The sequence below is a fragment of the Nelusetta ayraudi genome, unplaced genomic scaffold (assembly GCF_046127955.1).
Source record: "Nelusetta ayraudi isolate G7.1 ecotype Tasmania unplaced genomic scaffold, CSIRO-AGI_Nayr_v1 ptg000076l, whole genome shotgun sequence".
In the NCBI taxonomy this organism is placed as follows: domain Eukaryota; kingdom Metazoa; phylum Chordata; class Actinopteri; order Tetraodontiformes; family Monacanthidae; genus Nelusetta; species Nelusetta ayraudi.
Genome location: NW_027466126.1, coordinates 167,253 through 304,464, shown reverse-complemented (window position 1 = coordinate 304,464; position 137,212 = coordinate 167,253). Strand labels below are relative to the sequence as shown.

At 46.3% G+C, this 137,212-nt stretch overlaps 11 protein-coding genes across 16 annotated transcripts; 6 read left to right on the top strand and 5 right to left on the bottom strand.

Annotated features, from left to right (window-relative positions):
• Positions 1 to 4,055: 4,055 nt before the first annotated feature.
• On the top strand, positions 4,056 to 11,478 carry amacr (alpha-methylacyl-CoA racemase). 3 transcript variants are annotated; one of them, XM_076043670.1, is made up of 7 exons: positions 4,056 to 4,183; positions 4,309 to 4,489; positions 5,026 to 5,282; positions 5,553 to 5,696; positions 6,737 to 6,897; positions 9,137 to 9,323; positions 10,167 to 11,478. In XM_076043670.1, exons 3-7 carry the CDS (start codon positions 5,036 to 5,038, stop codon positions 10,574 to 10,576), a joined length of 1,149 nt encoding a protein of 382 aa, XP_075899785.1. In that variant the 5' UTR covers positions 4,056 to 4,183; positions 4,309 to 4,489; positions 5,026 to 5,035; the 3' UTR covers positions 10,577 to 11,478. The 3 variants fall into 3 exon arrangements, with proteins under 3 accessions (XP_075899785.1, XP_075899787.1, XP_075899786.1); XM_076043672.1 differs by having other exon boundaries at positions 4,069 to 4,183; positions 4,431 to 4,489; XM_076043671.1 differs by lacking the exon at positions 4,056 to 4,183 and having other exon boundaries at positions 4,258 to 4,489.
• A 7,491-nt stretch (positions 11,479 to 18,969) lies between these two features.
• slc45a2 (solute carrier family 45 member 2) lies at positions 18,970 to 31,011 on the top strand. The gene is made up of 7 exons (XM_076043724.1): positions 18,970 to 19,736; positions 20,898 to 21,074; positions 24,747 to 25,114; positions 26,972 to 27,115; positions 28,195 to 28,318; positions 29,192 to 29,397; positions 30,728 to 31,011. Exons 1-7 carry the CDS (start codon positions 19,271 to 19,273, stop codon positions 30,947 to 30,949), a joined length of 1,707 nt encoding a protein of 568 aa, XP_075899839.1. The 5' UTR covers positions 18,970 to 19,270; the 3' UTR covers positions 30,950 to 31,011.
• Positions 31,012 to 34,834: 3,823 nt separating this feature from the next.
• Positions 34,835 to 37,017, bottom strand: rxfp3 (relaxin family peptide receptor 3). The gene has a single exon (XM_076043668.1). The coding sequence runs from the start codon at positions 36,485 to 36,487 to the stop codon at positions 35,243 to 35,245; it is 1,245 nt and encodes a 414-aa protein (XP_075899783.1). The 5' UTR covers positions 36,488 to 37,017; the 3' UTR covers positions 34,835 to 35,242.
• Positions 37,018 to 43,373: 6,356 nt separating this feature from the next.
• Positions 43,374 to 48,066, bottom strand: btc (betacellulin, epidermal growth factor family member). 2 transcript variants are annotated; one of them, XM_076043709.1, is made up of 5 exons: positions 47,506 to 48,039; positions 46,830 to 46,934; positions 44,413 to 44,521; positions 43,993 to 44,142; positions 43,374 to 43,532 (listed from the first exon to the last, which is right to left on the bottom strand). In XM_076043709.1, exons 1-5 carry the CDS (start codon positions 47,543 to 47,545, stop codon positions 43,382 to 43,384), a joined length of 555 nt encoding a protein of 184 aa, XP_075899824.1. In that variant the 5' UTR covers positions 47,546 to 48,039; the 3' UTR covers positions 43,374 to 43,381. The 2 variants fall into 2 exon arrangements, with proteins under 2 accessions (XP_075899824.1, XP_075899826.1); XM_076043711.1 differs by lacking the exon at positions 43,993 to 44,142 and having other exon boundaries at positions 47,506 to 48,066.
• Positions 48,067 to 49,363: 1,297 nt separating this feature from the next.
• gng10 (guanine nucleotide binding protein (G protein), gamma 10) lies at positions 49,364 to 50,218 on the bottom strand. Its single transcript, XM_076043721.1, has 2 exons — positions 49,983 to 50,218; positions 49,364 to 49,732 (listed from the first exon to the last, which is right to left on the bottom strand). Exons 1-2 carry the CDS (start codon positions 50,061 to 50,063, stop codon positions 49,607 to 49,609), a joined length of 207 nt encoding a protein of 68 aa, XP_075899836.1. The 5' UTR covers positions 50,064 to 50,218; the 3' UTR covers positions 49,364 to 49,606.
• A 1,943-nt stretch (positions 50,219 to 52,161) lies between these two features.
• nxnl2 (nucleoredoxin like 2) lies at positions 52,162 to 54,141 on the top strand. The gene is made up of 2 exons (XM_076043699.1): positions 52,162 to 52,741; positions 53,487 to 54,141. Exons 1-2 carry the CDS (start codon positions 52,440 to 52,442, stop codon positions 53,653 to 53,655), a joined length of 471 nt encoding a protein of 156 aa, XP_075899814.1. The 5' UTR covers positions 52,162 to 52,439; the 3' UTR covers positions 53,656 to 54,141.
• Positions 54,142 to 55,999: 1,858 nt separating this feature from the next.
• Positions 56,000 to 88,198, top strand: csgalnact1a (chondroitin sulfate N-acetylgalactosaminyltransferase 1a). Its single transcript, XM_076043641.1, has 8 exons — positions 56,000 to 56,225; positions 68,971 to 69,771; positions 73,220 to 73,436; positions 75,464 to 75,565; positions 83,562 to 83,740; positions 84,340 to 84,434; positions 84,699 to 84,780; positions 86,402 to 88,198. Exons 1-8 carry the CDS (start codon positions 56,015 to 56,017, stop codon positions 86,680 to 86,682), a joined length of 1,968 nt encoding a protein of 655 aa, XP_075899756.1. The 5' UTR covers positions 56,000 to 56,014; the 3' UTR covers positions 86,683 to 88,198.
• A 1,219-nt stretch (positions 88,199 to 89,417) lies between these two features.
• Positions 89,418 to 101,779, top strand: plpp1a (phospholipid phosphatase 1a). Of its 2 annotated transcripts, none has more exons than XM_076043646.1 (6): positions 89,418 to 89,788; positions 94,142 to 94,293; positions 95,489 to 95,766; positions 97,957 to 98,014; positions 99,651 to 99,827; positions 100,833 to 101,779. In XM_076043646.1, exons 1-6 carry the CDS (start codon positions 89,668 to 89,670, stop codon positions 100,953 to 100,955), a joined length of 909 nt encoding a protein of 302 aa, XP_075899761.1. In that variant the 5' UTR covers positions 89,418 to 89,667; the 3' UTR covers positions 100,956 to 101,779. The 2 variants fall into 2 exon arrangements, with proteins under 2 accessions (XP_075899761.1, XP_075899760.1); XM_076043645.1 differs by lacking the exon at positions 94,142 to 94,293 and adding an exon at positions 92,151 to 92,305 and having other exon boundaries at positions 89,427 to 89,788.
• A 1,582-nt stretch (positions 101,780 to 103,361) lies between these two features.
• Positions 103,362 to 119,868, bottom strand: mtrex (Mtr4 exosome RNA helicase). The gene is made up of 27 exons (XM_076043640.1): positions 119,719 to 119,868; positions 119,292 to 119,417; positions 119,036 to 119,102; positions 118,863 to 118,925; positions 118,660 to 118,772; positions 118,075 to 118,249; positions 117,897 to 117,987; positions 117,617 to 117,741; positions 117,394 to 117,492; positions 117,172 to 117,289; positions 116,959 to 117,090; positions 114,184 to 114,263; positions 113,100 to 113,210; positions 112,256 to 112,357; positions 111,012 to 111,137; positions 110,397 to 110,547; positions 110,023 to 110,195; positions 109,364 to 109,432; positions 109,169 to 109,294; positions 108,946 to 109,056; positions 108,680 to 108,868; positions 107,102 to 107,265; positions 105,881 to 105,986; positions 105,119 to 105,175; positions 104,866 to 105,028; positions 104,230 to 104,334; positions 103,362 to 103,872 (listed from the first exon to the last, which is right to left on the bottom strand). The coding sequence occupies exons 1-27, from the start codon at positions 119,817 to 119,819 to the stop codon at positions 103,820 to 103,822; spliced, it is 3,096 nt and encodes a 1,031-aa protein (XP_075899755.1). The 5' UTR covers positions 119,820 to 119,868; the 3' UTR covers positions 103,362 to 103,819.
• Positions 119,869 to 119,904: 36 nt separating this feature from the next.
• On the top strand, positions 119,905 to 127,863 carry dhx29 (DEAH (Asp-Glu-Ala-His) box polypeptide 29). Its single transcript, XM_076043637.1, has 28 exons — positions 119,905 to 120,227; positions 120,419 to 120,492; positions 120,576 to 120,689; positions 120,777 to 120,906; positions 120,983 to 121,122; positions 121,249 to 121,395; positions 121,506 to 121,632; positions 121,712 to 121,870; positions 121,954 to 122,122; positions 122,249 to 122,369; positions 122,458 to 122,856; positions 123,186 to 123,452; positions 123,556 to 123,699; positions 123,812 to 123,988; positions 124,065 to 124,205; positions 124,293 to 124,437; positions 124,523 to 124,643; positions 124,769 to 124,853; positions 125,062 to 125,150; positions 125,230 to 125,358; positions 125,468 to 125,543; positions 125,625 to 125,849; positions 125,933 to 126,069; positions 126,264 to 126,348; positions 126,436 to 126,726; positions 126,800 to 126,931; positions 127,320 to 127,416; positions 127,543 to 127,863. Exons 1-28 carry the CDS (start codon positions 120,059 to 120,061, stop codon positions 127,596 to 127,598), a joined length of 4,146 nt encoding a protein of 1,381 aa, XP_075899752.1. The 5' UTR covers positions 119,905 to 120,058; the 3' UTR covers positions 127,599 to 127,863.
• A 112-nt stretch (positions 127,864 to 127,975) lies between these two features.
• pstpip2 (proline-serine-threonine phosphatase interacting protein 2) lies at positions 127,976 to 135,243 on the bottom strand. Of its 2 annotated transcripts, XM_076043643.1 has the most exons (14): positions 135,106 to 135,242; positions 134,045 to 134,145; positions 133,115 to 133,189; positions 131,440 to 131,474; positions 131,001 to 131,107; positions 130,854 to 130,916; positions 130,255 to 130,353; positions 129,913 to 129,958; positions 129,692 to 129,771; positions 129,491 to 129,589; positions 129,303 to 129,399; positions 128,652 to 128,739; positions 128,504 to 128,541; positions 127,976 to 128,376 (listed from the first exon to the last, which is right to left on the bottom strand). In XM_076043643.1, the coding sequence occupies exons 1-14, from the start codon at positions 135,136 to 135,138 to the stop codon at positions 128,321 to 128,323; spliced, it is 1,017 nt and encodes a 338-aa protein (XP_075899758.1). In that variant the 5' UTR covers positions 135,139 to 135,242; the 3' UTR covers positions 127,976 to 128,320. The 2 variants fall into 2 exon arrangements, with proteins under 2 accessions (XP_075899758.1, XP_075899759.1); XM_076043644.1 differs by lacking the exon at positions 129,303 to 129,399 and having other exon boundaries at positions 135,106 to 135,243.
• Between the last annotated feature and the right edge of the window lie 1,969 nt (positions 135,244 to 137,212).

Here is a 137,212-nt window from a genome sequence, read left to right as displayed (position 1 = left end):
GAACCCGGGGCTGTGGGGACACAACCGAACCGTGGCGAGGCGATGCTATGGGGACGCGCCCTAGTGGTAAGGCAGAAACCGCCATCACATTACCTTATCAGTCATCTATCATATTTTTGCACGCACTTCTCAAGTGTCCTTTACAAGGTGCTGGCCAAGATACTGCTGCAGCAGTGGCCAAGAAACCTGCATGAAGCAGACTGATACATTTGCGATATCATTTCTATTTCACACTCACATTTAGGTTGCACAGGCATGGCAAAAAAAAAAAAAAAAAAAAAAAACTTTCAACAACATTTCCGCTGAATTCTGCTAAGTCTTGCGTGCTTGGCTGAGATCCCTAATCACTTCCTTTACACGGAAATATCACGGCCTTGGCCAGGGAAAAGTCATAACAAGTGACATCCTACATCCTACCTTTTTAACGTTTTTTACCTTCTACACCAAACAATGGCGACAGTTGGGGCTTAACAATGACACTGGCGTCTTAAGCATAGAAAAAAAAAGATAAGCAACAAAATCTAAATGTTCAATTATGACGTATTTAAATTCCAGGAAGCTGATGATTTATTACACCACGTCCTGTGTACTCCACTCCAACTTGGACCACCACGACCGTGGAACGCTCTTGTTTGTTTGTGTGGGCCCAATTGTTTTTGTACAATAACACGAACACGCCTATGGTGGAATGGTTATCTGGTGATGTAATAGCTACTACGAATAGCAAGAGGATAATTGATAAAAAAAAAAAAAAAGAGGTGCATTTGCTTGATTGAGCTACAGTCCAACACCTTAAAAACAAACAACAGCTCTCTTTCCTGTAGTAGTGGTCCAACTGACCAAGGTAGTGTTTTCACCAGGTTGGACAGATTTATTAGGGAAGTCTTTTTTTGGGGGGGGATCCTTCCTTCCCCGCCGAGGACGTCGTTTCTGAAAGAATGATGAAACGCATGAACATGTAACCAAGCGTCAGACCCTGTAATAGCCACTGTGCCCCGGCGTAAAAATAAAAACAAGAAAGGAATTTGCCAGCCTCATGGCAAAATAGTATCCCGGTCATTCAGTTTTATTTCATTGCAGATGGAAGAAAACAAAGACAAGCAATTCTCAAGTGCATGTGCGGCTGCAGCAACCAACCGTGTGGAGGGTTGACAGAGGTTTGAATGCTGGACTACAGTATTTTGAAAGAATGCTGACATATGTTCTGAAAGGATTTTTTTTTCTGTTGCCTGCAGCGATGGAAAGGAAAGCCAGGAAATAAGGACAAATCCTCTACTGCGTTCCCGAACGCTGTAATTATTATTTGTCAAAGAGAGATTAACATCAGCAGAGTCAATGTTAGATACTAATGCTGCGTAAAGAAGTGGCTGAAAAGCTACTTAACAACACAAACACAACAGTTCACTTGTTCGACCAGTTTCGATTTAATGCCTCGTAGCAGGTGCTGGTGAGGACAACCCCCCATCCTTACACATAAGGTTTATTGCAGCCCTCATTTTTAATTCTACCCTCCAAAAGTGACTTTTATAACAGACAGGGTACTTGTCTGCACAGTTTTATTGTGGTGTGTTCCATTGCTATCACCGATGAGTCCAACATAATGGCCTGCTAAGTTTAAAATTATGACCTCATAAAATTTCAACGCCCATCTACTGAAGCCTGTACTTAAAGAACAGTCCATTCTGTTGAGGAAGAAGCTTGACGCTGGAGCGGGGCAAGGTTACCATAGTTCGCCGGGGTCTACGTGATTCTTCTTTTGGGGCCGGCACGAAACTTCCTTGCAGTCTGGCCCCTAATGAGGTTTTCACGCCAGTTGGGGAAAGGACCAGGCAGAGTACACATCCTGACTTTGTCTCAATCAAATTGACATACACGCGCACATTGCAAATGGCTCTATTGTTGAACATACTGTAGACTGTACATGTGTTTATTTTTACCCCCGTCGTTCATTATTATGGGGATGCTCTCTGATGTAGCCGCACAGCCGGTTTATGGCCACACATGTAAAAACCATTACATTGGTAGCTCTAAGTGATGAGATCATACAAAGTTGGACACGTTTTGCAGAATTAATTCATCTGTATGAAATGTAATGCAAATGTGAAACAGCCAACTAGAGCGCATTTGATTCAACATTTTTACATGGAAAAAATGGTGAGCCCGAAAGTCAGGATATGCTGATGTCAAATTCTTAAACTGATGATGGAAAACAGAATTTACACTAAACTCTGTAAGCTCCGTTTTACCAGTGCATGAAAGGCTTATAATGTAAATAAAATTAGGGGTACTGAGAAACTAGAGGATACATTAATGTGCTGATTTGCCTGCATCAAATTAAACTCTAGAGAGTAAAAGGAAGAAATACATGATATTAGTGTTAACACAAGGCTCAAGTAGGAACTGGATAAAAGGAACGTTCATACGTGCACGCTTACCAGCTGAGCACGAGTCTTACTTGCATTACTACAGCTCACTTTGAGACTCGTGCTGATCATCTCTAAATCAATACTGTACTTAAAAAAAGAAAGAAATTTTTAGACTCTTTCTTAAAAAACAAAACAAAAAAACAACAACACGAAAGGGCAGTTTGTTTTAATGTCTTTACATCAAACAGTTGTAAAGATGCGATCAAACACATCTAGATTTGAGAAAAAGGAGCAGCAAAGTTCAACTGCAGCGTTAAACATCCATCCAGTGGGACATCACAAACACTTATTCGTGTTTCGTGTTTTCCAGATCACTTTCTACCGGAAGACAAAGTTATCAAACAAAGTCATCACAACAACAGAGATAAATTAGACAATCATCTCTCCCAAAAGGGACCTTGTTGCAGAACCTCAATTTAAAAGGCATGTGCTGATGGATGATGTGTGCATTCCTGAGGCTCGAAAAACAGAAAGCTCTACCAATTAACTTTTAGTATTTTGTTTATGTCCATACTGAATAAACTTTAAATCTAACATTGTTTATACACAGAGGTGCTGATTTATAAAATGCAGTTCTATGAACATCCCCTTGGAGACTGTCTTTGTCTACTTTTAAATAACTTTTTTTTGGCACCATCATGTTTTACACTCAAAATGTCACATCACAGCTCTGATTAAAAAATAGATTAATAAAACACAACCTATGGAAAGACAGGGCTTCGAAGCTCCTTAAACTCATCAGTGCAAACTTTTTTGAGGCTTGAAGTACAATTTCAAAGAGGTGCGTGTTCAAACGTTATTAGTTAGATATATCGAGCTCAGTTATAAATCATGAGGCGGGGGAAAGAGGAAAGCAAAGCCAGTAGGGAGACTGAAAGAGATCAGAAGGGACGCCCATTAAATTTCCAGACATTCGTGATTCTCAGAATTAATGTCATGTGCACTAGTGTTTGAGATCCATCCATTTAAGTTTAATGGAGAAACGTCTATTTTAAGGTCTCGTGTTGACAGTTGAGATGGAGTTCAGGGCAAACGCACACTTCACGACTTGACTTGACTTGACTTACTCATCTAGTGCCATCTGCTGGTCAGAGTTTGTGAAACCATAAGGTACATCAGAAAAAACGAACAAACAAAGTCCAAAACTACTAATTTATTCCTTTATTCATGTTTTGTGTGTGTGTGTGTGTGTGTGTGTGTGTGTGTGTGTGTGTGTGTGTGTGTGTGTGTGTGTTATTTTTTAACCACAGTTGTTTCATCGTGCGGTACAGTACAGTCGCGTAGAATGACTTAGAAACGCAATTGACCCATGAATCCAAGTAGCACTTGCTTGCATAATTTACCCAGCGGAGCCCGAAGTTCACCCGGCTGGGCGGAGTCGAAATTGCACTAATGTTAGAAAGGGGCAGAGTAACACGTCGTCTCGAAATCGGCATGTGCAGGTGAATAAAACAAATGTCGACGTCGCCTGCGTTACTAAAAACCGAGCTCGAGCGACCCTCTGAGTGAAGCATCACCAAACGCTTTTGACTTGAACTTACGGTAGGTTTCTTCTTAATGCATTTGTTAATTTACTTTTAGTCAACTAAGTTTATTTTATGGATGAAGTACACACGAGTTTACGTTTGTGGGGATCTACTTCCGGTGCAATGCGTCGGACTACATCTCCCATCACCTTACTCACAGCTAGCTAGCTTGTTATTGCACTAGCTGTCAGTGATCCTCGCGATCAATGTGAGCCGCTGTTGATATCACAGGTAGGCAATGTCAAGACTGACTGGTACAAAGTGTTCCATTATGTTGGACAATCATCGCTGCTGTTAGGTTTTGTCTTTTCTTTTTTCTTTTTCTTTTTTTTAAATTCTATTTGGTGTGCAAACAGACGTCGGCACTGACAGTACTTTTGAAGTACTTTGGACTTCGGCACTGGAGTCAAAAGTACACCGTTGGTCAAATGCTTGAGGAGGGGGTTGAATGAAGACGTCGAACCATTAATTTGTGCAGGACTCGTCCATTGTTGCGGCTCGGGACTGTAATAGCTTCTTGTGCTGGGAAAATACAGGGTAAGCGTGTTGAATGAATGTTGCCATGGCGACACCCCCGCGCGCGGACACACACACACACACACACACACACACACACACACACACACACACACACACACACACACACACACACACACACACACACTTAACTATTTCATAATACTCTCCTAATGATACTTTTATGCTTTTGTTTTGCTGCTACTCTATACCACAGAAAGTTAGAATAGAACGAAGAGGTTGGTACTGTTCCAGCCACATGGTTTTATAGAGGGAGGAACCCATCTGACTTGTGTCGTTGAGTGACAGTGAGATCATCAATAGTTACTTCTATCCATCTATTTCCAACTCCCGCTTGTTGCTGAGCTCAGGGTTGCGGGGAAAATAAACAGCCACAACAGAAAAATGTAAACGCAGACAAGTGAAATACTGAAAATGCTGCCCATTGGGAGCAGTAGGCAAGAGGTTAAGTGGTGACTGATAAGACATAGATGTCTGTTGTACGCTTCATTGTCGCTGTTTAATCCTGTGAGTGTGTGAATCTTCTCCTTCTCCAGGCGTGTCACTATGGCGTTGGCTGGGCTGAGAGTGATCGAGCTCGCGGGGCTGGCACCGGCGCCGTTCTGCGGCATGATCCTGGCTGACTTTGGAGCAAAGGTGATCCGCGTGGACCGCACCAAGGTGCCCATGGCTTTGGACACACAAGGCAGAGGGAAAAAGTCTGTTGCCATCAACCTGAAGACGCCCGAGGGTGTAGCCGTGCTGAGGAAGCTCTGCGTCCAGTCAGATGTGGTCCTTGAACCCTATCGGCAAGGTCAGGCCAGCAGCCTGGAAGAAAAAAAAAAAAATCTGAATTTGTATGCAAAGTCCTTTAACAGAATGCTTTTGGTACAGTCACCTAAGCTAAGGTGCTTGCTTGTGTTATTTTTAGACATGTTTCTTCATCTTCTCTCCTTAAAAGTTTTAAGGAATAGTTGATGAGATCATTTCTTCTAGAATTTTTTTAAATTTTTTTCTTTAACATCTTTTGATGAATATACACTCATAGATGATCTCGCAGATTGACTTTGTCGTGACTGGCCAGGTGTGATGGAGAAGTTGGGGCTCGGCCCTCAGGAGCTGATGAAGGAAAACCCCCGTCTGATCTATGCTCGGCTGACTGGTTATGGACAGAAGGGATCTTACGCCAGCCTGGCCGGTCACGACATCAACTACCTCGCCATGTCAGGTAATCACCCGCAACACTCACAAAAATGATAGTGTTTTTTTTTTTTGTTTGCTTTTTTGTTTGTTCGGTTGCTGCTGGTCTGAATTTGTGTAGGTGTTGAAATGTTGAAAAGGCACAAATGGAGAAAACACTTTAATGCATTTTATGGCTAAAAGCTTATTTATCATATTTTTTCCATTCTGAGAAGGGCAACAAGAATACTTAATGAAGAAATAATAAATGAAGACCTCAAGATTATACAACTCAAATCTTAAATATCATTCTTTAAAAGCCCAAACCTCATTTTTGTGTGTGTGTGTGTGTGTGTGTGTGTGTGTGTGTGTGTGTGTGTGTGTGTGTGTGTGTGTGTGTGTGTGTGTGTGTGTCAGTTATATTTTTTGAAAGGTTCTGGAATATGTTCTGATACAGTTACCAAAAGCCTAAATGCCAAGATGAGATGAGATGTTGGTCTAAGACGACAGTCAGAAATGCGGAGAAGTGTTTTGAATCCGAAGAGAGTCACTCTGCCTCAGGACTGTATTATATATCCATGGCTTAATATTTATCTGGCGTCGACTGTGTGCAGCTGCAGTGGGCAGCAACTCGAGTGTATTTCCAGCCAGAGTCATTCGCCCTCAAGGGCAACACTACTGGCTTTGCATATGTGTTGGGTTCAGGACAGTTGAGAGACCAATCAAGCCTGTGGTCCCACTTTCACTCTACTTTAGGCGAGCACGGTCCAACCGTGGCTCACCAATTAAACAATTTCCCCTGAGTTCTGTTAAAAAAACATTCTGGTAATGTGAGTTGTTTTTCAACTGACTCTCTGAAGGAAAAACTGTTTTCCCTGGTTGTCCCTCAATCTGTGCCTCCCTTCTTTTGCAAAGGCGGCAAGGACGCAGAGCCGCCAAAGTGAAAACAAGTCTTGTGAAAAAAAAAAAGTTTCAACAGCCTTCTGTTTTTCGCTGTGTTTGAGCTGTTGGCCCGAAAACTTTCCTGAGCAGATCATTATTTCCCCCTCCCACTAATAACAAGAGCTCTTGTGGTGTTTTGCGCCTCAGGCCTTTTGTCGCGACTGGGCCGCAGCGGCGAGACGCCCTGCGCTCCCCTGAACCTGTTGGCGGACTTCGCAGGCGGCGGCCTCACCTGCGCCCTGGGGATCGTCCTGGCGCTGCTGGAGAGGACGAAGTCGGGCAAAGGACAAGTCATCGACGCCAGCATGGTGAGTCTCAGCGGGCGACCTGCTCGTTGCATCGCTGGTTGTTTACTCGTCGCGGCTTCCCGCCTCTGGTCGTGCGGCATCTCAAAGAAAGCAAAAGAAAAGTCTTAGAGGGCGAGTTGACTGTTGATTTTCAATTTTATTTCAACATCATGTACAGTTAGGGCAGCCCGGAGTGAAGCTCATCAAAGCGGGTTCTCCTCAGCCTTCTAATCACAGCGGGTTGCAGAACGGAGCGGGTCTAATGAAGCCCTCCTGGAGGCCGAGTCGTCACGGGCTAAAGACGTGGCACCGGCGAAAGACTTCACAAGACATCTCCACTTTGAACGCAAAGCTGAACATTTTGCACCCGGCACACGGCAGAAGCGAGACGTGAAGCACTCAATGAAGACGCGAGGTGAAACGCAGTGATCAGGAGGGAAGCGACACGTGTGCCTGTGTTAAAGCACCTGAAACATTTTACACCTTTTGAAGTGTAACGCCCCACAGTGAAAAACTCTCTCTGTTAGGGGCCGTTTACATGGAGACGGATTTTTCTGAAACCGCAAAAAAAAAAAAAAAAAAAAAGGTGTTTACATGAAGCCGTATTCAAAATAAATCCCACTGACACGGATACGCTGAAAACGACTGAAAACGATGTGGGACCTATGCCAGGCCTGGTGTGGCACCGCAAGTTTACTTCCTGAAGGCGGAAGAAGAAGAAGAAGAAGAACACCTGAAGCACGCCGTGTTGAAAGAAGCAGCAGCTCGCTAACAAAATTAACGACACTGAGAACAGAAAGAAAGATCGCTCGGGAAAAGATGGCGCGGATAAACGACAGAGTTGAACTTCTGCTTCGAGTTACTTTAGAACACACAGCCTTCAAGGCTCCATGTTAAGGTTGACTGGGCATCGTGCTGTAAAAGTTTGCCAACGTTTTTGTCGGTTTCCTACCTTAATATCCCAGTCCGCTGACCTGAACGGTTCAGAGCTGTGACATCAGCGTTTCCAAAAAAAGATTGGTTTCGCCGTTTACACAAATTTACACGAATCAAACTCATCCACCCTGAGGAGCGTTTTCCAAAAAGTTCCGTTTTGGTCCGTGCGGTTTCAGCGGAAAACGCCGGCCTCGCGGTCCGCATAAATATTTGTGCGTTTTTCAGAGAAACCCCGTCTTCGTTTAAAGGAATAGCTAGCCTCTGTTGTGATGCTGCGGGGCCCCCTGCTGTGTCGTGGCAGAAATCCCACCGTTGGGTCCCATCAGTCACATTATCCTGAACCCCTCACAAAGCCATTTTGTGGCAGCTGCCGCCAGCGCGTGTCAAGACCTTGGGCTCGTTCTCGGCACTAGGCCGTCACCCGCACAGCAGGGGGCGCAGCGCCACGACACGTGAGGCTGAAAGATTTGAGGACGTGTTTACATTTTAATTCACTCTCGGGAGTCAGATAGGGAATGCAAACGACTCCCGAGCGACGGCAGTCTCCCACGGACTTATACGGCTTTATTGCTGCGTCTCACCTCACTTCAGGCGGGCAGAAGAGGAGTCCAGGATATGAACTGTGCACGGCGGCCGTGCACGGATGCAATCAGCGAACAACTGGTTCACGAAAGAAAAAAGAAAAAAAACAGGTTGTTTGCTTTTCAAAGCTGTAAATGTGTTATCGCTGGTCGTGACTCTTTTAAAGGGTGCACACAATGTCTCGCCGCTAATCGGTGTGTGTGTGTGTGTGCGCGCGCGCATGCTATTCCACAGTGTGCTAACCTTGGCTCCTGCGGGTTTTAAAGCAGAGACGGCGATTCAGACAGATTCTTCCCAGTTTTTTTTTTTTTAAGAAGCGATGTTATGTCGAGATGTCGGGCGAGAGTTTTGAACGTTGGCACAGAAAACTGTGTCCAATCCCCTCGGTGTTGACTGAGCGGTTAATATTTCAGCAGGCGTCGCGTCTCCGGCGCCAATAACTTGAACACACGAGGAACTTCAAAGCGGAGGCTGCTGGGGGTGGTTTGTTAGGGCAAATACTCTCCGGACGTGGCGTCTTCCTGCAAGTAATTTCAGTTTATTATTCCACCCGCACCGCGTTTGACCCTGTGTTTTGTGTGTTTTATCTCGCGCTCATTGCATTTGCTGGATTAGTGCCCACATGCTCAAGCTTTGAAAAGGCCTCAGCCTTGGAAGAAGATGTATTCAAGCACATAATGCATCGTACTACCGATTCAGAGGGAACGAACTGATCACTTTGGCCTCCGTCCGGAACCCTCAGGTGGAAGGAGCGGCGTACCTGGGCTCGTTTGCGTGGAAGTCTCGACGCATCGGCATGTGGGAGCGTCCGCGAGGGGAAAACATGCTGGACAGCGGCGCGCCCTTCTACGACACCTACCAGACTTCGGATGGGAAGTACATGGCCGTCGGCGCCATAGAGCCGCAGTTCTACCGGCAGCTGCTGAAGGGTGTGTACCAGGGTGCTTTTCTACTTCTTCGGTCCACTCCATTACGTTACAGCTCCGCACCTCGAACGGCGCCCCTTGGTCTGGCGCATCAGGCCTTGCGTCGCGTTAGAGGGACGTCACGGACAGTTGAAACCAGTCAGTGTGTTTGGAGCTGTTCAGACTGAGACGCATCTGTCCAAGTGCGATTTGAAACTACTTCCCAAAGGTGGTTTCAATCCGTTTTGCAAAAATCGGTTTTGTGACCGTTCACACTACAAAAGAGCCATCCGGTTTCAATCTGGATTGGCTAAAAATCGAATTTTGGCTGGCAGTCTGAACGCAGCTTAGGGGGACTGGCCGCACAAAAGACACAAAATAACTTCAAACTCTTTGATGATGATAGAGGAACGTCAACCAGGTTATCGCATGGGAACGTTACCTTAATCAGAACCTTGTAGAACAAAGGCAAATGAAAAAAAGAGGTTTTTACAATAATAAAAGGAAGTGAAAATAAATACTGCCAAAATGAATTCGATTTTATTCACATATCCTCAAACCAGGGTTCGGAACTAAGCCTTGACGATGATTTTCAGCAGTATTAAAACCAGCAGGTTCCTCCAAAGCTGTGTTCATAGGACCCCTGTGGCCACATTAGCAATGTAGCTCCTGTTGTGCTGATTGATTCCCTCCTATGAACCATAAAACGGCTAGTATGGATTATTAAAGGCTTAGTCCCTCTAATGGCTCCACCAGTTATTAAAAGTTCCTGCTGTGTGAAATGAGTGATGCAGGTTTTGCTGATATAAACTCACTCAGTCCTGCACCCCCCCACTGTCTGGCTTGCTTCGCTCCCCCGCCGTCCAGGTCTGGAGCTGGACGGAGAAGAGTTGCCCTCGCAGATGAGCTTCAGCGACTGGCCGCAGCTCAAGCGGACCTTCTCGGACCGCTTCGCCTCCAGAACCCAGGCCGAGTGGTCGGCGGTGTTCGACGGCACGGACGCCTGCGTGACGCCCGTGCTGTCCTTCGACCAAGTGAGCTCGCACCCGCACAACCAGGAGAGGGCCTCTTTCATCAGGGACGCCAGCGGGGAGGAGAGCCCCGCCCCCGCGCCGCTCCTCTCACGGACCCCCGCCGAGCCGTGCCTGGCGCCCGACCCGGCAATCGGGGAGCACACGGCCGAGGTCCTGCGGGAGTTTGGCTTCACGGCGGCGGACGTGGCGAAGATGCACGCGGCCGGCATCGTGGAGTGCAACGGCGTCAAGGCCAAACTGTAGAGGAGCTCGAGGGTCAGCGGTTGGTGCAGCCAGAGCGACGTCCTGCATTGTAGCCAGGTGTGTGACTTATGAATCGTGTCGCCATGCACACAGAAAGTGAGGGAAAGGAGAAGTTTTGATTATTATTTTTTTATTTTTAAACTTTGGCCATTCAAACACATGCAACAAGTGCCAATGTTGCAAAAAATGGGGGAAAAACCTTCTTGGGCAAATGAAAAAAAAAAAAAAAAAAATCCCCAGAGCCTTATTAACTCTGCACTGCAGTGTGATGTTCGGCACCGCCGACCTCGGGATGAGACTTTCATTTGATTTGTGTGAGAATGCGTCTCTGTGAAGAATCAAAGTGCCTGCGCGCAGCGTGAAAGAGGCTTGATTGGACGAATCGCCGTTCCGACCCGAACGCTCCGACAACTCGGCGGACGCTCCACAGATTTGTCAGTTTGGCGGATCAAACGGCTGCGTGCGCTTTTCTTCACAGTCGGGGGGGCGGGTTCCGTGTGACGGAACCAGACCGGTGTGCAGACACGCATACGTAACGCGGAACTTCCCACCGCATTGCATTACAGTGTAAATCATGCGCGTTCATGCTAATTCCTGCCAAAGTAAATCACGGCTCAGATTCCGATTGCCTGTTTAATGGCTGTTTGTTATGTAAATGTCGAGAACTGCTTAACATGGATGCAAATATTGTCTCATGTCAATCGAGTACGACTGACGCGTGGTGTAGAGCTGCTGCTGAAAATGATATTTGAACTGTAACATGATAATCTGTAGTCTTTTGCCGGTGCAATTATTTGTTGGAATAATGAGACGAAACGCTGGAAACTGTAAAGCAGTTGGATGTTGCATATCTCAGAATCCTTGAAGCAAGAAATTAAAAAGTTACAAAACCATAAATAAAACTGCTTCCAGCTCTCTTTTTCTATTTATCCTTGGAGCAATAATATTCTCCGTGATAGTGCATCACTTATTCTAACCTGAACATCCCTGAGGTGAAGGTTACTAAACTAAACCTGCGGTAATGAAATCAAAGAGTACCTCTGGAGAAAATCGGATTCATTTTTTCCCGAGTTCGTAAACACTCGAGGATCATTTGGAACTCGAACTTTCGAGTCATTTAAGCTGAGGCGCACTGGCTGTAGCTTTATGTGGATGTGCTGAATATACTTAAAAATACTTAGAGGCTATAGCAAAGCCTGAGTTCTATCAGGAAGTCAAAACTGAACTTTTCTTTGTAAAGGAAACTGCAAACAAAGGGCTAAACATGCTCTTCTCTGCACGTACATGTACATTGCTGCGCTACTGGAGTCACATTTTTGAGAATATAGTAGGCAGAACATACCGAACATTTAAATGTATGTAAATCTATTCCAATTTTCTATAATAAGTACCGCAGAGGGGAGGCACATGCCACCAGTTAAGGCCAAATGCTGGGAGCAACCCGCTGTTTGTGCCTTAAATAATAGGATACACTGCGGATTATGGGGTTTATCCCTTTGTACACATTGTCATGAGCCAATTTGTTCCAATCTGAGTCTGGCGCCAGCAGCACCCCAGTAGAACGGAAGACTGGGAATGTGCAAAACTGAGAGTGTGGTGTATTATTATTTGTTATTCATTTAAAAAGCCCCCGACCGGATTGTGTTCCCCTTCATCAAAACACTTGGCTGCACCGTCAGTGTCTTCCTGCGGTGCACGTGGCCTGCGTGTGCCGTACTGGCGACAGGCAAAGAGTTTAAAGTTGGGCAAACCTGTAACTTCCTCCTTTGCCGTCAACTATCATAACAATGAAAAGTGTACGATGAAATGATTGAGGCTCTTTATTCTGTCATGTTTATAATAATGTATTTTTTCTGTTAGCTTGATTTGCCATCTGAAGTGTCTCACACTGTGTTACTCGTGCACAGGGAACTTCCATAGCTGGCTTTAACCTTTGATACCGGCGTAGAGGCTAATGCAATAACGGCGCTACCACTAAAGCACTTGTTCGCCCGGTCCGTCTGTCCGTCCGTCCGTCTGTCTGTTCAGGAATGTACAACTGCACGCGGAGCCGTGCGGCACGACCTGGAGGCGCACATGTATGCGAGGAATGTCTGCAGTGTGACTCGGAACCATCTGACTCTCAGGCTGCCGGGCCAGACTCGGGGCAGCCGGCCGGGAGAACATGAGAACGTAAAGGTGGAGGCTTCCATCGTAGCTGCTTAATGTACAGGCAGGATTTGGATGATTTGGTTATTCCCCATTTAGATCTTTCGCCAGGAAGTGTTTTAATTTAGCGGCTATGAGATGAGAAAAAAAAAAAAAAAGATTTTTAATAAATTCATGATCCAAAATGTTGGATCACTTTGACAGCGTTTAATCAGAATCCTGGTCCTCAGAAAGGAGGGAAGTTCATCTCATTGTCTGGAAATATAACCTCACCTGTGCAAACATGTGAGTCGGTCAGTGATGCCACTCGATGAATTGCGCCTTTTGTTTTTTGTTTTTTTCCTTTTCTATTTGCCTGCGACATAAGAGGTATTTCTGTTTTTGCTCTGATTTGCTCTCATCAAGCGGAGGTCCCGCCTCCCTTGCCACACTGCCTGCACTCGGCCTTCCTCCTCCCCCTGCGCAGCATCCCTCGTCAGGGATCACATGCATCATCACTTGATTAGCACGAAGCGCCGCTCCAGTCGACCACGAAAGCGCCCTCCTCGTGACTGCCCCCGCTTGGCCGTGATTGCCCAAACTGGGACAAGCGGACCTGGGGGTCGGGGGGGTTGGTGGGGCAGCACGGCAACAATGGCTTGATTAGAGCCAAGAAGAGCCGAGATGGTGACAGTGACACAGAGGCTGCAAACCTCAGGTTTCCATTGAAATATATTTTTCCTTTTCCTTCCTCTAGTCTCCTACAGTGGCTGGTGTAGTCTGGAACTATCTATCTATCTATCTATCTATCTATCTATCCTTAAATTGAGCTTTTACTATTCTTTGCTTTACAAATTTACTACTTTTGTAGTTCGATTGTTGTATTTATTGATTTTTGTGTGTAATTGTGTATGATTATGCCTTTTTCAACGCTGCAGAATGAAACCGTCGTGGGGTTTAAATGATTAAATTCAGCAGTCAGCAGTCAGCTGTCAGTCAGCAGACAGTCAGCAGCCCTCATCAGAGGCGCCATAGGTTTGCCGTCAGCTAATGAACGCAGGCTTGGTAACACCTTGGATGGCAGGGTGACCATAACACTGCCTGTCTGTGAAAGGATTTGGAAAAAAAAGAAAATACAGCCGTTGTTCAAGAAACTCTAAATGACGGAACAAAGAGGTCAGTTTGAAAAGTGACAAGACCCTTTCCAGGGGGGTACAGCTTGTGAAATTTCTCAAAAATGACTCCCGCCGGTGTTGTGTGTGTTCCCCGACAGAAGTGCCTGAAAATGTCAGCGCTGCGTGAACCCTCCCCACATCAGATTTGGCATTTAGACCAAATCTACTAAGAAAGGGGAGGATTTGAAAGGAAAGCCAACAGGCGGGAGGAAAACAGCGCAGCGTTCTCGAGACCACTGCACCGTAATCACTCCCTCTTCCCTCTTCCCCCTTCCAACTGTCGCTGATATGCAGCACAAATAGTTATGGAATTAAAAAATGTTTGTGTGGCAAAGCTGGACAGACTCTTTCCTCCACACGCTCTCACCTTTAAATGGTAAAAAAACATCTCTACCCATTCAACACGTGAATGCGGAATTCAGAGGAAGGCTTGGAATGTCTATTATATAGTGAGTACAACAAAGACCAAGCAAAAAAAATGATTCCAGTCCAGGTCTGAGTTTTTTCCGGCCTCTGAACAGTGATGGACAAACAACAAATGCAATTAGAACCTGTTCTACTATCCACTTTCAGAACAACCTCATCTCGTTACCGATCACCATCCAGCATTAATGCACAGTTGTTTACATGGGCTGTGGAATTTTGGCTGAGTCACACAGATAAATGTACCAGCATCTCTCTTTTTTTTTTGTTGACGTGGGCTGATTTAAAAAGGTTTTCCTTTCAAGCGGTGAATAAAGTTTTTCTTCTGAAAGGCAAATTGTTCATAAAGGTGTTTGATTCAATCTCATGTTTTCCTTTTTTCACCTTGGTATTGAATTCTTCCGCAGCAGAGTTGTCTACAAACGTGAGCGGGCTTATTAAGATGTTTATTCGTACAGCACTTTTCTTGACAGCTTTTGCAGAGTGCTTCACATGAGAAATGAAAAACAGAAAAAAAAAAAAAAGTAGGGACTGATTCCATTGTGAGGGAGTTGATTCTGAACATTTAAAAGCACGAGAAAAAAGGTTGGGGTGAAGAAAACATCAATGGCGAAGACGGAAGCCCCGGTGGGTTTTGAACTTCATCCGAAGGTGCGGAGGAAGTCATTTTAATTGGCTGCAAAGACGGGCGCTGACATGTTCCAGTCGTGTGGTCTTCAAAAAAAATAAAATAAATAACAACACTGGAGTTATATTAAACCCGGCGAAGGCAGTGTTAAAAGTAACACAGATTTCCCTCCGGAGCGATGCAGTGTTTTAATGACCACACACTTTTCCAGGGTTTCAGCACCAACGGTGAAGCCATTCCAAATGGGTACTTTTTTTTCTATCTTGCTTTGCTTCTTTCTTTTTGAAGAAAAGAATCAGCACGAAGCACCTGTAGGACTGCCATGGATATATACGCCGTCCAAGCCTCAGCTCACGTGTGAGATGCTTTCTTGTTTTTCCAAATCGCTTTCAAGACACAAAAAAACGAAGAAACAAACAAAAAAAAAAAACACGCCGCGACCCTCTTCAACGCTGGGGGAACTGGCGCACGTGCTGAGCTCGGTCGAGCTGCTAGGCGGGAGCGGCAAACCGAGGTAGATGGGGGGGGAGAAAAAAAACCCATCAGTAAAATGTAAACGTTCTATAGAGTTCTTTCTCATCGTTACCCCATGAATTCATTCACCTTTGCAGAGCATCGCGCTCTGCAAAGTCCAATCTCATTGCGGCAGGTGCACATTCAGGATTTGTTCCGGACAGTTGCAGTTTTATTTCGAGATGATTTTCTTTTTTTTCTTTCACACAGTGAACCAGTAGCCAGACACGTCACACTGCTTCAATAAAACCGTCCTCGTTCTGTGAATTCAAGCAGGAGAAAGCCACTTATCTGCTGTCATGTGTTCACTAGAACGATGCGAAACAGCTGTGGCAGCAGGTGGAGGAAATTATCTTCTTGTCCTTGTTATGACAACTCGTGTTTCACGGTCCCCTCACCAGAAAAGCTTTGTTTTGGGCTGTTTCAGTAAAGCGTGTCTTAAAAGGCTTTCGCTGTAAACCTGCTTTTCAGCCTGCATTGTAAACTTGTCTTCCAAACACCAGCTATCAGCTTGTGGATTTCAAACTAAATCACTCTTTTATCAGTGCATTTCTGACAACATCCTGTGACTTCAGCTTGTCAATGGGTTCCTCATTGATAGGTCTTAGCAGAAAAACAAGTGTTTAACAGGACACCATAAAAGGGTAAAATGGATTCCTAGAAAACTGTGCAACGTTTCTTGATAACTGACAGCACAAAGTTGATCTACTGGGGTCCAGAATGAGGTGTAAGGGTCCGAAATTGCATATTTTACGGGCGCCTTGTGGAACTGAGCTGGTATTCTGCGTGGATCTGTTGTGAAGGGCACAGTGACTGACTGGACGGATGACATTTGGTGCCAATATCTTCTGCCCGTTTAAGCGTAATAAGTCCGCTGATCCTGATGCTGCAGTGGCCGTTCACGGCTTTGCTGAATTAGCTTGCTGTAGGTGGCCGCGTGAGGTGCTGACGAAGCCAAGTTGCTTTTAAATGCCTTGAATTTCACACAGTTTCACACCGCTTTCTGTTTTTCGTTTTTCCTAGATACCTACATTTTTGAAAGAGAAAGAATAATATCCTCACATGCCTCAATGATGTGTGGCCCTTCAAGATATATGGGAGGACAATTGAGAGAGCGCATGGACCTTTTCTAGAGCCTGGAGGTTCAGAGATGAGCTCAAGCAGCTGACCGGCCTATCAGCCGCCTCCACACGAGTGGTGCGAGAGGCATCACAGGGAGAGTACTGTATGATTTTTCAGTTGGAAGAAGTTGAAGAAAAATATCACTGTTAGAGGTCCAGTGTGAAAAATTCACTTTTATTGTACTGCAAGTCTACACTTTGATTAATGACATTATGGGCAGTATGTCAAGCTTTAACCAATACAAAACTCATAAATCAAGCCAAATATTACACACACTGGACCTTTAAGTTGCTTCCCAGGCTCTGCCGCTGCTTCTTCAAATGGCTCATAATCCCCAGCGCTGCTGTTTGTAAGGGAGAAAAGGCAGTTTTTACACAGCTCCGCTCTGAGTTCTAGGCCACGGATGCTTAAAGTTGGTCAGCAAAAAAGAAGTCAAGGACTTGGATTCTCACAGTGATACTAACAGAGAGCCAGACTATTTCAAGAAAATGCTGGCAAAGAGAATTTGGAATTACATTTGGCCTTGACAGTTAGTGCTAATGAGTTTGCTTTAGAAATCATGCAAGTGCCTGCTGTACCGGCAGAGACATTTTTCCCCCCGTCATTTGAAGGACACAGTGATGACACACTTGACTTGCAATAAATTGCTAACTTATTGTGGGCACGCATGTAATGCACGCCGGGCACACGGGTGTCCTGAGTGGTGGCCTTTTCCCCCGCTGACAGGAAGCATATGCTTAGCAAGGGCTAATGAGGATGTGGCCTCTTTAATGAGATGAGACTCATTTAAAAGTCCGTCGGTTGGGGTGATTGATGCCGGGAAAGGTCGGCCTGGTCACGGAGGCAGAGGAGCCCGGCTTGGACCGGATCCTCGGAGGTGACTTCACACCTCCGAGCAGGGAGTCTGTTCAGGGTCGCAGCTTTGTGACTCTGAAGGCTTAAAGACAAGCCTGTTTATTTCAGGTGACATTTCAGCAGGTCATGTTTATTATTCTCATTTAATTTCTTCACGGACCTCTTTATTCACTTATTTTCACATTCAGTCATCCCATTATTGGCTCATAATGTACTGTTCTTTGAAGAGGCACATGACGACGTTGTGATACGGGCAACTTCATAGTTTTGTGACGTCAGAAAGAGACAAGTGGAGCCCAAAGCCCACTTGTTGAGTCCAAGATGGTGGCCCATTAATTTCACTGAAGTTGCTCACCCAGCGCATATACCAATAAAGTTCTTGGCTTCCGCATTAATGGGCCCATAGAGCATGCACAGTAGTGTCACTTGCCATCATGCCTCTGTCACTCATGATCTTTTGTCTCATGATGATTTCTCATGATCGTTTGACCAATCGAATGATTCTGGAGATCGTCATTTACAGACACGTCAGGATGCAGCCAATCAGAACACAGCATGTACGACGCTGTGATGTCACGCTGGGAATAAACTCTTTTCTGGTGATTTTCTAGCCCTTTTTTTAAACAGCTAAAAGACCGTATTGCGGTCTATGGGAAAAATGTTTTTTGGGCCCGTGGGATTTTCTTGCTGCAATACCTTGTGTGGCCACTGGGAAAAATCGGCGCGCCGCCATATTGCCAGTCCGGTATCCAGTTCTTATGATACATCCATGACGATCCAAACATATTGAAGAGCCAACAAGGTATCAGTTTTATTTTATTTTTTTGCAGATGGCAGTAAACAGAGGGCAAAGCAAGTATGTTCTTTTCTGCGGCTGTTCGGAGCTTTTGCCCCACTGAAAGTCAAAAGTAAAGCTCAACAAGGGCAATATAAGTGGGGCTGGTGGGAGCGTATGCAAATACAGTAAAAACACATGAGAGAATATGCAGTAAGAAGAAAATGGTTTCACGAGAGATGTGTCTGCAAATCAGCAACGTCGATGGAGCAAATGTACGACGCATGGAAATAAATTCATGGATTTCATCACTTGGCAAATGGAACGTGTCAGTCCTGCAGGATGTTTCCTGCCCGTTGACAGTCCAGGCGCTGCTTCAAATCAAAGAGCAAATTAAACAAGAGAGATATTTCATGATAGGGAAATACTTCTAAATGAATGTAAGCTCAGAATTATTCAATGTGCTCGACAGTCCCGCTTGTCTCAAATTGATCGCTTTTCCGATGCGTTTCTCAGGATGTTCTGCTGAATGAATCCTCCTCCCGGCGCCAGCAGGCCTCCTCCTTTCGTGGGCCGACACAAAGCGGCTACACACTCCCTTCAGTGCTCACGCACAATCACTTGCATGTGATCGCCGGACGCACCTCTGTCAAGTTGGCCTGGGGTCTAGGCAGAGACAGTGTTTGTGTGTGTGTGTGTCTGTGTGTGTTCATTAAAGTGTTTCGAAGAAAAAGAAGGGGGAGTCAGGCCGTCCCTGAGTACTCCCACTTCCTGCCCTCCTCCCCTCCGGGCTCCTCCTCAGCTCCCTCGCAGTGCCCTGCTCAGACCGGGACGCGGAACCTTTGCGCGTCAAGCCGAGCGTGTGTGAGAGTCTCGCGCCCATCGCTCAGCTATGCAGCGACAGAGATGAGGATTAGCTGGGGCTGAGTGGGCTCCGGGGGGCCATCCGTTCCAGGACTGGACTGGGAGAGAGAGACCCTCCACTCTCTGACTCATCGCTCTTCTTCTCCACCGCTACCCCTTCCCCTTCTCTTTGCTGCTGTCCCTTTCCTCCTGCCCTCTCCCACCGGTCCACCATGACCCTTCTATCGGAGGACCAGTCCGCCCGGCCCCAACCCTGCAGGGTGCCGGCACCGGGCAAGCACACTGCTCTGCACAAGAGCTCCACAGACTGCACGGCCTCCAAAGAGGACTACATGGACAGTGTGGACAGTGCCGTGTTCGGCGCTGTGGAGCCGCCCCGGCGCTCGCGAGGCCGCCTCATCCTCCACGGCCTGGTCATGTTCGGCAGGGAGTTCTGCTACGCCGTGGAGGCGGCCTTCGTCACGCCGGTGCTGCTGAGCGTGGGCCTGCCGCGCAGCCTCTACAGCCTGGTGTGGCTGATCAGCCCCATCCTGGGCTTCCTGCTACAGCCCATCATCGGCTCGGCCAGCGACTACTGCCGCTCGTCGTGGGGCCGCCGAAGGCCCTACATCCTGGTGCTGGGCATCCTCATGATGGTGGGCATCACTTTATTCCTCAACGGCGACGCCGTCATTTCAGGTAAGAGAAGGTGAGGAGAGAGTAAACTTAATGATGTGAGACAGCGAGTCTTTGTAGTAAATATTCTGGAGATGTGACCTTTGGAAGAAGCAAGGGGAAATTCTGACAGCTGCCTGGGGATGGGGAAAAAGTGAGGCTTTAAGGTCGTGTTTGTATCTCTATTTGAACCTGAGCAGGTTTCTTTCGAGCGGGGAGCTCATCCCTGCCTGTCACTGGCGCACACAGTCAGATGGTTTTCTACCCGGAGGGCAACAGGGCTGTCAATCAAGCCCGGAGGGGTTTCTTTTCCCCAGAGGGTAACAAAACGTGCAAAATGCATTGGCCCTGAAGCGAAGCCCTCTCCGCAAACCAGACCGAAGTCCAAGGTTTTGACATTTCAGCTTTCTTTGTTATGGTGTCGATGTTGTTGAGGTCTCCCGCCGAGTCTGCAACCTTTCAGAGGAAGTTTTCCGCCGAAGAATGTTTTCTTTTACGAGCCGACTGACTGAAATTCCGCCGGTGTTCTATCGGGCGAGGTCAGGTTAGTTTTATAACCCTGCATACGCGCTCACAAAAGTTTCTCTCGAAATAATAGTTGTGCAAAAGAACCTTGCTAATTTCTTCTCGGTGCTACATTTCCCTGTACTAACGCTGAAGAACTGAACACTGAAAAGTTTCATAATGAAATTGAGAGCTGTCATGGTCGCAGATTGTGCCTATTGTAGTATTCCTTACATGTGCAGCTAAGCTGATTATAATTTTCACGTGGAGCCGAATGCCACTGAAAGAGGGACATGACATCAGGCCAACCTCGGACTAATGGCCCCCCAATCCAAGTAACAGAGCGTCCTGCTCGTGTTGTGCACTGTGAGGTTGTTTCTTTTATCTTGTTCTTCTTCTTCTTTGACACATCTTCAAGTTTTCTGACTTCAATTGGTCTTTGTAGCGCCCTCCCACACGTCGATCCCAGAAGAATCGCTCCCATTGTGTTCCAGTGGCAGGTGCTTCACTCATAATTGTTTCCGGGTCCCTTCACTCACTCGGAATAGACCATTAAAGGCTGCAATAAAATCACAATCCACCAGATGCATTTAGCTTTCATTTTTTGTTGTTCTTCTGGCAACCTTTTGCCCCCGGCGGTGTGCAATTTGAGATTTCCCCTCATTGCTTCTCTTTTTGCAGCGCTGGTGAGGGATCGATCGCTTCGGAGCATATGGGCCATCGTGGTGGTGATGTTCGGCGTGGTGCTCTTCGACTTCGCCGCAGACTTCATCGACGGGCCCATCAAGGCCTACCTCTTCGACGTGTGCTCGCATCAGGACAAAGAGAGGGGCCTGCACTATCACGCGCTGCTCACAGGTGCGTTGCAGCCAAAATGAAACGCCCTAAAGTAGCATCGCTCTTTGTTTACTATTGAGCGCCGACATGTTTGGACTCTTGAGTTTTAGTAAGCCGCAGGATCTTCATAAATGAGGTATGGACATTGATTTTTCAGCACGAAGCAGTTCTGGTTCCTGGGGTGATTGCACGGTTGTATGGTCGGTTGCAAGCGCGTGAACCATGTGTGTCTGTTGTTCACGGCCACAACATGCGTGCAAGGGCTGTGAATCAGAAGCAGAAATCACAGTTTTGAGGAGGGACAAGCGGAGAAAATTAAATTAGAGACTAAATTAAGGAGCAGATGGTCCGTGGGCTTGCATGGAGCGACTAGTCAGTTACCTAAATGGGCAACAACATCAGTATTTTGTCAATCGTGCAGTTCCTACTAATATATTATCCCAGGTGGCAACACCCAGATGTTTTGTGACCATGTTTTGTGACCATGTCTGCTCGTGCACAGCTGTTGTTGTAACCATTACACGTTTCCTAGCACCTGAAACCCATCCAGCAGACCAGTTCTGTGCATGTCATTAGCATATATTGGACTGTGTTAGTGTCTCAGAGGAGACAGAGCAATGCAGCAGTCCTGGACAGTCACAGCACTGCCACTTGAATTACCATTTTGCAATTTCTGTGTCGTTTCATGCGTTGTAGTTCACCCTTCTCTCTCTCTCTCTTTTTTTTTGTAGTTTATCCACTTAAAGCTGCAAAATACAACTAAACTCTACCTTTTGTGCTATAAGTGGCTCACAGAATTACACCGATGAATGAATGTGCAACACATCTGACTGTGGGATTTTCAACTGGTGGAAACACAAATCGCTTGTTTCAGGCCCGAGCCCGAATTTGTGCAAATCACAAGCAGGGGGAGTATTTCATAGTTACACGAGTCTTTTCACGCTCTTCTGTTTGCAGTTTACCACATGAATATACTGCATGGTTCAATTAATTCTCCATTCAGCAAGAATTTCCTTTTTTCTTATTAATACCTTATAATATGTAATTCTAAATTAGAAAAAAAAAATTAAAAGTAAAAAGGATAACAAGGTACAAATACGAAACCCAAATTGGTTGGGATGGTTCCATCGTGAAGAGTGTCAGAAAAGTGCGCACTAAAATTTACAAATCAAATTGTAAATCGATAGACTGATATTGGTAGTCTATGTCTTGGTTTTAATTGAATTTATTCATTCAGAGAAGAGACGAGCAAGTGCAGCTTGGGTCCTTGAGTACAGTTAATTAAACAGGTGCCTGGCGGTGAGTCACTGATTGGATCTCTAACAAACAGGTGTACATTGTGTTGTTGATTACTGATGCCAGAAAAAAAAAAAAGAGCCTGTGTTCACATTCAACTCATACACAAAGGTTTTTAACTTTTCTGCAGACTCGAGTTGCCCTTGGTCCTGCTTTATTTTCGCCATGATTCCTTTTTTTTTCGTCATTATTATTCCACTTCAGTGTTGCAGCATCGGTCTACATGCATTCTATTCTTGCCACGTTTTGATGCTTTAATGCATTCGGGCAGATTACCCAGTCAGCCTGAATTGCGCTGCCAGCTTGGACATGTCAGCGATGCCATTATTATGTCTGATGAAAGTGGGAGAGACCTTATAGGGACCTATGCGCCACGCTGCCATCACACAAAGGGAACGCTCTCTCAGATGGTAAACCATAAACACTGGCCTTTTCACAGTCACCTTGGAGAGCACGTGAAATCTGACGTTAAGGGCAGATTTGATTTGATTTGATTATTTCGAACATGTAAGAAAGGAAAGAGAATTGAAAAGGATACAAAACCAAATACATAATAAATACATTAATAATAATAATAATAATAATAATAATAATAATAATTATTATTATTATAATAAAAAAATGTATAAATAAAACATAAGAATAAGTAAGCAAACACCAGTGAAAATACAAGTTCATGTTGATGTTCGAAAGGGGGTAGGAAGAAGTAAGGACTTATATATTCCTACCCCTATGAACTAAATTAATGTTATTTAACAGAAAATACAAAACAGAAAACAACAGATTGATGTGAAGTGCTTGCAAATTGGTCTACAAAGTGCTGTGCACAATCAAACAAATATATTTCTCAGTGCTGCTGCAGGTTCGGGTGTGTGTGTGTGTGTGTGTGTGTGTGCGTGTGTGCGTGTGCGTGTGTGCGTGCGTGCACGCGCGCGTGCGTAGCTATCAGCAGGCACCGGGTGGTGTGAGCATGCGAGTCAGGCAGTAATCCAGCCCTGAGCTGGTCATGTGCTGCAGTCATGGGTCTTAGCTGAGAGACAGATGCTAAGCACATGACTCCTTATATGCCGCCGCCGCCGCTGGAATGCACTGGATGGAGACGTGAGCTGTTGTTATTTCCTTTTCCCACTTTTTTCCTCCTCCGTGTGTCTTCGATTGGCGCTGCAGGCACCGCAGGAGGGATTTTGATTTCCCATTTTTTTTCCCCCCAGAAGTGATTCCAGTATAACCTTATCTTGCACCGCTGTTTGAAATATCGATCGTCCTCTCTAACTGTGTCAACGTCATGCTAGGATGCTATGATTGAAGGCGGTGTGTGACACCCTCGGCAAGCTGAAGCATTTGGTGCCGCACGTTCTTTGCAGCGACAAAGTAGATTATAGATCCATCTTTGACTCCTGCGGTTCCTTTCTGAACTTGAAGCCACATCAGGATCATGTTCACCGCCGAAGGGTTAATTGACTTCACAACTGCATAAAGGCAATCACTCAATGGCATACTGCAAATTCCAATGTATTCCAGTTAACATGGATAGAAAATCTCAATCCCAGCTGTCGTAAGGTGAAGTTGCAACAAAGATATAATCTCTGATCTCCGCTAAGTTATTATTATTATTATTATTATTATTATTATTTTATTTAACCTTTATTTAACCAAGTCGGCCCCACTGAGATACAAGACCTCTTTTTCAGGGGAAGCCTGGCCAAGATAGCAGCAGAGTTTGAGTTAAAAGTTACATTAAGACAGACGACAAAACATGGACATAGGTTCTGCCTTTCTGTAGCTGAGAGTGTGCCTCTCAGCAACAAAGAGCATTTTCAAAATGTTTCAAACAATCTCTGGCGTACGTGACAACACCCGCATCCGCAAAGCAGACTCAATTAGTGTCGCATTACCCTGGCGCGGCTGTCAGTCTTTCCGTGCACCTCTACGCCTAATCACCAGCTAATTTCATCCACGCTCAACACTTTTTCATCGAGGGAGAGGAACGCAGTCGCACCTTGGTGTGATCCATGTCTCCGCTCGGCGGCCGGGTTTTCGCTAAGTGGAACTTAAGTGTGCTCTGAAGGTGGGTGGAGGTGGGGGGTGGGGGGTCGGATGGAGGGTGGGGGGTGAGAAGGTGGTGGTGGGAGAGGTGCGTCATCACACTCACTCATCTACTAGCCTGGTCTTGTTCCGCCCTTCCTGCGGTGTTCCAAGCCATGTCATTATTTCCTACGCATGGCTAATTATAGCTTTAAGTTTCCTTGTGTAATATGACGGAAAGTTAATGGGATGTAACGTTCATTTTTTTCTTGCAATGATTTTCTTCTCGCACTGAAAAGAAAAAGATGATTGTGGCCAAGCGTTGTTGCCTTGTTACGACTGCCGGTGTGTGTATGTGTGTGTGTGTGGCAGGTCTGGGCGGCGCCTGTGGCTACCTGGTCGGCGCCATGGACTGGGGCCACTCTCTCATCGGCCAGGCGCTGGGCTCCGAGTACCAGGTCATCTACTTCTTCTCGGCGCTGACCTGGGGCATCTTCCTCACCGTGCACCTCTTCAGCATTCCCGAGCAGCCCCTGTGCAAGGAGCGCTCGGCCTCGGTGGCGTCGCCGCCCAACGCGCTCCGCCTCCTCAGCGCCCACAGCAACGGCTACGGGGCGCTGGCCAAAGAGCCCGGCACCCCCGCCGTCCCCGCGCCCGTCGCGGACCTCAGGCCGAGGTCTTTCTCCGCCCTGGGGGAGGCCAACTCTGTGACCTCCAGTGCCAAACAGCCAAACAAGGAGGTAGGAACTGCACTAATTGGGCTCTAGGAGGGTCCAATTAAGAAAACGCACCGTTGAAAAGGGAACACAATGTCTTTCTTTTGATGGCTCACCCCAGAGCTGTGCGTCATTTTTTTGTTCTGTTTCAAGCACCGATGAGTGCCATGAAGAGAGCACATGTAGATTGCAATTTGTCTTTAATTATGTTTGCTGTTCTTTTTCTTCCCTTTTTATAATATATATATATTTAATATATTTCTGCTGGATAAATAGCAAAATATTGACCAAATCCTCAGTGAATTTGTCGACTGGTGCGATAGCGTAGTAGCAGTACCACAGTAACGTAAGCAATTAGGCACTTTTCTCGTTCAAAAGGAGAGAAGATAAAATAGAAAAATATGAGATCAAGTGGGACATGAAACGACTTGGATTAGCGCCTGCATCGTTTCAATTCGTGGCGTCGCAGATCTCAATCTGGCATTGCAATTCGCTGCTAGAATGCTGAAGCGAATGCGGAGACTGGGGAGGGGGGGTAGTACGAGATATAGGAACAGGTAACCCTACCCAATATGCCTGCAGCCTTCAACAGCAACAGTGAACGTCAGGAAACTGACGGTAAACTGTTTCATCGTCGTCGAGTGTGATTGGCAGCGTTAAAGTCTGCTTGGATCGAGGCTGCTTGTATTCAATGCCCTGAAGTGGTGCTGACAGGCGCTTCAGAGAGATGATGCTGGCATCCTTTGAAATGCTCTTTTGTTTGTTTGTTTTTTTTTGTTTTTTTCCATTTGATCTTTGTGGTGCTGTCGTGACAGCTGCGTGTTTGACCTCAGTGAAGCTTCGCTGGAGACAAACCCAGAAACCTCTCCACAGCCAAATTGGCTTTATTTTCCTCCGCACTGCTTCTGAGTGAACAAACTGGCACTGAACGCGACCTTTGAATTGTAATGTGTTCCAACACAGGGAGAAACTATGCGAGCCAGTTCTTGCCGTCCAATTGAAATGTCTGTCGGCGCAGAAAGGAATGATTACAATAGTTGCAAAATGAATGAATTGTGGTCTCGCTGTGAGTTTAAGACACACGATCGAAATTGTTTTAAAATTGTTTCGAAAAATCGAAAGATAAACCGTTTGTTGCTGTTCTTTTACAATGTAAGAAAGACTCAACACATAATATAAAAAGCACGTCTGTAAATAAATATCCAGATGATGTGCAGTATAGTATATGTACGAGATGAATTAATTAGAACAGAATTCATTAGACGAGAATAAAGCGGTTTTAGTCTATGGATCCTCCAGCAACCTGACGTCAGTGAGAGCCGCCCTAAACTTCTCTCCGTATGAGCTGATGACAAACCCGCAGAGGAATTCATTTAGCTATCCTGACGGAGGCATTAAGCGCGAATACACTAGCATCGAAATTTAATTTCCTGCAGGATGCAGAGAGGTGCTTAACGAGCGGCGCCTCGGCTATTTCCGACTCCATTTGAAGTCCTGATCAAAAGACGATGCAAAGGCGACGACGGTTTGTGTTTCCGGGTTTAAGCGTTAACTTGATGTAAAAAAAAATAAAAAAATAAAAAACGCGGGCAAATATTGTCGCACAAGGCCACGCAAAGCTTAAATTTAAATCCAGCGTCATTTTATGCTATTAGATGAACCATTTCAAGGTGAACTGTTCAGTATTGCCTTTTTTCCCCCTGTCTGTTGGACACTTAAATCCCTACAGGCGGTGCTCTGCGGCCTTTTATTTTTTCATTTTCCTCTTCTTCGAAGCTTTTGATGTGTTGTCGAGCGTGAAGCCTGCTGTTCAGTTTATTCGTTTTTGTTGCCTCTTGGCTGTGAGCGCTGATGTGTCACGCCGCTGCCGCGTGTCCGCAGACCCAGAAGAGGATGACCCTGAGGTCCCTCATGAGGGCCTTCATCAACATGCCCAGCCATTACCGCTACCTGTGCGTCAGTCACCTGCTGGGATGGACGGCCTTCCTCTGCAACATGCTCTTCTTCACCGACTTCATGGGACAGGTATTCAAAATCAGTGCAAACCAATGATAAAAGGGAATAAAAAGCCATTTCTGCAAAACCATAGAAAAAAATTCCAAACCAGAGATGCTTTTTGTCTTCTCTGACATTTTGAAGAGCTTCAACTTTCTTTTTGTTTTCTTGTCAGTTTGTTGTTTTCCATTCATCTTTTTTCTGTTACCTGATTCAAGGTCATGGGTGCCTGTTTTTTTTTTTTTTTTAAGTTTTCTTTTCAGTGAAGTAGTTTACTTGAATATAACTTATATATAAAGATAAATATATACATATATTTTATACATATGTACACATATTTATGATATATGTAACATATATATTAAGCAACTAATACTATATAGAAATTCCCTTAACGCTTGAGTCATTTTTCCAGCAAGAATTTCAGTCAAAGATTTTGTCTGTTGCAGCTTCTGAACTTTTATCTCTTTTGTGAAGCCCTTTTCTAACAGTTACTATGATTCTCAGGACATAATAGGTTTTTCAAGAATTTCTTATTGTAGTGGAGGGCAAGCCCTTTAATACCACGGAGGGACAAGAGCCTGCGAAAGTCCTTTGACAATGATTTCAAACCAGTCTGTAAGGTTTTCTTAAATGTCACATGGTTCGTTTTTTTTTGTTGTTTTTTTTTAATCCATCCCGAAACTGCAGTGGAGCAGAATTTTACAGAAAACGTCATCTTTAACCCTCTGACACCGGGTGTTGACACCAACTTGGTGGACGTATCAGTGGGATTTGTGACATCACAAAATGCTGATTACCAGAACTGAGACTTTTTTTTTTTTTTCCATTTCTGGGATGCGGAGACCGAGCGATATCATTTTAAAAACTAATTGGCAAAGTGAATTTTGTATAACATCGCGCCTGAACGTGCCTCCAGGGCTCGAGAGTTTAATGGGCTGCATGAAGGTCACCGTGTCGGTAATGCGGAGATGTTATTGAGATTTGCATGGAAGCCTGTCCAACCGGAGCCGTTGGTTAATCACCTGCGCAGCCTCCCACCTGGACACGACGCCTCACCCTCCGACAACCACATCTAGAGTTGTTTTTCCCTCCCTTCTCTCCTGCAGATTGTTTACAAGGGGAACCCTTACGCGGAGCACAACTCCACGGCCTACATGACCTATGAGAGAGGGGTGGAAGTGGGCTGCTGGGGCCTGTGCATCAACGCCGTGTCCTCGGCTCTCTACTCATGTGAGTTTGTTGTGAAGGTGTCGGGCGGAATGCGAGTACGCGTCTTCATCTTTGTGCCCAAACAAAGCAGCCCAGATGCAGCCCGTGCCCGGCGCACTCGTCATTAGCCGCTTTGTGACTGGCAGGCGGCCAATTACAGCCTCGGGTTGTGTGGCATAACCAGTCATTAGACGACCGCCTATCACATGGTTGCGTTTGAATTTTTCGTAGGTTGCTGCAGCCTGGAAAAATAGCCATTACCAGGAAGGAAATATCAGATTTCTTGATAGTTATACACATTCACTCTTCAAAGGAAGCCTGTTCAAGCTGTTGTGATCATTCTGCGAGTCAGTATGAAACGTCACCTACCTGTGCGTCACTACAGTGCAGTATGAAATTTGGAAGCGCTAAAAGCACACAAACACCTGACTAAACCACACAGATGTGTTCTGGACATGTGATTGGAGTTCTTCCAAAGGCATCAATTTGAACGAAACCTCTCATTTAATGTACTCAAGCAACAGATCTGTTCTAAATGTGGCTGAATGCGGCTAAATGCGGCTAGGCAGCGCCTTGCATGCCAGCAGCCACCCATTGGTGTATGAATGTGTGCGTGAATGGGTGAATGAGAGGCCTTTGTAAGGCGCTTTGGGGTACCGTGAAGGTGCTGGAAAAGCGCTTTATAAGTGCAGTCCATTTACCATTTACCATTTACATATAATCTGCAGCGCAAAGTATCTCCCTGTTCCATCTCCTTTTCTTTTCTGCTTGTGGAAATAAAGTATCCAGCGTGATGGAAGGCTCGACCGGATTCAGCCTGTTCTGCGTTTTTGTCACGTATGGCTTCTGTCTGACAGCCGACCGATGTCGCTTGTCTCCCCCTGTCTCCCCCAGACGTGCAGCGTTTCCTCCTGCCCTACATCGGCCTGAAGGCTCTCTACTTCATGGGCTACTTTGTCTTCGGCATGGGCACCAGCCTCATCGGACTCTTCCCCAACATCATCGCCACGCTCGTCCTGTGCAGCGTGTTTGGCGTCATGTCCAGCACGCTCTACACCATCCCGTTCAACCTGATCGCCGAGTACCAGCGTGAGGAAGAGGTACGCTGAGTGTCAAAGGGAAAAAAGAGGGGGGGGAAAAATCAATCAATTTGAAAGAAAATTAAGCATTAAAAATCAAGCTGGCATAAAAAAAAATAAAAAAAAACGGTTTAGCAATGAATTAGGAGCAGAGTCACACCGGATTATAATTTTAATATAACATGACTGTGGTGTGTTTAATAGACATCATTAGTCAGGAGAATAACCTGCTGATGGCTTGAATAATGAGACTGCTTCGCCGAGTTCAGCCGACCAAACATTCTGAAGAAGATGGAGAAACAGGAGACGCTCGTTGAGAATGACGCACGTGGGACAGTTTGAATGGCGCGTGCATGCAGGGACGTACGAAGAAGAAGAAGAAGAAGAAGAAGAAGAAGAAGAAGAAGAAGAAGAAGAAGGGGAAGAAGAGTAATCAACCGTTTGAGCTACTCGGTTTCACTAAAGTAAAAGCCTCCTTCCCTGAGGCTGTTTGCTTGAACTTAAAGCAGCATCTGACATCGTCTGGGTCGAAGTCCCCCCCCCCCCCCTCCAACAACCTCTTCGAGCTGTAAAACACGTCATTCATCCGTGTGTGCACAGGCCGAGCGGGACTTATAGCAGGTGGGAAATGACCTTCCCTGTGTACAACTAACTGGTGGACAGAGGACTCTAATTAAATCTGTGTTATCACGCCGGGATCATCCGCTATCAGCGTGTTCCCCAGGAGACCCTGACATCATAAACCCATCACTTTTTCTTTTATTTTTATGAAGAACTGTCTGCCTGCGCGACATAAAAGGGGCCGACTGTGTAAAGCAGTAAACACCCTTTGAATGAAAACGAGGAAAAGAAATGACTTTTTAGATAGACAGACACAGTTCTGGAAATCCCTTTGTGATGTCATACAGGGTGAGTGGAAGGGTCCCCCCCTCTTCTTTGTTTTGTGAGGTTCCGACAAAGCATCCGTTTGTTCCCTTGTTCTTTCCTCTTTGCGAACGAAGCTCCGCTCTGAAGGGCGCGACCCAAATTCAGTCGGTCGTCGGCTGAAAAAACTGCCGTTGAACCTTCTCGCAGGGGCTGAACATCACATGGGCGAGAGCTCAGACCTCGTAAAAGAAAAAAGGAATATGCACTCGCGCCTGCGCGCGCACACACACACACACGCACACACACAGGTGGTTAGACAGTGTTATCCAGAGTGCGTCTGCATCTGTTTGCCAAATGTTGATTGTTTCCTGTCAGGAACATCTCCGGTAATGGTTCCCATCCTCCTCCTCCTCCTCCTCTTCCTCCTCTTCTTCCTCCACCTCTCTTCTCTCGCTCTCTCTCTCTTTCTCGATTTGTCACCCAGGAGCAACTGAAGCAGCGAGGCAGCGGCGCGAGCCAGCGGGGCAGTGGGGTGGACTGCGCCGCGCTCACCTGCATGGTCCAGCTGGCTCAGATCATCGTGGGGGCGGGGCTGGGCGCCCTGGTCAACATGGCGGGCAGCGTGATCGTGGTGGTGCTCTCGGCCTCCACCGCCGCGCTGCTTGGCTGCGTCTTCATCGCCGTCTTCATCAGATACGTGGATTGATTCTGCCATTTGTGGAAACTATTTTGATGCTGTTTTAATAAATAAAGATTGTTTATTGTGTGGCTCGTGTAGGTTTTTTTTTTTACGTTTTTTTTTTTAAGTTTTGTCATTTATTTGCCAATTTTGGAAGAGTTTATTTACAACACCGGATGTTTTTCCCCCACTAGTGCTTACAAAGATGACACAAATCAAAATGCTAATTTTGTGTTTGGACTGAAAACAAAAACAATACGCCTGCTTGATGTTTGCAGTTTGATCCCGATAGGTTACAAAACAGGCCTTAAAGGCCCCACAGTGCATTAAAAAAAAAACTTTACCCAGTGGTCATAACGTAACTATGGTGGCAGGAAGAGTTCGGACATTCTGGACTCTCATTTTTGAAATGGGATCTCTTCCTTTCCTTTGACTTTCCTTTGACAAAGATTGAAAGTGAGAGTGCTGTTAGACTTGGCGCGCCTGTTTTGACTGAAACAGACTGTGTCCGTCAATCAGTCTGTGACTCATCGAGATCAGTGCAGTTTGGCTGAGAGGGTAAGTGGGCAGAGGCTGTTTCAGGGTGGTCATCTGCTTTCAAACAAACAAACGTTGTATTGGGCACAGAGCCACATTGGGTTGATTCCACCGTCATTTAAAAAGGTCAAGTCCTTTCAAGTCATCTGTCTCAAGTCCAAGTCAAGTCGAGTCTTTTATCAGTGTTAGTCAAGCAAGTCTCAAGTCCTCAAGTTTGTGACTGAGTCAAGTCATGGGACTCGAGTCTCCCAACTCAAGTTTCAACCTGAACGACCTTTGCACCGTTTCAGATAAAGATACCAGTCCTCCTATGAAAAAAAAAAATCAATATCAGCCTCAGCCTGCCAGTTTCCCCCCCCCCACCCCATTTTGCTTTTTGCACCAGATCCATTAAAATGTCCTCTTTCTTTTCCACACTTCCCACGTCTTTTAAAAAAAAAAAAAAAACAAGGCTCTAAGTAAACTTCTCAGTGGGCATTGAAAAACAACCTCTAATGGATTCAAGTGGCTGCCTCGGCACACCGTGAAAAAGCAGCACAAAACGACAGGCCGAGACTGACAAAGAACTGACAAAGAACTGTGCGCCCCCCCCGACCCCTCGCCCCCTTATTTTCTGGTGAAAACGGCTTACCGATAGCTGACGCAGCGAGGCACAGTCGAACGTCTGTGTCATTTGAATGTAAGCAATGGGGAGCAGCGGGTGGTGCCCAATCACTCAGGAGACAGGATGCCAGACTGGGCAACAGAGCGGAACGAGGCACCGGCGTGGAACTCGGAAGTGAAGTTACACATAGAGCGACCCCTGCAACACGGAGCCCACTGGCTGCTCCCTCTGCCTCGAGAGAGTCGTGCCTGCAGTGCACGAGGTGTTGCGAATACATGTCCATGAGTTCAGAAATCTCAGAAATGTGTTTGATAGAAATCAAATGCATACAAATTTAAAAGTGCTGAGTGCCGTGAATAACACACTCGTCCTTCGTCGCCGCCGGGAGTCGTTTGTTTTTCTGTCTACTTCCTTTGAGTTGGGACACAAGCAAGGAGAAAATAAATGCTCTTAAAAGCCAAACTGGCGGATGTTTCAGAGACGGGCGACAATGCAGCAGCGGAGATTAAGAGTGCTTTCAAAGCAAAGAACATCGCTGACGATGTTTCCCCCAGGATGGCTGTGCGAGACTTTGGCAAGAGTCGAGTGGCGCGCCGCGGCATCAAAAGCTGAAAGCTAAATGCGCAGGTGTGAAAGCGTGAAAAAAAAAAAAAAAAAAAATCAGACTTTGTGACAGACAGAATAGTCAGCCCACTTGGATTCAGTTTCTCTTCAGCCAGATGGATACATGAGATAAATAAAGGATCATTAGCGCTCCATCTGGTGCGCCAGGTTGGCGTTACCTCACGGGCACAAGCACGGCACCTTCATGTTTTTATTTAGCCTCTTTTTGTTTTGTTTTATTGAAATAATTGAATTGATTGAACTGATTCTAATTGAAATCTAGAGTGAAGCCTCTCCAATGGCTGTGCTTTCACACGGGCCACTTTGTTGCGACTGAGGCGTCGCTTTTTGCTTCAGGCCACTCTCTCTGTCCACTTCCGTGCCCTGCCTATCAAGCAATGGCTTCCCAGCACGCATTGCACCTACCTCTGTGCTGGGAACCACTTACTGCCCAAAATGATGCGCCTGAGCGGCCCTGCGCAGTCCGACATGAAGGGAAACAAGGCACCCTTTAAAAGAAACGACAGAACGGAAGAAGGAACTTCTGAACTATGAAATTGAGCTGATTGTACACTCGTCTGCCCTGCTGGTTGTCCCGAGCCGCCGTGTGAAAGCAACCTGCTGGTTCCCATAATGAGCTTATTTGAATGTGGGCGGCGGCAGCTCAGTGTGACCGCAGCGTAGCCGCTCATGCCTCGTCCCTCATTAAATGTCTGCTTGCTTTGCATGCAAGCAGATCAGAAGCTATGTGACTTTCATTTATTTACTTATTCATTTTAGATTTGACTTTGTTTCACTTGTTTACTTGCAAAGCCCACACTTCTGAGTGTTGAGTGTGCAGTTTTGTACACTTTCTGGACGTTTTGATGTGAATACAGATGAAAAAGATAGCTGTTATCCAGCAAATTTGAAATTGTTTGCTTGACATTCAAAGCGTTGGCACAGTGAAACTTGATTTGCTTTTCGTGAAAGAGACGTTTTCTCTCGTCGCCGCGCCAGTTATAATGTCTTGCTATTTATTAGACCTAATGGTGTGTAAATAGACACATTTACATTTCGGGTACACACACACACACACACACACACACACACACACACACACACACAAACACCCAGGAGGATTGCAGGCAGCATGAGAACTCCAATGGATTTGTTTAATGAAGGAAGGCGATGAAATCTGCTGTTGTGCTGAATCCACTGCAGCAAAACCCCTGTAAACTGTCTGCGTTATCAAAGCATGCGTGGGACCAGAGATCACGGACTTACTCTCTGCCTAACAGGTGAACCTCGTCCTTATAGAGCCTTTGTGTTTGTTCCAGGTGACTGACTCGGTGATTGATGCTGAATTGTACGATTGAGAGACTTTTTCTTAGCACTTTATAGGCCTGGATGAGACATATACGTAGTAATATTGAGGCTGTCATAGTTTTAATAACTAGCCTTTTATTTCACTTTAGATTGTCTTAATTGCTTATTTTTACGAACTGAACCCACTCACCGAGACAAGCTGTTCAGTTCCGTTCAGTTCAGTCCATCGAGAAGCCCTGAGCCACCTCGACCAGCCCGCTACTCCACAGCTTCAAAGTGCTCTTTGAAGCACTTTGACCTTGTTGCTCTTTGACCAACTAGGTCACATGTTAATTCCACGAGGACCATGTTCTGCCTTCTCTGGATGATAAATATGATCTTTTTATTAGCGTAAAACCGTCACTGACTGACCAATCTCAGGATAAGATCTGTTTGGATAAAATGAAAGGCTCTCCGTGTCAGATTTACTGTGTCAGATGCAGTGACGAGACAAAACCTCCACCAAACAAGTGGACCTGTTTTGTATGTAAAATTTAATTTTCAGTTTTGCGACTTAACACAACAGCAAGAGAACATTGTATTTTCTTTTCCATTTACCGCTGACAGGTGGCTGTAAATCCACACTTGGGGCCTTTAATCCCATGTAAATGGCTGCGCCTTGGACCTGAAAGGTTTACAACAGGGGTCATTTTCAACAGGGAACAGAAAACCATCAACAAAGGTTTAACAATATTTTTTTTGTTGTCAAAATACTATTTTGAGGCAGCACAATTTTGGTGACAGCATGAAAAGCAAACAATATTCACAATTCACAGGCGGATGGAGATTTTTTATTATTATTATTATTATTATTATTATTATTATTATTATTATTATTATTATTATTATTTTGCCTCTGGGCACCATCTGCAGTGCACTGTCCAATTTGTCAAACCTTTTCATGTTCTATTCCTCTGAGAAAGTGACCTTGGTTTGCGGCTGAAATTGCAATACAGTAGAAATAACAAAGTCATCTGTATACATTAGAAGACCATCATCACAGGTGCGCTTGAAACACATTCCATAATCAATGCAGCAACCACAATAGCAAAATCAAATGAGCTTGCCCCAAAGTCCTGCTGCTTGATCTGGACACAGACAATTTTTGGCACATACATGTTTCAAAGTCACACATTGGTTTTTTTGAGGCTGAATTCACAGGTATAAATTAAAACAGTGGATAAACTTTTTTTTTTTTTTTGTTAAAAAACTGGGGCGTTCCCTCAGAACTAAGTGCTGTTTTGGGGCAGATCCTGTCTGTCGTGGTACATGACAGCCCCCGGCGGGTAAAACAGCACAGCGGGCTCCTCGGGCACGTGGGCCGCGCCTGCAGCATCCCTGGGCTTGTTGGCCTCCTCCTTGGTGGTGGCGGTCATGGGCCGTATGGTCGGGGAGGTCATGGACCAGAAGAGTTTCCTCAGCGCCTTCCTGAACTCCCTCCTCATCAGGCAGTACAGGATGGGGTTGAGGCAGCTGTTGGAGTGCGCCAGGCACACGGACACGGGGAACACGTACACCTGCATGGTGTAGTACTCGTAGCTGAAGTGCACCACGTTGAGCTTCACCAGGATGCCCCAGGTAGTGAGCGCCTGGTTGGGCAGCCAGCACAGGAAGAAGGAGAGCACCACGATGGTGACGGACTTGGTGACCTTGGCACGCCGCTTGGAGCAGGAGGTGCTGATGTGCTTGGGCGTGATGAAGCGCAGCAGCAGCAGGTAGCACGCGGAGATGATGCCCAGGGGCACCACGAAGCCCAGCAGAACCTTCTGCGAGTGGTAGAGGCCCAGCCAGAACTGAGCCGTGCCGTTGGCCTCCGGGAACTTGACCAGGCACAGGTCCTCGTCGCTGGAGACGGCCACGGTGGTGGAGAAGACGGCGGGTGGCAGCGCGGCGGTGACGGCGGTGCACCAGATGAAGACGGTGACGCAGCGTGCGGAGCAGCAGCAGTGCGCCGGCCGCCGCCTGCCCTGGAGCGCCGAGGCGAGCGACCAGTAGCGCGCCACGCTCATGGCGGTGAGGAAGAAGACGCTGGCGTACATGTTCATCGCCGTCACGTAGGAGACGATCTTGCACATGGCTTTGCCGAAGAGCCAGGTGAAGTCCAGCGCGTTCTCCACCGCCCAGAAGGGCAGCGTCAGCACGAACTGGAAGTCGGTCACCGCCAGGCTGGTGACGAACAGGTTGATGGAGGACTTTTTCCACACCTGCTTGGACTTCATCAGGTAGAGCACCAGCAGGTTGCCCACCAGACCCAGCGCGCAAACCAGCGAGTAGATAACCGAGATGACGATGCGCACCACGGCGGCGCCGTCCCCGGAGAAGTAGGTCCGGTTGGAGCCTGGCAGCAGCGGCTGGTGCTGGTCCTCCTGGTGCCGCTGCTGCCCGCCGCTGCTGCTGTTGGAGACGTAGCTGAAGTTGAAGGGCAAGAACCCCGCCGAGCCCTCGTAGCCGCTGTCCATAAATTCTCCCGACATTTTATTTTATTTTATTTTTTAAATAACTTTTATTCCCCGGGGGAGGTTAACCGTGAACGCATCGCACCTGGAGGAGAGAGGAGTTGGTCGCTTTCAGGGTTTTGCGCCTCCGTGACGCACCGCAGGCGCGCATCGCAAAAGCTTTAATGTTGTTTTCCGTCTCCTCTTGTTCATGAAAAAAAATAAAGGAACGAAATAAAGTAGAAGAATTCGGATACCGTCGCGCCACTCAGCTGAGGAACGAAGCTCCTCGCGAGGTTTGCTCCGCGCTTTTCTCTGTGCGTCTCACTCAGCTCGCTCTCCTAAGGAAAAAAAAAATGGCTTGACGCAGCGAGATAGACCAGCAGGGTGCTGTCCACGTTCCCTTTGAAAATAAATAAATGAATGAATGAATAGGTGATGGAGTGTTTAAATTGAATAGGATAAAAGGAGTGATTTGAAAAAAATCTCTGGAAGTTTAATCTCTTATAGACCTTTCTCTCTCTCTCTCTCTCTCTCTCTCTCAATCTCTCTCTCTCTCTCTCTCTCTCTCTCTCTCTCTCCCCCCTCCCTCTCTCTCTCTCTCTCTCTCTCTCTCTCTCTCTCACACACACACACACACAAAGCTGGATTTGGTATGGCATTTCAAGCCAGTCTCTCTATCATAAAAAATGTAGCGCTCAGATATCAGATTTATTGACTGTAATCCACATTTCACCCATCAGGGAGTCTGAATATATATTTTTTTATGCACATGCTGATGCTGTAAAGCAGCTCTGTGGTATTTTGAGTCTCGGCACGTATTGTAAAAGCCATACATTTATGATAGTAGATGTCTCCTGGAAATATGTGAGAAAAGGAACCAAAAAAAGACATGTTGCATGATAACACTGTGGGCCCTGGAGCAGATGAGGGACGTGAGCTAATAAACAACAGTGCAGAGCAGAGGCCGGCTGGAGTTAACTGCTGGTTAAGCTGCACAGCTCTTATGGGTCAACCGGCCGGATGTTGAGAGGCTGAGCTGACAAAAGGTGTGCTGATGCACTAATGATGACCTGCTGGCGGGATTAACTGCAGGGTCGTAGCAGGTGTGGCTCGTTAAGGGCAACCAGCGAAACCTGCAGACAATACAGAGCGCAGCGCGAGAGACCAGGAGCGAGACGTTGACATGCACATGAGATACTCTGATCATCTAATGTGAATGTAAACACATTGACTGACAGAAACACAGTAGCAGAAGAACCTGTATGATTAACCGAGGACGGCTCCTCCACCTGGGCACACGGCAGCAATAGTAAAGATTTGGAATCGGTGTTGATATGGAACCTTGCAGCATGCAGGAAGTTGTACTTCAAAATGCTCAGCCACACGAGGGACGCACGGCTTAAGGATGCTGGGCACGCATGTTGCACCCAGCAGGAATGATGCTGGACACCCAAGATGAATCGCGTCCAGTTGATGGGTGATTGCTTCAGATGAAAAATGGTCACTCCACACCGCCCCCGCACCCTTCCCTTCCCTTTTTTTTTTTTTTTTTTTCAGATTTGAAAGTAGTGAAAACAACAACAGAAGTCTAGTGTTTTACAGATGGAATGAGGCACTTGTTTTTGTATCAAAAAGCGGGAAGAAGGTTGCGAAATGAAAGATGTCTCAGTAAATTACAGAGGGACTTTGTCATTTTAACAGAAAATGAGCTGTCATGGAAACATCACTGGGTATTTAGGGGTAATATAAAAGCAGGCCTTGTGAGCAAATGAATTCTGAATTCTTTTAAAACTTCTAATTAGAGTCCCAGTTTATAAGATGCCATTGTGCTGTGAGTGAAAGAAGGCAACACTGATGAACCAGCGAACGGTTTCCCCTCCATTTTCACCTCATATTAGGTATTTGTGACGTCCATATGTTTTTTCTACATTATGCTTTTATTGGTCTTCATGTTATTAAAATGTGCGAAAACTTGATTGCATCTAGAAGCATTAGCAACATTAGCCTTTGTTCATAAATGTGTGAAATACTGTGTGCAGTTTATGCTTTTTCTTTTTTTTTCAAATGCCCCGATGTACAAAGCCTGAAAATAATGGCGATTGTGACTCCATCTGGATTATTACACTTCAGAGGGACTCGCTAATGGACTCGCATACAAATGGATTGTGCCGAGGAGGTTTGCTGACAGATAAAGCAATTTTCCATCAACAGCCACGCGTATCTATGTGTCAGATCTTCACCACAGGGGGGCGTCAAGGCAACGTGAATTCTATAGAAGCCTTGGCCATCAGCTTCAGGACGTCTAATAAGTTTCAGACTCTTGGCAATAAATACTTCAAGATTTGCTTGTTTTGTTTAATCCTCAGGGCAACACAGATTTAGCTGGTTTCTCAATGCTTTAAAGTCAGGGGCCATGTGAGGTAACAGCAGATGGGATTAAAAACTCATACTCAAACACTTAGAGCTGCAGGGGCCGCACGGACCTTCAGCTTCCTGTCAGCAGATCGACAAGAGGCTTCATGGGGTTTCAACCGACGATGCTTTCCTTCGTCTCTGGGCGATCAGGAACGAGTGCTGCTCCAGTTTGTTTTGATCTTTAGCATCAATCCAAGTGTCCCTCAAAGGGAGCACTGACTTTTAGCTTCAGGTCATGTCTGAAAAGTTCAGTGGCCCAAGTTGAAGTTCTCATAAGCGCCTGAGCTAACATGACAACATAGACTGGGGCCTGGTTTATCAGCATTTTGACCTTTGGCCTCTGCTCACCTGATTTATGAAGTGGGATTGAGAAGGTTTAAAACCTGCAATCCTCTGCATACTTGGGGTGTAACCATTAATCATATTGGATGTAATTGTGTAGTAATAATCATGGCATTAGCATGCGGTGCCAAAGACCCTCAGTTAATTGGAATATTATTACTCCCTACTCCCACAGGTTCAGACAAATTGCTTTTCAAGGTCTTAACATGCTAATGAAAGTTTGCAAGCTTTGGATGTGGGGAAATAGTGTAAGCCCGGTTGTCTGAAAAGTAGAAGGCCTTCTTCAGTGAGAGATGTGACACAAGAGGACACCTTTTTTTCTTTTTCTTTGTATGAGTGTCTCGCGAAACCCTGCCAGCAGGAATAATTCATTACTGAGGCTCATTAGTGTCACATGTGAATTTCAGAATTATTAGAACAAAGGAGGGACTGATGGTGCAAGGGGTTCAACTGATCTGGCAAACAAACAGGGGAAGGGAACTAAAGCTACAGTTAGTGCATCCCATCTGAGTGATTTTCCTTTGACGTTTAAAATATCACCTTACTGTCAAACATGATCTAAGAGCTGACTGGGGAAATTAAGGGAAATTCCTCGGATAAATTCCAAAGCTGCTCTCGGAAGAAAATGTGGTGACTGATGCCAGTGTTTGTCTGCCAACTGTTGTGGGAATTTCACAAAGATGCGTTTGACAACACTTGGCAAACTGAATATTTAGTGAGCACTCATGAAACTGCTGCAGATTTTTTTGTTTTTCTTTGTTTTCTTCGAGAGGGTGCCATCAAGTTACAGCTGATGTGGGGAGGAGTGGAGGAGGGCATTGAGTGTTTTGGGGAGCCACCCCATTGGAGGCAAAAAAAAATATTGAAGTAAATGTTGTAATTTACATTAAAACACTGAAAAAAAATGGATGAAATGCATCCATTTTATGACTTACTTACTACTAATATATTCCCTCAAGTCCGGCAGGTCGCCCCCGGGCCATAGTTAGTTTTCCCACCCCTGATTTAGTAGGTTAAAAAGAAAAAAAACACTTTCCCGTACCTGAGTGAACAACATGAGTGCAGCGGAAATGTGGAGCGCCGAGGGACAAGAGGTCGGAGTGATTTGATAAGCACTGCACAAGCTTTTTAGAAGGAAGTACCAGAACGGAACTATCAAAGCAAAAGATACATTTTGTATTTCCTGTATTCAGTAAAATGCATTTTTGGAAAATACAAAACAACAACAACAACAAGAACAAAATGTAGCCACAAATGAGCAAGAGTGGCTGTTTGTCTTTGGGAGAGAGGACTGAAGGGCATGCAGAGAAAAAAAGGAGTGGGTGACAGTGAAAGTAGACCGCAGTCATGTCTTTGGACCGGTTCTGATCTGTTCTAACTAAAAGCAATTGGATCTGTGGCATTTCAAGACAGAAGACAGATCCATGATGTTGGAAATATCCCGTCCGACTGAATTTAATTTTTCCTCTTTTTTTATTTATTTATTTTAAAAGCTGGTTGAAAAATAACCAAACCAATCAGCATCGTTTGAAGATAAGGAGGTGCTAGCTAGACACAACGAGCTTTAGCTGCCCTTCTTTAGAAAGGACCGAAACTAAACCTTCATCCAATCACCATTCATCCACTCCGGTTGTGACAGTCTGCTTGAGTTCAGCTTCTGGATTGAAGTGAGATAAATTATAATGGTCATTCTGCTGACCCCTAGTGGTTCTTATGCGAACTGAAAAAAACAAAAGAAAACAAGTCAGTCACAGCACTGATGCCGCGCCGTGTGTTTTCCATAGTCTTATAAAGCAGCCAGAGCTCAGCTGTCGGAGGCAGCAGGCAGCCTGCACGCATACCACAGAACAGACGGAGCTCGCGCCGCAGTTCTCCGAGTGTTCAGGCCATCTGCTGGGTGTCACCTGGAACCTGTAGCTGCTGCAGCTACAATGGAGCTTTGTTTGGAAAAATAGAAGCAGCATTACAACCTGCGAGTTCCCTCCAAATCAAACTTCCGAGACACATTTGTCTCACTGCCAGTCTGTTGTTGCCGTCAGCTCCGCATCCCAGTGCCACAGGCACGCCCCTGGTAGAGGGAAATCGCAGCTGTCGCTCCTTTTGAAGACAGCCAGGGAACATGTGGAATTGGGTCAAAGATCACATTGTTGATTGCATGTTGGCAGCAGGGGAAAGGAAATTAACTTGCTGGTTTAAAGGCAAAGAGGAAGACGGGACGGGAACGAGCGAGGTGCGTCTCTTTTGATGTCTGAGGGATGAACTTTGGCACATTTTTCAGATAGGATCTGATTCTGCGAGCGTGTGACAAGCAAGATTAAATTTTGTGATCCCTGATGAAACCCTACAAAATCTCACCAAGCTCCACCTCTGTAAAAATCAAAGTTTTTCTTTCTTTTTTTCTTTCTTTTTTTTTTTTTAAGGCTGTACCCAGTTTAGAGATGAAAGTGAGGGATTAGCATCAGGAGGAGATAAAGACAAAGCAAAACATTTTTATGCAGTTTTTTTTCTTATTTATGAATCCTTCAAAATAAAAAGTCTTTGGTGACTTGGTATTAGTATTGCGAAGGGGTAAAATGTTTGATCATTTCAAAATAAAGTAAGAACAAAGTTTCCCAAAAAAGCTGTCAATCACTGTACATCTGAAAGTTGCCTTTTATTTATAAAATCTACTGTTTGAACTACAAAAAAGTGTGTTTAACTCAAATTGGAAAGATGATTTCTATCTTTTCCAGTCCTGTGACACAGGTCCAATCAGTAACTCTTCATTATAAACAGTTTGTTTGTTTTTTTCCACAGGGAGTGTCGCAGTGTACCGCAGCGGGATGTCGAGGGAAAGTCCCCCCTCCCCCTTCCCATGTCATTTTCACACCTCTGACTCGAGTATGGCGAACACGCCCCCATAAAACTATAACCTGAGCACATCGACCCAGCAGAGGCCGACCATCGATCTTCACTCGCTCCGAAAGCGTCCCGCGTGTGTTTGCCGCGGTTACGACGCCATAAACGTCGCATGATTGCGCGTTCAAGTTTCAGTTGAAACCGGTTATCGGCCCACAGAGGTTTCAATGGTTGTGAGATGCTTATCTGTGAGTGGCTGCATATCAGTGAGCGCTCGCCGCTTCCGCACCGGGATCAAAAACCATCCGATGGATACAGGCCCAGTTTGGGAAACTCTTTTTATGAAACATCTGGGATGTGCCAACGCAGTTTGGCTCGTTTTCCAGAGGGAAAAAAAAATCAAAGGTGAAAAAGTGAATTCTGATTGCATAAATGACCAGCAAATGCACATTAAATATTTATTGATGGTGTACAAATATACTCAACCCAATCTGTCTAAACTCAGATATAAATTAGAAAGCCTGTGTTGAGTGTGCAGAGGCTCAGATGAGCCTCCACACACTGGACCGCCTGTTCTGCCTTTGCAGCTCAGCTACTAATATAAACATGGGGGGGCGGGGGGGGGGAGAGATCTGCAGCACAAGTTCTCCTTGTCCTCCTGCAAACTGTCAGCCAGCAACTCTGCAAGCTTTCCTCGCATCACTAACGCTGGAGGGTGACAATGTCCCGCAGAGGAAGGAAATAATTGTGGCAGGTGGCAAGTTTTTTTTGTGTGTGTGTGTTTGTGTTTGTGTCTTTTCTTTTCGTTTGCTTTGCCAGGTTTATTGTGAAGCATCAATATTGTGCAAAGCGTGAAAAGACGTTTATCGGCGCAAGGCGCCGCCATTGAAGGCGCTTCTTCTCACTCATTCGTTTCTTCCCCCTCAGCTACAGTTTATTCGCCTGAACTATTTTTATTGACTTTCCAACATAGCAACTATCTCCGTGTTGTTTTCGCAGGCAGGAGAGCTCGGTTGACGAGGCCATTAGCAGACTGTGGCTCCCCGCCAACGCGCCTCCAGTCGAACGTGCCACCAACTCAACGCAAATCCGTTCTTCATGCTTGCCGGACTTCTTCTGCCCATCTCCTGGACTCCCGCTGGACTCCAAAGAGCCCTGGCCCAGAGATCTTCCGGGCCCGGCCCGAGCTGTCCCGCAGAGGCGGACCACCTAATGACCGCCTCCGTCAGCATGAGGCCAAATGCTGCAGCTGTCACGTGAATCATAGAGTTTGCCTGCCGCCTTCACGACCTTCAGAATGGTGAGCTCCCCCCCCCCCCGGTCCCCCCCCTTTGATCAGACAGCGTTGGTGTGTGTCGTTTCTGTCGACTCTCCCGTCGGCGACGTCTGCGCCGCTCCGGTGTCCATCATGCTGAGCTTCTCCGTCACATTGCTCGGGGCTTCCCGCCGCCGCCGCCGCCGCCACCAGCAGAATCTGCATTTAAAACTGACCAACATTTCAAGGTGTTATGAGGACTAAACTAAAGTTTCCATGACACACACGTATCCATTTTTTCAACCTGGATCCCAGCAGAGAAGACTCGCACAATAATATAGTTTTAAATCTAAAAGTGCATATCGAGCCTTCTGTCTACATCTGATGCTCTGTTAAACCTTCCACATGTTTTGGAGGAGGGCAGGACCACTATTGGCCAGTGGGTGTTGTCACTAACCTGGGAGAGGCGTGACAGAGGTATCAGTGTCCCTTGTGACATCACAAAGGGTCGACATATTGCTGGAAATAAATGCATAGAACTGCACCGGCGCTAAAAGGTACGAGGTAGGAGGTCAAAGGTTTTGCTGACAGTACGACGGTGCTACTGTGGCAGATGCGTCATGCACTCGTCTTGCACTGCCGGATGTGACCACGTGCACCTGACTTAAAATAAGTAATGCAAAGGACTTACTGTGAAGAAAGGCAGATCAGCACGATCGCCACAATGAGGACCACCAGCACCACTATTAAGCCAGTGAGGATCGCACGTCGCATCCCGGGAGTCAAGGGCAAGGGAAGTACAACAAATTCACACCTGTGCCCTTCAAAACCGTCGTCGCACCTAAAAAAAAAGAAGAGAAAAAAGAAAGAATTGCACCTGTTGACTTAAGCTCAACTCAATTCACTCAAATTCTTCTCAGGACCCAATGTTCCTCTTATTGATATGGCAGATGATGGGACCATGACTCAATCCCGTATAAGTTCTAGTTTCCTGTGTTCTAAGAGTCAGGGTCAGGAGTTCAGGCTAGCAGGTTAGCAGGTCTCAGAGCTAAAATGCACGAGGAGAATTTGATGCCCCCCGGAACAAAGATCTGCAGTGGATGCCTCTGACCTGCAGGCAGCTGTCCAGTGTTCCTTGAGGTAGCGACACACCCCGTGCACGCAGAAGCCCGTCAGATTCTTTGGACACTCAGAGAAGTGGCCTTCCCATGGATCCGTGTCTGAGCAGGGAAGTAGCAGGACAAGCGGTTAGCAACCTAGTAGCATCAAGGCACCATCCCAATTAAACCAACAATCCAACAAAAGTTTCTTTCTCCTACCTTAAGAAAATGTTTCGAAAATTCTAGCTGACTTTTTTTTTACTCCTAAATATACTATTTGATGTCTTTCTAAAACTGGTGACTTGTCCAGGGTGTCACCCTGCCTTCGCCCTAAGACAGCTGGGATAGGCTCCAGCAGACCCCCGTGACCCTGAATAGGAATAAGCGGGTATCGAAGATGAATGAATGAACGAATGTCTCTCTAAAGCAAAATGGAGCCCTTTTTCGTTTTCAACAGTCAGTTTATATTGTTGTAGTTACGCAACCATCAGCAACTTAGAATGTCCATTGCAGTCAGACAATAATAGAGTCATAAAAATTCCATCCCTACTCAGACCGGCTGGATATCAGCTTTACGCACATGTTCATTTACAAAGGAAAGAGTGTCTCCTGCTCAGGACACATGAGGCGTCTTCAGAAGTTCATATTCACATTAGTTCTGTTGCGATCCCTGTTACTTATTGAGCCATTAGGCCCTTGAGTGGCCTGGAGCTTTTTTTTTATTATTATGTTTTCGAAAATAAACCGTTTAAAAGCATTTCAGCATGAAGAATTTTGATTAAATTGAAGTTTGTGTAACAAAAGGGGACCACAGATTTTAGTTTCCGTTGACGATTTAATGTTGTTTTGCAACGTTTCGTGACAGCAGTCAATTATTATTTTTTTTGTCTGTTTGTTTGTTTGTTTTAAAGTCCAGTCTGCAGTTTAAATTAATATTTAGGAAGGCCAGCAGGCAGAATTGAACTAAAAACATGTTTTGCCCTTTTTCTCGCCTTCTATTCAGCATAAAAACTTACTTTATGCAGACAAATTCAATTCTCTACTTGGAGACTTATAATCAAAACATTTTTTTTTTTTTAAAGTGTTGCCCGACTACTCTTGCGTGTCAAAATTTGTCACTTGACTTCTTTGACGTACGTTCTCACCTTCTGGCATTGGCCAAACTTATAAATAGACGTGTAACCCGAGCAAGCGAGGAGGAGACCCGATGAATCAGCCTCTGGAAATGCACGGTCGTCATCGGGCCCTCATTAGCCACGCGTCTCAATCATCGACCTCAATCGATCACAATTTCTCGCCAAAATAAGAGCCAGCGAGAGTGGGGTGCACCAACCACCCCACACCCAAATCCCTTATTATTTTCATCCCTGCTTAAAAACGCACCCCGGAACCGCTGCCTGTTGTGACGGTGAACTTCCGACCTCGGCGTTGTGGAAAGCGCCGCAGGCTGCGACTATCTTTACTGCTTATTTCCATCCGACCGTGTGTGAAAGGGAACTTGTAAAAGAATACTGCTGTTCAGGCGACATCAATGAGGCTGCCGCCATATTTATCAGAAACACGAGACCCATCTTGCTGCCTTGCCCTCATTGTTGGGAGGAAAAACATCTCGCTGCCGAATACAAAGGAAATAATAGTTTTCCGGACGAGGATATTAAGCTTTATTCTGGCTTTTTAGCTTCAGCTTCAGCGAAGGAACAGCTTCTTCCCATCTGCTGTCGTCTGTACATATACTTTTAAACATTTATATATTTAGTAAAGTTAGCTGTTCTTTTTTTTATATTGTTGCTGTTTATCAAGCGCTGACTACACCAAAGCAAATTCCTTTTAAGTGTGAAACTAACTTGGTAATAAACGTGATTCTGATTCTGCTTGTGTCCAGTATTTAAACTCACCCCAGAGCTTTATTCATTTATTTCTTTAATGATTAATTCATCATGTGCCGCAAAAAAATAAATAAATAAAGTGGGTCAGCTGTTATTACTGACAGACGGGAGCAGGCACATGGGCGGAACCTTTTCACCACAGGCCGTCACACTGCACAGGCTTCAAAGTGAAGATGGGCTTCATTTTGCACAGCAGTGGTTAAAGAACATAGAAAAAAACAAAACAGAATCCCGTAATTAAGACGTCACGGAGCCCCGCCCGTTTGATCTGCACAAACGGAGTCACATGGGTCTTTGTGTTAGTATGAGTTGCTCGAGATGGACTCCCTAATGGTGTCGCATGCATATTCTCTTTGACCTCAGACATGAGTTGCAACTTGCATGCAAGAAAACGAAAGGAAGCAGACTCCTATCTCTCTCTTTCTCTCACTGTGTGCTCAGGTTGCTCCCAATGTTTGCCTACACATTTGCAATCTGCCTCATTAGATCATCATTTACAACACTGCTGACAGGGGAAACCACCTGCCCAACACCTACTGTACCTGTGCAGTTGTCCCCGTTGTGGTGGGGGGGGCAGACGGACGCGGTCGCATTGGCTGGCGAGTCGGTCACCTGGTCGGCCATGGGGTATTTGCACAGGGCCAGAGCTGCAGGCGGGAGCGGAAACGAGGAGACAGTCACACACACACACACACACACACACACACACACACACAACTGGCGTCGCAGCGCTACGCGGGCACGCGAGTGAGTACAGACAAAGCGCGCGTTGGGTGGCAGGTGAATTGTCGCTGAGTCACGGCATCAGTCAGAGCACCGTCGAGGGCAGGAGAGCTCCAAATCCGTGGTTCACACCCAAACAAACACTTTTACTGTATGGGGAGCAAACGGCAGTTGGAGCAGCTCTGCAACTCCCATTTCCACCTCACTGTTGACCTTTGAAGGCCCAAATCTGACTGTGAAATCTGAAGTTTGCTTCAATCTGATTTGCTGCGATTGGATTCACTTAAGATTCATGCTCTTGACATTGATCGGCCTGGAAATTGGAATGCCCGGCTCTAGTTTGGTTTAGTGACGTTAACGGCACACGAATGCCTGGAAAGTGCTTTTTACCCCCTCGGGAACACACCTGCAACTAATAAAGCCTAAGAATGACGCGTCATCACAGGCTGTCCACTCTTACACTCACACTAACGGGACAACAACAACAAATCTTACCTGTTGCTATTCCCACATAGAGTCTGTAGACCTTGGCCATTTCCTCACTTGATCAACGCGCTCGTCCGATTGAGTGTCATCGACGGGTAACAGTAGCCACCCAGGCTGGGCAAATCCCACCTCAGAGCTCCGTGGCCTTAGGGAAAGGTGTGGAAGACCCTCTGCAGGGTCCCGGGCCAGTCGCCGCGTCGTAGTCCCTCATTGGCGGCACTCAGGTTCATAATAGTCACCTGCAGGGGAGAGCGCAACTGCAATTCTCAGCACACGCAGGCACGCACAGCTGAGTGTGTCCGAGAGTGAAAGAGGCACGAGGGGGTTGGCAGTGAAACTCTACTCCGCTGGCTCGAGCCCCGCCCACACCTTTTAAAGGAGCGCGTAAGTTCATCCCGGCTGCCCCGGTCGTCTCCACGTCAGTGAACAAGCGGCAGCTTTATATCAACGGTGCGCCCTTTAAGAGTTTAGACAACAGTGAATTACTGTTTAATGCCAAAGCACTTCCCACTCTATTTATACCTGAGCGAGCTCTGCATACCAGACACATACGGTAATTACATCGGGGCAACACCTGCATTTATTGTTCTTTATCTTTCTTTGTCGTCCATGAAGAGGGAGAGAGGGTTGAATGCGAAAGTTCACACGCCCTCGGTTGGTACTTGATACAGTAATTGGGTGTTTCAGTTTTTTTTTTTTTTTTTTTTAGGGGTGTGAGGCTGTATCGTTTTTGTTTTTGTTTTTTTCAGATGAAAGATTACTTTTATAGTTGGTTATTAGCGAGGAAAATGAACTGCAATAACATTAGATAATAAGTATTCCAAAACCAACTAGTGGAAGAACTGGTTTAACAGGCACAGACCAAATTTCAAAGAGCAATCAAATCAATAAACATCGTTTCACGTGTGAGCAACTGTTCCACCTGCAACATTTTACACACTTTTCAGGGCTGAACTTTTGTTTTTTTTCTCCTTCAAATGAAGACAAAGACATTTCTGTCAGTACCCGCAAGTGAGGAAAGACAAACAAGCCTTGTGAAGGACCAGACTGACCAGAACTATGCAGGCCGTGGAAGTTCCACGACAGGCTTCCACTGCGTTTGGAGTTTTGTGCAATAAATGTCCACAAGGGGGAGACATCTGACGCTTTGTCACGCTTGTGTACTGGGACAAGGTTTTTGAGGAAAGGAGACATCAAAGTACTGGAGAAGTGAGACACGTCCCTGACCACTGAACACAGAGGAAAGGGAAGTGAAAGAGACAAAATCAGCCCAGACTTATTTAGTCTATTTCTGAGCTGACAAGGCGTCTTCAAATGCAGATGACAAAAACATTTAGCAGTTATATAGTAAATTTGCACACTTTTTAATCAGAGTAAATGGAAAGTGACAAAGTGCTGATGAAAAAGGTGTCGATGTTGGTCTATGGACTATTGCTGTAAAGTGAGGCATGTTGTCATTATCGCCACCAATTACATGACGTTATAAAGTTCATTCTCCCTGTTGCGAGTCAACAAATTCTTATAGTCATTTTGAAATATGTCATATCAAGACTTGTTCTTGCTTTCCAGAGTTGTGATTCCTTTTTACTTTTCACTCTGGCAGAGCCTGGAGTGTGTGAACAAAGGCTGTGTATACTCAAGGGTTCAACAGCAGAGTTAAGTGTGACTCTGTGCAGTTTTTCAACAGGAAGGCCCTGTTTCCTTTCTCTCACAGTGCCCCCCAACTTGGATTGAACATCAGGAAGCTGCGACACAGTCAGATTCCAAGGCATAATTTAGAGCCCGGCCATAAACATCCGTTTGTGTAAACCCTTGATAATAATGCACGACGAGACTTGGCTTTTGCTAAATAAAGAGACAAAATGGGTCCATAAAAAGCCATTTAATGTGTTGAGCAAAGTACATTTTCCAAGCTGTACAGTAATTTAGACAGACATAACATATGAATTGTTACAGCGCCAAGAAACAAACGGAATTCTTCTGAGAACGCTTTGCCTGCCGATGCCTCCGCTCTCCTTTTCATTTTCTGCAAGAGTTGCAATAGTTTTCAGCACTATTTAAAATTTGGCGGCGGTTCTGTTTGTTTCGATGGCAGCGTGGCTTCTGACCCTCACACCACAGCACAGGAGCGAGGTTCTCTGAAGGGGTTGCTTCCTGTGGGCACCCCGACGAGCAAAGCGTCTTTGCCTGCGTTCTGCAGACAGTACTGCTGAAGCTCCGCAGCTGCCTGAGACACCTATAGGAGACAGAAAGTTGCATAAGACACACCTAAAACTATGTGAAATACTAACTCTGTAAAACACTAACCTTTTAATATACAAAATGTTAAGCTATGCCTCCTGTGGAGACTGCCGACCAAAGCATTGTCTGTATAAACAGCTCAACAGCTGGTCTGGTAGCAGCACGCAGCAAAACGTTTCAATCTAAAAGAGCTTAATAAAGCAATAAATAGAGAACCCAGCCCGAAGCATTCTGTTTGTCTTTACCTTGATTCTCTCCACACTGGCCTCAAGCTTCAGTTGTTCCACCATTCTCTGCATGTTGGATAAACTAGAATTCGAGGTCATGTCAGGAAAGAGGATAGACGGAAAATGTCCTGGTCAGTTAAAACGGAGGTTTGCAGTCCACTGAGTTGTTCAAATCCGTAGACGACTCAACTGGTGGGCAGAAATAAGTCTGTGACCGGAGGAGAGCAGGCGGATCATTCCAAATCACTCGAGTCTCCTCCTCAAAGGGAGGGAAATAAGGAGGCAGAGAGGCGCGTTGACCTCTTGTCTTTCGCCACAGATGTTGGTAAACTTCAGCATTTTGAGGCTAAAAATAGATATCTGTTAAATTGTTCAGAATTATACACAATAAAACATGATTATATATTTTTTTAAATGTGCATTTTAATGAACAAGCAGATGCATATATACTGGGAAATGTCAAACGGGGGTGGAACGACGAAGCAACTCCATTCGAGAAAGGATGTGAGTCAGGAGGAGCATTAATGGGAGGAGTAGCAAAGTGAGACAATGAATCAACACCGTGAATCCCATCAACATCCTGTTTTGATTTCCTGCAAAAAACGTTTCATTTTTCTGCTGTTTGCTCCCTATTTTATCTCACTGGCACACACGTGTTGTGCAAGAGCGCTCCCTCTTCCTTTTTTTTTTTTTTTTGGTCCCATTACTGAATCAGGAAAATGGCTCTTAATCCTTCTTACCAACAGCCACCTCAAACCTACAAATATTTTGGTCGCGCTGCTGGAATGCAACTGGAGATTATGCAGGATTTAGGCTTGTTGGGCACTCACAAACACGTTGCAAAGTGTTGCAGTTGTCATAAAATTAATGTATGTGCCCGCAACAACACCAGCGGGGTTGATGTGATACTTGATGGCATATATGTGCTTTCCTGTGCCCTGGAGATATCACCGCCTCTCAGACGCTTTGGCATGATTGGTGTGTCCTAATTTGTGTATTAAATGCTTGTCTCTCTGTGTGAGTGTGTGTGGGTATAATGGCTTTTCCTGCCATGCAACCCACATGTTCCACAAAATCAGATATTGCAGCCCGACCGGGTGTTTTGACAGCGCTGATGTAAGGTGCCTGCAGTGTATCGACAGCCTCTGATTTTGTTGCCCTTGGCCATTTTGGTAATGCCCGGTTGTGGAGATCTATTAAACTGAGTGGAAAGTTTTGTGAGAGGGATTGTGTGAGGGATTGCGACTGAAGTCTGACTGGCACTCAGACGGACCGCCGTTCACCTTCAACAGCAGAGCGGAGCTTAAAGGAGTTAAGGCAGTTTAAAGGTCTAAATTCTCAGCCATTGTTTTTTTTTTTCATTATATATATATATCCCAGCAGATTAGACAGTCCCCTCACCCTTTCCCAAAGAAAAAATGTCAAGAACATATTCTATTTAGCCCTGTGTTTACAACCAGCCACAAAAAAAACTGTTCTGATCCCTCATAACACTGACGCTGTGTTGTACCTTCAACCAGGCGAAGCAGTGCTAAAAACCTGGCTGATTTCCATAAGGAGCTTTGTGATTTTGCCACAAAGCTCCTCAAAAAAAAAAAAAACAAAACAAGCAGGGGAAACGAGTTGAGGACCCGCGTTGGCGAGTAATCTATTCCTAAGTGATCCACTACTGTAATTAAACTTTTTTAGTAACAGAGTTTCCAGACCTTTGTCAATGTTGTTGCATTGAAATCAAGTTGAAATCCGTCCATCCATTTTCAATACCCACTTCTTCCTAAGCTGAGGTCTGCTGGAGCTTCTCCCAGCTGTCATATGGCGAAGGCAGGGTGACACCCTGGACAAGTCGCCAGTTCGTCACAACTATTTGCACTCACATACACACCTACTAATTTAAAGTTTCCAATTGACCTCACATGCATAGTTTGGACTGTGGGAGTGATGAATAACCTTTTAAAAAAAAAAAAACTTTTATCTAAAAAAAAAAATCTACATTTTCATAATATATCAATCGTAATACTTTTCTCCTCTTGCCATACCTGTTCCGTGTAAGAAAAACGTTTTGACGTCGATCAAAAGCAAATAGTCGCTCATTTCATTTATCATTGCATTTAGCAACCACATCGGCGTCCGTAGTTAGGGGGAAATGACGTTATGAGGAAGTAGGCGGAGTGATCCTCGAACCACCGAGTCTGACAGCACCGGCGGTCTCGCACCGAGGAGCGGCTCACCCCGTCGCCCGCAGTAGCGGAACCTCGCATGGCTGATGAATTACACCTCGGTGTTCTTGCGTCCTCATTGGTCGTCAGCTGATTAACCGTATTGGCTGTGAGCGTAAGCAGCTTTAGCCGGACGGGAGGTAAACATTAGGGTCGGACTCGGGGCGAGCAGCGGGGACCGACACGGGGTAGAAATGTGAGCTCAGCACGGCAGCCTCCCTCCGCGGTGTCGTCTCATTTAATAGTGACTTGAGCGAATATGGTCGAGGTGTTCACGGGGCGGACCCTGCTCAACAAGGACGGCGACTTCGTCGACCCCGAGGAGGCGCTGAAGAACAAAGTGGTGGGGATCTACTTCTCGGCCGGCTGGTGTCCGCCGTGCCGGGACTTCACGCCCATCCTGTGCGACTTCTACACGGAGCTGGTGGAGGAGAGCGAACCGGCGGCTCAGTTTGAGATTGTGTTCGTCTCCTCTGACAAGACGTCCGACGACATGGTGGAATACTACCACGACATGCACGGAGACTGGCTGGCTCTTCCCTGGACGGATGAGTACAAACAGTGAGTGTCACTACAGTCAGAGGTGTTGTTTTGCTGAAGGATTCGACTCTTTTTTTCTTCTTCTCCTCCTCCTTTTTCTTCTTCTTCTTCTTTTATTTATTTTAGGCACATAATGTCCGTGTTTGTTTGTTTTTTAAATAAAGTGTGGTTGTAAAACTCAAAAATTCTTCTTCTTCTTCTTCTTCTTCTTCTTCTTCTTCTTCTTCTTCTTTGCCCTTGAGGATTACGCAGGGCTCTCTAAACAGACTTGTGCCCTTGGTTAGTTACATAAAACAACCTCTCAGGGATTAGCTCTTCTCGTGCAACGCAAACAAACAGCCACCCAGCTAGTGTTGTTGTTGTTTTGGTCTGATCTTTCTGCTGGTTTAAAGTGGAGTTTATAAGAAAAAGCAAAACGTCATCATAAGCTCTGGGCGAAATGAAGTGGGCTGTTTTAGCAATGTGACTGTCCTGCTGAGGGAATGCTTTGAAAATCACACGTAAAAGAAGCCGATCCATGTTTCTTTAACTGTTTCAATTTAGCCTCTCTTTCACTAGTTTTGTTTTTACACCAAGAGACAAATGTCTGCAAATGTAGAAATCAACCCTGACAATGCCTGTTAGCATTTAGGTATTAGGTTTCTCTGATTAGTAGAGACACTAATTGAATACTTGCCATGTGCAAACACAACAAATAAATAGTAATGTTCAATGTCTGGAATATACCTTTGAATAATTCAATTCTTTTCTCTCTCCTGTGTCTCAGGGAGTTAAAGCAGCGCTACCAGATCACAGCGGTGCCCAAACTGGTGATTGTGAAGGAGAACGGCGATGTGATCACAGATAAAGGCAGAAAACAGATCCGAGACCGGGGCCTGGCCTGCTTCAGATCCTGGCTGGATGCTGCAGAGATCTTTCAGAACTTTAAGGGTTAGAGAGAAAACCAAAACAAGACATCAAGGAGAAATTTCAGACAAATTGGATAGCTAACAAGTCATGCTTTCAAGAAGATTTCCAAGCGGAGACCAATTATTTACCATTTTCAAGAGAAGTCCATATCTCTTTAGCTGCTAAATCTTTGCAGATCTATGCATTTATTTGAAACCTCAGGTGTGTTCACTATGGTTTGCATGTTTAAAAGGAAGAGTTCTTTCTTTGGGGGTTTAGTTAAAGTAAACTATGACAGCCTCTGTAGCTTCAATTTTCATTCAAAAAAATGTTCACTCACACTGTTGACATATTAGCGCTGTTTAACATTTTCCGCATGAACTGGCTATTTTCTTTTTACTAAGTTTGTTTCACGTCTGAGAAGTTTGCGTGTACTATAGTTCCTCCTTTAGCTGCTTTTGTACTTTTGTACTATGATTTTATAAGCTGTTAAAACAGTTTTCATTCTAATATATAAAAGCGGTATTTTTTCACATGTTGCCCTCGTCATATTTTGCCATTTTATATTTCGACTGTACCATGAAGGAGCCTCTTCATGTGTTTGGTGAGTTATGCACATTGCCGTTCCCTGTGGCCTTGTTAAGAGACAGAAAACTCTCAAGAGGTCCGATCCTACTAGTTGGCATATTCCCATCCTTGATTCTAATTGCCCCCCCCCCCCCCCCCCCCCCCCCCCCCGGTGCCTGCTGACACCGCTGTAACCGCTTCATGGACAGCAAGTTCAGCAGGCATGACGACATTATGATGAAGCCATGAAGGTGACTTGTTTCAGGTTTGCCTGCTTTGCAATATTAAATGCTGCATAGCAGACATTCAGCCACGTCCTGCTAACCTGCAGTCAGTCCAAAATGGGGCTGTACAGCAGGCTATGGTGGTTTCTCCACCGGTTGGTTCAGGTATAGGCAGACCTCGTTTGATCCATCAGACAAAAGATCCATTGATGTAGTATTGTGCGTTACAATCGAATGATAAAAGTCAAAGGTCAGGTGTGCAATATTCCCAGGGATCAATTGAGAGGAAATAGAGAAGATATCACAAACAATAATTAACTGGTATGCTGTAATTCACTGATGACACGCACATATGTGTAGGGTGAGATGGATCACTGGACCTTTAACAGTACTCATTTTTTTCCCATCACACAACATATTTACCGATGACAGATGTTGACAGAGAACTAGTAACGGGATTTCAATAGATCGCGGAAATGTTTCTCAACAAACACAAACCCACCACTGGCTTGAGTGTTTTGGGGGACTGAACGTCTTACTTCTTTTGCGCGCTGCTGGGGGTGCCGTTTCGTATTTGACCACTTGGTGTCGCCATCTTCTATCTATACTTAAAAAAAAAAAAAAAAAAAAAAAGTTGTATTGGTAAGGCGCCTTTCTGGGTCTGATTAATAGTGTTTTATTTGAAAGCCTAATATTTCAATTATTTTAAGTCTGATAAATCGTGTTAAGTAAGTTGTTAAGTAAGTTTTTCTCACGCGTCATGTCATGCAAACATCCTCTATTTAACTCGCATGCTAGGGTAAATTGGTAAAACTGCTATTGCCGGTGAAACACAAATTACTCCACAGCCACAAGTGACGTCCGAACCCCCATATTCACAACGGACTCGACCGCTTTTCCCTCCCTTTTCTCCCTGTTACCCGAGTGACTTGATGCGGCAGACTGCGGGCCAAGAAAAACTGTTGCCACTTTACATCCAGATGGATCTTTAGGTCGCCTTCCACCTTTATTGGAGTCACTCGGACTTTTGTAGAAATGAAAGGCAGCAGTGTTTCCCCGACGCCGTAACGGTGCCTTGAATTTAACTAACAAGGCTGTCTTTATTAGAGCAGAGAGGGAAGGAGCTGAGAGGACCGCTGGACCATGCCCGAGAGCGCCGCCGTCAAGTCTCCCACTGCTTGCAAAGGCAAACTTCTAGTTGGAGCTTTCAAAATAAGACGCATATTGTCCTCCACCATTTAAAGAAAAACTAATCTCGTTCCGAGCGTATCTCCAATGAGCCAGTCTATGCCATGGTGAAGACCCTATTGCATTTTTAATGTATTATTATTATTATTATTATTATTGTTATTATTATTATTGGTAGTAAAAAAAAAAAAAAAAAAAAAAAAAAAAAAAAGATAAAATGAAGAGAGAAACCACTTGTTCGCCTATGTGGCATACAAACACATAAGGCAAAGAAGAAGCGGATTCTGGTGTGACATTCAAGTTTGTAGTATTTTTTTTCAATTACAGGAAAAAACAAATATTGACCGTCCTTCTTTCCTCTTGTATGTTTGATTTACACTCACGGTCGCATTCAATTAAATTAAAACATATTTCTTGCCATTTATTGATGAGCGTTTATTTTGAAGGCAGCGCGAGTCCTTTTCCGGTTGTTTCTTGCTGCCAGCTGCTCACCGGCGCTACTTACGATCACAGCCGCGCCTGCTGTCCGGGAGACTGGGCTGCAGCCCGGCAGAGCAACGCTGGACGGGACCGCAGCCCCGGGACTCAGCGAGACCTTCGCTCGGGATGGAGCGAAACTTCGTCTGCAGGAACCAGAGGTGAGTTGACGGCTTAATCACCGTAGATTTTTTTTTTTTTCTTCGCTCCCCGCTACAAAATAAATTACAGTGATAAATTCTTTATAGTGCGTCTGTTTTGATAAGTGTCACGCTGTTGGGATGGTGAGTTCACTTCCTGTGCTGCTGCTTTTCAAGAATCATGATATTAGTTTTCGATCAATAAAGTTTGTCCTCTATGTAGGAGTTTTATTTGGCTGAAGAAGAGGATTGTTCCCTCCTGTTTACGTAATAGGAATATTTGACCCTTTATTTTCAAATTTTGCAATATACCCCTCTGTTTTTTTTGTTGTTGTTTTTTTGTTGTTTTTTTTGTTTTTAATTTTTAAATACATAGTTTAGGTCATCCCACAGCTTAAGATAGCCCGCATAATAAATAACCAAACATCACATGGATGAATTTTACAAACACGCCCACATCGATTGCTGTTGGGTAGGCGCAGATAATAGCATTACATGCTGGCAGCGAAAGTGTAAGGTTTCATTTTTATGCTGTTCGCTCCCTTTTTAATCTCACTGGCACACACGTGCTGTGCAAGAGCGTTCCCTCTTCCTTTTTTTTGGGAGGGGGGGGGGTGCTATTATTAAATCAGGAAAATGGCTCTTAATCCTTCTTACCAACAGCCACCTCGAACCTACAAATATTTTGGTCGCAAGCTGCCCGACTTGTTTTCCTCACGCTGCTGGAATGCAACTGGAGATTATGCAGGATTTAGGCTGGTTGGGCACTCACAAAGACGTTGCAAAGTGTTGCAGTTGTCATAAAATTAATGTATGTGCCCCCAAAACCGCAACAACACCAGCGGGGTTGATGTGATACTTGATGGCATATATGGGCTTTCCTGTGCCCTGGAGATATCACCGCCTCTCAGACGCTTTGGCATGATTGGTGTGTCCTAATTTGTGTATTAAATGCTTGTCTCTCTGTGTGAGTGTGTGTGGGTATAATGGCTTTTCCTGCCATGCAACCCACATGTTCCACAAAATCAGATATTGCAGCCCGACCGGGTGTTTTGACAGCGCTGATGTAAGGTGCCTGCAGTGTATCGACAGCCTCTGATTTTGTTGCCCTTGGCCATTTTGGTAATGCCCGGTTGTGGAGATCTATTAAACTGAGTGGAAAGTTTTGTGAGAGGGATTGTGTGAGGGATTGCGACTGAAGTCTGACTGGCACTCAGACGGACCGCCGTTCACCTTCAACAGCAGAGCGGAGCTTAAAGGAGTTAAGGCAGTTTAAAGGTACAAATTGTGTGGCTTCCACCCAGTGACATCACAAAGGGCTGTTTTTTTTCCATAAGGAGCTTTGTGATTTTGCCACAAAGCTCCTCAAAAAAAACAAAAAAAACAACAACAAGCAGGGGAAACGAGACCAGTGTTGGTGAGTAATTTATTACTAAGTGATCGACGACTGTAATTCGGGACTGAGCCCCGGCGATTAGACCAGCTCTGAAGTCAGAGCAGGTCATCGCAAGGCGAAGACCCGTTTGTTTTTTGTATGTTTATTATTATTATATTATTATTGTTATATTATTTTTATTTTTCTCGGCACCTGCGCTTCAAACCTCAATTTCACCCCCTTAACATGCCTGGATCGTCGCACAGTCTTGCACGCAGGTCAGAACCCTTGAAAAATGTATTTTTTTGAAAGAATTGTACACTCTTGCTCAATAGTGCCCCCTACATAGACCAAAATACTAGAATGGCCATAACGCCCTCGTAGACACATGGGACAAAGACCCACGTGTTCCTTGAATTCATACCTACTTTTCATAAACGCTTACCTATAACCCCAAACAAACCGGAAGTGAGATATTTTCACTTGTTTGAAAAAATCTCAAAACAAAACAATCAGGAACTGTTGGTGCGACGACTTGAAATCGGAGTATTATGTAGACCACACCTTCATGACCTACAATCATCGAAAACTTTGTGATAAAGGCTTCAGTTTTCATTTTACGGCCCTTCAAAGGAAAGGTCTTTTTCACAAAAAATTTTGAACCCCATTTTCACCCCTTTCCCATATTCCAAAACTCACCAAATTTTGCATGCAGGTCGGACCTGCCCCACATTTGTATTTCTTGAAAAAGAAATTCACATCCACTCAATAGCGCCCCCTAGCAAAATGGGGACTGTCTACCCCACTTTCACCCCCTTAGCATGCTTTGATTCGCACCAAATTGTGATCACTTGTCCAGGCTGCGAAAACCTTCCTGTGGTGACAAAATCAGGGCAAGAGCTCCACCAGAGCACCACCTACAGGCCGAGATGTGTAAAAAACTAAAATGGCCTTAGCGCCCCCTAGGAATGTCACTTCGACATGCAACACAAATCCACGTGTTGGTCTCATCAAGCTCTATGTGTGTGAGATATTTCAATTTGTTTGAAATGCCCCCAAGTCGGACTATCCGTTCATTCACTGGCCACGCCTACACCGTTATTCACACCTGGATAAAACACAGTTAGATTCCTGAAGACCTTGGCTAAACAATGATGCCACTATATTTCCTGTAGATGCAGAAATGGCCGAGTTGGAAGCATTTGTTTCCAAGGTTGCAAAAGCGGAGCTCATTCACACAACACCCACGTGTTTGTCTCATCAAGGCCTAAAATTTACATTTGACAGCCTCATCCAAAAAAAAAAAAAACTGGAGGTGAAAAATCTGCAAAAACAATGTCGCAGATTGATGATGCAGCCACTTGCGATAGTTGGAAGACAAATTTTAAGTGAACGCTGTGCACCGTGGGACCTCAAAGTCCTCCTGATAAACATAAAGAGCTCTTTGAGCCGCTGGAGACCAGCTGTCTCTGCGCCGGGGCCTTGAGAAATGTTTCAGCCAGGTGGGGATGGCTGTGCAGCGTTTTTACCCTCCCGGAGTCTTGCACAAGGTGGGCCGCTGAGCCGCAGAGCGGACTCAGAGGTAACGCAAGACGGCCTGGCCGTTGCGCAAGAGCCAAGAATCCCAAAGGTGACGGTGCGCGACTGGGAGCGCGCGTCGCCCGAGACAGACGGGTGGAAACATCTTTGCGCCGTTGCTGTGATTGTTTTCCCCACTGCGATTTGCAATCGTCCGGTTGTGAAGATTGGCAACTGTGATGCGTTTGGCAAGAGGAAGTTTCCACATTTGAAGGCAGCAAGTTTTATTTCCTCCGGAACGTCATTTTATGCTTCACTCTCGCCTCATTTGGCTGCCGGGGCTGTTTTTTCTTTTTGTTTTTTTTCCCACCATGTGCTGTAATTGATTTCTCAGGCTGGCACAGGCCGCACATTTTAGACTCTGCTGTTCGTTGATACCGTTGAGGAGCCGACAACTAAAAGCTCACAGATGCTTCATCCGCAGGAGCCATTCTCTGTTTTCTTGTCGCATGAGTCGGGAGGATCTGTGTGTTCAAAGCTGCACTCAGGACGAGAAAAGCTACGTTCTCAAGCCACAACCTGATGATCGTTGTTGTTTTATCTCAAGACCGGAAAAGAAAGTGGGCTGGAAGACGTTGTAAAGGAAACCTCGTCTCGTCTCGGTCTCTTAATGCGTCAAAAATAATCTGCGTGACTCCAACCGCAGTCAGTCGGACAGACTGCAGTTACATAAATTATTTACCAGATCGAATGTGATACGGCTCGACTCACGAGTGCCTTGCTTTTCACTGACCCCGTGCGACTGGCAGAAATTTAGGACGCTCCGTTTCTTGTCACGTCTTTTTTTTAAAAGAAAAATAACGGCAACAAGAAGCTGTTGTCTTGAACGGCTTCAATAGACTAAAAAAAGGATTTCAGGAGTTTATTCTGAGCCCCTTGATGTATTTGTTCTGAGTATTAAGGAGACAGCTTTAGTGTTAGAAGATGTATCTGTCTGCAGCCATCCGTCTTGCAGCGGGTGGCCCGCTGACCTCTTTTCCCTGAGGGCCCCATTAAAGTTTCATCCGACTCAATCCAACCTAACTTCTAGAAAATTGGGGCACATTGAGAGCCAATGGAGGGAAAAGAGGAGGAGGAGGAGGAGGCGGGGCGGCTGGTGGAGGCGAACACGGTCCACGCGTAGCAAAGTGCTGTTTTTTTTTTTAAAGGGCCTTCCAGATGTCATGTCGACAGGAAGGTTCCGGGGGAACCGGCCCCTAATGAAGGGGATGTAGGATCACCTGAGGGGCCGAGAGAGACATCAAAGAAGAACCTTTCTCTGCGCTGCGCTCCTCCGTTTCCTCCCACACGCTCAGCTTCTCCTCGTTTTCTCCTCGCGCCTGTAACGGCGCCCTCGAGTAATCAGCCGGGCCAGAGTTGACGCTCTCAGAGTTCCTTTAAATTTCTCATCTATCTTAATTAATCCGTCCTCGCCGCCCCTCGCCCCTCGCCACTTGCCGCCTCACGCGTCATTCGGAGGACATTCCTGGTTTTTACAGTGGGACTGCCAGAGGGCAGGTTCAGGCAGCGCCGTCTGACAGGTCGTCGTCCTAGAAGAAGAGTCCCGACATTCACTGAGGCCCATTAAACAGTCTGACATCTTTGACCTGTACCAAATACACGAGCCCTGGAGAGGCTGCAGGGCAGACAGTCGGCGGGCGCAGCTACAGACGCGGCCGCTCGGGGCTCCGTCGGCTTGTTTGTAATGATGGGAGAGGGAAGAGCCGGAGAAAAGAGACGCGCGCAGGGACGCCTTCCGAAAAAATAAACACACCCGAGTGCTCGCTCACCGACCGGAAGACGAGCTGGAAAGACGGAAGGATGCCGCTTTCGCTCGCTTGCTCATTAATCACCGCAAAAGTTTGCTTGGCCAAACCGCTCCGTTTGAAAAATGAAAGGGAAGTGCTGTGCCAATTTGCCTCCAGTGAATATTGTGCCTCGGTCATGACGTAGTTGTGCTGGAGGATGCAAGTTAGTCATTGGGAACGTAATAACGTCAAAGTCTCCCAGTATGATCATGCCTCGCTAACGAGGACCTGATATTTATGGCAATATTTGCAGTTGAAAGAAAAAGAAAAATATAGCGCGGACGTATTTGCCGAGCGATACTTTAACCTAACGTGCAGTTGAAATTCAACAGTGTCTACGAAACCTTTTGGATGAAAGGGCAAAACGACTTCAAGATCGGAAGTCCAGTTGGCCCAACTGAACCCTTCTACATTGAGATGACCTGGATGACTGAGAACTTTCACAGACGCACTGTTGTAGCATGTCTAATTTGGCCTGCGATGATGTCATTGGGGAGTCGATCGGGGCGTTCCCACGTACCATATCTTATCTCATTTTAAACAAAAGAGTGGCCTCTGCTGCACACCCCATCCGCTGAACTGAAGTGACCCGGGTGTTTTGTCGGCTCCCGGTTGATGCATCGTGGCAAATCTAGTGCAGGAGGCGAGGAAAGTCAAAACAAACCGGGGACGCCTGTGGCTGCATTCGTTCATTGCAGACGGCCTGCTGAACCAATCAGGAGCCCCCCCCCCCCCCCTTCATTATCCCCATAGTTGCCTTGTCCCGACATGCAGGGTGACGTTTTTAAAGGCTTCCGTCAGCCTTGTGTTGACACTGCGTGTTGACTCTGTAGCCGAGCTTTAACACCTCACTGCACGACCCTAAAGGTTCAATTAAGGTTGACGTGCGCCCCCACCTGAGCGCCGATCCCTCCCCAGCAGGCCCGGTCTCCAGTTTCACTCAGCTTCGCTCCGGGCTATGGCTAACCACTGTCATCCCGGCCCGGCTTTCTGCGGAGTGTGTCGACAACAGAGTGACCTTCCACGACGAAAATTCTTGATAATATATTGTCACATTCTGAAATAATAGTCTTTTTTTAAGGAAATAATCAAACAATCATCTTCTCGCAATGATTTGATTCGGTTAGTGTTCAAAACCTTTCAAAATATGACTTGTGTTTGGTGTTAACGCACGTGTTTTCTGTCAGACGGTCCGCCGGGAGGTCTCAGCGCACGCATGACTCCCTCGGCGTGACCCCGCTTGAGCTCCAGTGCATTAAACACCGCTGGGAGAGGAGCGAAGAGAAAATCGCCTCTTTAAAATCCCAAATGCAGGGGCGAGAGAGGAGGTCAGGAGGTTCCCTTCTCAAATGCCGGAGACATTTAAAGGTTGACCGGCCGCACAGAGGGCCCGGATTACCTGTCGCTTGCGTGCGATTTCTGCTGCATTAGTGTGACAAGCGAAGAGCGGACTGAGGAGTAATTCTTCCTCTCTGCCCCTCTTTCCGACGGCGCCGCAGACAAAGAGCCTTCAGCGGTGGCCTCGGAAAAAACGTCGGGAGAAAAGGATGTGATTCAGGCAGGAGGAGGAGGAGGCGGCGTGACATGTGTTCCAACAGTTTCTGGCATCCGTCTCGGAGCCTCTCAATTCGAACCAAAGGAAGGAGGCAGCGATAGTCATCACTTAGCATCCCGCCCGTCCTCCGTCTGAGGCACGAGGAGCCCTCACGCATTAGTCTTTTTATTTTTATTTTTTTTTTTTGGGGGGGGGGGGGGGGGGGGGGCGCTGCTCTTTTGATCTGTGGCTAACTGCCTCAAAGTGTCACATCACACCTTATCAACACATCTTGTCCTGTCCTGCAGCTACTTTGTCCTCCACAAACACACACACACACACACACACACACACACACACACACACACACACACGCACACACACACACACACACACGCACACACACACACACACACACATGCGCTCACTCACACAAAAATCAATACGCCGTTGTTAGTTCCCCTGGAGCCAGCTCAGGGCCAAGAGCCGTGGTTCCTATCTGTCTTTGGAGCTTTCACACAGAACATCCATTCATCCATTACCTGTCACCCCTCATCCCACTCAGGGTCACGGCGGGGAGTTGTCGGGGCTGGGGGCGGGCCCGGCGTGCCTTGAGCAAACTATACGTTCATCGCAAGCGACGCCGACGTCGGCCTTGTCCGCGCCGACTGGGCCATTTTTCTTGACACTTTTGCGAGAAGCTCCTTCGTGTTGGAGGCTTCTCCCTTTGTCGTCGCCTGACCTTCCCGGGAGGGGCTGTCAAATGCCGTCAGTCTGCAACCTGGCGACTGCAGTTGGTTTCACCTCAGCAAGAAGGTGGCTGGTTGGATTCTTAGTGGAGTTTATGAACATTCTCCCTGCGTCTGAGCAGCTTCGCCTCTTGTATCTTGGCTTCCTGTTACATGCACACTAAGTAATCCACTACTTTAATCAAACTTTTTTTTTTTTTTTTTTTTTAGTAACAGAGTAATGTAACGGGATTACTCTGGCAAAAATGGCCGTTTACGTCATTAGTACTTTGTCAAGTAACGGTTCCATTACTTTTCCGAAACATTTTGCAAGCTAAAAATATGTTATAATCTACAAAATGTCTGAAATTATTAGATTAAACAACCGAAAACAATGGTGTCGCAGATTGATGATGCAGCCGCGCATGCAGCGTCATTGACATGCCACGACGCACCAAAGCAAGCATGGCGGCGGGAAAAGAAAAAACAGCGCTGCGTTCGTAGCTGCAAAATACAAACATTATTTTGAGTTCATCTCGTCTGAATCAAAGAATATTGTGGTTGGTTGTACGTTACGTGCAGGAAACAAGACGTTCTCAACTGTTACTTTTATCTTTTTTAAACTAAAGTAATTAGTAATTGATTACTTATGAAACAAAGTAGTTGACAAAGTAGCTACTTTTTTTCAAGGAGTAATCAGTACTTGGATTACTTTTATGGAGTAATCCCAACAACTCCATTCGACCTATTTTATCTAGTCTATCTATTCTGCATGTATTCCGAGTGGCCCCGTGGTGAACTGGCAACTCGTCCAGGGTGGAGCCCCACGTCCCCCCCCTGAGACAGCTGGGTTGGATCCCAGTCGCCCTGAGTGCTGGGTGAGTGGTGCTAGAAGATGAATAGACTGGATGGAAACACCCATGAGCGCTTGAACGGGGCCTGAAAGACTTGCGCACTGAGTCATCGAGACGGTGGGAAGGAACCACAAAAAAGCAAAGGAGGCACAAAGTGAACCCACTGGGTCCTGGACCCCTTCTGAACTTCCCCCGCTTTGCCGTAGGAGCAAAGCTAAATAATGGCTGGCCACTGCTGCCAAGGATGGGCAGTGCGAGACGGCGAACGCCCGAGAGCAAACAGCAGACGGCGGCGGCTCCGCCCCCTCTATGATGCCAGTTTTTTTTTTTTTAGACAAACACAAACAGCCTCTCCGAGCTGCTAAGAGGGCAACCTTAATTTTTTTTCTGGGCTGCAAATGGAACACGTCCACGCACACAGACCCACACACACACACACAGCGCCAATTAAGGCATTTGCACACACACTAATGCCCTGTGGGGAGGAAGCAGCAGCAGCAGCAGCAGCAGCAGCAGCAGGCGAACAGGAAGTGATTTTGGTGGCTTGCAGCAGATGCTCCACCAGGTTCTGCTTTGGAAACATCTCAGCCCAGCAAACACAGTAAATCACTCTTCCTCCCCACCGTGTTGTTTTTCCTCTTCCTCCATGACAGCCTGTTTATTTAATTTTTCATCTGCTTGTCTTTGACCCAACCCCTCCCTCCCCAACACACGCACACACACACACACACACACACACACACACACACTCATTCCCGCGCCCCTGTGTCTATTTTCAGAAGAGGGGGAGCGTTGAGTGTGTGATGAGAGAGAAAGAAAAGGAGAACTCCCATTTATCAGTTATGTCATAGCAGGAAGAGGAAGAGTCCTCTTTTGCAGGCGTTTCACCACCGGTAAACTAGCCGCAAGGCCCCCCCGGCTGCAGGTTGAGATAGTCAGTCCGTTATGAGGAGAGAATTTCAGCACACGGCGCTCCAGGAGATCTGTGGTGTGCCGGAGCCGGGCAGAAACAGGCAGCGGGAAGTTGCTGTCGGCTTCTCGTCCTGTCAGACGGGTAATTACAGTGGCAGGAGACCAAATAAAAGGTTAAATTTCAATCAAGTGGGGTCGGGGGCCACATATTAAAATGTTGTCCTTAATTTTCAGTTTGAATTTAATGGAAGTCTTGGATACGGTTCGGCCCTCAGGTTGAAACGATGCTAGACGATTCATAAAAGACCCTTCAGCCAACATTAAATCCAACAGTAACTGCGGCACCAGAGCGAAGTCGAAGAGCTTATTAACCCAATTGTAATTAATTGTTGGCTAAACATGATACAGAAACTGTCCCAGCAAACCTTTCAGCTAAATATAATATAACCTGCAGCAGTGAACGGAGGGGAGCTTCGTCATTGCCAGATTTGTAATGACTCATCGTTTGGAAAACAGCACGTCTCGCCAACATTTCGGGCAGCACAAAGGAGAAAACGACCTGCCGGTGGCGCTGCCTCACGGATCAATGAACAAGTGAAACAGATCGTGCAGGAGTGTCTGCGCAAAATATCACAGCGACCCGTCCCCCCCAGAGATTATATAAGGTATCTGCATCCTGCTCCTAGCGGGACCACTCGCGCATGAATAAAAGAAATATCTACTGTGGCGCCGACAAAAGCACTCCTGCGTGCCGCCGCACGCTGTAATTTGTTTTATGGATTTTCTCATAAATTCCTCTCGCATTGGCATCGCCGCAGCTGTTTGTCATTCACTCCAGTGAGCGCTCACTCGTTACTGCAACATCAAAGTGTCATCGCCTCGGCATCCGGGCCATGAACTCGGCCTTTTTGTCGCAATTACAAAAGCCTGGCGGCGAGCGCGTGACATAATTCCCAAATCTGTTTGATTCGCTTTGCGTGTTTGTCAATATCGGGGAAGACCCATCAATCATATATGCGAGGACATGGGAATGATATTCCGCCAGACGAAAGTTTGTTATTGCACCAAGAACACTCTCGGTGTGGTTTCTTTTTTGCACTCCTGCAGCCGTGCAAAATTGCAAAATCGCCTTGGCTACAGCCTCTCAAAGTCACTTACAGTGTATTAAGTGCATTTCTGTTGTTTCATCTGGTTACTAAAGGAACACTGGCTGAGAACTCTCGAGATTTTGGGGATCAGCTGTTAAAAGGCCTGCTTTTAATTGCTTTAGGTGGCTAAAGCGGCGTAATTTAAACCCAACAGTGAGTGATCAAGACCTTGCTTGCCTGGAACCAGTCGCCTCACGTGTTGTTGTTTTTTTTTTTGCCTGTAGGTGGGCATTATGGAGCACCTAGTTTTTTCGTTGTTGCATCAACAAAAAAAAAAATGATTACCAATCCTGACGTGCGTGCCGAATTTCGTTCGAGCCACATCGTTCGTCAGGCTTAGGCCCAACAAACCTCCAGCTTGCAGCACTCACATCCTGCTTCTTTTTTATTTTTTACAACCAGAGGACGCAGATTTTTCTTTTTCTTTTCTTTTTCTTTTTTTTTTTTTTTTAAAGAAATTCAACCTTTTTAGACTAAGGGCTAAGTGTGCCCTTAGCCTAGAGGCTACTGTAAGTGTACACAGTTTCAGGTTAGTACTCTCTTCGCTGTACCGGTTTATCAATTACACATCTGTAAAGTTTTATTGCTGCATCTTGCACGCAAAAATTGTTTCGCAAAAAAAAAAACAAAAAAAAAAAACATTGCTCACTTTGAAATGTGACTCTCCAGTCCTGACACGCCGGTTGTAGCTGCTGTCCCTGGACAGAAAAAAAAACAAACAAAGTTGGCACCGCACCATCGCTACACAAAGCAGGAAATTGCAGACGCCTGTTTCGACATTCCAGGACCAATAAAATCAAACTGTGATTATTTAGCTGCCAGCTTTCCTGTGTGGCAGACATGCCTCTCTCCCCAGGAGAGCCAGATAACCAGCCGCTGAATCAACTCTTTCATTCCCAGTGAGACTCGGCGGTTGAGCCGGGAACTCTCTGCTCATAAATCTCCGTCACTGCTGCTGCCTCCTCTGACTGACCAACCTTTCAAACTGTATCTCAACAACAGGGTTTGTGGCCACTGGCTTTTTTTTTTTTTTTTTTTTTAATGGTGTGTTTCTGTACAACGCTGTAGGTGTCCAAATGACACTTTGTGCTTTTGTTCAGGTATAGTTGAGCTGGACAATTTTCTCGCCCGGTGTCTTCGCCACAACTTTCTAAGAACGAAAAAAAGAAAAGAAGAACAGAACATGAAATTATAGCTTGCGGGGAGTTTGCGAAACTTTCTATGGCTTAGAACGAGGAACATTTTCAAGTAGTCGTCCATATCGTTAGCCTAATAGCATAGTTGCCTAAGTCATATTTGAACGTTTTCGGAAAACAAGAAAAACAGGCAATTATGTTATGTAACGCTAGAATGAGAAAGAAAAAAAAGAATCTAGAAACCTTTTTTAAACAACAACAACAACAACAACAACAACAACAACCCTAAAACTAGAATTGTGCTTGGAGAAGCACACTTTTGTTTGCACTGAAGTCAGCCTGGCTGTCATTAAAAAGGCAAAGCTCTTCATCTGACTTCAAGGCAACTTAACCACAAGGCAAATTAACCTTTGCACCGTCGGATTTATACCCGCTTTCATTTGCGCAAATCATTTGCGGCGACTTTTACTGGCATTAGCCCATGCAGGCGGCCATTAAAAGTGGGATCGTCGGAGCTGACTGGGAGAAGTGATGCAATTATTGCAGCGCTCCCAGTTTGTGAGAGTAATGAGAGATGCAGGCGAAAGCCACCAGTGAAATTTAATAAACTTCCACCAGGCCATTAATGTCGTGACATTTTTTGCCGGGGATTTATGAACTAATGTAATGACACCACGAGGCTTTTCCTGGTAGTTGCAGCGGTGTTGCTGCACCACCACCACCACCACCAGCACCTCCTCCCAGCCCCACCCGCAGAGTCCTCTCCTCAAACATTCTCTGAGTCACAGCGGAGGTCCTGCTGGAAAGGTGCCCCGTCCCTCCTGATTCAGCCGTCTGTTCGAGCACAGTCCAGTATTCACTGCTGCCATATACTAATCCTTTCATTAGGCTCGGTTTCAGGCGGCGCTGTCAAAGAGCTGCCTGTGTGGAGAGAGTCGCAAGAGTGAGAGTGAGAATGTGTGCATCAATGCGACGCGGACGCAGATACATTCCGAGATAGGAGGCGCGTCGCAAAAACTCTGCGAGTGGCAAAAAATTCGAAATGAGTGTTGAAATTTCCCCCCCAAATGTCGCCGACCTCGGGGAGAGCGGCTCTGCGGCGCCACTGTGTCCGCATTTTTCGCCGATGGCATCAACTCATCGATTTAGATGCCTAAAAATGAAAGAATAACTGTCAGAGAAAGGAAGCTTTGCACAAGTACCTCACGCGTTGCCGACCGACCGTATCCAAATTTTACACCTTCATGTGACAGATTTTCAACCATCACGCGCGCCCGCACGCACGCACGCACTGACATGGTGAAGCGCTGACTTTGTGACGGCCGCCATCGATCCTTCACGCAGGGCGTCTTGAAATATTGTATCTCGGAGAGCGGCGGTGAGGCAACGCTTCTAAACAAATGCACATATATTTGCTAGCGACCTTCTTTCTGTATCTGCTCAATGCACACACAGACGCACACAGACGCACACCGGCGCACTTGGACTTGTGTTCTTGCACATCAGTGACAACATTGTTTTCCACGGGCTGCAGTCCCGCTGGATTGCTTGCTTTGGCGGAGCCGCTGGAAGCCTCCACCATCCTAAAACCAACATGTAAAAGTGGCCTGGCATGTTTTTGGGGGATTTTCAGATGACTAAGTCAATGTGACGGAGCTGGTGGTGTAACTGACTTGCTGAATGACCAAACGGCCTGCTTTCTTCCTCTTGCTAGGTAGCGCAGCCATGTTGCGCCGCGGACACCTGGCCTCGGCGTCCCGCGTCGGAGCCGTCCTGGTGCTCCTCTGCTGCTCCCTGTCGCTCCTCTACGTGATGACCTGCAGCCCGCCGCATTCCGACCACCTGTCCCGGACCGGGTCCGTCCACCCCAGCCGGGGGGGCACAGGGCCGGGGATCGGGGGAGCAGGGGTCGGCGGGATGGGGGCCGGCCGGGTCGCGCAGAGCGGAGGGCTGCCCGGCGTCCACACGTACCAGCTGCTGCTGCAGGAGCGCGAGGAGCAGCACCAGCTCCACATCGCGTCCCTGAAGAGGCAGATCGCCCAGCTGAAGGAGGCGCTGCAGGAGCGCAGCCAGCAGCTGAAAGGAGTGCAGGAGAGCCTGAAAGGAGCGGGAGTGGCAGTCGGAGGAGGAGGAGGAGGAGGCCTCGCCGAGGGGCCCAAAACCGGAGCCGGCTCACCCGGCGGAGGCCTGGGCGAGGTCCACGGGGCCAAGAGCCAGCAGTCGGACCTCCAGGAGTTCCTGCGCAGCCAGCTGTCCAGGGCGGAGGTCAGCACCGGCACCAGGCTGTCCAGCGAGCTGGCCGTGGTGCCCTTTGAGAGCTTCACCCTGCAGCGGGTCTACCAGCTGGAGACGGGGTTGTCTCGGAACCCGGAGGAGAAGCCCGTGAGGAAGGACAAGAGGGACGAGCTGGCCCAGGTGCTGGAGACGGCGCTGCACAGCCTCAACGGAGACGGCAAGAGCGGCGCCGAGAAGGCCCAAGTGGGGAAGGTGTACTCGCCGTCCGACTTCGTGGAAGGTGAGCGGACGTCTCGTCTGTAGAGTGTGAGGTCGTTTCCAACTCCGGGTTACGGCCGCGTCCATCTCGTAAAAAAACAAAACATTTGTCGGCAAATTTCAAACTGACTTTTTAAAACCAAGGTACCTGCTCGGATGCCGAGTAGCAGCTCGCTTCTTCAGTCCGTTTTTGCATACAAGAATCTCAGGAAGGTCAGGAGATGCCGGAGTGCGTGCGTGCATGTGTGTGTATGTATGTGTGTGTGTGCGGCAGTTCGCCGCCAGGATATCCTCCGAGTTTCGTTCTACTCGATCCACGGAGGAAATGCAGGAAATGAACACAGCTGCTCCTCGTTCGCAGTGGGGCATCTTTTTTCTGTGTGTGTGTGTGTGTGTGTGTGTGTGTCTGCTCCTTCAAGGTCAACATCTTCACTGTGTGAGTGGGTGGAGGCTTTTCTTTCTTTCTTTCTTTTTAAAAGAGAGCGACTGAGGCACCTGGCTCACAGGAAGTGAGCAGCAGGTCACAGGCGGGACCCCTCCCCTCTGCATGTGCTGTTGGGCATTGGCCCCAGTATTGTCAGACAGTACTTTCACGGACCGGCATGAAAAAGAAAATAGAAAAGAAAATGTGGTATTTTCTAAGTATACACTGTGTACACATTTGGAACTTTATTCGCAGCGTCTTCTTAACATGGCGACAACAACATAACATGATTAACATACGTTTTTTTTCTCAATACTCCAGTTGCAGTTTTGAAGGCTTCATTGGCTCATTAGAGCGCTGGTCGCCGCATGCTAAGCAGAGCGGGCTTGTTGCGTACGAATCTTCTGTCGAGATAAAATCCATATTAGTAGTAGGACCCTTGGTATTGTCTGTTAAACCGTTCTTCTTCTCTGTCCTCACTCGGCCTTTTCCTCTCTCCAAAGACGTTTGTTTCCACTCGTGTTGCTAACTAGCTTGCTAGCTCGGGGGTTTGACCTAGTGGTAATGTATCACGTGACCGAGACAAGCGCCTTGACATGCGTCAAGAGTTGAGCCGTGGATGGATGTAACGGAGAGATAATTTTTCAAAATAAAATTGATCAGACTAAGATAGTAAATAAAACGGAATTAATTCAAAGGAAGTTAATTAATCTTTATGTGTGGGCCGGTACCAAATGACCCCCGGGGGTTCGGCACCGCTGCTCTTGAGTGTGTGTGTGTGTGCATGTGTGTGGTCCCTTCTCTGTGCATGTTTATGCATAATGCTTTTGTGTGTGCATTCACTTTAAACAGCCCGTGTAGTTCCTCAGTGCAGCTGCGGGGGAGGAAGTGCCGCCTGCTTTTATTTACACCACCACGACCTCCCGATGGTTTCTTTTCTTTTTTTTTTCTCCTCCTCCTCCCCTCCTCCCCTCCTCCCCCCGCCCATCCCGATAAGTTCTTAATGGCCAACCAAGTTGAATACTGGACAAGCCGGGACTTATCCCACACAGCCGAGACAAGTGAAGTGGCCGAGGGGGGGGCTGACAAAAGCATCTTCAGGGAGCTTTTAAGGGGCTGCATTAGCGGGCGAGCCGAAGCCGCACACAAACAGCGGAGGTATGCGAAGAGCAAAAGAAAAGAAAAAAACAAGACCAAAACAAAGACCAAAGAGACCAAAGAGAGAGAGTTGAGAGCCCAGCGAGACATTAAGACCGAGACAGGAAGTGGAGACATTTAGCTCTGAATTGTTTGCCCCTGATTTACTAAACGGGAGCTTATCGCCTCCCGCATCCAATCGGGTTCCTCTCTGCAGCGCCCCCCCCCCCCGTTTCCTCACTGACTTTGGGGCACTCTGCGTTTCCCTATTCGGTAAACCTCAGCGGGTCTATTTGTGAGTAATAATCCCTGTAATAGCAGGGTAATTGAAAAACAAGCCCTCTTTGGGGGAACAAGATGTGAGGCCCGTATAAAGAAAGCGAAGGAGAGAGAGAAAGAGAGAAAAAAAAAACTGGTCAGAGTGACCAGAGTGTGTCTTGGATGTTTTTCATCTACAGTCGTGGCTTTTCTCCAAGCAGCAGCAGCAGCAGCAGCAGCAGCAGCAGTAGCAGCAGCTTGGACAGTGTCTCCTGTGGCCCCCGCTGTGCATTTGTCCACACACACAGCGCACAGCCTGTGTTCAGGCCTTGAAATGCAGAGGGTTGGTTGACAGCAAAATAATGATGAAGCCCAGGCTAAAAATGACCTTGCACATGAAAAAAGGATCTTTTCCTTGTTGTCCGCATAGTTTTTCCAAAAGTGAATGTTGACAACTATGTTTGGGGAAAAAAAGAAAAAAACAAAACATGTTCTGCGGTTCGCTCAGAAATGCCGAGGGATCCAAACAAAAGCCAAGCCCTGGAGAAAACAAGGAGCGCAAACGTCCCTGCAAACAATGGGAAGACACGTGAGGGAGGCGGCAGCTAAAATTAGACCTAACAAACGGCAGTCGCGGTTGTAGGTCGTCGCTGATCTACCCTGCGCTTTGATCGCCGGAGATCAGCTCTGCGCCAGGAAGCTGTGGCGTTCAAGTCCCGCATGGGCAGGTTTTCTTGGAATGCAATTTTTTTTTTTTTTTTTTTTTTTGGGAAGCAAAAGTGGAGGGAAAGCTGTTTCGAGCATGACAGGTTTCACCTTGTTAGCTCCTGTTTGTTGCACCGTCGACTGAACTCCGAAGATGCTTTTTAACTGGTCACTTCCAGGGGCCTCCAGTAGAAACAGGAAATGCGAGACCTCTTAATGAATTCGCCAAACTCTCTGTGAAACCTGCCAGAAATGAGAAGGTGCTTGGCTCCTTTTGCTTGCTATAGTTTTGCGCTAAAGCGCGCAGTTTCTTGCAAGTCAGCCCTTTGTGACGTCATGAAGGGGACTGAAACCTCTCGCAGGTTAATGACGGCGCTACCGACCACAAACATATCAGTTTTCGGCCAGTGTTGGCGAGTAATCTGTTACTAAGTAATCCACTACTGTAATTAAACTACTTTTTTTAAAGTAACGAGTAATGTAGCGGGATTACTGTGGCAAAACTGGCAATTATATCATAATTACTTTATCAAGTAACGATTCCATTACTTTTCTGAAATATTTTGCAAGCTAAAAATGTCTTATTATCCACAAAATTTAGAAAAACAACCAAAAACAATCATGCCGCAGATTGATGATGCAGCCGTGCAGGAAACAAGACGTTCTCAACTGTTACTTGATCTTTTCTTTTTAACTAAAGTAATTAGTAATTGATTACTTTTGAAACAAAGTAGTTAAAGACGTAATTAGATTACTTTTTTAAGGAGTAATCAGTAGTTGGACTACTTTTATGGAGTAATCCCAACAACACTGGTTTTGGCTCCAGGATGAAAAAATCAAAAGATCTGAAAAGATGGACATCTTCACTCTTTTCTTAATCATTGATTGGTGGAAACTGACCACCTGTCTGTTCAAACTGACGCCCTGGTCCTGTGCCTCCCGCCAGGCATCACCCGCACGGAGAAGGACAAGGGGACGCTGTACGAGCTGAGCTTCAGAGGCGAGTCCAGCCGCGAGTTCCGCCGCCTGGTCCTCTTCCGTCCCTTCGGGCCGCTGATGAAGGTGAAGAACGAGCGCGTGGACACGGCCAACGTGCCCATCAACATCGTCGTGGCGCTGGCCGGACGCACCGACAAGTTCAAGCAGTTCATGCACAACTTCAGGTTTGTCTCTCCGAGGGTCCGGGGGGTGCGGTTCGCTTCGTTTTTTGTTTGTTTTGTATATTTTTTGCCACTTTGCAACCCCATTTGTTTGTTCTGCCTCAGCGTGCGGCCAGAGGAGAGGCACGGCGGAAGAAAAACATCTCCCAGAAAGGCTTGTTTGTGTAACACATAACTTATTCAGGAAAAAAATGCGATACTGCGCCTGGTCGGACCCAGTTTCTCTTGCAGCTGCTGGTTTTAATTGGGCAGGCAGGGAGGCAAGAAGCCGGAGAACGAGGAAAATCATTCATGAGAAATTTCCAATTAGCCACTTGCGTCCGCGCGAGTCTATCAGTTTATTTCGTGCCGCCTAATGATGATGGAGATATGCAAATGAGCCGCGCGCGCGCGCGTGTGAGTGTGTCATCGGCTATCCTGAGGCCGCAATCAGCGGAGGGGGAGAACCTCCGCGCTCAGGTCCGTCCGACGCGTTTATTGCTGCTTATCGCAGCTCTTCTCGCTCGCTCGCTCGCGCTGCTCAGTACCGCACGGCTGCGGCGTCGTAAAAGTGCCCCCGGTGGGCAGGGAGGAGCGGTTGATGTACGGCAAGTAACAGAAAGTGTACTTACTTAAAAGAGTTGGCAAGACGCTGAGCAAACACTTCAGCCTCATCCATATTAAAAGGTGTGCCAGGAGCCTCGGTGTGTGTGCGTGTGTGTATGAGAGAGAGAGAGAGAGAGAGAGAGAGAGAGAGAAAATCTGATAATAATGGCGCCGGCTGTGTTTTTTATAAAATATTTCCTTTGCTAAAGCCGGCGAGCGGAGCAACATTTAGAGCAATGTTTCCCCAGTGGAGGATGTTAAAGGAGATAAAATGTGCCGAGCCCAATCGTAAAATATTGCTCTTAGCTGATAAAATGATTTTTTTAGTGTTTTCTCACTTAAGGAAGTGGGGAAGGGGGCGAGTAAAGAAATTGCAGAATGACTCATCCGTCCGTAGTGGAGGGGGGGGGGGGGGGGGAACCCCAACACAAATCAATTTACTGCAAAACAGTGCCGCCGCTGCAGCTCGCAGAGGGCGTCGCCAATGAGAAATAACAGTAAGCTTTTTTTTTACATTGTTCAAACCCACTTGGTATCTTCTGCACGTCTCCTGTCAGTTTAAACATCTTGAACTGATATTTACCCCGTCTGCTCGCGGGGAGAAATTCAAACAAATGTGTCTGAGGCTGCGAGATGGAAGTTAAATTCCCTCTAGTGTGAGTGTTTGTGTGTGTGTGTGTGTGTTGGGGTGTGTGTGGGTGTGTGCATGCATGCTTGACACACCTCCTTCATGGCGCCTGCAAGTATCTCCCTCCTGGTCTCCTCCTTTAAGACAAGTCTTTCTTTTCTTTTCTTTTTTTTTTTTTTACACATAGCAACAGTAATGTGACTGTGGGTTGCTGCCAGGTTACTGTTATCATCTATATAGATCATCAACTGTCAATTGGCACCATAATCCAACTTAAAAAGGGATTTCCTGCACTAGATTTACACCCAAAATCGGTCATTTTGCCCAGTTTTCACCAGCTGGAACCAACAAATTGCATTTTATTCTTGTTATATAATTGTGCATTTGCAGTATTGTTGTGTTTTAACTATGTTTTATTAGTATTTCTTTTATTATGTTTTACTCTGGAAAGCACCTTGTGCACGGTTTGGCTGTGGGAAGGTGCTATATGAATTAGATTTGATTGATTGATTGATTGATTGATTGATTGATTGATTGATTGATTGATTGATTGACTGAGATTCTCTTTATTTCTTGAATTACTGCTGATTCCTCACTAAAGCAGCTGCAGCTCGTCGCTGATTAATCGTTCCTCCACTTGTCGTTGTCTGGCTGAATCTCCAAGCTGGGTGCAGAGCCTCCACTTGCCTCCTGCAATCCAAGCACTGGAGCCCCTCTCTGCACCCCTTTGTTCACCCGTAACGCCGCCTCTCCTCTCTCTGTCGCTCTCTCTTTTGTCTTGTGTGTGTGTGTGTGTGTGTGTGTGTGTGTGTCACAGGGAAGTGTGCGTGCGCCAGGACGGCCGGGTCCATCTGACGGTGGTGTATTTCGGGAAGGAGCAGATGAGCGAGGTCCGAGCCACTCTGGAGAACACGTCCAGGTGGGTCTCAGTTTGCACGGCAGCCAACTCTCGACTCTCCGATCTTTCAACCGGACGCCAGGAGCGGCAGAGCAGCTTTTTATTTTATTTTTTATAGCTGCAGCCCGGTCGTGCACCTGCTCTCCATCAGCATTCCCCAAATGATTATTCAAAAAAAAAACAAAAAAAACAGGAACACCAAAAACCTTTCTACTTTTTATGTGTTTTCTTTTCTTTTTTTTCTTCCAATCCTTCCCCTGACACACACCACACACATCACACACACCTTCCAGCTCGGTGTCCTGCCGCAGACAGTCATCCGATCTGATGAATAATGGAGCAGAGTGCCGCCCACGCCGCCGCCCGAGAGCTCCCAGCCAGCACTGATGAATTACAACAGACCTGTGATCATCCTTGACTGCTGCTAAAACCTCTCACATGACCCCCCCCCCCCCCAAAAAAAAAAAAAAAAGCACCCACACCTCTGGAGACTCACTGCAGGCTTTCCTCCCAGAGGGTTTCTATGGTGATGCTCCTCCATTCCCAAAGCCCCAGAGAGGGTTTTGTTCTTCTTCTTTTCTTTCTGTGGCCAACTGGAATCACTCGAATCTCTCTTGTCCAGTGTTGTTGGGATCACTCCATCAACGTAATCCAACTGCTGATTGCTGATTACTTCTTTAAAAGTAATCTGACTACTTCTTCAACTACTTTGTTTTCATAAGTAATCAATTACTGAAGTTAAATTGAGAACGTCCCTTTTCCTGCACGTAACGTACAACCAACCACAATATTCTTTCATTTAGACGATATCGACTCAAAACGATGTTTGTATTTCCAGCAATCAAACGCAATCGCTGCATGCACGGCTGCGTCATCAATCAGCGACATCGTTGTTTTTGGTTGTTTTTTTCTAAATTTCAGACATTTTGTCAAAATATTTCGGAGAAGTAATGGAATCGTTGCTTGACTGAGTAATTATGATATGATTGCCTCCACAGTTTTGCCACAGTAATCCTGTTACATTGCTCCGTTACTTAAAAAAGTAGTTTGATTACAGTAGTGGATTACTTAGTAATAGATTACTCGCCAACACTGTCTCTTTGTCCCTCGGGCCTGCCTGCCGCTGCGGGGATCAAATAAAGGCAGGCATTTATATGTTTAAAATAGGCTCGGTGAAAGCCCAGTGCGGGCGGGGTCAGACGTAGCAGACTCTTACTGTCACTCGCTGCTGAGAGGAGGAATCATTAAGGAAGCCGAGGTGAAGAGGCTCAGTGAATAGAATCAGCCTGTGAAAGCAGCGAGCGGAGCTTCGGCCAATTGGGCGAAGAACACTGTAATTTCTTCTTCTTCTCCCCCTATCTCCTCCTCACACCCCTCCCCACCCGGGCAGCCGTGAACTCTTCAGGGCTCTTTACTATTCTCCTCACCGCCGAACAGTTCATTCATCAGTTATGTAGCAGCGTATCTGAGTGTGAATCTGGAGGCTATAATCAGCTCCGCGGCCGAGCTCCTCTCTCTCTCTCTCTTCCTCCGTCTCTCTCTCTCTCTCTTTCTCTCTCCCTCTCTGTCTCTCTCGCCCTCTCTCTCTCTTATCCGGCCCCCACACGGCTCCCGAGATGAATGGGAATCAAGGCCGGATGATAGCCGGCCTCGCTCCTTCAGCGAGGGGGCCACTTTGTAAGAACACACAGACGTCCTCACGAAACGGGAGAGAGAGCCTTTGCAAGGATTCCTCTGTATCCGTCATTTTTCCAGTAGTTATCGTGTTTCAAAAAATTTTTGATTCTGCGCCCTTATCCTATTGGCTGGACGGGATTGGTCCGGTCAAAATTTTGACAGGATGAGACTCGTTCGGCAATCAAGTTTCTGCAGTCAAGTCCAATAACAGGCCAACCGACCAACTGTTTGAAGGATCTTCACACCAATCTGGGTGATTTATGAAGTAGAATGAATCAGTATGCTTTCATTCCTTCTGTAAAGGGTTGCGCAAACTGGCACAGAGTGCACTGCTGCTGCAGGCAAATTTAGAACTTTTATTTATTTTGCATCCAAAGAAGCAAAAAATAAAAAAACGTGTCTAAATGCCAGAGAAATATTGATTACGCCCAAAACCTTCACATTTTGAAATACTAAACCCTCACCCCCTGCAAAAAAAACAAAAAAAAAACCAGCAACATCTATTCCTGGTATCCACAAACAGACGCACAAGCAGAGAAGCTGCTGTGCTGCTGATTGCATCATTAGTGTCTGATCTTTGCTTCCTTGCATATTAAATCACTTTTGCAGGACGTTTTAATTGTGTCCTCCTCCAAAAGACATTTCATTACCTTCGTTAAATGACACGCACTCAAATACTTCCCGCCTCCCCCCCATCATCCAGCCGCTGCTCAAGCCCTGCCAAGACACTTACGGACTGCCTTTATGAATTGATAATGTAAAATCTGCCGCGCTTAAACTCCCAGCAGCTCCCACTTTCTGGCCACTGATGATTTGGGCTGATAGATAAGAAGCCGAGCCGGCGTAATAAAAGCCTCGACATGCGCTAAGACAGAAGATAGGAAATCTGGGCCTCAGCGTGAGGGCGCTGGGCCAGACGCTGGGGGACGTCGTTCAAAATGGACCGAACTGGCTGCCGAGCTCGGGAAGCGTATTCCGCACGCATCCACACTTCAAAGCCTGAAAGTCGGTCTTCAACCGGTCGGAGGTGGGAGGCGGGAGGAAGTGCGTTCCTGCACGTTGGGGCCTAGTGCTTCAGAAAAGTGTGAGATTAAAAGGAAGAGATTAAAGTGGCGTGGAGATTGGGTGTGAGTGATCTGTTTAAGGGATGCAGGATTAATGAGCGTCGGAGGCCAGAGGGAGGCGTGGAAGGAGAGCACGGAGGGGATTTTATGAGCTTGTCAGGAAAATCAGCGGTGATTTCAAAGGAGATGGTTTGCAAAGTTCACTTCAGAAATGTTTTCCAGTTAATTCCAATTATGAACGTGTCTCCGGCCTGTCATTCAACTGTCCCTCCCCCACAATCCAGCACGAGGGCAATCCAGCAGAGCGCCGCTTCCATCAGGAATCCACTGTACAATTTTTGCTGGAGGCTGTAAACAGAGAGCTAATTTTTTTTTTGTAGCGATACACTGAGGGTTTTTTGTTTTTGGATGATGCATCATGCGAGGCTGCGTCACTCGAGTTTGAGATGTAAGATAACAACTGAGCGTTTCCGCAGGAGGCAGTGAAACACAGGACTAAATATTCCGTTTTCTGGAGGTCCACAGAGCTTTTCCTGAATAATAAACCAGGCTGAGGCAGCTCTGCTGGAGTCTGGGAGGAGAAATACAGATCTGAAAGTGCGCAGGACACACAGTAATATTTAATAGAAACAAGCAAAGGGCTTTTAATCTGCGACAAAATGTTGAATTTCCTTCACATTACGACGGCCAGCTCACAGGGAACATTCGACTGAGAATAGATGATTGTAAAACTTATTTTATGCATTTGCAGATTGGGGGGGGGGGGGGGGGGGGCAGGCCCGACACCTGACACACAGTACAACGTTGCTTTCATGGCTCGATCACAGAGGGCTTCAGTTCACCCTCCCGTCTCCTCCACTTACCCGGTTGACAGTTTATTCCCCAGCTCACTGTTAAGCACAGGCTGATTCCTTTGGAAAAAAAACAAAAAAAACAAGACAAAAAAATCCTCCGCCTGCTCTGTATGGCACACAGACAGGTGACAGACGTGCAGGAAGAAGGAGCGAGGAGGGAGGGAGGGAGACTGCGGCAGCGGCAGGAAAAACAGACACATGCATTTCAGGTTGTCTTTACACTGGTTGTTTTCAGTGGAGCAAGAGCAGATCGTTCCGCGAGCCGCTGTGCAATTATGGGAGGAGAGAAAAAAAAGAATTGCAGCCTAACGGACAGCAGGCGCACGTCGACGGGATCTTTGGCAGGATTAAAGGCCAAGGATCCCTTTTTTTTTTTTTGCGGGGAAAACTCGATGCCCTTGAACGGCGCGAGCGCTCGCTCGCACCCCAGGCAAGCTGCCGCCTCCGGGCCGTGCGCGGAGGGGAGGGAGCGTGTTGTGTTTAAAAAAAAAAAAAAAAAAAGACAAAAAAAACAGCAGCGGGAATTAACGGCACGTCACCGTTTAGCTGATGTTGCGGCGTTTCACCTCGATTGATGCGCCTGGCTTGCGTTGCAAAAATATGCGTTATTCAGCGGCGCCGCACTTTGACTCCCCAGGTGCTGACGGCGCAGGATTAAAAGTGACGCAGGTCAGACGCAGAATTAATGCCGGGGAAATAAATCCAATATGCAGACGCCGAGATGTTCCACAACCATCTGCTGCCGAGAAGAAACTGCCGGGATGCCTCCAGACTGATCGCAGACACGGCCGCAATGCAGGGACGAGGCTGCAAGGACCCCCACGCCGTCTCTGCTGCAGCGAGGGGGCCCCCCTCGGGCGAGCTGAGCGCACGCACGAGCCAACGTGCGGGGGGAAACGGTTGGACCGGAGGCGCAGATTGACTGGGGCTGCGTGTCCCGAGCCGAGCTAACAGGATCAGGCCTGCAGCTGGGAGACAACATGACGGCTCCCTCTTAAGTGCCTCTCGCTCTTGACACCGTTTTTCGACAATTTAGCCCGAGCTAGGTAGCAGACAGCACGCCCACGGTAAACAAATTGACTATTTCAGAACATAATAAGGTTGTTGATGGCCCCAGGTGGGAGGAGGTGGAAAAGAAAGGCAGCGTGGTATATATGAAAAAGTCATTTCTGCGAGGGGATGTTGAAGGGTTTTGCGAACAATAATGAAGTCCGGGTTCATATCCTGGGTTTTGGTACTCGAATATATATAATGGTGAAGTGTGCGTATTGAATGTCAAGTCATTGAGAAACGCTTTGGGAAGCTGAACGTCGACAGTGTTGGGTTTTGTTGGTGTGCCTGTGTGTGTGTGTGTGTGTGTGTGTGTGTGTGTGTGTGTAAGTAAGTTTCAGAAACGTACATGCTGAACCATGCAGTTCAGGTAAATCGGCCCTCTGTGATGTCACAGAGAGCACTTAGTTCCCTTCCACACGTGTGAAAAGTCCAACTTGAGGCTGTAAACAGAGGGCTAAACATGGAGTTTTCCAGTGAGCTATAATGTTTTTGAGACAAACTAAACCCGGATCCTAAAAAAATGAATATAAAAATGCACTCTGAACAGATATTTAACAAGCTCCTTTATTCAACACGTCAGTAGTTTTGCAGTTTATTTTTCTCCCCACGTGCTGCGCCTGGTCAGCCTTTGCTGATTGGCTACTTACCCAGCGGGTCCTGTCCCCAATGTTTGCGGTTTGCTCTTTATCTTGGAAAAAGAGCTTCCTGTCCCATTAAGAGTCGACGCTGAGTCAACACGTGAACATAGCCATGGCCACTGACATTGTTTGAGACAAACAGCGCCATTGTGCTCTGTCTCAACCATCTGTGGAGAGTTTTTGGTGCCAGTGGGTGGGTCCGCGTCTCTGGGGAGTCTGGCTAGATGGCGAAACAGATCCACTCAGTTTTGGATCGGAGAGGTGGACGCTGGAATCTGTGGATGTGTTTCCCTGGCGCGCGGCAAGACGTGGAAAAAAAGTCGCTGCGCCGGGAAAGGAGGAGGGGGCGTTGTTGTTGTTGTTGTTGTTGTTGTTGGTCAATTTTTATTCCCATCTCTCAAAGCCACTTTGGACATTAATCAGACAAAATGATTAAAAAAAAAACCAAAAAACCAAGTGGAGTCATATTTATTGCTTCTTAGGGGATTCACGGCCACTCTCGTCAGGATTAAAAAGGTTTATTGCGTCTTATTTATGACAGCAGCTGTAAGGACGACAAAGGCCCGGGAGATGGGAAAGTGTGTCGAGTGCCATTTGAGCCGCATGGCCGTGAAAACACAGAAAGAGAGAGGGAGAGAGAGAGAGAGAGAGAGAGAGAGAGAGAGAGAGAGAGAGTTTCCTGTGCTGTTCATCTCTGCTGGTTTCCTGTCTGTCCGTCACCGTCTACCTGCTCCGTCAGCCGGCGTCGCACGTGAGCCACAAATCACATTCGGGAGGTCGTTTCAAATCAGTGTGAACAGCTCCAAACACACCGCTGGGTTTTGCCTGTCCTTGACGTCACTCTACGCGACGCAAGACTCAATGTGGCAGACCAGAGGGCACTCATTGGCTCATCAGTCTGTGGGGAGATGGCTGCATTCAAGCCAAGCTCCAGGCCATGTATCGCAACAAGTGCCACTGTCGCAATTATGTGACGTCACACACGCTACTCGCTGTGCCGGATGACACCCCCGCTCTGACGTCGTTGCTACAGCAACCTGTCACAGAGGGGTCAATAATGTGGCCCAGTCTGAACAGAACCAGATCCCATTTGGACGCTTGCTGAAAAACAGTGTGCACAGGCAGCCCTAGAAATTGGATTTGAGTGGGAATCTGATTTGAATTCGCCTGCAGTCTGAACGCAGCCAAAGCGGCCGAGGAGCCTGTTTGTTTTTCCTGCCTCGTTGCCCGGAGCCGCTGCGCGCGCCAAAGTCTGCACGTCAGACTTTGTGTGCGCGTGCGTGCGTGCGCGCGCGTGCGTGTGTATGTGTGTGACGGAGCGATTAGTCACCAGCGGTGCGAAAATGTTACGGGCCAGAAGAAGGCCGCAGCTGTGCACATCTGGACCCGGCTCCATCCAGCTGCACGTCTCCGCCGCAGCCGCCCTCCTCAGAGGTCTCTCACGGAGGGCTCTGTTGTCCCGTCTAATTAGCTTCATTAGCTCACAGTTGGTGAATAAAAAAAAAAAATGCAGGGGGCCTGGGGTGGTGGAGGGAAGTCGGTTGCGCACTGAGGGTGATCTTTCTCTTTTGGCAAGGCCACCATTATGTAATATTTGTGTGGAAAATATTAGGGGCACGGGGAGCAGAAAACAAAGGATTACCAGGAATAAGAGTAATCCGCCGGGGAAATTCCGAAGAAAACCCTCCTGTGTGTCTCCACTGACTCTTTCATGCCACTGGATATAATGATACTGTTGTTAGAAACCAGCTGTCAGACTTCCACTATACCAGGCCGGCTGGTGCGTGGAAGCCCTGTGCTGCGCATATCCGCAAATTTGTGTTTCCAGTGGTCGGGTCATTGACTCGAATAAAACATCTACTTAATTGCTTCGGATCGGGTTGTTTTGTACTTCGGTGGTTCTCGAACAAGATGTGCGCTTAACGGGTTCATTAATTCAGCGCCAGCTAATCTCCATTTAGCGAATCTTGAGAGCCTGGGGTAATTTGTAATTGTTAATCCAGCGTCGGTGGTAAGAGCTCTCTGTTCTCCAGGTCGAGTGCAGCGCGCACTACGACAGCCGCAGACTGGAAACGGCAAAATCAGGGCCCTTGAACATGACAGACAATATGATCCTTTGTCACGGTGTCATGTTAATTGGGGGAACAGAGGGTGCTCAGAACCCTACAACTGGTGTTACCCAACGCTGATCAACATCTCACTTCCACCTCTGTTTCGGCAGAGGTTTATCGTTCAATCTTTGAAGCTCCCTCTTGCCCTTGCCTCTATTTTCCGTTCATATTAGGATTCAAACCTGGCGCGGCGAGCTATTTTTTGAGACATCTTTGAAAAAAAAAACAAAACAGACAGACAGTTCAAAGGAATCCGACGAAGCGCCTCCTTTTGAAGTGGAGGCGGCGCATGCATATGCACGCGGAAGTACAACGATAAACAAGAGACGTGGAAAGAGGCGAATAAATTCAATTCAAATGCAAAACATGAGGACCAAATCTGCTGCGATAAAAGCGACTCCAGTGTCAAGAAAGACGCCTCGTGAAGAGGACAAGAAATTAACTACTGGCTTCCGATAAGGCTTTTATAAAGGAGCAGTTAAAACGGAACAATGATAAATTGAAAATATATTTATAATCCTCCTCAAAATGCGTCGGCAGCCCTCCGTCTCTCCCTGCGTCCCCTCTCCAGTGTGAATAAGCTCCCTTTTGTTTTCTAATAATCCTCTCTTTGTCCGCAGGGAAGTTAATTTTAAGAACTACACGCTGCTTCAGCTGGACGAGGCGTTTTCTCGGGGGCGGGGTCTCGACGTTGGGGCCCGGGCCTGGAGGGGCGGCAACGTGCTGCTTTTCTTCTGCGACGTCGACGTCTACTTCACCGCCGACTTCCTCAACACCTGCCGGATCAACACGCAGCCCGGTGAGACGCCGCTGGCAGCGGGACATGCAGCTCTGTCCAGTGGAAATCGACAGTATAGGTCTAAGATCATGGTCTAATAGGATATTGTATTATATTATATTATATTATATTATCCTCCTTTACTTCTGTTGCTTGCACCCACTTTTCCAAAAAGTGTGTTCTAAAACACTCGGTTCTGGAAGTCCGCCCCTTGTGATGTCACAAAGGGCACTGAGACCTCTCCCAGGTTAGTGACGACACCTCCAGACAGGCCTCTGGCTCCGCCCCTTTCTTCGTGCACCCTTCAAAACGTGCGGGAGGCTCAACAAAGTATCAGTCAGTTCCAACGGGAAGCTCCATCCCAGAGTTTTTTTGCAGGAGGCAGTAAACAGGGGGCTTAAAATGCCATAGTCTGGAGACTAATAGAGCAGTCACGCAATTAAGCGTTCTTCATAACGCGACTGCCATAAAATCCCCATCACAAGTTCAGAATGGCTTCTTGCAGAATGTATTTTCTTTTTTCATTCAATTCCTAACTGTTTCCAAGGAGATAAACGGACTGGGCAAATCACTGTATCAGCAAATGGCTTGACTCTGCTCTGCTGCTCCTTCCCCTCCAGGTAAAAAGGTCTTCTACCCGGTGCTGTTCAGCCAGTACAACCCGACTCTGATCTATGGAAGTGCAGAGCACATCCCACCTGTGGAGCAGCAGCTGGTAAATCCACCTAATCCTCTCAGTTTCATTTGAGTTCAAGCCCCGACTCCGTTGGAGAACAATATTCTCAGCGCGCTGCCACATTTTCAGCGAGCGGCCCGAGAACGCTTCCCTCTCCAGCTGCCTTCCACTTTCAGGCAGCTGGAGAGGGAAGCCCGTTTCCATGGAGGTAGCGGCTCCAGCTGCTGTTGCTGCTGCTGTTGCTGTTGCCGCTGCCTCTGTTTTTATCTCATCTTTGTCATTTTGGGCTTCCTCTCCCCACAGGTGATGAAGACAGACACGGGCTTCTGGAGGGACTTTGGCTTTGGCATGACCTGCCAATACAGATCCGACTTCGTCAACATAGGTAAAAATGCCAAAGCCTCTTGCGTGCGCAGGAAGATAAGAGCCGACGCACTCGTGGGTCGGTTATCTGCGACAGCTGCGTTACATAACGGCGGGTGAAAGTGGGCTCTTTGCGCGGAGATCAAAATATGCGCGCTGCTACTTTAATAATGTTCCCCCTCGCTTAATGGATATGAAAAATATCCAAACGCAAGAGGCTTGAGAATGACATTAGCGCTCCTAACTGGGAGGGGATCTCATTATAGCGCTCGGCATGGAGCGGCGGCGGCGGCATATATTAGCAGATCTCTTCGCCTGGTGGCGTCTCCCTCCATCTGTGTGCGAGGTGAGGAATGTGAGCGCTCCCGACAGTTTCCCATCAGTTACAATTAGCCTCAGCTTGAAATAAATTTATGCTTACCGTCACTTTTAAATGAGATTAATTGTCTGGGGCCCGCGTTCACAAACACAGGCTGGTTACATCTGTGTAGTTCCTGATAAATATTTCTGTGTTCAGGGGGAAATTGATGTATTTAGAACTAATGACATGCATTCAGTCATGCCTGTCATGTAATGACGGGTGTGATGTTCTGTCTCGTTATCAATTTAGGTTCCAGCAGCATCAGCCAGTAGGGGGATATGGAAAATGACAGGGTTGGCCAAATTGAATTTCAGCGGTTCCGTTAGAATGTAGCACATAGGCCAGTTGAAACTATGGCAACGACACCTGCCGTTAAACACTGATTTTATATCTCCAGCCTTAATGATCATGGTGTGCCGGGCTAACATCTCGCAACAATTCTGTTTTATTTTGTCAAGCGTCTGCATGTTAAAGCGGCCATTGTTTTTGTAAATGCAGTATCCTGTCCCTTAAAAAGAAAAGAATACAGTGTAATATCGTGAACATTTATGCTAAGAAACATTTACAGCAATTACATATTTTTATTACCATGTTTTCAAAGACAAGCATGGTCCCTCCGCTGGGGACCATGCTAGGTGGCCCAGATGCCTTTTTAAAAAAAAGCCTAAAGCCTTTTTATGCATCGGCACCTAAATTGGGCTCTGATCCAGATAGTGTAACATGTTTATGTTTCTGTACCCTGAGAGATGAATTATTTATTCGGCGTTGGAGGTGTGTGCACTTTCTTAAATGACCGTGCACACAGCACAAATACATGCGCATCAACGAATGAAGGATCCATCTGTCGGCCTGAAATTCCTCCCTTATCTTAATTTGTTCCTCTGGTTTCCATTATTGAGAGACGGAGACAGACAGAAGAATCATAACCAGCGCAGCGGACGCATGACGAGCGTGAGCAATAAGCAGACGGCTCCAGTTGGATTTGAAACACGCCTGGTCAGGAAGGTTTTTATGCGCTGCGCGGCATCGCCCCGAAATATCCCAACTGCCCTCGCATGAAGCAGCAAATTGGGCAGCGGGGAGGAAAAGCTGATTATGATCACACAATGCTAATCAGGGTTCGTAATCTGCATTCCTTTAAGAGGCAGCGTAGGCAGTGGAGCAAACGTTAATTACGTTGAATTGTTTGCATATCAAAAGAGGGTTGTTGGGTTAGCATCTCATGTTGGAATTACGCAGGTTTTTTTTTTAAATCGTGGACTCTCCCTCCTTTCATCTCCAGGAGGATTCGACATCAACATCAGGGGCTGGGGCGGCGAGGACGTGTACCTGTACAGGAAGTACATCCACAGCAACCTGTTGGTGGTGCGGGCGCCGACGCGAGGCCTCTTCCACCTGTGGCACGAGAAGCACTGCGCCGACGAGCTGTCGCCGGACCAGTATCGCATGTGCATGCAGTCCAAGGCCATGAACGAGGCCTCGCACGGCCAGCTGGGGATGCTGTACTTGGGGCACGAGAAGGAGGCCCACCTCCGCAGGCAGAACCAGCAGCAGAGGACTTAAGGGGCAAGGTGAATTCTAATCACTGGAGGGACTGCCGTCCGTCGGAGAAGGCGCAACGGGCTGCTGCTGCTGCTCTGGGCTACATCGGACTTTGAAGGAGAAAATATTCTTATTTACTTTTTTTTTGCCTTCAGAGTTAGATGAGACACCACTTTTATCTCTCATATGGCTGCGCAAATAGAGTACAAACAAACTGGCCCTGTTCAGTGAAGGCAGAGGGTATTAAAAATATGCTTGGCAGCCCTACCAAAGCTTAGATGCTGTGAGGTTTTATTTCTCGTTGAAAGGATACAAAAAATTGTTTGAAGATTTGGGGTTTGGGCCTTGTTTTTTTTTGGCTGTTTCCCCTCCCAATTTATTGTTTTTTGTCACTCCACTGAAAGCATTTTAGAATAGTAGATTTCCCATCATCATCGTCTTGAATCTCATTTCAAGGGAGTAAAAGTTCATTCCTAATATCTCAAACTATCTCATAGGAAAACATGTGAAGTCTACAGGACTGAGAGCAATTTATTGCTCTTAAAAAGATTACATTGCAAATACATGGACCACAAAATGACTTCATTAAATTATGTCACACACAAGATGAAGTACTTTGGAAATGCTTATTGTTATTTTTTTCCATTCTAAACAGCAGCTGCAGTGGGCTTTCGCTGAGTGATTGTCCCAATACCAGCCTCAATCAGTCTGTGGTTAAACGTCCTCTGTAACTGCAGCAATGCTTTTGAGTAAAAATCATAGATAAGAAGATTGAGCTGTGAAGCCTATTCAAGCCGTGTGCCTTCTGTGAATAAAACATCAAATGTGTACGCCGTCTGCTCAGGATGGCCAGAAAGTTAAAGCAGTTCGCAGGTTTCCAAAATCTAGGAAGGGGGGGCCACCTAGTGGACAAAAAGAGTAACCAACACATTGAAAACTAATGAAGGACTTGTTTTTGACCTTTTAAGCCGACAATGGCCTCGTACAACAATGTTGTTGTTTTTTTTTCATGTAAATTGTTGATCTTTAACACTCACTGCTATTTATGTTTCTTTCTGTTTGTTTTTTTCCTGGACAGTATTGGCTGATCTGTGTGGGCCCTTCACCTATGTAATGTGATGAAGAGGGATCTATTCTAAAGCTAGAGGCAAAATTGCTGTGAAACTAAAAGCTTTAGCCTATTTATGCTTATGTTTCATTTAAAATGTAAATTAATCCGTGCTGTTTTGTCACAGATTTATTTTTGGACTCATATTTGAAAGGGAAAACTATTATGAATGACAGTAATAATTCTTACTGTCCCAACTTTGACGATGACTGAGGTTTTTTTTTGTCAGAATTGTTTTTTCTGTCTAGCACTTCCATGCGTGGATCCAAATAGACACATTCCAGGTGGGGGACTCAAGAGGGCAATGGAGGCACTTTTGAATCACGTTTCTATGTTTTGCCATTGAAATACTCGTTTGATACATGAAAATTCCGTTTTATTTGAAAATGTCGCCTTATGTAAATAAGTAAAATAAAGTTTATTTGTGAAGTGTGTATATATATATGTATATATATTATTTTTTTAATGGGTTTTACGTGCGGCGCAATGGACGTTTTCCACCTGCCCAAGAGTAGTTCTCCTGCTCCATCACTAGAGGGAGCTAGTGAGCTAGTTGTCTCCCTGTTGCCCTATCTTCCGCAGGTTGCTTGTACAGTCGCAGCTATTAAAATGTCTGAAATATAATCATGTAGTGACATGCCTTTGCTTGTCATTTTTAAAAGTTGACAAGACAATGCTGGCAGTTTGGTTTCTGTACTTCCACAGTCAGAATCATGCGTCTGCTACATACTTCAAACTGACTTCAAATGTCAATTGTTTGACCTGTTAAACATTGACAAAGTTACAAACTTAGCAATGGCGATGCACAGGGGAAATCTTTGTTACTTGTTACCTTGCGCGCACACACACACACACACACACACACACACACACACACACACACACACACACACACACTACCCAGAAAATTAGAATATCCTGAAAAGGTTGTTGTATTTCTGCAATATTCAACTTAAAAGGTGAATTTGCCATATTATATAAACAAATAATATGCAAATCAATATATTTCAAGTTTTTATTTCTTTGGATTTTGCTGATCAGGTCTTGCAGCTTTAAAAAAAAAAACAACTCAAATTTTATAATAATTTTCTGAGTTTGCGGGTTTGTGGTTTTAATAAGCTGAAAATCTTAATCAGTAAGGTTACAACAAGGAACTGCTTGAGATATGTCAATTTGCGTGTAATGGCTCAATACAATTTGTTGGTTTCATCTTTTATGTTAAATTGCCAAAATAAAACAACTTTTACTTGATATTCTAATTTTTCGGGTAGTGCCTGTCGTACATATGGTGGGTTCACTGGCACAGCAGGAGGGTATTACTTATTTGCTGTGACTTTAACGCGTAAAATCTGAGGGGGAAAAAAAGCAGAATCTCCGCTTGCCTGTGAACGCACCATGGGCCAGAGCCACCGAAGACTTCCGGGTTACGTCAACCGGCGACCTGCGTCACTGTTTTGCATACTTCTTTCCGAATGGACAGGTGCTAGCCAAAAATAATGGGACCGTGTGGGGGGTTGTTTTTTACTTAAAAGTTGATAGAAGTCACTGTGTACGTCAGTCCGCGTCGCCGTCGATTAGGGAACGTTTCACCTCCACCAAACGGCAACATAAGCCGGAGGAGCAGCAGCAAGCAGCCCCACGGAGCCCTCCCCTCTTCTGTGACATGCGCTTTTTCCGGTGACCGGGGCTGGCTACTGCTTTCCTCCTTGGGCGTGTGCGTGTGTTTTTAAAACGCATTCTCTGGGGGCGCATTTCGAGAGTGGGCAAGTAATGGGAGGGGGGTCCTCTTTTCTTGGAATCTCGCCTCCACGCTCCTGATCGGACACTACGTGCAGCAGGAGCAGCAGCAGGAGGAGCAGGAGGAGCAGGAGGAGCATCATCGCCCCACCGCGGCGTCTATGCCAGAGGAGGACACACGACGAGTCAGCAACCACTCGACACGCAGAGCGACAGGAGTCAACATGTTCGAGACGAGAGGAATCCCCTTTATCTTGCTCGACATAGTATGCCTCGTCCTGGGTATGTGTTACAATAATATCGGGTTCTGTCCTTTTAAGAATGTTTGCCGTGATTGATTTAAGCTGATTTGTGGCTTGATGTAATCCCCTCTAACTTGTCCTCACGTGCCCGGAGTGGCTCGGGGTTGAGCGGTGCCTCGAGTGGGGTCGGAGCGTTTTCAACACTTTTACCCCAAACACTCAAGAAAAATGTGTTGTTGTTTTTTTTGTCTCCCCTCAGTTATTATTATTTAATGTGTCTATGCCATTCATGTATTATGTATTTTTTGCGGAGTGTTTTGGGTTTTTCTGCGCGTGCTTGCGTGTGTTTCCATCGTGTTGAAGCCGACTTGCTTGGTTTCCATTGTATGCAAATAAGAACATTCTCAATTTATTTCCCACTAACCGAGTCACTCACTGGTTTCTGGAAGTACTTTTGTTTTTGTTTTTTTTGTTTTTTTTTTGGCCGTGCAACAGTTGATTATATAATAGAAATTTAGTAGAATATATATTATATCGTAATGTACTGAATAGATTTTAGATCTAGATATATATGTATATAATGGTGAGCCTGCTCCCATCAAACAGGCCAGTTTCACCTCACAGGACCCGAACTGTCACTCATCTGGCATCTAATTGATTTCAGCTGTTCGGCTTCTCATGCAAAATGTTGAGTCTCTTGGTGTTTCTGTGCGCAGCCTTCAACCTCACAATGTGAATACACAGGATGACTCAGTGCATCCAGCAGCGCCTGCTGTATGGCGGCTGCCCTCTGATATGATCATAAAAGATTGATGAGCAACACGACCCTCATGGGGAGGGCTCAGCTGGAGTCCGTTGTTCGATTTAAAAGCGCACATTTACTCTTGATATGTTGTTTGTATGCTGTTAAGACAATATAATAATTGGTTTCCGATGCAGAGTTTCAACAACACATTGGAAAACAGCCGTTTGTCGTCGGTGCACCAAGTCTCCCCCCCTTTGTTTTTTAGGTTCTGAGGGTCAGACCATCATCTCCTTTGTTCATTTAATGCCACTTCAGTTCTGGTTTCTCAATTCACATTGCATGATATTTTGCAAGTGGAGCAACAAGGCCCTCGAAGCGAGAGCCCGGGTTCGCTGTCTCATTGCTGTTGCAAACTCAATTATTCTGCAGATGACGCAGGCGGCCAGATTACAGCCGCGTATCTGTGCTTGTCCTGTTCCCGACGGCCCCATGTGACTAAATATGCACTTTTACTCAGTGTCAGGGTCTCAGAGCGGTGGGTGGTCTCTCTGGCCTGTTTCTCACAGCCGATTCTTGTCAGGCCACTTTTGGGAGCATGTATATGTATAAATCAAGTCGGTCGGCGTCGGTCTGGCTGATGAATCATTGCTGATTGGACGCTATCGGTGATGGGCGGTCTTAACTGTGTTAGTGGTCAATGAGACGGCAGCTGATAATAGTGACAATAAAAATATATATTGCCAGGGTTAAGTTTATTCTGGTGCTCCAAAATAGCACTGGAAGTTTCTCCTTGAACATACACGCCTGTCTGTCTCCCTATGAGTTTCATTGTTGCTCATACAGAAAAGGGCAACTGGATTAAGCGGAGCCTCGCTTCTGCTGTCTGCCAGCACCTGCAGCTGCCGCAGCCGATCACTTCGGAGCGGCACGGCTGACGGGTCGAGCAGCTGCACAGGCCGCGCCTGGATAAGAAACACCAGGCATTGTCAAGAATCCAGTGGGATGTTTGTGAAGGTGTGCTTTCGTTGTACATTAACCAGCCCGTAAAAGCTCAGCTCAGCGCAGCTCTGCGACGACCCTTCACTCCTTGGCCACTCGGGCCAACCAAAGTTAAAGTCCCAGTGATCGTAAAGTTAAATGCGCTAAATGCATGGTTCTGGGAATCTGCCCCATGTGATGTCACCAAGGGAACTGATACTTCTCCAGGGTTAGCCATGACACCACCCACCCCCAACCAAGTGTCGCTTCCTCCATCCTGGGGCCACTTAGCAGGAAGCTGAAAGCGTTTTTGCAGAAGGTGGCAAACAGAGTGCTAATAGGGCGGCTTTCTGCAAGTCTGAAGAGTTTGAATTTGGACAATGGACGTAAACGCGCTTAAAAAGGAACCGAAGCCAGTGAAATTGCCGTCTCGATCGAAAGAATCAAACCTGAAACAATGATGTGTTCTTAAACGGCCTCTGGAAACAAATCTGCATCATGAGTTGAATAATACAGTCAGAGGATTAAGTTGAGCATCTGGAGAGTTTTTGTTTTTTATTTTTGACGAGGCCCGACTCGTTCAAACCCTCGACGTCGGTCCCGAGGTTTGGCTCCGCGTCTGACCCCCACTTCCTCCCGCGCCTGACTTGTTCCCTCCCGCTCATCTCTCCGTCCACAGGAGGCCTGCCCCTGGCGGCCTTCAACCTGGGCAAAGTGCGCCCCTATCAGAGGGGCTTTTTCTGTAGCGACGACAGCATCCAGTACCCCTTCCACAGCAGCACGGTCACCTCCACGGTGCTGTACTCGGTGGGCCTGATGCTGCCCATTAGCTGCGTAAGTAGGAGTCACCGGACACTGCGGGGTGGTGGGGGGGCGCCGAGCGCCAACGCACTGCAAACATGTTGACTTGTCAACCGCAGCTGCAATCATTGCGGTGCGCCGGCGGGGTCTAGACGCCAGTGTGTGTGATGCATGATGGGTAACTGCCGGCAACAACACCGAGCGTCACGACTATTATCTTTACCACACACACTCTACCCCCCCACACACAACCCAACCACAACCCAACCACAACCCAACCCCGCCCCACCTGTGGTGACAAGTCAAGATGTGTGCCGTGAGAAAGCTTTGTCAGAAGTAGACCTGCAGCGGCTGAATTCGGACCCTACTTCCTGTATTCCTGCTAGAAGAGCACAACTAGCTGCTGTACAAACCAGATGGGCACAGTGTGTTTTTACTTCTGCTGCTTCCCACATCCACACGAGGTGCCTTCACAATTTGCCCGCCCTTCCACTTCCTTCACTGGCACAAGAAGATGTCCACTTCAAAGAAAAAAAAAAAAACCCTCCACAATAAAACGGTTCTGTCTTGTACAAATTAAATATTTTATACTCATTTGTTCTGTCCACTAATTTAAACCACCTTTAAAATGTTATTGCGAACAGCTGTCTGGATAAAAGTTCATTGGCTTCGTCGCACCAATGGGAAGCCTCGAGCTGCAGCTGGCTAAGCTGGCAGTAAACGGTCTGATTGGTCCTCTTGAACGTGACCGACCTTCCAAGTCTCATCCCCCTTTTTCTGAGCTCCTCGCCAGATGGATACGTGGTACCCATCCAAAGATGTAGGGATTGTTCTGTCTGGCGTGGCAGGCTGAAAGGTGCGCACCCACAAAAAAAATAAATAAATAAAAAATAGCTTCTTTTTTTGTGTGTTTGGATAATCCTTCAAAGTGAAATCGATGAATGGTTAAGTTGTCAATTTTCTTTTTGAGTCTGCGAGTTCTGAGCCTTTATCTGTTCCTAATTAGTCCAACAGACGCGCAGCCTTCGTGCGAGTCGGTCCGTTCTTCTCGAAATAGCTGGAATGCTCCTCTGGAACGGGCCGATTGTTTTGGAGATGGACACGCCGGAGAGTCTGCGGCGCTGGAGTGCGCCTGCGTTTACTTCGCCTTGATTTATCGCTTCAATCTCCAGCCTGCGACCCCCCCCCCCCACCACCACCACCACCTCTTTTTATTTTTTAATGCGTCTCCCAAACCCCAACCTCCGCAGAGAGTGGCACACGCTTCTGTTTGAGCCCCGAATGTTTATCGCAGAGTGGGTTTTTTAACAGCTCGCCTCATCGCTCAGTGTCTGGCGCAGGGCGCGATGTCGCGGCCAGAGAATCTAATGAAAGCCTGCGCGAGGAGCAGCCGAGCTCCGCGGCCAGGGAAAGTGCAACCGCAGAGGCGTTTCGCTCACGTTGGGCCTCTTCCCCTCCTTTCACCACAACGTTTTCACCTCCGCGTGCGCCCGTGTGTGTGAATCACGGGGTCAGTGAACCTATCGCAGCCTCGCCGGTGACCTCACATTCCACTTTCCAACCCAATAAGTTTCACCTTAACTGTGAATATCTTGGTTTTTTGGCTCCTTAATCACGACTCACTTCACTTCTCAGCATGTTACTGACACCGACGGTTTTAACCTTTAACCTTTAACCTTTTGCAACCCCACCCCGACGCTGCTGATCGCTGGCCCGGGATGCTGCAGCCGCCGCCGCTCCAGATGCCAACACCGATGCCAACCACTGTTGCATCGCTAATGTCGCCTCCGTTGTCATGGATTTTCTTTTCTTTTTTTTGTAACCTGTCTTTTGTTTTTTGTTTGTTTTCTCTCATTGCTTCTCTGCCAGTTGGACTGCCATTTGTAATACTCACTGCGCGGCACAGTCCTTTCCACCGGGGCTTTTACTGTAACGATGATTCTATCAAGTTCCCCAATAAAGAAGACACCATTTCCTATCAGTTGTTAGGAGGTGTCATGATACCCGTCACGGTGCTCACTGTAAGTGCAACTCTTTTTGGCTCCTTCTGCTCCATGTTCAGTTCTCCTCTCCTCTGCCTTGACCTGTTGTTGTTGTTGTTGCCTGATCAATCATTATCTTCTTCTTTTTTTTTTAATAATGAACCGCTTGCTGTAGCTGATTCATCATTGTGTGCTAACTGCATGCTGTGGTGGCTGCTTTTAACCCCCTGCACCGCTTGAAAAAGCCTCTTGTTTCCAAACTCTCCAGCCTGCTGCCGCGTCGACCGCTCGCACACCAAACATCCAAACATGGCCCCGACCGTGAAAACCTTTCGTAAGCGGCGCAGCGTCAAGTTGGATCATGTTGAGTAGAAGCTAAAAAAAAAAATTTTTTTTTTAAATTAATTAAATCTGGTGGAGAGCTTGCACACACATTTTTTTTTCTTTCCCCTCCTGCTTCATTTTCCTTTAAAAGGAATGAAAAAAAACCTGGCGCACAGCTTCTCCTCCTGTTGAATGTAGCTTTGATTTGCCAGTGTATTTACGTCTTCAAGTCAGACAAGGTCAATCTTGTCTGTAAATGACTCGACATCTTCAGTCACATTCACGTGAGTGTCGAGCTTGTGAGTCACTCCGCTGACACGCGCGTTTAATTTGGGCCAAAAGACTTCTAAGACGCTCCGAGTCATAACATTGTGTAACATCTGGGCGCATTGTTATCATAGTGGACATTTTTCTATAAGTGGTGGGTGGGGGAGGGGTGTGGCAATGGAAATGCATGATAGTAAGCATGTCTGGAAAAAAAGAGGGGAGGAACACCGTATCGCACAATGACAGCAAAAATAAGGGCAGGGCTGTAGCCACAATATCCACGCTGTGTTGTGACCTCAATAATCCGATTTAAAAAAATTAAATAAAATAAATGAATAAATAAAAACTCAGAGTGGACATCTTCCTGTGGCCATGATTGGACCAACCGTCACGCGCCGCTCGACATCTCCCGACAATTTGACGAACCGTCCCGTTGAAGATCTCTGGCTGAGAAACAGGAAGCTGGGAGCAGGAGATAAACTGTGCCCCTCTGGTTTCATCCTTTAATGCTCAGCTAAGATAAGCAGATTCATGAGGCGCTCAGACTCGTTAGGTTCACACTTCTTTGGGTTTTCATGTTTGCTTTTATTTTCCCTCCACGTCCTGATGTCTAACTCTGGCGTCTCTCTCCCGGTCCTCACAGATGATCGTGGGCGAGTGCCTCTTAGTTCACCTAAAGCGCATCAAATCCAAATCCTCCTTCGGCAGCTACGTGGCCCGCGTGTACAAGGCCGTCGGCACCTTCTTGTTCGGCGCCGCCATGAGCCAGTCGCTCACCGACATCGCCAAGTACTCCATCGGCCGCCTCAGGCCGCACTTCCTGGACGTGTGCAAGCCCGACTGGACTAAGATTAACTGCTCGACCGGGTACATCGAAGACTTCGTCTGCAGCGGAGACGCCACAAAGGTCAACGAGGGAAGGTGGGCTGTCGCCATCGTTATCTCATGTAGTAAAAAAAAAAGAGTTGTGAAGACAAGAAAGTCAAAAAATAATTGAAACACAACTTTTGCAGCTTTCTTTTAAGAAAGGTAAAAAAAAAAAAAATTGGCAATTAATTTGCGATTAATCGCGAGTTAACTCAGTACGCTAACGCGATTAATCGCAATTAAAATTTTTAATCGACTGACAGCCCTAATATATATGTATGTATGTATGTATGTATGTATGTATGTGTCAGTCGATGAAAAATTTTAAACGCGTTAGTGTCCTGAGTTACAGTACTTCGCGATTAATTCGCAAATTAATTGCAAATTGTTTACCCTGCTCTGTATGCAACTAAACAAGACATTTGATTAGTTTGCTATTTAATAATTAGGAAAATAACCTGACCTTTACACGTCGGTGTTTTTGCAGAACAGTGTTGCAACACGCTGCTGTTGGAGGTGCAAAGGTGAAAGGCGGCTCATAAAAGATAATGTAACATGACAAAAACAACATTCACGGCACCCTGCTGGGCCCTTTCTCCATATTTTGCATCCTGCACATAAATCCACAAGGATGACACCAGGCTGGGTCTCGTCGATGTTGTTGTTGTTGTTTTAGAGGGCAGAGCTGTTTCCTGGGCAGGCGTCGGCTTCATGCTCGCTGGACTTATCAGCTGCCGGCAGCAGGAAGTTGGAGTGCGAGGGCAGGACGTCCACTTCTCGCTCTCCTGTGACACTGGCAGGAATTTAAAGTCCCGCGGAGTGAAATGAGCTGAAGGGACCCATTCCGCTGAAAGGATCGTTACAAAGAGGAACTTGTGTTTCGTCCTCTTCCTTCTTTTTCCAAACAGTGAATATTGTATTGTCATTGAGGGTGGCTCTCGTATCTGCCATAACTACCGCACACCCCTCTGCCGTTATCGGCCCTTCATGTTTCCAGGGTGGGGTCCAGGCTATTTCCTGAAGCCACATAACTTCACCCCACCCTTTTTTTTTTTCATTTTCTTTTCTCTTTTTTTAATTTTTTAATTTTTTTTTTAAATGGGACGCCTCTATTTAGAAGCTAGACCAGTGTGCCAGAAGACAACCGGGGGGGGGTTCTTCTCTCTCACTCAAGCCAGGCAGCGCTGTGTTTCCAGCCCCCTCTGTTGTGCCCGTTGGTCAGCAACCCGAGCTAAGCCGTGCAGGCCTGGAGACGCCGCCGGGATCGTTTTACTGTAACCTGAGTCGTCTGCTGCCTGATTTAACTAACCGGGTCAGAGAGGAGTGGGCAGCTCCCACAGCCGTGTGTGTGTGTGTGTGTGTGTGTGTGTGTGTGTGTGTGTGTGTGTGTGTGTGTGTGTGTGTGTGTGTGTGTGTGTGTGTGTGTGTGTGTGTGTGTGTGTGGTGTGTGTCTGCGGGTCTAGGAGGAGTTCAACTGATTAGGCGACAATGAATTCCGGCCGAGACAAGAGGGACCCGCTGCAAGTTTAGATGCGGTGCCACTAGGAGGTCAGAGTGGGGACATCATTTGCCAACAACACCTCTTGATCAGCTTCGATGCACTAAGACATTTTTCATATTTCTTTTAGTTTCACACCTTTTATTCCTTCCCAGATTTCAGTGGAGCAGCTTTAAAGCATCAATTACCCACACCAAAAAAAACCCCACTATATCTTCAGAGAATAGCATATTTAGCCCTCTGTTTATAGCCTCCCACAAAAATGCTTGGTCTTAGTTTTCTGCTAAAAAATTATGCTTTGTTGGACCTGTGGCATGTTTGGAAGGGATGATCGGCCCTTTGTGACATCGCAGCGCAATTCTGTTTAGTTTCCACGCAGATTTTCGGGAAATTGTAGCTAGCTGAAGAGGTAAAGGTGCGTTCGTGCGTGCGTGTGCTGATCCGAACAATAGTTTTCAACACGGTGACCTCTGCCCAGTCCTGTGACCTCTGCCCCCCCCACACATCAGTCTCTTCTCCAGAGCACAACGGAGGCTCACCTGTCCGTCAGCAGTCGCTCTGCCGTGACCCCCCAGCCTCCCCCAGCGAGGTCACAGCAGGAAGTGCTGATGTGCGGCTTCAGGTGTCTGACAGATGTTCCGAACACACGCGACAGAATAACGATGAATGCCTTTTGTCTCTCTCTCTCTCTCTCTCTCTCTCTCTCTCTCTCTCCCTCTCTCTCTCTCTCTCTCTCTCTACCGCAGGCTCTCCTTCTACTCCGGACACTCCTCTTTTTCCATGTACTGCATGCTCTTCCTGGCCGTAAGTACTCTGCCATGTTTTATCGTCACTGTGCAATTAATCGATTTTAAATCGAAACCGTTTTTTTTTGTTTTTTTTTTGTTTAGTCGTAACGACGTTAAATAGAGGAAAATCGGAAAATCAATTTTCCTCTTTCATGCTTCCGGGTTGGCGCCCCTTGGGTACTGTAGTCCTCCTCCCCCCTCGAGAAGCTGTTAACTGGCTACCTATGTTTACTTGCATCTGCACTAGCTAGCCACAGCAGGGCTTAAAACCAGGAAGTGAATCCTTTTTGCTGCCCTCACCACTACCTGGTAAATTATTTTTCCGAAGTCGCATACAAGATGCACTTGTCCTGTTTTTGCTGCATATTTAACGAGATTTTTACAAGGGCAGTTAATATCATTATAACAGCGTAGTGGCAGGAAAGAGCAATTCACCTGTAGATGTGATGGTCATAACATACCTAGGGTAGTTTAGGGGGTTTTTACTGTTCTCCAATGTAAAATGGGTCACGGTGGACCCTCAACATTAGTTAAATAATGTGTTCCTTGCACATTTTTCATTGTGAAATTTAGGTTCTCAGGAAAAATCACAGCTGATCAATTAATCGTTAATCGATCGAGAAGGTCAATCAACTACCGATTGATGAATTAATCAATAATTTGCATCCCTCGTACTGACGGTTAACTGCGTCAACACAGTAAAGTAACATCACTTAGTACTTGGGAAGCCCAATTAGTGTGAAGAAGCAAACGATCTCCGTAGGTCAACGCTGCTTTTACTGGTCTCACTGAATTAGTGGGGAACTTGGACGGTAATTGAAAAGGACAAAAAAAAACAAGAAAACTCCTGTGTGTAGTTTGCTCGACTCCGATTTAACGCATTAAGCGGCAGCTTGAGCGTCTCAGCTGCGACATTTTACTTCATTCACGCTGAGAAATTCTGAATTGAACGTCTACTTTTAAAAGGCCTCGCTGGTTGTCGTGGGTGTTCCTCCGCGCACTGAGCTGCCTGCCTGAAGACCAAACCTAACAACGCCGCAGAATCGACCGCGGGAACCGCCGGCGGCTCAGCGACCGAATGCGTCGTTGGCATTTCCCGCAACCGAGCTTGTGACAAAAACCCTCACAGGCGGCTGATTCATTCTCCACCAGCCCATTTTTATAAATAGACGCATGGACAAAGTCTTGGCAGGAGCCCGGAGGCCTCACTCCCTCCGCACAGATTTTCAAAGTGCAGCAAACAGCAGCTGACAGTTTGAAGGGGCCCTCGTAAAAACAAAAACCTCACTATATACATTTTTTTTTTTCTTTCTTCCTCTCATTGTTTGTGTTATCGTCGCGTCAAGAAGTGGCACGTTGATCCGGTTAAAGCAGCTCAGCCAGTTCGGCCCACATTATGTTAAAGGGAAAAACAGACGATGACAGAGGTGGATTCTCGCCCAGGACGTCATAGTGGAGTGTGACGCTCACAGGATTCCATTACAATTTCATTTTATTTCAGTTGTTTCGCTCTTTCCTGCTCAGCTTCCCGGGTTGTGAAAATGTGGAATGGGAACCTGCGAATCACTGGAGCTCAGTCTCCTCCTAATGAGTGGCGGCGTGTTTACTGTGTGCGCCGCAAACACTCTGACCGCACCTCCGTCTCCTCCCAGCTCTACCTGCAGGCCCGGCTGCAGGTGGAATGGGCGCGGCTGCTGAGGCCCACCTTCCAGTTTTTCCTGATCGCCGCCTCGGTGTACACGGGATTGTCCAGGGTGTCGGACTACAAGCATCACTGGAGCGATGTGCTGTGCGGGCTCCTGCAGGGGGCCCTGGTGGCCATCCTGGTGGTGAGTGGGGCACGTTTCTTCACCCTGGGGGAGGAGTGGTATGTTGGCTAGAACCATGAATCCGGAAAATGATCTATCAATAAAATATTTAGAGAGCTAATAGCGTCTTTTTTTTTTTTTCGATTTGGGTCGCATGAAAATTCAGTGGCAGGAGCCTGAGAGCCGAGACTGAAATCTAAAACTGTATTTTTTTTTTTTTTCAATAGTCGGACAGTTTCAACAAAAAAGAGAGGGAGCAAGAACGTAGCCAAAGCCCAAACAACCATCTTTTTAAACTCTGAGCTCCAACTGTAGCAATTTATGTCACTTTCAATGTCTCTGTTTTGTTTGGAACCTCCTTTAAAAGTATTTCTCACATAGTTTCAGACTTCAAAATTTGAGCATTTGACAGTGAGTTTGTTTCTTTTGGCAGAAGCCAAAACTTCCCCGAGAAGCATCTGATTTCTGTTAAATTTTTTCGAAAGTGGCTCAACGTTTCGTTTAATGTCAAGATTCATCAAACTCCCGCACGCCGCAGTGATCGGGTTTATGGGAAAGGCTGCAATTCAAGTTCATGGTTCCTTGCAGAGCTCAGCGATGGAGGATCAGTCGCTTTAATTGAATACAAAATACGGATTTTGGTGGAGTTTTCGTTCAAGTGTCCTCGTGACAGGAAGTTGACTGGGTTGAGGAAAATATTTCAGGGATGCAGACGTCCGAGCTAATTTCAGACTAAGAGCAGCTTGAAGCTTCCTCCTCCCTGCTGAGAAGAAACGCTGAAAGATATGAAAAATTAAAATGTCTCGCTGGTTATGAGGTTGTAAGTCTTTCCGCTGCTGCGGCTGCGGGGTGTGTGACCAAAAAAAAAAAAAAAAAAAAAGAGGAACTGTTTCGCCGAACGTTTGAGACCACAAAATGTAACAGAAAGTCGTCTGAGTCACCATGGTTTGAAAGATAAGATCAATTGAAAAGGACGTGTGATGACGATTCTTCTTTTTCTTCTTCTTCTTCTTCGGTGACTTGCAGATCTTCTTCGTGTCCGACTTTTTCAAGCCGCCCGCAGATGCCGGCAAAAAGGCGGAGATCCCTCACACCACCCTGCAGGAGACCCCGACCAACGGGAACCACTTCGAGTCCCAACTCAGCTAATTGGCGGCCGACGCTCTTGTCGGATGATTTTTCTGCCTTTTTGTTTTATTTCTGTTTGTTGTTTTTTAACCCAGCGTCATTTCCCAACAGCATCCTGCCTGCTTTTTTTTTACTGCGGGCTTTTATTTTATTTTTTTTAAGCTACCAAAAGACTGTGTGTCCGCGCACGTGCCGCTGCTGGAAGCCGCACTTTCGGGCCAATCATGTCTTAAGACGTTTTATTTTTATAGTACTGGCCCCTCCCACTCTCCCAGCTCTCCTCCGAGTAGGAACGTCTCGCCGCTTCCTTTCCCAGGCCTGCATGGTCGACGGGAAGCGACCTCCGAGTCTTCTTCTTTCTGTCCGCGGAGGATGTGGGAAGACCGGACTGCACTCACTCACTCACTGAAGGGTCTGAAACCACTGCTGGTGCGATGGCGAGGGAGGGAGGGAGGGAGGGAGGGAGGTGGGAAACCTGTGAATGTAACTTTGCTATGCGCTCGTTGCCGACGTGCAGTTCTAGGGGCCACGTTTTAGGTCTGCTTCTGCACTCAGACGCACTGTGGTCTCGTTGCTTTGCTGCCTTAAGTCCAGTGGGGGGGGGGGTCAAGGGCTGTTTTCCAGAAGGAGAAGGAAAAAAAAAAAAAAAAAAAGAGGAATTATTACCTCAGGAGGCTAATAAGTGCTAAAGCTGATCCCTAGATCGCAGGGTCACGTGGGGTCTGCTTTAAATGTGCAAATCAGACCTGCAGACTCGAGGGGGGGACTGACAAAGGTGATCAGCTGAACCCCTGCGGGAAGGCCGGGGAGCATTTGCAGGATGTCTAATTTCTGTGTTGTTTCTGTGTTGTTTTTTTTTCCTTTTAAAGTTGTGTCAAGAGTTGAGAGCTTTATTTGTCACATGCGCTGTACAAAAAAAAAAAAAAAAAAAGAACAATGCGTTGAAATAAGAGTTTTTCGCTCCTCACTATGTAAGAACAAAAAATGCACATATTACATGAAAACGCTAACGTTGATAATGACAGTGCATGGAAAATGTCTTCAAACCATCTTTCAAATGTATTCATCGATATTCTATCTATCAGCTCAGAGACATTGCCAAACTCAGGCCCGTTATCCACGAGTCCTCAGTTGGAAATGATTGCGTCTGCATTTCTCTCTTTAGGGCTTTGCTACTGTAACTCGCGTTTCACCTGTGTCGGCAAATCGGCTGCACGTTGTTCAATAAGCTGCTGCACTTGAAGACCCTGCTAATCACATGCAGGGCCCTGTGCATGGTGAAGTTCCGGCCCACAGTTAACAATTACCTGCTGGCCCGTGAAGACCATCGGGTCTTTGAGGTCCACGTCAGTCCAGGGTCGCTGGTTTTCAAGCTGTAGCTTCAACCCTCTTAAATTCGACATTTCGACCTGTGTTATGTGGACAATATAGATATGTTTGATTAGGGACGGACTGATATTTACCTGATTTCTTCTTATTAAAAGGTTTTTATTGAAGCCTGTGTTAAAAAAAAAAAAAGTTTTCCTGTCCTTTATTTTACAGAGAATCTCCTGTCTGTTTGTCATAAACGTTTTATTTGATTTGACTGCAAATAAAAGCAAAAAAAACAAACAAAACTTAAAGTTGGTCTGGTCTCACTGCCTCTACAACATACAAAATATACTTTCAAGTCTTTAGAAACATCAAGATTTTGCACGAGAGGACAAATATCTCACCTTGCTCTGAAGTTTGACTTCGACACCAGGATGTTGACGAGTGGCTCCTCTGGTGGTCTCCTGTGAGACCATGACGGCCAACACAACAAGAAATACAGTTTAGCCAACACAAAGTCCAAGTCAAATACAATCAAGGCACAACACACCAATAAAACTGAGTTTGGCAATGTTTGTGAGCCCCAACTTATAATGTGGTGATGCCAAAGTCTTTACCATTAAAAAAAAACCCAGAAATAATATACAGTCAAAATAGGAATACAAAATTTCAATGTTTTCCCAGTGAAATTTCCCTCTTGCAGCTCAGGCCTCATTTCTGAATCATCCGTCTTTCCAGAACTTGAGAATTTAAAATCCAAATTTGTCAAATAAGTTGACAGCCTTTCAGGAAAGAATCGAGCCAGCAACCACAATACAGTAACGCCAAAAGATTTAAAAAACGTTCCACCAGGTGCACCAGTCCAGTAAATAGTCCCAGCGGTGGTCAGAGTCACTTCTGATGAGCACAGGGTTCTGTTTGCCTCTGGACCTTTGACTCATTTACACAATTAGGTCTATTAGCATAGCTGACCCCAGGTCACCATAGTTTCACCCTCCAGCCTTCTGAGTTGAGATGGAATTAAATTAAGGGTAAACTGATCATGTCCCATGATGCATTTTCTGGCAATGCTACAGCTTTCAGTGTCTATATATAGAAAATAAACAGACAACAATAAGCAGTTGTTGAATCTTTATGTACAAGCATCATGATACAGACTTTTGTTGAAACCAAAAAGGTACGTAGAAAAGTCTAAAACATTGACAAGTGTGTGTGTATGTGTGTGAGAGAGAGAGAGGAGGGGCCGGGGGGGTTATATCAATTGTTTAGGTGGTGAACTACATTTTTCTTTTTAGACTAATTGGCAAATAAAAGCATGATTGCCGATGTTTGCAGACCAAAGGGATTCATGTTTAAAATAGGTTGTTTCCTTGCAGCATGACTGTAAATATCAAAAAAGAAAACTGAACTGAAATCTTTAACTTAATTTTTTCACATTTTTAAGATAAAAAAAAAAAGAGGAAAAAAGCTGCAACCCATTTAACTTTGGATCGCAAGAAAGACGATGAGAAAACAAAATAACAGGACAAAAACATGAAGAACTAATCCCAGTCATGTGTTCCAGAGTGAGGGAACTATAGGTAGAGACTGGCAGCAAACACGATGTCTCTCTTGATCTTCCTGATGCCTAAAAGGAAAAAAGAAAAAAAAAAAGTGAGAATTTAGAAAGAAAAAAAAAAAGTAGAGGAACAAAGCTATAGTTTGTAGTTAATGCATTTCTACTATATTTCATCTGAACTCGGCCTTTTGAATAATGATGGTATAAACAGGAGTACACAGTATGTCTAAAGCTCTTTTCATCCTATCACCGTAAAATATTGGCCTGAGCTGACATGCTTTGACTTCTAGCAGCGAGCCAACATGTCGTCATCCCACACAAACATTTCCAGATGAGAAGCGGGAGCTCGAGACGAGCGGGCCCACGTGAAAGCCTCCCAAATTAATGAATACTTTTCCTGCCAAATGTTTGGGGATGATTCGTCACCTTCAGCGAACTTGTTCTCCAGCTCCGTGTTGCCGATGGCCTTGGCGGCGGAGCACATCTGCCTCAGAACCTCCTCCAGGCGCCTCATGCAGCGGATGATGCTCCCTGGGGAGACGGAGACGAGCGGTGTCAGAGTTAGTTCGCGACGAGGACGGCGGACCGTCGGCGGGTGAACCTGGCGGACTGTTTTTTTTTTTTTGCAGCAGGCTGAAATCCAGCCAGAGGCTGTAAACAGAGGGTTAAATCTGATCCGCAGCCTCGCATTCATAACTGGTTAGGAGGCAGCTCCACTCGAATCAAGGATTAAAAAAAAACAAAAAAACATTTAAATTAAAATGAAAAGAATTTGATGCTGTGAACTATAAATTTTGCACAGAAACAGTTACTGGACTCTACAAATATCTCAACTCTTATTATTCCGACAATTAATCTTATCAGGCTGAGGTCACAGCAGGGAGGAGCAGATAAACTGTGAAGGAGGGCGGACTTTGATTAACGATGTGGGTTGATTAAACTCGGTCGGCCTTCGTGAAGCTGCTCAAGAAATCACAGCTGCACCGCTGGAAATCCAAACGGGCCCAGTCGGCGAGAACAATTTGTTTCAGTGCGGCCGCACCGGGACCGGCGGCCACGGACCTTCAAACACGTCCGTCATCTTGCAGATTTGCGCAAAGGTGGCGCCGTTGGCCCAGGCGTACACCACGTCCATCAGGTGGGGCTTGAACTGGCTCAGGTACGTCTCCTCGTCCACCTCCAGCTTGGCGTCGGCGGAGACCTTGGCGATCCGCTTGGCGCATTCCTGACGCACAATGGGAAGGCGACGGCGTTGATGATGCAATCAGGCGGGCAGAGTGGCGAATCGTCTGGTTCTGTTTTGTACTCGTCTCACCTGCATCTGTCTCAGGGGCGCGGCCAGCTGTTCCGTCAGTTTGGGCATCTCGCTGGCCTGGTGGGAGGAAGTGACATCGTCAACGGTCGGCCGTATGGTTCAAAAGCCCGTCGGCGAAAACCCCAAGAAATAAGAAAAGTCCATTAGTTCTGGATGTCAGCCCCTTATGACGTCATAAGGGGAACTCAGTCCTCTTCTAGGTTAGTGACGCGATTCCTAAACCAGTTGCTTGCTCTGCCTCGAGACCGCCTTGGTTTTCATCTCCTTCCACACAAGTCAAATGTTCAACAAAGCATCGGTTTTAGCAGGAGGTTGAAAACAGAGGGCTAAAATACAAAGATAGAATAAGGCTGTGATCTTGTGCCATTGTGGAATGAAAATATGATCCATTTCAAAGTGTCATCGCCAACGACTCCCTCGACAAAGGCTCGTTTGAGAATGGACACGTCCACTCTTTTGGATCGGTATGCACACAAAGCCACGAAACAAAAGTGTGGGAGGACACCGAGGGATGGGCGCGCTGCTTGTGGTTAGTTTGTTTTGCCGCTCGGAGTTGATTCACAGGCAGACAAAAGAGGTTGGCGGAAGCTCTTGAACGGCCTCGACGTCAGCCTCTGGGTTTCAGGTTTTTGTTTGTTTTTTTTCTTGCCTCGTTCGGGAGACGGGCCCAAGAATGCGACCGCGGGGCGCGAAAATGTGCGGGGTCGGTCAAACGGCCGCTTTGTGCGGGTCCGAAGTGTTTGCGTGCGTTTTTGGTCGTACGTTCTCCTGGAAGACGAAGCAGGACAGCAGGGCGGTGGCCTGTTCCACCGTCAGGTCGTTGAACAGGCCGTTGAAAATCATCTCCGTCAGCAGCAGCTCGTCCCCACTAGGAGCAGATGAGGCAGAGGGTGAATGACTCACAAGTGTTTTGCAGTCATCAAACAAGATGCACCAGCGCCTAAAGGGGACATTTTTTTTTTTTCTTCTGTTATCTTTATACAAGTGGGAGAGAGTACGGAAGCGCATTGCTGCCACCCTAGGAAAAAAAGAAAAAAAGAAAGAAAGAAAGGAAAAAAAAAAAACAGGGCACAGTATCACGTGACGCTTACGTCTTTACGCGATTATTTTCACGTTAAAACGTGAAACTATCACGTTATTTCGTGATCATTTTCAAAATAACGCGATGCTTCAATGTTTTTACATGAAGATCGTCGCGTAATAATGTGATAGTTTCTGTATTTCATGCGATAAATTTCACGTTATAAGGTGAAACTGTCACGTTATAATGTGAAGATTATCACGTAAAAACTTAAAACGAGCCCTGTTTTTTTGTTTTTTTTCCCTAGGTCTCTAGCGCTTCCGTAGAGAGGACTTAAGGCCGTGCCAGGTTTTAAACATGCCTGCACGGTATACTTAAAACTGCCATTACAGCAGAGAGCGATCACACATAAACGCAAGTGAAACCCTGTCATTTGGGGTGTGTTGCATTAAAATTAAAAGTCGCAATTTTAAAGCTCCTGGGCCAACTGCGTGATCGGAAATACCCCCACTGCAGCAAGTTCGAGGCGGAAAGTCGGAGGAACCTCACAAAACCCGACGTGCCGTCTCGACAACTTGGTCTGTTCTTAGCACAATTTAAAAAGTTGCGTAAACATTATTCTGCAACACGTCATTCCGTTGCTTCCGAGGCCGCAGCAGCCATCTCGTCGGCTGACAACTGCAGCCAATCACATCGGACGCGAGGCCATCTGTGACTCTGAAAGGCTGAAAACTGGGGGCACATGGAGCGCGTGGTTACGCAAGAGAGTAATGAACAGTTTCCTGCACAAATTGCCCAATTTGTGCAGGAAATGTAGATCAGTGAGATTTGTTGAGCCAAAAAAGAAAAAAAAAGAAAAAAAAAGAATCAAACGTAATAAAAAAACATGACGCAATCCACTAAACCGTGGAAAATAACATATCATTGACTTGACATTGGGAAAGAAACTTCCGTCCTCCCACCTGCTGATCTCGCAGGCCACCCGCCCCTTCATCTCGATGACGTCGGACGGGCTGGCGAAGCCGAGGCGCCTCAGCACTCTCTTCCTGCACTTGAGCTTGTCCATCTGCAGGACGGTGCGGGCCTTCTTCAGCTCTCGCTTGGCCGTCCGGACCTCGGCGGCGATCTGAAACACACACACAAGCGCACACACACATTATGTGACCGGACCGTGTTCTGGGTTTTCTTTCCCACGGCTGTGGCGAGCGTCAAGCGTTGCTTCGCGTGAGGTCAGCGCCTGTGTTATCAGAGCGCCCCGGCTCCGCTCGCCGGCCGCTACCTTCGCACCTTATCGCCCAATCGCATCTCAAGAGCCAAGAGAAAAACCTGACCACAGAAATAGTTTCACAATTGCAGAACCTCGGGCTCATTTTCTCTGAATCGCAAGACTACGTGACGAGGTCGGCTGGAGGGAGAGGGGGGGGGGGGCAATCGGGGAATTAGCAGCGCGGGGGGGGATTAGCAGCGCGGGGGATATTATGGGATTAAAAGGAAGAGCGGGTTAATCTCGTACTCGGCTAATCAGATAAAGAAATCCAGTTTACGGTGCACTTGACGGAGCCGCGTCGCTGCACTTGCAGGGCGGCTGCGGGAGGTAAATGTTTACATGCAAACAGTCAAACACACTCCTGGCCAGCTCTCCTGAGGTCACTGTGTGTGTGTGTGTGTGTGTGTGAGTGTGTGTGTGTGTGTGTGTGTGGGTGTGTGCGCGTGTTGTCGAACAAAACTAAACACGTGAACGCATCTCGGCAGGCAACATGTCTTTCTGGAAGTCTTTTCTCTGCCTATAAATATTTTTGTGTCGCGTGTTTCATTTCAATGTCATCTAATTCGCAGCAGGATTTTACCGCTATGCGGTTAAATCCTGGTCACTTCTTCAAATTGCGTTCGGCATTTTAACCAAAGCGGCTGTTTGATGGACTTTTGTTCTCCTTTGCAACACTGCTCAGAAGTTGCCGTGAACTTTGTGCTTTTACGCACGACAGGAAATCAAACACAATGAACAAAAAAAAACAAAAAAAACTCATCCACAAAAGTGCACGGCTGTCCTGCGATACAATATTGTGATATTGCATTAAAACGTTCAAGATAAAATCAAGCACTTTTTTTCAATATCCTGGACTCTGGATGTTTGCTTGCAACGTCCTCTCGTTATCTGCTGACCATTTTCTCCCGCCGAGTTTAATAATTAACGGCCCTGCAGTCGCAGACAGGATGTGCTACCGCCTTGCCATAGACTGCACGCAACACAAGGCCCCAGGAAGCGCGGTGCCTACCGGCAACATCGCACCGCGTCCTGTTACGTCCACGCACAAGCAAAGAAGTTACTCGATAAGTTTAATGCGACCGACTTCCCGCATTTGTCCGAGTGTGCGTGGCGAAAGCCAACCTGTCTGGCGGGGGGTGGGGGGGAAGAAAAAAACAAAAAAAACAATGAAAGGTCAGCGATTAGGATCGGAGGCGGCCGGCGTGACGGAAGATGATTTACGCTTTTAATAACAAGCGGCCAGCTGGCGTCTGCGAAGGAGGCGCCGACTCACCAGAGCTTTCCTCTCGCACAGCGAGTAGACCGACTCCAGGTTGGGGTCGCTGTGCAGCGGGTGCGTGTACATGCGGTGCTCGAAGGCCTCCACCTTCTGGATGACCTTCTTCAGCGCCGGGTCCTTGATGCCCATGTCGTCGATGGGGTCCAGCACGGGAATGCCGTCGGGGAAGCGCTTCTGCACCTCCTGCGCGAGAGATATTTGAGTGAGGGAGGAAGGACTTTGGAGGATTCATACTATGCAGCATTAAGTTTCTTTCAAACCTGTATGGACTTGAGCATGAGCTGCCTGTTGTCGAAGGGCCGCAGGTCTTTGGGGATGTAGAGGCGCACCGAGCTGATGGAGGTGAGGAGGTGCAGCATCACCGGGACCACCTGCACGATACGGAAACACAGGGCTTCACCAGCAGGTTCAGGTGATTGAACACACATGACTACCAGGGCATGTAAAGGGTCGGATGTCGTCCTTTCCGGTTTCTCCTCCCACCTGCATTTCTCCCGTCTCCCCCGCAGCCGCCGGTCTGGCCGCCTCCGTCGCGGCGTCCTTGACGCTGTCCTTGCTGCAGTGAAGCAGCACCTCCACCACGTACAGCGGCTCCGACTCCGTGGTGGCCTGAAACCAGCAGGTCCACGTTAGTCACTGCAACCCGGAAATAGATTGATCCGAGAGTCACTGGCTCACCTTCACGTTGGACTTCTTGCAAAAGTTCACCACCACCCCCCAGCCGAAGTCGGCGTCGTCGTTCTTCACCTGCGGGATCATAAGAATGGGACCATTAAGTGCGTACTGACAAGTAGAGGTCTTCACGGGTCCAATTTGAAGGACCAGAAACCAAGCAGCTCAGAAAAATTTGTACCCGGACCCGACTGGCTCCGAACCATTATTTTAGATCTGACATCTGAACCGAAATGGTCCGGTGAATATCGTCCCCGGAGCCGACTGGCCCCAAGGTATTATAGGTTTGAGTTGCGAACCGAAACGGTTCCGTGAAGTTTGAATCGGCCTCGCATGGGCTGGGGGTGATTGACGGCTGTGACCGCCAATCGCCGGCTCCTCTCAGGTACTGTGGGACCCGGCTAGTCATTGTCAGAACTCCCGAGTACTCCGAGAAAAACTCTGACATTTCCGACCTGGACCCGGACTCGAGTCGTGTTAGCTCGGAACGTCCGATTTCGACCTGGCTCCGAACTAACTGCTTGTGAATTGACCCAAGAACCGGACCGGACCGGACCGGACCGGGTCGGGTCAGAACCTCAGGTTTTCGGGACATCTGGTTTTTCCGAAGAGCTCCACTGACAAGTACAAAAAATCTTCAGAGACCAAGACGGTCGCAGCTCTACCTTCACCAGGCGTCCGGGCTGCAGGAACGGCAGGCAGTACTTCGGCTTGTGGACGAACTCCTGAATCTCTTTGCCGAGCTTGGCCAGCTGCTGCCTGATCTTAAAGTATGTGACCACGCTCTCCTCGTTGGGGATCTCGATGGCGTGATACTGCTCCTCGTACTTCTTGATTTCTACGCAGGAAATACAATAAAAAAATAAATAAATAAAATAAAAAAATCAACCACATGGCTTTGGGTCCAAATTAGAAACACAGGCACATGAAAGGCTTTGCTGTTTCGTCACTACACAAAGAGGTGAAATGCCTGCAGTAATTCTGCGGGTGCGTGCATGTGTGTGTGTGTGTGTGTGTGTGTGTGTGTGTGTTTTCTCACTCTCCACAACGCCAGGCAGCGCCCTGTAGTGCTGGAACTGATAGAAGGACTTCTCCAGCATGTACTCGGGGTTGATCTCCTCCACACGCAGCAGGTTCAGCACCATGTTGTAGGTCAGGTGGAAGGCGCTGTTCAACGGGTCGGCAGAGCCCTGAAAAGCGGCCAGAATGCAAGCTGTGAAAAAAAGTTGGGCCCGGTTCGGGGTCGTGACCCCGGAGCCGTTAAACACAGACTTCAATTTGACACCGAAATTAAACGGAGGCGAACTCAAATAACCCCCAAACAAGAGAGGTGATGATGAGATGTCACTCCACACCAGCAAAACACCCCGGAGCTAAGCAACGGCTTCACGCAAACCTCACTGAGAAGATGCGCGGCTATTAATTCACAGCAGCGATTAATGTGTCAAAGATATGAGAGCGACACTTCTGGCTTCCTCGCAACCAAACAGCCTGAAGAGACACCAGACAGACACTTCAGGAGCGTCTGGAAGAGGGAGGAAAAGCACCGAAGCTGCTCGCGATATTTGACGCTTTTGCATTCACATAAATATTTGCAATTGGAAAAAAGAAGAAGAAGAAAAAAAAAAATCAGAAGTCATCAATGTTTGGCTACCTTGAGCAGCTGTTTCCCCACGGCCGGACTCATCTTCTCATCCACCATAAAAATAACAATGCCCCTGTCGTCCATTCCTCTTCTCCCGGCTCTCCCGGACATCTGGATGTACTCGCCTGACGTAATCTACATCACATGAAACAAGAGAGGGATGTTGGAGAAGCAGGAACAAAAATCACAGTCGAGATAAAGAGTTGGGAACAGCTGGAAAACCTGCAGCCAGAGACGGGGATGAAATGCATATTTGAGCGGGAGCGTAACGGGGCCTCGCGAGCCAAGCGTCTGCAGCGGGCGACGTCAAAAGGATTCAAACGTCTTGCGATTTGCTTCCTCTTTGCTTTGCACGTGGGTTTTGATTTCATTTTTTCATATCTGCAGCTGCCTGAGTGATAAAACGGCTCGGAAAAGAGACGGGGAGAGAAGATAAGACGTTTTCTGTGTTAAAAAATAATCAGATTTTTGTTCCTGGCTGGCTGATTTGAAACCTGCTGCGTTTAAGGAATGTGTGCGTGTGTGTGGATGTGTGTGTGTTTTTAAATGTGCCTGCGTGGAGCTTTGGCACCCGGCAGACTCTCCAGATGTTCCTGATGAACCTCTTGGAAGACTCTTAAAGCCAGTGAATGTGTTTGTGAGTGTGTGTGTGTGTGTGTGTGTGTGTGTGAGAGTGAGAGAGAGGGGGGGGGGGGAGCTGCAACTCGGTGCACATGAATCGAAGATGAAGGCTGTGCAGAGCGTTCCGTCCGGACCGGCACAGCCCCCGGCTCGTATAAACAATACGTGGCTGTTTATGTGGCGCTGCTGCTGCTGCTGCTGCTGCTGCTGCTGCTGCTGCTGCTGGACTGTTAAACCTTATAAAGGCCTCACGGCGACACGCTGTGTGACAGCTCCACGCCGCGCAGCGGGAGGTTGTCCGTTTAAAGGGACAAGCGCAGTTTACGTTGCACCTCTGGCTGCTTGTAAAAAAATAAAAAAAAGAGAGAGAAAAAGAAAGTGGAGATCGGGAAGTCGCTGGAAGTCCCTGCTGGTCTGAAAAACGATTTACGAAGTCGGCTCCCTTTACCCCACTTCCTGTGCTCATTTCCACGGCTCACGCACCCACAACCCACAACTATGGAAATTACACTTCGACAAGTAATTGGACGATTGAATGTAGCTGTTACGGGTTGTTTATTTTTTTGTTAGTTTGTTTTTTTTCCTGCGTGAATTCCCCAAAGCGGAAAATGTATGCGTGTATGCGTTCTTACAAAGCGGTGATTCTTGCCGTCGAACTTGCGGGCGCTGGTGAAGAGCACGGTGCGAGCGGGCATGTTGATGCCCATGGCGAACGTCTCTGTGGCGAACAGCGCCTGGGATGAGGAAGAGGAGGAGGAGGAAGAGAGAGAAAAAAAAAAAAACATCTTATGATTTCGTGACTTAAATCAGGAATAATTAGTCCCTGAGGACCTGCATGCGATCTGACTCATAAAGGCTTTTGTCATAGTAAACCTCTAATTAGGTTCTGTTAGATGTTAAAAAGACTTAAAAAAAATTGTGATATTTTCTGCATTCACTTTTTTTTGTTTTTATACACATGCTTTTAATCTGTCATTTTTGACGGCTGCTGTTGCTCTCCGCGAGAGCAAATGATTAAGGTCTTTAACGTGAATTTGATCAAAGGTCCCATGTTATAGCCATTTGCTGATGGTTTTGTCTCCATCCAGGGCAGCCTCGCACATATAGTGAGTCAAATAGCTCGATACATCTCCAAAAAACAGCATGTTTAGCCCTCTGTTCACAGCTTCCAGCAAAAACATTCATTGGGTGTCATCATCAAATGTCATCGTTGCCCAAATTCAACTGAATCTTTTTTGCTTTGCGGGCACATCGTGGTCAGTCAGCGCTCTACTTTTTATTCCTCACTGCCGACCTCATTGCATAACAGATCGGTTTTCATCTTGTTAGAAGCTTCAAGGTGGTGCACTGCACACAACTGTTTCCCTTTGAATCCCACTTGGAGATTAGATCCCAGCTGCCTTTACCGGTTTTTAGACTGCAAGGAAAACACTGAACGTTTCAAACATGTCTCCGCTTGGCGGGCAGCGTTGATACCTTGAGCAGGCCTTCGGAGAAGAGGATCTCTATGGTCTCTTTGAGGATGGGCAGCAGGCCTCCGTGATGGATCCCGATCCCCCTCTTCAGCAGCGGCAGCACGTGTTCCACCTGAGGAGCCCCGAAGAAAGAGCAGAACGTTTCATAACGGAACAATGTGTTTTGAACCTCGGCGGCAGTGCGGGAAAAGCTTTTTAACTCCGGTAGTGGAAAAGTGTGTCGCAGAGTTGGCCTCGGCTTTGCCTGCGTCCCAACTGGCAACCCACTGACAACTATTACCTCAGCGCTGCTGGTTTCCACAAGGCCACTCTCAGCACAGCAACAGCAGCGACGTGTTACAGGGACGGTGTTGACATAATGTGTGGGGTTTGTTTGCATGAGGACAATTTCTGCTCGCTGCGGTAAAAAGAGACCCCCCCTCCCCCCGAGTTCGACCAGAGTGGCGGCGCCGAGCTCAAAAGTCGGCGCCAGACAAACGCACTCGGTTGTGAGGGTGTCGCAGGAGGGTGTCAAGAGGCAACGACAGAGGATTAGGACAAGCATCCTTATTGAAGTTTTCATTTCGAGTTTTAGGTTGAAATTTCGTGAATAAAGTCAAAATTTTGTGAAAAAACTTGATGCAAGAAAAGACGAAATTTCGCGAATAAAGTCGACATAAAAACAAAACAAACAAATTTTGGTGAATTCATCTTTTTTTAACATCAACCTTATTCACGAAATTTCATATTTTTTTAGGTTGACTTTATTCATGGAAATTTGGCTTTTTTTCAGCAAAATTTTGACTTTATTTACGAAATTTCAACTCGACTCGAAATGAAAACTTAAATAAAAATCACCTTCCTCTAACTCGTTTTAGGTTAAAATTTGGTGAATACAGTCAAAATTTCGCCGAAAAAAAAGACAATTTCATTAATAAAGTCAACCTAAAATAAATAAAATTTTGTGAATTCATCTTTTTTTTTACGTCAACTTTATTCACGGAATTTTGTCCCTTTTTTTCTTTCTTTACGTCAAATTTAATCGTTTTTTTCTCTTCTTGTGGCTCTAATCCTCTTTCGCGAGAGGCCGAGGCAGCGCCGCTCACCTGAGGGAGCTTCTTGTCTTCGTCGGAGAGACAGTCCACGGCGTTGTTGAAGACTTCCTCCACCAGACGCTTCTCGTCGTCTGGAACACAGAGCACACTGGTGAGCAGTGATTCGTCAGATCCGGTCAGATGACCTTCTACATCCTGGAACCACGAAAAGCTGCAGGATGATGCCGTCGCACAGCGAGTCTGTTCGAACCCCGAATGTAATGTGATCGTCAACAAAAAAAAAAAAGCTTGTTTATCCAGCAAAATAGTTTCAAATTTCTTCCTCTAAGCGACCGATGTTTCGATTTACTGATTGAAGTTGAGGTCATATTAGAAAAACAACAATTTCATCTTGTGATGGAACATTTGTAAACTGCGCCAGTGAAATATGGACAGTGATGATGCATCTTCCCGTCCATGTGGAAACTTCTTCAAGCTCTGCCTCTTCACTCTATTGAAGCTAATCCGGGAAATATTCCTTCCTCTGTGCCCGACAGAAACTTAGACTTCCAGAAAGCCTGATTATAAAAGTGGCGTCAGTGTTTTAATTTGAAGTTAAAGCAAAAAAACACAGGCGCACAGACTTGCACACGAAGGGCCAATGTTGGAGCCAGCGACAATACAAACACACACCAGCCAGGTCGCATTAATATATGCATTTGCGCAACTAGCACTCATATAAAGTCTCACTTCTGGCCTCTAGAGGCCGCAGGGGTCATTGCAGGCTGCAGCAGCATATTACTTTTATGACGGATGACTGCCTGTTGATTTTTTCCATTGAAACAACCAGCGTGTCATTTTCTTTCAAAAGCTTTCAAGCTGTGAGGAAGATGTCTGGCACCTCACTGAAACCTCCTTCCAAGTAAAGACCAATTCCAAAAGATTCTCTTTCTGCAACTCCTGTCTCTATTACGGGTTCTCGTCTCCTATTGGAATCAAAGTCCAGATATGAAAGTCCATGCTGATCTCAGGCGACCTGGTCCAGCATCAATCCAAAGTGCAGACTGGTTAATCTCTTTTGACAGCACAACTTGCAAATATGTCAGTGCTACGACATTTGGCTTTTCTAGAGAAAGGAAAACATGTGGGAACTTAGAAAGCTTTTAATTAGTTTTGAATTTTATGATGCTGAAATCTGAACTTTGGACCTTTTGTCTGTCGTTGGGACGCTTTTCAACTTTTACACGAACCAGATCAGCTTTTCCCGCCTGTCGTATTCAACTGGAGGAAAACTTGTTTTGGTCGCGGAAACGCAAGGTTGAAGAGCAAAAATACACGCTTGGCACTGCGTGCATTTTCAGGAGGTGATAACAGACTTGTAACATTTAACAGCCATAACTCAATCTTAAAACTGTTAAGAGAGGATTTTCATGACAATTGAAAAGGACTGTCGCCAGTGAAAACAAAGTGCACTTCACATTACATATCGCTTGAGCTGTATAGTTTCAACATTTTCTTGGAGTTTGATCCTTTTCCTTGGCACCAGCTGGACCCCAGACTCCAACACAGCGTTGCTGTTTGCAACACTGGCCGAGTGAAAGTAGCAGCAGAGAGAGAGAGAGAGAGAGAGAGAGAGAGAGAGAGAGAGAGAGAGAGAGAGAGAGAGAGAGCACGCTGAGGAAACAGTATAGATGGGAAGAAGGAATAACACGGAGACGAGAGGGAAAGGAGATTGAGGAAGAGGGGTGGGGGACGACAGGAGCCACGCCGCTAGAAGCCACAGGAACCACCAATACCAGAAGTGCTGAATTCTATCAGGTGAAAGTGCATTAAAAAATGATCATTGATCAATTATGGGAATTATGTTAGTGTTATCTTTTTGTGGTCAATATAAAAAACATTGTACAAATGTTGCTGCAAGATGAGTTTTTAAACTGCAAAACCAAACAATAAGTATGAAATTATTGTCTGAGCTCTTCTTTCAAATGAGGAGAATTTCTCTTCGGAGGAATCAGGAAATTGAGACTTATTTTCCAGAAACAGTCTCACACGAGGCTGCAAGAAAATAAGAAATTATCTTTGGCAACGCATCCCCCGTTTTTAGGCGATTATGATGAAATTGCTGGCAGCGGCGGATGGAAGAGAGGCCTGCAGAGTTCTTCAGGGACGCTCCGTTAAAACAAACCCCCGCATTTATAAAAATGTCAACTTGAAGTGAAAGCAAACTGAATTCTGGGAAGGAAAACATTTCCCAAGCACGATCTAAGCAGCGTGTTTCATTTCACTGATGTGTGATGAACACGAGCCAAACTAATCTCGATGCGCCATTATCTCTTTTCATCACCGTCTCCTCCAGCAGGGTTTTGGACTCATAGTGCAGCTTTGCTTCCACACAACCAGCCGTCTCATCACAATCAGACAGAATTATGGCACCTGCTTTATCTAAATGAGGGATTGCTGCACCAGACTTCAGTATTTGGGTGGAGAGAATGTTATAGGTTAACAGGTGTCTCATGTGGCCTTCAGTGACCTCACAAGAAATTAAATTAAATTAAAAAAAAAAAAAATCCCATCCATCAAACAACAAGTATTTTTGACAGACATTGTAAACAGAGGGTTAAATATGCAGGTCTCTAGAAATAGTTTGAAGTTTATGTGAGAACTACTCATGCAGCACTGCTCCACTAAAGCTTGAGATTAGAAATAAAGCTCTAAATATGGGTATGAAAAGGGTCCATTACTGAAATGACTTCACAAACTTGATGAATTGCCAAAGTTCACACGTTGACTTGCAGGCATTTCTCAAAACGACGTGCTCGCAACAAACACACGCTAACACACACGCACCTCGGTTGAAGTCCAGCTTGGCCACCTGCAGCGCGTAGGCCTCGCACTCTTTCTTGCTGAAGCTGAAAATGATGACGGGCTGGAAGTTCCTCTCCATGATCATCTTCACTATCTTGAACACGCTGGATGGACCTGTAAAGGCATCATAATGATTATTGTTTGTTTTCGACATAAATTATCCAACGGAATCTTTTAGGTTTGAAACAAACAAACCTTTTGTGCCTCCTTTACGTCCTCTTGGGTCCCACTTGCCTCCTCCGCTGCCCCCAGAATCTCCTGCATCTCTCAGTACTTGCATGGCAGTATTAAAATTGTCTTCCCTGAAATCTCCCTGCGGAAAAATTATATATATATATTTTTTTTTAGAGTTTATTATTACATTCACGGTTAGAATGACAGGCTGCTCCATCAAGTGCAGATTGTGTTTAACCTCACATTTTCATCAACAACCAGGTGGAGTCCATCTCCCCCTGCTGGAAAGATGTAGTGTTGCAGCGGTGTGGGCCGGTAGTCTGTGTAAACTACATGACACGGCTAGAGAGGGCAAACAAAACAGATGAGATTTAACAAGTTATGAGAAAAAAGAGCAAATACATAATTGAAATCCCTGAAGACACGAGGAGGTTAGCCTGCGTATAGGAGCCAGCAGACACCCCACCTGCTTATGTAGGTGGCAGATCCACTCGGCAAACTGTCTGGCATTGGGGATGGTAGCGGACAGGAAGACGTAATGCACGTTATCAGGAAGAAGAATGATGGTTTCCTCCCACACCACGCCACGCTCTGAAAGGAACATGCAGAAGCGGAACAAGGATCATCTCAGGAAAATGGGTTTGATTTTTTTTATATTAGACTGGAATTTAAGTCTGTAGTTGAGCAAAACTAATAAGTAAAGGTCATTTTCCAAATGTTTATCGCAACGTGAATTCTGCACCAACCTGCATCTCTCATGTAGTGGATTTCATCAAAGACGACCCACGCAACTTCCCTCATGATCTCAGAGCCGCGGTACAGCATGCTTCTTAGGATCTGGAAGAAAACCCCCCTTCGGATTAAACTCCATCCTCTCTCGAAATCCTAACACCGACTTCATACCCATCAAAAACTCGACCCCACCTCTGTTGTCATGACGAGGCAGGAGGCTGTAGGGTTGATGGTGACATCGCCAGTCATCAGGCCCACATCCTGGAACTCCTCATACATCTCCCTGTACTTCTGGTTGGAAAGGGCCTTGATGGGGCTGGTGAAAATCACCCTTTGCTTCTCTCTGAGGGCCAATGCAATAGCATATCTAAAAAAATAAATTAAATAAAATAAAAATTAGAAGATATTAATAAACATGGGTTGGCCTCAGTGTCATTTAAAAATATGAGAAAAATGTGATTGGGTTGATCTGTGTAGTATATGCATATAAATTATACTATATCATGTTATATCATGTACTATTGTGTTATATTATATTTAGAAGGATATGTATGTGGTATATTTTTATTTACATAATTATATGTATATAAAGATATTTATGGAGTGTATATATGTTATATATTTACATGGTGCTAATATATATGATGTATTTTTTTTTATATTTGTTATTTTCATTATTATCTGTTCTCTTTCTTTTGTATGTGCACATAGTTACATATTTCATTTTATACAAGTTCAAAAATAAATTCATTAATTCATTCAATCCTGTTTACTCACTCGGCACAGACAGTCTTGCCTGCAGATGTGTGCGCAGACACCAGCACAGACTCATTGTTGTCGATGCACAGGATGGCTTCACGCTGGAATGGGTCGAGAACGAAAGGGTATTCCTGCAAGGAAAAAGACGTGGATGAAGCCAAAGCAGGTATTCCAGCAGCTCCATCCCATGCGTGCAAGTGCAGATCTAAGCTGTGTCACACCTTGGCTGCTTTCCCCACGCGTGCTTTCAATGGCTTGTATTCATCATTTAGAGGCAGCGCAACCTGTAAGTGGAATACAGATCATCCAAAAGCTAAGTATTGTGTTGAAAAAAATACTGGCATATCACTTGGAGTTTAAGCACAGTTTGTATTTTTTTTTTTTTTTTTTTTACCTCATGAGAGCATCCTTCTACTGTCTCCACTTGTTCCACCTTCACTTGGGGCATAAATTCTGCAAGACTAAAGTCAAAGCACAACCTGTTATCGGCACAGCAACGTTGACAGACTTTCACCCTGATAAAAAAAAATAATATTAACTTTGAAATCGACTACTACTACTTCCTTAGAAGGGATATGCGATACCAGCTGGGATAGTTAGCACCTACGCTCCCAGCGGATGCGCAAGCTTATGACATCGCAGCATCTTACTTTAGGTCGTTTGTTGTTGTGTCATTTCGAGGCTTCTTTCCAAACACCACTTCTTCCCCACCATCACTGTCCGCCTCCCTCTTGGCTCGGGAAGATGAACCGGCATCAGTTTTGCCGACAACTTTCCTATAAACCACAAAAATACGCAAGGCTTCACATGGTTTGCAAACAGTAGTTAGCAGCAAGCATAAATGGTCTTTCTCGTAGAAAAATCGCTCAAATTCGAGATACAGAAAAGCAAGAATACGTCAAAATTGCGACCTTTATTCATTGAATTTAACATATTTACACCCTAATTGCGGGAAATAATAGATGCTTGACTGTTGGCACGAGCAGACATGGCGATGGAAGGTTCCGGGCAACATTTATTCCGTTTTCTTTTCGAGCAGCAAGGACAAAGTTAGTTAACAAACACTTCAAAACGTACCCGATGTCCGGTGTCAACGAAGCGGGTGCCTTCTTGCTTGACGTGGCTTGTTGTTCATCATCAAACACGCTGAACAAACTATCTCCGAAGGGGTCAGCCATGATTTTAACGTTTGCATTCCCACAATACAACACGAGGCTGTCGTTAGTTACTACTTCCTGTACGGTAGCCGTGCGGTCCAAAATTCACCTCACTCACCCGACATGAAAGCGGTGAGAAATCTTTCTTAGCGGCATAGCTCGCTTGTTCGGATGACAGCGTCCTCATAGGATGCGTATGACGTGAGAAGAGATAGCCGCCACACAGAGGATAGACAGACAAACGGTGTTTTGTTGCCACAATGGGCGGAAAGAAAAAGAAATCGGCGGCGCAAGCGGCGACTCCGACTGCGGCGGTGGCGGCGGGCAGGAACGGGGCAGCTGCAGCCGGTGGCGGCGTGGCGGAGGAGGCGAAGAATCAGCCGGCCAACAACCAGCAGGCTAAACCAGCTAAAGAGACCAAATCTAAAGGTAGTATCAAGCCTCTCTCGACCGGTGTTAGCCACTCAGTAACATCACATTCGGCTTCCAGGAGTATTACTGTCCCTTTGTATCCCTGTTTTTGCCTTTTGGAAACCGGGAATGCGTCAAGTGTATTTAGGCTTGTGTAGTTACTGTGGTCTAACTGCATCTGTAATGCTGTTTGCTATACCTTCTTCCAGCTCCCAAGACCTACAGTCTTGCCAACACTGCCCAGGTTGACACGGGAGGAGTCTCGGACAAGTCTATTCTCAAAGTCAGTCATTCTTTATAGCTACAGCTGTAACCTGTATGTTTTTGCTTGCGTAGCATCCTTTAACACTGTTATTCCCCCTCCAGGTGACTATCCAGGCTGATCTGGAGAAGAAGATTATCAAGCTGATCAACGACTTCAGGGAGGAGAATGGAGACAAGGCGCCCATATCAGGCAGGATTACCACCAAGAAGTTGCTGGTAAATAAAAATACCCTCTATTTGACATGTAGCCAGTCTTGAATAGTTGCTTGTTGTGTTAATTTCCCGAGTGATCTGCGCACGTAGGACCTGTACACAGCCCTGGAGAAGTTCAAGTTCAAGAGAGAGCACATTGAGGAGGCGATGAAGAGCAGCATGCTGTACGGAGGAGACCTCCACTCGGCCCTCGACTGGCTCTGCCTCAATCTCAAAGATGGTAACAGAGCATCGTCTTCACCTGAGATGTCACAGCTGTGTGGACGTGTAGCTTCATATGTGGTTTTGTGGAGCAGATGAGCTGCCCGAAGGCTTCAGTCAGAAGATGCAGGAAGAGAGCCAGAAGAGCAGGTCCAGATTCCAGCCGTCCGCTCAGCAGAAACCCACGGCCGCCAGTCCCAGGGCTCCCACTGATAGCCGCAAGGAGACCACCAAGGTGTGTGTGTGTGTGTGTGTGTGTGTGTGTGCTTGTTTGAAAATGGGTTACATTTCTATTTTAGGTGAACCAAGCCTTCAAACCATCGCACTAGCCCGGACCTCATTGGTGCTGTGTTTTGTCCAGGCCACAGAGAAGGAGGAAGCTGCCAGTATGAAAGATTGGATCTTAAGGTATGCAGAGCAAAGCAGCGATGAGGAGGAGGAGGAGGAGGAAGGAGAGGAAGGAGGAAGGAAGAAACGCAATCCTGAATTGGAAGAAAAATTTGATCCAGTAAGTCAAGAAATCATTTATTATCTCGGTTAAGTGCTCACAGATTCTTATAAATTTTGTGACGGTTTTTGTCAGCGAGAGAAAAATGTCTGCATTGTCTCGCTGTGCAGAATGACAGGTATTTAATCCTCACTGCTCAACTGTACGACGCTAAAGACATGGCAGCCGTGGCAAAGACCAAGGCAGACAAGGCAGGTCAGAGGATGGCACAGGACAGGATACGCATCATACAGCAAGGTGAGCTGAACAGAGCTGACACAGCTTCCTCCAATGCCGCCTCGGCAGACAGACAGCAAAATCTGTCATCTCTTCACAGAAATGAAGCAGCTGGAGGCCCACCCAGTGTTCAATCCGGCGATCAAAGTGTCAGATGCTCCTCAGAAGGAGAAAAAAGCGGCACCCGTGAAGGAGGACAAAGAGGATCTCAGCTTCAAGCTCTTCGAGCAAGCCGAGAAAGACCCTCCTGCACCGAAAGGTTCAAATAAACACCATCAGTTTTGAAACGGAATTACGTATTTGCCAGTAGCTTAAGTGTTTTGATTTTTCCTTCTTCTGCAGTCGTCAAAAAGAATGAGCCAAAGGACATTCGCAATTTTGACTACACGGCTCGCAGCTGGACAGGAAAATCGCCTAAGCAGTTCCTGATCGACTGGGTCCGAAAGAACCTGCCCAAGAGTCCGGCCCCGACGTTCAATAAGGTTGCTGCTGGGAAATACTGGAAGTGCAAGTGAGTGTTAATGCGTGAACATGTGACAAAGTTTTGTTTAACAAAAACAGAGTAAATAAGAGCCGTGGTTTCTCAAGTCCTGTTTTTATCGCAGTTTTGAATATTTAATTTTCTTGCATCGGTCAGGGTGCGTGTTCAGAGGCTGGAGGACGTGCTTGAAGTTTGCCCAACAATCCTGACTGAGGACGGCATGCAGGCTCAGCATCTAGGGGCCACACTGGCTCTGTACAGCCTGGTGAAAGGACAGGTAACACATCCACAGGTTGCCACTGCTCCTGCGTTTCTTTACTACATACTTTTTTGCGCGATATATATAATCCTCTCATTCTCCTCAGTCAGTGCACCAGCTCCTTCCGCCGACGTACAGAGACGTGTGGCTGGAGTGGAGGGACAACGAGCAGCAGAAGCGAGAGGAGAGCCGCACTGCTGCAAACAAACCGCGGGACCAGTTCATCTCTCGGCTTCTGACCCGACTCAAGCAGCAGCAGCAGCAGAACCAGGTTCCCTCGCACGAGTCTCAATCCCAGGGCCAGCTGGGGCAGAATGGTGGCGATGAGGAGCCCGAGGAATCCTGGGAGAACCTGGCTGGGCTGGACATCGGAGACGGCGGTGGAGATCAGGTGGAGGACAAGAGCGGGAAAAGAGGAGAGAGGAGGGAGGGATCGGCAGCCTTTGAGGCGTCCAGGGAGCTCTTTAAAAAGCTGAAGACGTCCTCGCTGGCCCAGAAACTGCAGGTATATAAACCCACTGACAATGGCTGCGTTCAGACTGCAGGCGAATCTGATTCAAATCAAATTCTTTCTCAAAGGGATGACTGTCCACACTGTTTTTAGCAAGTGTCCAAATGCGATTTGAAACTACCCCCCGAAGGTGGTTTCAAAATCCGCTGTGCAAAAATTGGATTTCATGTGATTTGTGACTGTTCATACTACAAAAGAGCCATCCGATTTCAATCTGGGTGGGGTAGAAATCAGATTTTGGCTGGCAGTGTGGCAACGTGTCTTAAACAAAAGATGAAAAAAGAAATTGAGGTGGCGAATTTGAACATTGTTTCCTTCTTCAGGCAGAGCGGGAGCAGCTTCCCGTCTTCCAGCACCGCCACCGAATCCTGGAAGCGCTGCAGCGCCACCGGGTGGTGGTGGTGGCTGGCGAGACGGGCAGCGGGAAGAGCACCCAGATCCCCCACTTCATTCTGGAGGAGCTGCTGGCCGGCGGCAGGGAGGCTCAGCCCTGCAACATCGTGGTGACGCAGCCCCGCCGGATCTCCGCCATGAGCCTGGCCAGCAGGGTCAGCCAGGAGCTGGGCTGCGACGACGGGCCAGGGTCAAAGGTGAACGTCGAGGCCACAGCGGGGATCTGGGGATTAAACAGACTGTCTGATGTGACTGCCTGATTTAAAAAAAAAAATCTTCTATTTTTAAATCTGATTCCAGTCGTCGCTGTGCGGATACCAGATCCGGATGGAGAACAAGTCGGGAGAGTGGACCCGGCTGCTCTACTGCACCACCGGGGTCCTGCTCAGGAAGCTGCAGCACGACCGGCACCTCAACTCTCTGACCCACATCATCGTCGACGAGGTCAGAGTGATGCAGTGTCTGCAGACGACTGCAGCGGACTGTGAACGACGCAGATCAAACTAAACTCGGTCGCTCGCTCCCTAACCCCACCCCCTGCCTCCACCTCCACCAGGTCCACGAGCGCAGCGTCCAGTCGGACTTCCTGCTGACCATCCTGAAAGACGTCGTCATGAGGAGGTCGGACCTGCAGCTCATCCTCATGAGCGCCACGGTGGACTGCAACAAGTTCTCCGCCTACTTCAACCGCTGCCCCGTGGTTAGCATCCCGGGCAGGACGTTCCCAGTGGAGGTGAGGCGCTCCGTTTCCAGTTTGAACAGAGTTTGAATCCGAGCAGCGCACCTTCAGGCTGCCGCTTCGCTTCCAGGTGTCTCACCTGGAGGAGATCGTGGAGGAGACTGGGTACGTCCTGGAGAAGGACTCGGAGTACTGCCAGAAGATCCTCGAGGAGGAGGAGGAGGTCAGCGTCGCCATCACGCAGAAAGGCGGCAAGACGTTGCAGCACCAGGTAGCGTAGTTTGGTTTTGTATTTTCATGAATCGTGAATCACGGCAGCGTGCGTACGCGTGTTACCGTAACCTTGCGTCTGCTCCAGGAGATGATCATGAGAGACTCAACCTCCGGCTGGGACCTGGGTCCAGAACTAGACCACTTCAGCAGCAGGACGAGGCAGGTGCTGCAGTACATGAACCCCAACAAGATCAACATGGACTTGCTGGTTGAGCTCATCGCCTACATAGGTACGTCACACCGCACAGGCCCGGCGTTGGAGAAGCCGGCGTGACTGCGTTGAGTTGAATATTTCCGTGTCTGCGTTTTTGCCAGAAAAGTCCCCGCAGTTTGCGCAGGTGGACGGCGCCATTCTGGTTTTTCTCCCCGGTCTGGCTCACATCCAGCAGCTCTTCGACCTGCTTTCCTCAGACAAGAGATTGAGAGACAGAAACAGGTGAAGCTCCAGTTTATACTTTCGATTCAGTTTCAGGCCTTTTTTTTTATTTATTTTTTTTTTTTTTAAGTAAAACCATGCTCAGCTTATTTAACTTTTTGTTTTTGATGAATGGCTGGCTGCAGGTACAGGATCGTCGCTCTACACTCGACCCTCTCATCCAAGGACCAGGCCTCTGCGTTTACAGTGCCCCCTGCTGGAGTCAGAAAGGTACTGCTAATTATGTCCCAGCAAACTGACTGCATGTAAAATGGACTCATGCGAATTAAACAAAACCTTTATGATGAAGATATACGTTCAGCTCTGTATTCAACATGACTATATAGATGCAAATAAAAAGTTAACAAGTAATTCAACTAAACAAAATTAGTATTTTGCAGCGACAAATTTGAAAACTGCTGTTTTGCGTCTGTTTTAGATTGTCCTGTCCACTAACATTGCTGAGACCGGTGTGACGATTCCTGATGTTGTGTTTGTCATCGACACTGGAAAGACTAAAGAAAATAAGTAAGAGCTCACGAGAAGCAAGGCAAACCATTTCACTGACCTAAAAACAGACTTCACTCCAGTCTCTCGTGTCTTTCAGGTACCATGAGAGCAGTCAGATGAGTTCTCTGGTGGAGACCTTCGTCTCCAAAGCCAGCGCCCTCCAGAGGCAGGGGAGAGCAGGACGTGTCCGTAGCGGCTTCTGCTTCAGACTTTACCCAAAGTTCCGGTACGGAGCACGTCTCCCACTGCAGAGAGAGGCTTGATTCTCACAAAACACAAAAACGTATCTCGAATGAAGCGTTGGCTAAGCAAATAAAAATGACAAACTCTTTCAGGTTTGACGCCTTCATGGATTACTCCATTCCTGAGATATTGCGGGTGCCCCTGGAGGAGCTCTGCCTCCATATTATGGTACGGACGGACATTTGTAGCTACCTCTGTATCACACACGGGGGAAATCCTTCACGCCTCTGTTGTCTCTCCCTATGGCAGAAATGTCAGTACGGGTCCCCGGAGGACTTCCTGAGCCGGGCCTTAGATCCCCCTCAGCCGCAGTCAGTCAGCAACGCCGTCAACCTGCTGAGGAAGATCGGAGCGTGCCACCCCACCAACCATCTCCTCACCCCTCTGGGACACCACCTGGCCAGCCTGCCCGTCAACGTCAAGATCGGCAAGATGCTCATCTACGGAGCCATCCTCGGCTGCCTGGAGCCCATAGTACGGCCGCCTGTCTCGCCCAAGTGTCGCCCCTTGTGTTGATCGTTCCCAACAGTCAAAATAACATTGATGCACCATTTTAGGCAACCATCGCTGCAGCCATCACAGAGAAGTCGCCCTTCTCCACGCCAATGAACAGAAAAGAGGAGGCCAACCTGGCCAAAGCCGCCCTGTCAGTGGCCAACTCGGATCACTTGACCATGTACAATGCATATCTGGGGTATGAGTCTTCAGCAGCTTCAGCGGCTTTGCAATTTCAAACATCTTGCAGCTTTTTAAATGTAGCATTGTCCACCGACTTTTAGAGAAGCTTATAACACCACAATACAAGGTTTCCATCAATTTGGATTGTCTTCATTCAATGTCACCAAACTCTCACCTCCACTTCAGTTAACCTTTCCTATAACCTTTCAGGTGGAAAAAGTCCCAGATTGAGAGATCCGACATGTCCTACTGCAGGCAGCACTTCCTCAACCGTACCGCCCTCATCACAATCGAGGTGACAACCAGCTCAGACGTCCTCAGTTGTTCATCTCGTCCCTTAGTTTTTATTCTTCCTCTCCTGACCTTCTTGTTGCCCACCCAGGATGTCAAACAGGAGCTGATGAAGATGATGGAGCAGGCGGGCTTCTCCTCCTCTCGCTCCTCCTCCAGGTCTCAGCCGTCCCCGCTGTCCAAGCAGCAGATCTCGGTACTGAACGCGGCGCTGACGGCCGGCCTCTACGACAGCGTGGCCCGGGTCCTGTGCACGCCCTCCGTGGACGTGCTGGAGCGGGTGGCGTGCACGGTGGAGACGCCTCAAGGCAAAGCCCAGGTGCACCAGTCGTCCGTCAACCGGCACCTGCAGACGCACGGCTGGATGCTGTACCAGGAGAAGGTACGGATGGGGAGTGCACGTGTGTGCGTAATGTATTCTGATTTTAGTCTAACTGCTTACGATTCATCCACAGGTGAGGTACACCAGGATCTACCTGAGAGACACCACTCTGATCCCGCCTTTCCCCCTGCTGCTGTTTGGAGGCGACATCGATATTCAGCACAGGGAAAGACTCATAACACTGGATGGGTGGATTCACTTCCAGGTCAGAGGTTCTCACTCTCTCTTCTTTTGCTGGTGTTTGTTTTTCCTGATTAGACGCTATTCAACTAAGGCCCCGTTTACACGAAGACGGGTTTCTCTGTAAATGCTCAAATGCGGTTCAACCTGAGCGGACGTGAGGTGCAGACGACCACTCATAACAACAACAACCACGTCAGGAAACGGATTTGTTACTGCAACTAATGACCAGTCTGAAGTCTTCCTATTAACCTCCACTACAAGCCAGCGTGTCCGTGTAAAGATTTTTTTTTTTATTACGGCTTTGTGTAAACGCATTATTTTTGAGAGCATTTTGAAAAATGTACGTTTTCAAAAAAAAAGAAAGGCTCCGTGTAAACGGTCCCTTAATCAACACTCACTCACTCTTCCAGGCTCCTGTCCGTATTGGTGTGATCTTCAAACAGTTGAGAAAACTAATAGACTCTCTGCTTGAAAAGAAACTGGAGAACCCAAGGATGAACCTCGAAGGTAAAGCAAAGCATCCAAATACCAACTTCACTGTGATGAGTCTTGCATGACAGCGCTGTTTGCATAAAATTCTTGACCCATTTGCGAAAATGCAAAGCTCTGATCTGATTTTGATTTCTCTTTTAGCTGAGAAGACCATTCATACGATTCTGGAGCTGATCAAGTCGGAGCATGCTGGATGATAACAGAACACCGGTGAATCATGGACAGACTTCTATTTAACAAACGTGATCTCGTGAAACAGTTTGAGGTTTCTTCTGTTGTTTTACATCAAGCGCCTCAACAACAAGTACCAGCCGACAGAAGAGGGCGCTCTTAAATCGCTGTCGTCCACTCAACTGCCACTGAGAAGAATGTGTGAAATGTAAAATGAACATTCGGAGATTTAAGATAATTGTTATGCATAATGTGGTTAAAATCTAATAAAGGTGAACACATTTTTATCAACACTGTTCATTGTGCCTGTTAATGTGTAATGTCATTGATGGCCTTCAAAGTCTGTTGTCTTCTGTTAACACAGTTTGTGGGAGAAATGTAAATAAACAGATGACATCACACATTTAAACATACGTAAGGACAGACTTTATATCTGGACAGTTACATTTTTATCACCATCAGTAATTCGAGTGTCACTGTCACATTATCCAAAGTAAGAAAATGCCCCTTTGAAAATCCTAAGTCCTTGTTTAGCTTGATTTAACTGGAGTGTAAAGCAATAATTTAAAAAATAAATATTATTTTCCTGTCTGTTCACAATGCCATGTCTGTCCCTTTAATAGGGGCACAGATTTGACTTCATTTTAACACGGTGTGACCAGTGACTATATCTCTACAGGAACTCGCAAAGAAGGAAGTGACAGCACGTGTTGCACTTGTGCTGCTGTGCTCTGGCTGCGTTTGCATGTTAGAACTCGATCACGTGGTATCCTGCATCCTGTACCGTTGTGTAGGCTGAATCATCTGCAACGATACAAGGAACACAGCTGATGTGAATGGAATAATGAGGGACCGCTAATGGCAAATTATGTCCCAAAATATCTGAAGCTTCTATCGATTGTCAAGCTAAAAAAAACAAAAAAAAACATACCTCTGCTGTTATTTGCCGGACCAGGGACAACCCCTCTCCTGAAAAATTACATAAACTGGGCACTCAGAAATAATTATAAATAAAAAGGAAGGTGGAATGAAATAAAACATGGTACATATTTAGATGTGCGCCAGTCGTGTTTATTTACCTTGAGACTTGTGGAACTGCTCGGGAGGGTAGAGCTGGGGTCGCAGCAGCCCTTTGGCCAGTGTAGAAGTTTTCATACGGGACCGGAGCTGAGAGAGAAGCAGAGTGGACGGAGAAGTCAAGTGAAGGTCGTCCAGGTGAGCAGAACTGACCTGATGGAGTCTGAACTGAAGAGGCCTTTCGGGCGAGATGCCAGACGTCTTCAAGAAACCTAAACCAGTCCAGTTGCCTTTGGCTTAATCTTCAAGTACGAAGTGGATCAAGAACTGACTTGAATAAATTAGTCAGGTTGTTTTAACAGTGTTCAGTGTTCTGTCTTTACCTTTTTTAGTGTGCGTATTTCAATTCTTGCCACTTTTTGTGACTTTGTGCCTGGACATGACCTCTTGTTGCATACCGCGTTGTTGTAATAAATAACTGTACATTTTAGCACTGGGTTCGACTCCGCGCACCCTGAATTTTAAGAACATGTTTATTGGAGCCCGGGGCTCCCTTTCCATCTCGGAGTCGTCGACTTCTTAAAAAATATTTTGTCATCCCTTTAAATCCCCTCCTACTGAGTCACAGCAGCAATGCCAGACATGCAGACCTGCGCTGGTTCACACAGTAAGTAACGATGCGCCACTTCAGAGCAGCACGACCGATTTCCTACCTGGCGGTAGGTCACCAGTCTGTCGGAGGTGCACAAAGTGTTCTATGTCTTTGTGGACATCACACAGCTCCAGCGACTTCCTGACCTCCTCATACAGCTAGGAAAAAACGTGCAGGAAAGCAACTCAGCAACGACCAGAAAAAGGCGCACAGAAGCAAGTTGTGTTATGAAGTTCAGCGGCGATTCACCTCGTCGCTGGTCACACACTGCTGGGACAGCTGGTTGAGGTGAGTCCACACCATGTTTCTCAGGTAGTTTATTCGCTCTTTCGTCTGTGCTTCAAACGCCTGTTGGGGGACGGGGGGGAATGTCACGGACGTGTTCAGCTCTGAATCGTCGCCCGTGGTCTCGCTGGCCGTTTTTTTAGGGGAACGCTCCCAAAGTCGTACCTCGCATGCGTGCACGTGTTCCTTCAGCCAGTCTTCCCTGACCGTTGCCAGCACGTTCACGCTCTGCTGATAGAGCTTGTCTGCCATTCAAACACATCAGTGAAAATAGAGACAAGTGTAAGCATAGGGACCAGAACTTAATGGCGAGGAAAATTTAAAAAATAATAAAATGGAGTGCACCAAATAATGTGATTTAGTTTTTCATTGTTTCAAAGCCACACCTGCTTCTTCTGCGTGCAGTTTTGCTTGTTGTGCTTTTGCATGGAGCTGAAATACGAGCATAAAAAAAGAAGTGAAGTTTGAGTTTGACAAGGGCTATGAGACTTCAGCCTAACTAATGTTACTAATAGCAAATGAAAATAATGACTTTATCACACAAGGAAATGCAGATGGATTTAAAAAAATAAATAAATCCATTTAATGCCATTTGATCTCTTTAAATGTTACACAAAAGGCCTTTAAAGGGACTGTCATCTCTGACTATTTCTATTAGGGGTGCAAAATGCATTTCGAATCAACAGCTAATATGCAGTTCCATTACAAAAAAATGTGCACATCCGTACCTTCTCTATTTGTCTTGTGTTGTTGGTGTTGGCGTTTCGGTTCACGTTTTGATCTGCTTCTTCTTTTTCTCGACACTTCTGATCGTATGTCTTCTTTGCCTGTGAGGGCACCGTGACAGGCATCACTCTGACTGCCTATTAATGACTGCCGTGAACGGCGACCTATTTTCAGCAGCAGCCCCGTGAAAACGAACCACCTGCTTTTAGATTATCTCAACATGCCCAATTGTAATTCTGTGGTGGCAGTGTGCCACTTTCATTTTCCCTTAAATACAACAACAGCACGCGAAGAGGTACTTCTTCTTTGAGCGCTGAGGCAAGCACTGTGGTATATAATGCAATCCACTTCCCAGGACTGTGAATTGAACTTCCTCCACCAAAGAGGAAGAACAGAACGAAGACACACATTTTTTGACATGACACAAACTGCCACTTTTCTTCTGTGGGAAGCGGCAAAGCTGTCTGATCAAAAAATAGACTTCCTAAACATTGTGGGCACCCAGAACAGAACATCTCCGGCATCCTCACCTGGGCTGGAGGAATCAATATTGATCCCTCGTTATTATTTTTCGCTAGGTCGTGTTATCACCGGTACTCACATCTAACGTTTTCTTAAGCTGTGCAGACTTCCGTTTGTTGAGAGCGTCCATTTGTTGCTCGATCTGAAATGACAGGATTGCATCCAGTTAGCGGGCCGAGTGTGTTGTGGATGGGGGACTGCGCTGCAAGGGCAACAAACAGGCAACCTTCTTCCTCAAGGCCCTCTGCTTTTCTCTGAATTCCTCCGCTTTCTTTGCCTCCTCTCTCATGCTCTGTGCCAGCTGGAGATGGGAAAGACTGACATGTTCCGTCTCTGCAAAGAAATGAACACGCCACAGTATCTGGGTTAGACGGGAACCATAAAACTGACACCTCTCTGTATTCAGACAGTTGGTGTGTGTGTGTGTGTGTGTGTGTGTGCGTGTGTGTGTGAGAGAGAGAGAGAGAGAGAGAGAGAGAGGGAGAGAGAGTGAGAGATGATGGTTTCCTCTTTTCTGAAATACTTTTAACCACTGTAAAACACTTTAGCATTTTTATGTTTAAGAAGTGCTGTATAAATGTTATTATTATTATTGTTATGATATAAAGCACTAAATCAAAGTGTCATGAAGCATTTTAAAACAAATAGCCTCCATGCATACTTACGTAATTTGAATACATCCAGGGCCTTTTTCAAGGTGCTGGAAAACACATGAAAGAGAAAATTACGACCGGGGACCAATTTAAATCTGTCTATATTGTTCACACAGCACTAAGGGGACGGTTCACTTGAAACATACACTGTGTGCATGGAGGATCCGGTGCCATTTTTTTTTTTAACCCAAGCAACTGTTCTGGACTTTCATGGACAGCAAGAATTCTATCCAGTGGCCAAGTGTCTGAGCACCAGACAGATGTTACGATCGTGTTTGGAGGGAAAACATCCACAGTGACCCTGCGAGCCAGGAGTGTGTTTGTGTGAGCACGCACAAGATCAGCTGGAAGATTTCCTTATAAAGCATTAGCAGGTTTTGGCCATAAACACGGCGTCAGCTGCCCCCGTTCCAAAAGTCCAATCGCACTGCTGAGTCTTCCGAGCAACTGCGTAGCGCGCCACGTTGAAAGAGAACCTCTATCCATGTAGCAGCGAGTAGCAACAAGCTAACTATCCCTTTCACAGATCAACACGACAAATAACGTCCAGGCAGAAAGCAGTGTAGCAGCAAAACATTTTATTTTATCTGTATATTGAATATGAACGTAAATAAATAATGTTCTTAATGCTTTGAGCTCCAGCAGTGTTAGGGCAGATTACAAGCAAGAGGCTTTGTTTTACCTAGTATTGTATTATGCTGTTGCGAGTCCTTTTGGAATTAATTTAAGCAGTTAAAAACAAAAGCAATGGTTTCCGGTGCAGGCAGTGAAGACTCTACTTAAATAGCATCATGAGGGTACAGCAGAGTTTCATACTGGCACCCACACAACCCAAAACCTAAAAGGTTAGGTGTTGAGGAGTGCTGAATACTACTACCACTACTACTACTACAAATACTAGTACTATTACTACTACTACTACTACTACTACTACTACTACTACAAATACTACTACTACTAATAATAATAGTAATAATGATAATAATGGATTGGATTCATATTGCGCTTTTCTAGGCACTCAAAGCACATTACATTGAACCTATTATTCATTCACACCTCATTCACTCAGGGGGTGGTAAGCTACAAGTGTAGCCACGACTGCTTTCAATCTGGGCCAAACGGCCTCTCCGACCACCACTCAACATTCACTCACATTCGTACGAGGCATTGTGGGTCAACTGTCTTGCCCAAGGGCACGACAGAGGCGCTCTGCCTTTACCAAAAAGGCTGGTAAAGGCTTTTTTTCTTCGGTCTGTGCACTTTCATGCAGTTCTCTACAAGTTTCCAGACAAGCAAGACTTTAAAAGAGGCAATTAATCGTGGCAAAGTACCATCAGTTGACCGCGTCGACCTACGATGTGAAGGACCACTGGAAAACGCAAGGATTCACACCATCATTTTTGGTAAAGACAAAAAAAAAAATGGATGCGAGTGCAATCATAAACTTATTTGTGGGAATTCCACCGGGATGTCTTGACTATAGATGGTGAGCCAAGGGTACAAAGTCTCCCGCCTCAACCTCCCCTTTGGTCTTTCCTCTCCTCCTGCACGCAACTTCAAAGCACGTCAACCAGTGACACTGTGCCCACCACCACCACCTCACGGGAAGTCAATGCGCTGATGCAGAGACGTGTCAGTGACCACAGAGCTGCACTCATCCTTTTTCTAGGCGCAAACAATGGCTTACTTCATCTCGTTGTGTCCGCACACCTTCTTGGACAAACTCTGGAGATCTTTGGCGTATCGCTCCTCAATTGTTGCCCTGAAAGAAACAACCAGAAACCAGATGAGTTCAGCATGTACACAGTAGTTTAATGGCTTTTTAAAAAAAAAAAAAAAAAAACATTTTTCATAGAAAATGAACTGATGATTTCATTTGACACGCATTTTAGTAGAAGTCAAGTGTGCAGAAGCAACAGCAACAGCGGCATGCAGATAAATAACGGGGGAACTCATCCTGATTTGACTATGGCTGCATGCAACAAAAAAAAAAAAATCCATAAAATGCTTTTCAAGTAAGGTTGAATAGGTTCAGGGTAACTTTTCACTTTCTGTTATGCAGCCAGCAGTGAAAAGACATACAAAGCAATGCACAATCCCGCAACAAATACTAAACACATGCTGTACAATACAAGAGTGCCTTTTACAATCATGACGGCAGCATGACAGGAGCTAATGTCTATAATGGCCCATGCAAGCAGATAGAAGAAAAGAGAAGAGTTAATGACAATAGAATGAAAGATTATCCGAAGAGTGCTCTTATCAACCTTAACAAACAATACTTCCTCCATTATTACTTCACAACAATGACTCGGCAAGACACACATTCACATCTAGGGTTTCTTCTCTCTGAGCTTTTGCTCTCATGGCACTCACTCCATCTAATTCTGATGTCTCCTAGCTGTGTATTTGCTGCAATTCTCAGCTACCTAAAATACATTTTATTCTGTCCAATTCAAAAGCAAAGTGTTTCGTTTTTCTTTTCTTATTTACAAATCCTTGGTGCACAGATCATTGGTTGGAAAACTCTGTGCTGTCCTTCTCATGTCCACCGCAGCACAACAAGAAGTTAGTACATCATCCGGATTATCACCAAATGCAGAAATCATGGCGTTACCTGGCTTTCATGAAATCCTCCACCTCCTTGCATGTCCTCTTACCATCATTCATATACTGGACGATAGCATCGTACCCGGCAGAGGAGGTTAGGTCAGCATTCTGGTAAATACACAGAACATTAACGATCTCTTTGGCTGAGAGATGGTTGTGGGTTTGGACCTGTGAGTTGTGTCCACGGGCAATTGCTAACCGTTTCCCCAGACAACACCCATCCTATTGCTGCTATTAAACCGATACTGCAGACACTCCTTCGAGTGAAATTCGCACAATGAAGTTCTCCACAGGGCACCGTGCAGAGACATAAACAGTTGTAACACACTAGACACTCCGTTTAAATTGGTGTTTTGAACTGTGCCGTCTATAATTTAGGTTAGCTGACAGTGAAAGCCTATAATCAACATAAACATGCAGATAAAGATAGATAGAAATCAGCCTGTGATTGACGTTCTATCAGTTTTAAGGATATATTAGGGACTTTGGTGTTTAAATTGGACAAGCATCTGAGGCTTAAATCCTTTTTTAATAATGTGTTAAACATAGGATTATTTTTTTTTACACAAGAAATTATATCGTTTTCTTACTTATTGACATGAATGTAGGCTGTCTATGTACTTGACATCATACAAAGGATGTTCCACCTGATGCACTATCTTAACTTATCTTGTTGTTGACTGACTCTGAAAAAGGTTACACCAGAAACACCCACATTACCCCTAATATTGTAGGAGTGAATGAAACATGTAGTTTAAATCATAGTTTTAACGTAATCTGATGATTTTTTTTTTTTTTTAAATAGAAATTCTAGGATACTGTTAACAATAAACATAAACAATGTACAACATAAATATCAACGTGTTTTACAGCATTTTAGCTTAATCGATCTCCATTACTACGCCACTTTATAATAAGAGATAGAAAGCGAGAAGTCAACATGAAACATGAAACTAAACTACTTACTGAGCAGTTAAAAAACCTTCTGTTCCCTTTCCACTGTCGTGTTTTAAATAATGACCCATGAACAACAACAACAACAACAACAACAACAAAGACTGAACTTACCCAGAAATAGTCCTTAAAATGTAAGCTTTTCATGACCGTCAGGCGACGCAGCAGCGAACTTGCGCAGGTCTGCAGACTGACTGACTGTCCGTGAGTTGCAATCAGTCGCTGGTACGGCGCCAGCCGTGCACGTGGAGCGCACGCGCTCGCGCGCGATCAAATTGGTCCGTGCGCAGTGGGTGAACTTCCATCCTTACGCAATGAAGGTAAGTAAATGATACACAGTTTCATCTTACTATATCAAGAAAATAAACGGCTTGCAAACGAGTCACACGAAATGACCAATGCGTGCCATTTAAAAGGGAGGGAGTTTAAGCTTCAAAACAACTGTCGTGATTTATATCAGTAGGTATTGTGTAGGTATACCTATCAGCAGGTATTGTGGTATGCCAACCGCAGGTTTACATATCCCTAGATATGGGATCAAAGTAGTGTCATAAAGTAGGTTCCGCAAGGTAAAGTTGAGGTTGAATATGCTGCCATCTGGTGTTGAAAGAATGAGACCTGTTTAGCACATAACGCATTACATTGGGGGTAATTTTCACATTGAAAAGTGAAAAGAAAACAACACATTCTTAGTGAACTGGAAATATGGAAGTAACAAAGCCACTTTGTAGAGTAATGATTTGCCAATTATATGATAAAGTCTCTATTTTCAGTAGAACATACAGTATGTGAGCATAACATAGTGACATCAAGGTCCCCCTATGATTTATAAAGGAAATAAAAGCAGAATATTAAAAACGGTACATATCCATCAGAAATAAAAACAGACTTTGAAAACTGCATTTACTGAATTGAGATAAACATGAAGATATTCATATGAACACGGTGTGGTGAATGTGCTCTGATAAGAATGTCCATAGTTCATTCTCATTTGGAAAAACATAGTCTCCTTCCATTTTAACCATTGTGTACTACTTTCAGTGGAAAAAGATTAGCAAGGTGATAAGGTTCCTTGGCAAAGCTATTAGTTCAGAAATATGCTCCAGTGGTCATGTGACTGATTTGCCTGTAGAAACTAGAATGGATCTGGCATAAGCAGGGACATGGTTTGGTTCTGTTGCCACAAAATTTTCCATTTTCTCCTTCCTTGCTGGAATAATTCAAATATTCAAACTGCTTACGGACACATTTTGGCATAGTATTATTATTTTATTGTGTGCCTTATTTATAAATGATGTTTTTAGCCTCTGAAACTGGCATCAGCAAAGATTACGTAGGTGTTTGTAACATTTTACCGAATATTTTCCCTTTCGATTCTTCAGTTTTGAAAATACACAGTTACATCATACACTCAGAGACGAAAATGTCATCATTTTCTCACCAGATTATTTCTTCTGTGCACTTGACATCCTAAATTCCTTTAACTTACAGACCTCTATTACTTGCTTCTCGTCACAATGTAAAATCTGGTTGGACTTTTCCCCCCCCTCATGCCATCACACCACTTGCTCATTCAAAGCGTGTCTTCCTCCTGACACTGCGGGAATAGATCAGGTCACCAGATTTATGTCTGCTGTAGTTTCCAGGAACTTGTTTTGGTCTTAGATAAGGAAATACAGAAAATACTGGTTACCTGCATGAAGGTAAGTGTAGGAGTAATATTAGTTGAGAGTGACTGCGCAAATACACATTTAGGGATAGTGATTGTTTTGGGAATTTCAATAGCACGGTTTGACATACCACATAACCGTTAAGATACAGTTTATGTAACAAGTACATTACAACAGCGCTGCACATGACAAAAGCAACCAACATTGCCACATATCTTATCATGGGAACACAAAATCAGCTACTGATGCTCCTGTGGTCGACCGTTTTTCTGCGGGAAATAACAACAAATGTTTGGGGTCGGATTATGTCATTTATATAATTACAGTGCTCTGGGGTTAGCGTGGCATTCCAAATTAAATCAAAACTTAATTTGAATAATGAGTACCCCCCCAATACCTACATTTATATGTTTTTAACATGATTCTGGCTAATGTTGGTACCGTCTCGATCGATATTAGTGTCATCAAAATCAATACTTTAGATTTATATCTAGATATTGCATTTGTATATATATCGATTACTATGAGAATTGGGAACGTGTTGTTTGTCT

What these genes read in the sequence shown, in the direction of transcription:
- slc45a2 (XM_076043724.1), top strand. Translation starts at nt 19,271, where the DNA reads ATGACCCTTCTATCGGAGGACCAGTCCGCCCGGCCCCAACCCTGCAGG. An exon ending in CGGCGACGCCGTCATTTCAG is followed by an intron (nt 19,737 to 20,897) that starts GTAAGAGAAGGT and finishes CTCTTTTTGCAG; the next exon opens with CGCTGGTGAGGGATCGATCG. An exon ending in GTCCTCGGCTCTCTACTCAT is followed by an intron (nt 28,319 to 29,191) that starts GTGAGTTTGTTG and finishes TGTCTCCCCCAG; the next exon opens with ACGTGCAGCGTTTCCTCCTG.
- pstpip2 (XM_076043643.1), bottom strand. Translation starts at nt 135,138, where the DNA reads ATGAAAAGCTTACATTTTAAGGACTATTTCTGG. An exon ending in TGCGGACACAACGAGATGAA is followed by an intron (nt 131,475 to 133,114) that starts GTAAGCCATTGT and finishes TGTGTTTTCCAG; the next exon opens with CACCTTGAAAAAGGCCCTGG. An exon ending in AGAGGGCCTTGAGGAAGAAG is followed by an intron (nt 130,917 to 131,000) that starts GTTGCCTGTTTG and finishes CTGTCATTTCAG; the next exon opens with ATCGAGCAACAAATGGACGC.
- nxnl2 (XM_076043699.1), top strand. Translation starts at nt 52,440, where the DNA reads ATGGTCGAGGTGTTCACGGGGCGGACCCTGCTCAACAAGGACGGCGAC. An exon ending in TGGACGGATGAGTACAAACA is followed by an intron (nt 52,742 to 53,486) that starts GTGAGTGTCACT and finishes CCTGTGTCTCAG; the next exon opens with GGAGTTAAAGCAGCGCTACC.
- rxfp3 (XM_076043668.1), bottom strand. Translation starts at nt 36,487, where the DNA reads ATGTCGGGAGAATTTATGGACAGCGGCTACGAGGGCTCGGCGGGGTTC.
- amacr (XM_076043670.1), top strand. Translation starts at nt 5,036, where the DNA reads ATGGCGTTGGCTGGGCTGAGAGTGATCGAGCTCGCGGGGCTGGCACCG. An exon ending in CCTTGAACCCTATCGGCAAG is followed by an intron (nt 5,283 to 5,552) that starts GTCAGGCCAGCA and finishes GTGACTGGCCAG; the next exon opens with GTGTGATGGAGAAGTTGGGG. An exon ending in CTACCGGCAGCTGCTGAAGG is followed by an intron (nt 9,324 to 10,166) that starts GTGTGTACCAGG and finishes CCCGCCGTCCAG; the next exon opens with GTCTGGAGCTGGACGGAGAA.
- csgalnact1a (XM_076043641.1), top strand. Translation starts at nt 56,015, where the DNA reads ATGAGCGTTTATTTTGAAGGCAGCGCGAGTCCTTTTCCGGTTGTTTCT. An exon ending in CCGGATCAACACGCAGCCCG is followed by an intron (nt 83,741 to 84,339) that starts GTGAGACGCCGC and finishes CTTCCCCTCCAG; the next exon opens with GTAAAAAGGTCTTCTACCCG. An exon ending in CACCTGTGGAGCAGCAGCTG is followed by an intron (nt 84,435 to 84,698) that starts GTAAATCCACCT and finishes CTCTCCCCACAG; the next exon opens with GTGATGAAGACAGACACGGG.
- plpp1a (XM_076043645.1), top strand. Translation starts at nt 89,668, where the DNA reads ATGCCAGAGGAGGACACACGACGAGTCAGCAACCACTCGACACGCAGA. An exon ending in ACAAAGGTCAACGAGGGAAG is followed by an intron (nt 95,767 to 97,956) that starts GTGGGCTGTCGC and finishes TCTCTACCGCAG; the next exon opens with GCTCTCCTTCTACTCCGGAC. An exon ending in CCCTGGTGGCCATCCTGGTG is followed by an intron (nt 99,828 to 100,832) that starts GTGAGTGGGGCA and finishes GGTGACTTGCAG; the next exon opens with ATCTTCTTCGTGTCCGACTT.
- mtrex (XM_076043640.1), bottom strand. Translation starts at nt 119,819, where the DNA reads ATGGCTGACCCCTTCGGAGATAGTTTGTTCAGCGTGTTTGATGATGAA. An exon ending in GCCTCGTCATGACAACAGAG is followed by an intron (nt 117,988 to 118,074) that starts GTGGGGTCGAGT and finishes GTTTTCTTCCAG; the next exon opens with ATCCTAAGAAGCATGCTGTA. An exon ending in ACGTAAAGGAGGCACAAAAG is followed by an intron (nt 117,091 to 117,171) that starts GTTTGTTTGTTT and finishes ATGCCTTTACAG; the next exon opens with GTCCATCCAGCGTGTTCAAG.
- dhx29 (XM_076043637.1), top strand. Translation starts at nt 120,059, where the DNA reads ATGGGCGGAAAGAAAAAGAAATCGGCGGCGCAAGCGGCGACTCCGACT. An exon ending in GCAGGACGTTCCCAGTGGAG is followed by an intron (nt 123,989 to 124,064) that starts GTGAGGCGCTCC and finishes CTTCGCTTCCAG; the next exon opens with GTGTCTCACCTGGAGGAGAT. An exon ending in GGATGCTGTACCAGGAGAAG is followed by an intron (nt 126,727 to 126,799) that starts GTACGGATGGGG and finishes ATTCATCCACAG; the next exon opens with GTGAGGTACACCAGGATCTA.
- gng10 (XM_076043721.1), bottom strand. Translation starts at nt 50,063, where the DNA reads ATGACCTCGAATTCTAGTTTATCCAACATGCAGAGAATGGTGGAACAA. An exon ending in CCAGTGTGGAGAGAATCAAG is followed by an intron (nt 49,733 to 49,982) that starts GTAAAGACAAAC and finishes TGTCTCCTATAG; the next exon opens with GTGTCTCAGGCAGCTGCGGA.
- btc (XM_076043709.1), bottom strand. Translation starts at nt 47,545, where the DNA reads ATGGCCAAGGTCTACAGACTCTATGTGGGAATAGCAACAG. An exon ending in CTATGTGGGAATAGCAACAG is followed by an intron (nt 46,935 to 47,505) that starts GTAAGATTTGTT and finishes TCCCGCCTGCAG; the next exon opens with CTCTGGCCCTGTGCAAATAC. An exon ending in CAACGGGGACAACTGCACAG is followed by an intron (nt 44,522 to 46,829) that starts GTACAGTAGGTG and finishes TTCCCTGCTCAG; the next exon opens with ACACGGATCCATGGGAAGGC.